This window comes from Varanus komodoensis, unplaced genomic scaffold (assembly GCF_004798865.1).
Source record: "Varanus komodoensis strain SLA01 unplaced genomic scaffold, ASM479886v1 scaffold9, whole genome shotgun sequence".
In the NCBI taxonomy this organism is placed as follows: Eukaryota; Metazoa; Chordata; class Lepidosauria; order Squamata; family Varanidae; genus Varanus; species Varanus komodoensis.
This window is the reverse complement of record NW_025336598.1, coordinates 3,683,720-3,827,898: the sequence shown is the minus strand read 5'-3', so window position 1 is coordinate 3,827,898 and position 144,179 is coordinate 3,683,720. Positions and strand designations below refer to the sequence as shown.

Here is a 144,179-nt window from a genome sequence, read left to right as displayed (position 1 = left end):
GATGAAAACAAAGCAGGCTACGCTCAAGCATAACCGCAGACATTACGCCCTTGTACCCTCGCTTGCTTTAGCAAGAAAAATGTGCAAATGGGGCTCAGTGGGTTTCCCCTATTGTTCCCTGTTATTCAAGCACCTGCATAGTTGTAAAAGAGTATAAAAATGCTGCTTTCTTCTGCTCGGGACCACACTCCAACGAGTGTGGTCCCTGCAGGTAATAAACCTCCTCTCGAAAATTCCAACTGGTCTCTGGTCTCATCCGTAAAACCGCGGCACACAACAGAAGAGATGCCCTTCAATGGTTCAGTACTCTTCAATGCACGGACAGATCACAAGATGAAGACCATCCATGAGTCCAGGGTTACAGCTTGTCGGATGGAGGTCCCGAATCAATTGCGCCGTAAGTGGTCTTGGTCTCGTCCGTCCTACAGATACCAGCCGTATTTGCAATTTACAGGCCGTCAGCAGTTCCAGCCCAGCCAACAGCGTTGGAAGCAACAACAACAACACTTCCAGCAGAACCGTCGTTGTCCCGACTACAACAAACGTCAATGTTGATGGGACAAGTGAACCCACCTTCCCCTCTTCTTTTTGGGGATTGGTTGCAAAGTCAACTCTCCATTTGGGAGTCCATCACATCTGATCAGTGGGTTTTATCCATCATACAGCATGGATACAGAATTGAGTTCGATACCGTGCCCCTGCCGGGACCGATTCGATTTATGCCTTACTCATCGGTTCTCGTTGACAAAGTTCAGCAGCTTCTTCGAAAAGGAGCAATTTGACAGTTTACACACTCTGAGGGGCTCCACGGCTTCTACTCTAGATATTTCACAGTCCCTAAATGTGATGGCGGTCTTCGTCCGATTTTGGACCTACGTGGCATCAATAGGTTCATCAAAACCAAAAAATTTCAGATGACCACTCTCCAAAATATCCTTCCGTTGTTTAGGAGAGAGGATTGGTTTGCTTCTCTGGACTCGAAAGATGCCTATTTTCATATTGCCATTCATCTGTCCCACAGGCGTATTCTTCGGTACACAGTCGGTTCTGACCTGTTCAAATACAACGTCTTGCCGTTTGGGCTGGCTATGCCCCCCGGGGTTTTTACGAAATGTATGGCCCCGGTGTGCGTGTATCTTCGGCTCCAAGGGATTCAAGTGTAACCTTACCTGGATGACTGGCTGATCATCTCCCCGTCTAAGGAAAGCCTTCGGTCAGCACTTCAAACTACTTGTACCCTCTTGGACAATTTGGGATTATGCATTAACCATGAGAAATAGTGCCTTGTTCCCTCACAGGATATCAACTTCATTGGAACCCATCTCGATTCCATGCTGGCGAGAGCCTTCCTCCCACAGAGTCGGCAGGACAATCTGTGTTCTTCGATCCATCAAATCCACAAGGACAGAGCTGTTCCAGCACTCTCAGTGCGGAAACTTCTCAGCCACATGGCCTCTATAGTCACTACAGTTTCCCACGCCAGGCTACGGATGAGACCACTCCAGTTGTGGTTCAACAGACTGTTTCAACCCCAATGAGACTCGCCTCACCGTCTCCTCCACCTCCCGACCTCCATCCTCCGGACTCTATTGTGGTGGACTATGCGGCACAATCTGGCAGTGGGCGTCCCAGTTTGCCCACCTCACCCGCCTGACTCTGTTTACTGATGCCTCCCTTACCGGGTGGGGAGCCCTATGTGCTGGCCTCCGTACACAGGGCTCCTGGGACCACCAGGAGTCCGCCAGACACATCAGTTACCTCGAACTCCTGGCGGTCTTCAAAGCCTTTCGGTCATTCTAGGACACTCTCCAGCGACATGTTGTGCAAGTTGCCTCCGACAACGTTGTCATTGTATTCTATATAAACAAACAAGATGGGACGAAGTTCGCCCCCCTGGCCCGCCTGACGATGCAACTGGGGGACTGGTGCATCCCCAGGGAGATAACCCTCCTCGCGGTTCACCTGGCTGGTACCATCACTGGGGGTTGACGACCCACGAATGGGAATTGGATTGTCGCCTCTTTCGGACCTGCGGCTCTCACATAGACTTGTTCACCACTCACACGAACAAGGTGTGAGGAATGTTCTGCTCCCATGCCGGCATCGGCCCAGAATCGACAGGAGACGCTCTCATGATCCCTTGGTCCGACACGTTCTTTTATGCATTTCCACCAATCCTGCTCATAACGAGGGTCCTAGCCAAGATCGTGTACAACAGTGTCACGGGGATCCTGATCACCCCCAGTGGCTCTGCCAACCATGGTTCCTTACTCTCCTCCATCTATCCGGCAGCACCTTTCTCCATCTGCCTCTCATACCTCATCTAATAACTTAACGGGACGAAGCTGTTCATCACCCGGATCTTCCCTCACTCAGTCTAACTGCCTGGCTCATTCGATGAACCACAGGGTCCATTCGGTACTAGTGGATTCAGGGACTCTGAGGCTTGTCTGACACTGTCCCGATACAGCTTCCGTCTCCCCAATCCCAGTAGACGCCACATCGAATCCAAGCAGTTTCCATCCCGAGATTCAGTTTATTCTCCAGTCTGCCCTAAGAACTGCAGCTCGTCGGTCTTATGCAGCCAAATGGAAACGCTTCACATCCTTTGCGGAATCCAACACCTTTACTGCTTCTTCAGCCTCTGTTGAAAATATCCTTCAATTTCTCTTATCACTCCATCAATTGGGACTTAAGCCATCATCTATTAAGGTTTATACAGCCGCAATTTCCCACTACTGTGGGCAGGTGCAGGAGTTCTTCGGTTTTTTCTTGCACTTGGGGCATAGGAATGCATGTCATAAGTACAGCTCATGGGACAAGTAGCTGGAGAGCAGAACTTGTGAAAGGGATCTTGACTGCAGGCTAATCATGAGTCAGCAGTGTGATGTGGTAATCAAGAAGGTGATTGCAACCCTTGGCTGCATATCCAGAAGCTTGGTTTCTAGATCGAGAGAGGTATCACTGCCACTGTATACGACTCTGGTGTATCTGCAACTGGAGTATCGTGTTCAGTTCTGGGCTCCACATTACAGGAAGAATATAGCCAGGTTAGAGTCAGTGCAGCGTAGGGGCACAAGGATGGGGGCCGAATTGCAGGGAAAGCCATATGAGGCAAGACTGAGGGAACTGGGTCTTCTCAGCCTGGAGAAGAGGAGACTCTGAGGAGATCTGTTGGTGACATATCCGTATGCAAGGGAGTGTCATGCAGAGGTGGGTAGAGACCTTTTATCCAGCTGGGGAGGGCAGGATATGTTCCAATGGAGCACAGCTCAGGGAACCAATGTTCAATTTGGATGCCAGGAAGTACTTCCTGACAGTTAGGACCCCGAAGGTATGGAATGGGCTTCCACAGGAGGTGGTTGAAGCCCCAATGGTGAGGGTGTTCAAGGAGAGGTTGGACATGCACATGGTAGGCATTTCATGAGCAGAGCCAGCTGGAACCAGGGGTCAGATTAGATGGCCCGGAAAGCCCCTTCTGACTCACTCTGTTTCTATGATTCTGTGCTACAAGATGGGGAATATGTGGCTCAACATAAGTGAAAAAGAAAAAGATCTTGGAATAATTGTTGACAACAGGCTAAATATTATGATTTGTTGATTGTTGATCTCTCCCTCTGGAAGGGTGCGGGCCTTCTTAAAATGGTCCGCCCCCAGAGTCGTAAGGTTCCTGATGGATTCCTGAGGGCTTTGGGGGATTTTCCGGTGGATAAAGCTGGCGCTCCAGTTGAGTCCTGGTTGATTTGTAGAATGGGGACCTGGGCAATCCCTACGCATCCTCTCCTGGCTAGCAGCGCCTGTTGATCATTATGGTATACGCTGGAGTTGTGGGCGATGAAGCAGACCAGGAGATGATTAGAGCGCAGGTGGAGAAAATCACGGGATGAATCTGACTGAACACACTTACGTGCTCATTACCAAGCCTATGCTATTGCGGTGAGGATGGCAAAGAGACAATACTTCTCTGCTTCCATTAACTCCTCACAGTGCCCTCCAGCGGAGCTTTTTTGAGTGGTGTGTGGCCTAACACAAAGCCATGGTGCCACTCTCAACTGCCTACTGTGACGACTTTGCCCAGCACTTTAAGGAGAAAATTGCTCAGATTCGCCACGAGCTGGACTCCACAATTGATATGATTCCAGAACAGGAGGTGTCCAGAGCGCCATCTGGTCCATCATTGTTGGATGAGTTTCAGTTATTGTGGCCTGAGGAAGTGGACAAGATGCTTGGGATGGTACGCCCAACCACCTGCTTACTCAACCCTTGCCCTTCTTGGCTACTTACAAAAGCCAGTCACAGGATTGGTCCCTGGGTCCAAGAGGTCGTCAACACCTCACTGAAGGAGGGCTGGGTCCCTGCCCCTTTAAAGGAGGCAGTGATCAGACCCATCCATCCTGAAGAAGGCGTCCCTGGACCCAGAAGTGGTGGTTAATTTTAAACTGGTGGCCAACGTCCCATTTTTAGGCAAGGGTTTGGAGCAGGTGGTGGCAGGAAAACTCCAGGCATTCTTGGATGAAACAGATTGTCTGGACCCATTTCAATCCGGCTTCAGACTCAATTATGGTACTGAATCTGCCTTGGTCACCCTGTACGTTGACCTATGCAGGGAGAGTGACAGGTGGAGTGCGTCCCTGTTGGTTCTCCTGGATCTCTCACCAGCTTTTGATACCAACGACCATGGTATCCTTCTGGATAGGCTGACCGGGTTAAGAGTTGGGGGCTCTGCTTGGCAGTGGTTCTGCTCCTATCTGACCGGTTGATTCCAGAATGTGGTGCTGGGGGACTATAGCTCTGCGCCATGGCAGTTATGCCATGGAGTCCCGCAGGGCTCCATTTTGTCCCCCGTGCTTTTTAACATCTACATGAAACCTCTGGGAGTGGGCATCAGAAGGTTTGGGCTGCGGACTTCTGGTTGACATCGTGGCAAGATGGCTGTGAAGGACAGGGGCTCCCGTAATCACGCTGGTAATTTGTTTGACAGTGAGCTGCGAGAGGCTCATCCAGGCCCTGGCGGGGCAGGGAACAGAAGCTCAAGCATACTTCTGGGCAATGTGGGGCGGCGGCTCCACATTTACTGGGAGAAACTCAGGATTTTCTCAATCGAACAACACAGGGGAGAGATCTGCTCCCTGCAAGCCATAGACAACCGCATATAGCATAGAATAACAGCTAGAAGTTCATCGGACCTGCTGGGTGAGCATTTCTACCTTTTCCAATATTACCTGTGAAAGAACTGAAGCAGATACTAACTGGGACAAAGAAGAAAGAAAATCCCCCTTGATGGACAGAGGAATTCCTCCCCCGCCACGGAGTTTAAGCGGCGACTAATCTAGGGGAGAAGAACTGAGATTTGGAAAATACGAGGCTGGAAAGAAAGATTTATTTTTTTTTAATTTCCCCAAGGGTGAAGAATCAGAATAAAAAACTATTATAGATTCAGTGATAGAAAAAACTTCACTTATCTTGACAAACAGACATTTTCTTTTTTTCAGTCCTCTTTCTGACATCACATAAAGATAAAATAACTCTTTGCTGCCACCCTGTGGCTATTGGATTTACAACAAGTCCTCTTTTCTCTTGGAAATTTTCCCCCTTCTTTTCTTTCTCTCTTTTTTTTGTTGCTACCTTGCAATTACTAGCAAAAAACTACCATCACTATGAAAAAAACACACTCTTCCTCCTCTTCGGCACCTACATCAGCTGCTCAGAGTCCAACTCACCCGTCTAAAGCCACAGATGCCGAAAAATACCAAAAAGATCTACAAATGACTCTTTTGGCAATACCAACATCTTTAACAGCTTTGCAAGCATCCCAAGAGGATATACAAAATTCTATATCAAAATTAAGCTTAGAACAGAGGAATATATTAGCAGAACAGAGGAACATGTCAGCTGCACAGAAGAACTTTGCAAATGAACAAAGAGAACGTCTTGACAAATTGGACAGCTCTGTTAAGGATGTATCAAACCAACTGGCAGATGTTTGACTTAAAACTGAACAGAATACACAAAAGATACAACAAGCCCATGAAAAACTGAAACTGTAGACAAAGAAACACAATTATTAAAACAAACAAACAAGTCATTATGGGACTCACTCGCTATATTACAGATGGAAAAGGCATCCAATTATCCAATTATCTAAGATTCCAGAACATGCTGAGGGAAAGAATAAGGGCCTAAGGGAATTAATAATTACTATGCTGGCAGAGGCGCTAGATCTGGAAAACGAAGAGGTGGCCCTAAACATTGACCTTGTTTATAGAGTGAAGTCAAGTTATGCTAGGAAACAAGCTTCCGAGGGAAGTCCATGTTAAATTTGCAAAAAGGTCTATAAGAGACAATGTTTTGAGGGCTGTACATGATAAACCTTTAAAGGCTGATGATCATCATGAAGTGACTGTTTTGAAACAAATACCATGGAGGATTAGAGAAGGACGAAAGAAATATTTATTCCTTACTACGAAGCTGACAAAGAAAGAGATCATGTTTAGGTGGCTAACACCAGAAGGAATATTTTTTACCTGGAACTCTACAAGATACAAGCTGGACTCAATCTTCAACCTTTTTGGCTCTGGCCTCTTGGCAGAGCAGCAGAGGCACAGGCTGGGAGAGAGGGCTGAGTGGCCAGGGGACTGGCGAAGGCAAGGTAGGAGCTGGGCAGAGGAGCAGAGGGCCAGGAGCAGCGGAGAGGAAGGGGGCAGGGCCAGAGAGGCTAGAGCAGCCAGGAGGAAGCAGACAGGCAGGGCCACCAGCCTGAGGGACTGATAAGGCGTCGTCCCTTGTCTGCATCCCTTGGCTGCGGCCCGGGCTGTCCGGAGACTCCCTTCCCTGAGACACAGAGGTTTGATTGTTTGTTTGTTTTTGTTTGTGCTGTGCTTTGCTTTTCTTCCAATTTAAGTTTATTTTATCCTTGTGTGTGTGCGCGAGCAGGTTTTCATCTGGGAGAACTGGGCGAGTGAGAGGAACTGCAGGACTAACAAGGCAGGGGACCAAGGTAAGGTCTCAGAAGGGATACCGATGGCAGACCAGGAGATGGCCTTGGCGGGAGTCACGGGTGTTGCTGTCTGCTGCGACAACTGCGACATGTTCACCCTTCTCCCCCAGGAGAGGCAGGGATACGCTTGCCCTCGGTGCAAGATGGTGACCGTGCTAGAAGAGGAGGTGAGGTGCCTGAGGGCCGAGAGAGCTCTCCAGGCCCCCCCCCGGAGCAGCCCCCCCTCCTGGAAAGAGGGTTGAGGGAGAGGCCACGGGAGGAGCAGCTGCGGAGACATGGAGGTATGTCACCCACAGGAGGAGGAGGCCAGCACGGCCTCCTCCTTCTCCTGGCACCAATCTGGAGCTGGGAAACAGGTTGTCTCCACCTGGGGAGGCTGGGGCTGATGAGGCCTCAGGGGACCAGCAGGACCCCCAGCCTGAGACGTCAGGTGGCAAGGGGGCCGCTGCAGGACAGGCGAGGGCCAGGGCACAGCCACCCACCACCACCAGGAAGGTACAGCGGCGGGTGATTGTTGTTGGGGACTCCCTGCTAAGGGGCACTGAGGCGGCGGTGTGCCGCCCCCAACCTGAAGACAAGGGAGGTTTGCTGCCTGCTGGGCGCACGCATCTGGCATGTGAAGGACAGAGTGGAGCGTCTTGTTCGCTCCAGGGGTCACCAGCCGCTCTTGGTGATCCATGTGGGCACAAACAATGTGGCCAGGCAGGGTGTGGTTGGGACCACCAGGGACTTTGAGGTCTTGGGGAAGAAACTCAGGGAGCTGAAGGCCCAAGTGGCCTTCTTGTCAATCTTACCTGTCCGAGGATTTGGGCCAGGAAGGGACAGGAGGGCCTCCGAGGTGAACGACTGGCTTAGGGTGTGGTGCCAGAAGGAACGCTTTGGGTTCCTCGACCACGGCACTCGTTTTCTTGCCAATGGACTTCGGGCAAGGGACGGGTTACACCTCACGAGGATGGGGAAAAGGTCCTTTGGAGATGCTCTAGCGAGCTTCGTCTGGAAGACTTTAAACTGAGCCGGGGGGGGGTTCAGGCCCCCCCAGTAACGTGTCTGCACTGGACAAGTGTGGGGGGAGGATTTTAGAGATACTGCAGGGACTGACAGGACTCCTACAGAGAGGGGCCAGGTATCAGGGAGGATGGGAGGAAGGAGGAGGCTGGGAACTCCAAGGAAAGGAAGCGGTGGGAAGGAGTTGAGGTGCATGTACACCAATGCTAGGAGCATGGGTAATAAGCAGGAAGAGCTTGAAGCTCTCCTGGGAATAGGAGGGTATGACCTGGCAGGAATCACAGAAACTTGGTGGGATGAAAGGCAAGTCTGGAATGTGAACATAGAAGGGTATCACCTTTTTAGAAAGGACAGGAAGGAAAAGAGAGGTCAGGGCGTGGCTTTATACATCAGGGAAGGGATAGGATGCAGTGAGATAGAATGCAGCACAGATGGGGATTTGGTAGAGGCAGTCTGGGTGAAACTTAGGGGTTTTGACAGGGAAAGAGACCTGACAGTGGGGGTATGTTATCGCCCTCCAGGTCAACTTGAGACCCTGGATGGTGTCCTGACAGACCAGATTCTAAGGATATCTTGGGGGAGAGACACAGTAATTATGGGAGATTTCAATCTCCCGGATATTACTTGGGAGATTCACTCGGCGGTGACAGCCAGGTCACGTCGCTCCCTAGAAGCTATAGAGGGAGAGTTTTTCACACAGTGGGTCCTTGACTTGGTCTTGACCAACAGGGAGGAGCTGATAGATGAAGTACAGATTAGTGGAGCTCTGGATGCGAGTGATCACTCCATCCTTTGCTTTGAGATCAGGGGACTGGGGACGTGCAGCAGGTCGAGCACTAGAAGCTGGGACTTCAAGAGAGCCAACGTTGGCCAACTGAAGACCAGACTGGGGAAAGTCTCCTGGGATAGGTTACTGGAAGGTAAGCGAGTTGAGGAGGGGTGGATAGCACTCAAAAGGGAGGTTTTGGAGGTGCAAACCTTGACGATACCTCTAGTCAGTAAGGTGGGGAGGCAGAGGAGAGTGCCGCCATGCATGTGAAAGGAGGTGGTTAGAGGGATTAGACGAAAGAGGAACCTCTGTAGGAAATGGGTACTGGGGGAAATAGACAAAAGGGTATAACAGGAGGAGGAGGCCCGTTGCAGAAGGATTCTTTGCAAGGCTAAGGCTGATTACGAGCTGAGACTTGCCAAGAATATCAACAGCAACAAAAAGGGCTTCTTTCAGCATGTAAATAGGAAGAGGAAGGGGAGACAAGTGATGGGACCACTAAATAAGGAGGAAGGAGATCCAGTGACTGATATGAGGGAACAGGCACAGATGCTAAATGACTATTTTGCCTCTGTGTTCTCCCCAGAGCAGGATGGGGGATATCCGCATAGGAGATCAGATGAGGCTGGGGACTTAGGGGCACAGATTAGAGTCACCCCCCTTGAAGTCAAGCGGCTCCTCTGGGCTTTGGACATTACATAGGCGCCAGGCCCTGACGGGCTACACCCGAGAGTACTTAGAGAGTTGGCGGGGGTTCTCTCACGCCCGCTGGCCTCCATTTTTGAGGCCTCATGGAGAACGGGTGAAGTTCCAGAGGACTGGAGGGTGGCATCAGTGGTCCCAATTTTCAAAAAGGGTAGTAGAAAGGGCATGGGGAATTATAGACCGGTTAGCCTTACGTCCACTGCAGGAAAAACAATGGAAAGGCTCATAATAGAGGGAGATCTAGTGATGCTAGGTAGGGAAGGGAGGCTGACAGCCACACAACACGGCTTCTGCAAAAACAGGTCCTGCCAGACAAACCTTGTGGAATTCTATAACAAGGTTTCGAGATGGCTAGATGGAGGGGATGCAGTGGATGTGGTATACCTGGATTTCAGCAAGGCCTTTGACAAAATGCCCCATGATATCCTGGTGGAGAAACAGAGGAGTTTTGGGGTACACCAAAGCACTGTCCGGTGGATTAGGGCATGATTGACTGACCGTAAGCAGAAGGTAACCATTAGTGGGGAATCATCGGGATGGCGGCCAGTGACAAGCGGGGTCCCCCATGGCTCTGTCCCGGGGCCGATCCTGTTTAATCTTTTCATTAATGACATGGAAGAAGGGGTGAACAGTCTGCTGATCAAATTCGCAGACAACACTAAAACTGGAGCAGTGGCCACAACTGAGGAGTAGGTACTCCAGATCCAAAAGGATCTGCACAGACTATGGAAGTGGGCAGGAGACAACAGGATGGCGTTCAATGTGGATAAGTGCAAGGTCTTGCACTTGGGGCATAGGAATAGCCGTCATAAGTACAGGTTAGGTGACAAGTGGCTGGAGAGCAGCACTTGTGAAAGGGACCTCGGGGTACTGGTTGACTGCAGGCTAAACATGAGTCAGCAGTGTGATGCAGTGGTCAAGAGAGCAAATGCCACCCTTGGTTGCATAGCAAGAAGTGTGGCTTCTAGATCAAGAGAGGTGTTACTACCACTCTACACGACTCTGGTGTGCCCGCAATTGGAGTATTGTGTTCAGTTTTCGGCCCCTCATTACAGAAAGAATATAGCCAGGTTGGAGTCAGTGCAGCATAGGGCCACGAGGTTGGTGGCCGGTTTGCAGGGGATGCCGTATGAGGCCAGACTGAGGGAACTGGGTCTCTTCAGCCTGGAGAAGAGGAGACTCCGAGGCAATATGTTGGCGACATACAGGTATGTGAGGGGATGTCACATGGAGATGGGTAGAGATCTGTTCTCCCCTGCAGAGGAAGGCAGGACACACTCCAATGGAGCAAAGCTCAGGGAGCCAAGGTTCAATTTGGATGCCAGGAAGCACTTCCTGACAGTCAGGACCCCGAGGGTGTGGAATGGGCTTCCATGAGAGGTCGTTGAGGCCCCATTGGTGCAGGTGTTCAAGGATAGGCTAGACGTCCACATGGTGGGCATGTCGTGAGCTGAGCCGGCTGGTGCTGGAGGTCAGACTAGATGGCCTGGGAGGCCCCTTCTGACTCACTCTGTTTCTCTGTTGCTATGTTTCAAGGCACAAGAGTTTTATGAAAAAATTAGAAGTACATTTGAAGAGGAAGAATCGGGAGGAGATTCGAAACTATAGACCTATATCACTATTAAATGTGGATTATAAAATTTTTGCCTCCATAATGGCAGAAAGATTGAAGAAGTATTTAACAGACTTTATTTACTCAGATCAAAATGGTTTCTTAACTAAAAGACAAATGAGGAATAATATGAGAACTATCCTGGACATCTTAAGAGTATTATGAGATACATATGGAAAAACCAATGGCACTATCATTCATGGATGCACAAAAGGCCTTTGACAATGTTAATTGGCAATTTATGAAGCAACAACTAGTTCAAATGGAGTTTGGTGAAAAGTTCATTAATGCGATATTAAGCATTTATCAAAAGCAGTCTGCTAGGATTATAATCAATGGAGAATTTACAAATATTATAGATATATAAAAGGGTACAAGACAAGGATGCCCGCTATCACCACTGTTGTTTATATTGATCTTAGAAGTGTTAAACAGAAATATCAGGGACGATATGGACATTAAAGGTACTAGAATTAGAGATGAAAGCTACAAATTGCAAGCATTTGCAGATGACCTGGTTTTCATAACTGAGGAACCTTTAGTAACAATGCCTAAACTCCTACAAAGGATTGAAGAGTATGGCAAGGTTACTGGGATGAAAATAAACAGAGAAAAGACGAAATTGTTAGCAAAAGATCTCACACAGGAGCAGAGAAAAACTATGGTGGAACAAGTAGACTTTCAGATTGTTAAAAATGTTAAATATTTGGGAATTTATCTTACAGCTAAGTGTACCACTCTGAAAGAAGACAATTATGATAAACTATTTAAGGAAATTAAGAGTGATTTGGAAAAATGGGCTAATTTGCAACTATCCTTGCTGGGAAGAATAGCACTAGCTAAAATGAATATATTACCAAAGCTTTTGTTTCTATTCCAAATGATTCCCATAAAAATTGATAGAAATTTTTTTGATGATTTAAATTTTCAAATCTCGAGATTTATATGGAGAAAGAAGAAACCAAGGATTAAAGTAAAAATACTTCAGGAGGCTTAAGAGAATGGGGGCTTTGGTCTCCCTGATTGGATGCTGTATTATCAAGCTTCTGTTTTAACGTGGCTAAAGGAATGGATAACTTTAAGAAATAAGAGAATCTTGTATCTCGAAGGGCATGATTTGCAAATGGGTTGGCATGCTTATATGTGGTATGAACAGGCTAAGCCACATGGCCCCTTTTTTAAATCATTACATTAGGAAATCATTATGTCGGTGTGGGAAAAGTTAAAGACAAAATTGTATAATAAATTACCAAGATGGCTTTCTCCTATGGAAGCTCTTGTATATCCAAATGCATTGAACTTTGAAGCGATCGTAAGATATGACGACATTTTGGATAATGATGGAGGATTGAAATTGAATCAAGAAATACAAGAACAAGGATCTAATATTTCTTGGTGGCATAAGGTGCAGATACAATCGAGATATGCTCAAGACTGTAGAATGTGGGGCTTTTATAAAGATTTAACAGCATTTGATCAGGTGATGCTTAAATCAGATGAGAAAATGATTAAAAAACTATATAATTTCTTACTAGATAGGAGAATGGAAGATGAACAGGTTAAGGAAACTATGATAATGTGGGCACAAAACGTTGGCTATAATATTGAATTAGAAAAATGGCAAAAGCTGTGGGAGAGAAATATTAAGGTAACATTAGCAACTTCATATAAAGAAAACTTGTATAAAATGTTTTATAGATGGTATTTGTCGCCATATAGACTAGCCAAGATGTTTCCAAATATGTCAAATGGATGTTGGAAATGTAAACATAAATTGGGTCCCTTTTATCATATGTGGTGGACTTGTGATAAAGCGAAAAATTATTGGATTAAAATACATAAATGACTTGAGGAAATGTTACAAAAATCCTTAGCTTTTAAACCTGAAGTTTTCTTATTAGGCATTATACCCATTGATATTAGTAAACAAGAAATGTACTTGATTTTACATGTAATTACTGCGGCGAGGATTGCATTTGCCCAACACTGGAAAAGTGAAGAACTACCCACCGATGAACTGATCCTAAAAAAGATCTTGGACTGTGCAGAAATGGACAGATTGACTTTGTTATTGAAGGAGAAAGAAGATACTGATTTCTATCAAACTTGGGACTCTTTGTATTATTGGCTAGAGAAACGGGACTTCGTATAGATTTAAATACGTTTTTAAGTTATCATAAATAGAAAAAATGTGGGGGCTGACCCAGCAGGTCTGATGTTTCTGATGATTGATGTTGTTTTTGTTTTTCTTTGTATTAGGGTTATTTTGAATAAAACTGATTATAAAAAAAAATGGTTTGGGCTGCAGAGTCATCAGTATGTTTATGACATCCAGCTCTACCTTTCGTTTACATCTAATCCAGGTGAGGCAGTGGCTGTCCTGAACTGGTGCCTGGTCGAGGTAATGGGCTGGATGAAGGCCAATAAACTGAGACTCAATCCATATAAGATGAAGGTCCTGTTGGTGGGCGGTTCGTGTTTGCAGGTAAATGATTTTGGTCCTGTCCTGGATGGGGCAGCACTCCCTCTGAAGGACAGGGGCCACAGCTTGGGAAGACTCCTTGACCCAGAGCTGTCCTTGGAAATCCAGGTGACAGCGGTGGCAAGGAGCGCTTTCCTCTAGCTTTGGCTGGTCCATCAGCTGCGTCCTTACCTGGATGAGCACTGCCTAGCAATGCTGATTCATGCCCTGGTAACTTCCCAGTTGAGTTCCCATAGAGTTATTGTAACACGCTCTATGTGGGGCTGCCCTTGAAAATGGTTCTGATAATTCAACTGGTACAAAATAAAGCTTCCAGGTTGCTGACAGGGACTGGTCGTTATTCCCATATAATGCTGGTCCTCTATCAGCTACACTGGCTCCCAGTTGAAGCCCGGGCCCAATTCAAGGTGCTGGTATTAACCTATAAAGTCCTAAACATCTTAGGTCCAGAATACCTGAACTGTCATCTCCTTCCCTATATGCCCTCATGCCCCTTAAGATCGACAGGAGAATCCTTGCTCTGGGAACCCTCTCTGAAGGAAGTACGGAGGGTGTCTACCTGGAGGAGGACCTTCTCCGCAGTGGCACCCAAACTATGGAATCTGCTCCCCAGAGAGGTCCACCTGGCACCGAAGTTATACTCTCTCCGGGGCCAGGTAGAGACCTTTTTATTTGACCATTAGTTTAAGTATCAACAGTTTTAGATGTTTTAGGATTTTCCCTTCACAGTCTCACTTTCTATTTTTACCTCCTTTTTGTTAAGTTTGTGATGTGTTTTATATTGTTTTAATAATTGATGTTTTTTATTGTATTTGGCAGCTGCCAAAAGGGCAAATGGTATTTTGGGATGCATTAACAGAAGTATTGCTTTCAAATCACAGGAAGTTGTACTTCCCCTATACTTCTCACTAGTCAGACCTCATGTGGAATACTGTGGCCCGGTCTGGGCACCAAGTTTTAAGATGCAGAAAAATTAGAAAGCGTCCAAAGAAGGGCAACAAAAATGATCCAGGGTTTGGAAACACTGTGCTGTGAGGACAGACTGAGAGAACAGGGAATGTTCAGCCTTGGGAAGAGAAGACTGAGGGGGAACATGGTATCACTGTATAAGTACCTCTAAGGCTGTCACAAGGAACAAGGTCAAGATCTCTTCTTGATGGTACCAGAGTGTAGAACACAGAATAATCATTTCAAGCTGTGACAACCCAGATTCAGGCTAGATATCAGGAGAAGCTTCCTCACTGTCAGAGCAATACAACAGTGGAACATGCTTAGAGAGGTGGTGGACTCTCCCACACTAGAGACATTCAAGGCATAACTGGACAGCCATCTCAGTGGGATGGTGTAAATAGGTGTCCTGCGACAATAGGGTGTTGGATCCTATGGCCTTCTTAGCCCCTCCCGACTCTAGTATTCTATGAACCTGCACAGTCTTGATTCATTCTAAGACAAAATCCGTAATTATTTGAGGCTTTTATGAGCAAATTTAAAGCGGGCAGGGTTAAACCCAATAAATTTACACTTCTTTTATGAGGACTGACCTTTGGAGCAATGTGCAAAGGCTTTCTGCTCAGGCTGGTCTCACAGGCACTCTGAGCTGTAGGCAGTGGTACCTTTGAAGAAGGCTGAAAAACGAGAGACTGACTAACTGGAAACTGGATTGGAACCAAGTAGGAATTGACACGTGGAAGTAAGGGCTTCATTTTTCGGCCTAGAAAGGGAAAAAACATCAATCAACTCAGTAGTGACAAATTGTGAGCTTCCTTAGTTCTAATGGATATGCCATAATAGCAAGTCAGTGTTTTGAACTATTTCACATCACATGTGGCCACTGGGATCAGTGAAAGTTGGAAAATACTACAGTACAGTACTGAATACAATTTTTATTTATTATTTATTCAAAGTGTAATCCTATCCATGTCTACTCAGAAGAAAGCACTGAGCTCAAATGGAGCTTACTTCTGAATAATTGGGAATAGAGTTGAGGTCTGAATGACTTCAATATAGTGAAACCACCTTTCTTGATTCAGTACCATATTTATGTTGAAGTTGCAATTAAAATTAGGGTTTTTAAAAATTTATATCTCATGGAAAAGGGAAGAGAGCAGGAGGAAAAGTGCTCGTATACGCTGCAATTATCTTTCTAAAAATTCACAGATTTCTTAACCAGGGTTGCTTTTCTATAGGACATATGTTTAGTAACAGTCCCCTAGTAAAATATGAGATAAATTCTTCTTTTTCCAGAATTGTTAAAATGTTGCTCTTGCATAAAACCCTTGCCCTTATTCATTTCATGCCTAATTCCCTCGGAAGTAGCACTTCAAGAAATATATAACTACAACTCCTGTACCTACATATTTGAAATATGGCATATGTAATCCCCCCAAAAGGAATGCGGTGCCTGTAAATGTCATCCAATTCAAACTGAAAAAAAAAGTTACAGGGATTTATGCCCAAGGTTTCAAGGTGGCTAGACAGCGATAGATGTGGTTTACTTGGATTTCAGCAAGGCCTTTGACAAAGTGCCGCATGATATCCTGGTTGAGAAACTGAGGAGTTTTGGGATAGACCAATGCACTGTCCAATGGATTAGGGCATGGTTGACTGACTGAAAGTAGGGACAACCATTAGTGGGGAATCATTGGGATGGCGGCCAGTGACAAGCAGGGTCCCCAGGGCTCTGTCCCGGGGCTGATCCTGTTTAATCTTTTCATCAACATGGAAGAAGGGGTGACCAGTCTGCTCACCAAATTTGCAGACAATACTAAAACGGGGGCTGTGGCCACAACTGAGGAGCAGGTACTCCAGATCCGAAAGGATCTGGACAGACTATGGAAGTGGGCAGGAGACAACAGGATGGCGTTCAGTGTGGATAACTGCAAGGTCTTGCACTTGGGGCATCGCAATAGGTGTCATAAGTACAAGTTAAGGGGCAAGTGGCTGGAGAGCTGCACTTGTGAAAGGGATCTCGTGGCACTGGTTGACGGTAGGCTAATCATGAATCAGCAGTGTGATGCGGTGGTCAAGAGGGCGAACGCCACCCTTGGTTGCATAGCCAGAAGTGTGGCTTCTTGATTGAGCGAGGTATTACTACCACTTTATACAACTCTGGTGTTCAGTATTGTGTTCAGTTCTGGGCTCCACAATACAGGAAGGATATAGCCAGGTTAGAGTCACTGCAGTGTAGGGCCACAAGGATGGTGGCCAAATTGCAGGGAAAGCTGTATGAGGCGAGACTGGGGGAACTGGGTCTTTTCAGCCTGGAGAAGAGGAGACTCCGGGGAGATCTGTTGGTGACATATGCGTACGCAAGGGAGTGTCATGCAGAGGTGGGTAGAGAGCTGTTCACCCCTGTTGGGGAGGACAGGATATGTTCCAATGGAGCACAGTTCAGGGAACCAATATTCAATTTGGTTGCCAGGAAGTACTTCTTGACAGTTAAGACCCCAAGGATATGGAATGGGCTTCCACAGGAGGTGGTTGAAGCCCCATTTGTGAGGGTATTCAAGGATAGGCTAGACATGCACATGGTAGGCATGTCATAAGCGGAGCCAGCTGGAGCCAGGGGTCAGAACAGATGGCCTTGGAGGCTCCTTCTGACTTGGTCAGTTTCTATGTTTCTAAAGCATAAAAGTTGAATTAGATAGCACCGCAGACAGCTATAGAAAACTATAGACACCCAGATTACCATCATGCCATACAACACAGAAAAACAGATCCAGAATGTGTGTACAGCTGAATATGTGGGTCCAGATACCAGTTGGGATAGACCATGATTGTCATGCAGTCCTGAGCTACTCCCAGCAGTTCAGCCTCAGCATGTATGTTGAATTCATCTCTTTATCTCTACCCCAGCTCCACCAGAAAGGAAGCAAGGTGGTCGGTACACCAGCACAATCCTTATTCTTTCCTGAACATTCACCTTCTGATTCACATGCACGCACACACATGCACATGTAGAGAGGGATGGAGGGAGAGATTCAATTCCCCTAAACCAGTTTTGTTTAATTAGGCCTCCATAATACAAGCTAGCTTTGACATGCTTTTCCAGGATGGCTGTTGTTTTCCCATTCACAAAACTGGCATTCAGCAGCAGTACAACTTAGGCTGTCAGCAAAGCCACTCAAGCCATGTAAATGGAAAAGCATTCTGGGACAACCAACACAATTGGCTGTTGTACTTCTATTACCTCTAATGACCTTGCTTCCCCTCTCCTCCCCACAATATTTTCCTCCATTATAATGACTGTTCCCGATTTCCATCATTCTATCACTGTACAAAAGACATCTTCCCAGTTATGGCTGGGGAGTAGGCCAACAATAGTCTCATTCAAAATGTCTGTACATAAACTTTTTTTTGTCAACAAAGGAAAAGTTCAGCGCATCATGGGCAATATTAGAATCTCCAGTCACTGCCCATTTAATGGGGTCTGCAGCCTCCCTACAGAAGCTGAAATGGATGCTTGGAAAGGAATATATGAAGTTGCCTTCTCATGGGGTAGCCTAATACTTCCTACTCTGGCAGTAGCTCTGCAGGATCACAGAACAAGAAATTTTCTGCAACTTTTAATTGCAATTCTCTGCAACTTTTAGATGCAGGGATTAAATTGGGATCATTTTACATATAAATGTGTAGGTTCTCAATTAGCGGGTACCATCAGGTAATGCTTAGTGTCTGAATGCAGTCTCACCCAACTTTCCCCTGAGCACAGAAATTTATCTGAATCTTATAGGTGTTCAGCCTTTTACCCAATGCACTTTGTTTCATTGTTTGTCTGAACTTAATTGCATACCATTTAGCTCTGGCATGCAATTCAGCTTAATACCTCTGATACATGTAGACATTTTCCAGTAGTTGTTTTAGGGAGGAGAGTTAGGCAGGTTGCATACCTGTAACTGTTGTTCTTTGAGTGGTCATCTATGCATTCACACATATGGGGTGCTGCACCTGGGCAGTGCTTTGTTCGGGGAGATTTCTCTATCCTAGAAAGTTTATCTAGAACTTTCTGCAGGAGCCCTGCCCCCCTTCCACCTTTGCCCTAATGGAGCATCCCTACATCACTTATCGCTATGTACAGTAGAAGTTGATAGAAAAAGATGTATGAATTTATCAAATGTGTGTGTGTACATATGTCCACCAACACCAATGTGGGGCTGGCGGGTGGGTTGTGTGAATACAGAGATGACCACTTGAAGAACAAAGCAACCTTCCTTTCTTCATTGTGGTCTCTGTGCATCACACGTATGGCTGACTAGCAAGCATATCATGAAAGGAGGTGGGAGGTGTTGTTACTGAAGAATGGAGGACAGTATAGCCTGACCAAATGAACAGTCCTGTCTGGTGCTCACATCCAGTCTATAGTGTTGGACAAAAGTGGACAGTGTCACCCATGCTGCTGCTCTACAGAGAGCATCTAGAGGAAGTCCCACATGGAGGGCCACTGATGTTGAGACTGCTCTAGTACAGTGAGCCTTTGGTCAATCTGGCAAGTCCATGGATGACAGTTGGTATGCTAACCTGATGGTTTTGACGATCCAGTATGTCAGGCACTGCTGTCCAACTGGACCTCCCTTAGAATGGTCCACATACTTGACAAAGAGTTGCTTTGTCTTATGAATGGTCTCAGTTTGGGACCGAGAGAATGCCAATGCGCACCAGACATTGAGGGTATGAAGGGCTCTTTCAATGTTGGTAGAAGGCCACAAGAACAATCTCTTGATTGAGGAGACTTTAGGGATAAATGAGCAGTACAGTGGACAACTTTCTCTGTATGCAAAATCAGATATGGCAGGATCCATTTGCAATTCATAAAGTTCACTTGCCCAACAGGCTGAGGTAATGGCCTCCAGGAAGGAAATGTTCTAGGTGACAAGCCGCAAGTCAATAGTTGCAAGTGGTTCAAAGGGTGGTTTCATTAGTGAATGTAGCACAACTAAGAGATGCCAGGCAGGGACAATGGGTTGGATTGGAGGGTGCAGGTTTTTCAGTCCTTTCTTAAAAGGTTTTGAAAGAGGGTGGGAAAAGACAGAATATCCTCCTGTGGGACCACGGAAAGCAGAGATTGCACATAATTTGGCTTTAATCCTGATTGATATAGATGGTAGAGGAACTCTAGAATCCTCTGGATCGTAGCAGAGTAGGGGTCAAATGATTGGTCCCTTGTGTATGTGCTGAATTTCACCCACTTAGTAGCATAAGAGCACCTGGTTGTAGACTGTAAAGCCACTGTCAGAACGTCCTGGATTCTTGGGTCCAAATCTGCCGCTCTGGTCACCCTGAATCCCTGCAAATGTAGGGGCAGAGGCTTGAGCTAGGCAAGTTGGTTCCATCAGAACAGAGGTAGGAGATTGAGGTAGAGATTCCATCAGAACAGAGGTAAAGGAGTGGATTCAAGGTAAACAGACCATTCAAATGGAGATGGAAGCACTGAACTGAGGTAGAAATTCTGTCAGAATAGTTAGTTCAGATTATTAGAGCTAGTACGGTAAACAGGATCATTACGTATCAGCCAGGGTGTCATCCTGAGTGTCTAGATATTGGGATGGAAAATCTTTCCCTGAGCCCAAGACAGCAGGTCGGGTATTTATTTATTTATTTATTAAAACATTTTTATGCCGCCCCATTTGCCGAAGCCTCGGGGCGGCTTACAACAATAAGTTAAAATAATTATAATCTTAAATTAAAAAAAATATAAACAGTAGATTAAAAATACAAAAATACAATATAAAATAAGTCGCCCTGGCCAGATAAAATTCAATAATATTAACATTTAAAATGCCGATTAAATAAAAAGGTCTTCGCCTGGCGCCAAAAAACAAATAACGACGGCACCAGGCGGACCTCTCTGGGGAGCGCATTCCATAACTTAGGCGCCACCGCAGAGAAAGCCCTCCTCCGAGTACCCACCCTCCTGATTTCTTTCACGGAGGGTTCCCGGAGAAGGGGCTCTCCCGCCGATCTCAGGGGGCGGCTGGGCATATATGGATGTAAGCGCTCCTTCAGGTAACCAGGACCCAAGCCGTTTAGGGCTTTATAGGTCATCACCAACACCTTGAATTGGGCCCGGACTTCAATGGGAAGCCAGTGAAGCTGACGGAGAACTGGAGTTATGTGAACATAACGCCCAGTACCCGTCAGCAGCCTGGCAGCTCTATTTTGAACCAATTGAAGTATCCGGACCGTCTTCAAGGGTAGCCCCACGTAGAGCGCATTACAGAAGTCAAGACGGGAAGTCACCAGCGCATGTGTCACTGTTGCGAGGCAGTCGTACTCCAGGTAGGGGTGCAGCTGATGAATCAGCCGAAGCTGGGGGAAAGCGCTCCTTGATGCTGCTGTTACCTGAGCTTCCAATGAAAGCTCCGGGTCAAGGAGCACTCCCAGGCTGCGGACCTTGTCCCTAAGAGGGAGTGCAACCCCATTCAGGACAAGGTTCAATTCACCCTCTCCGAAGCCCGATTCGCCAACCAACAGGACCTCCATCTTGTCTGGTTTGAGTTTCAGTTTATTGGCCCTCATCCAGCCAGTTACCTCGGCCAGGCACCGGTTCAGTACAGCCACTGCCTCACCTGGATTGGTGGAAAACGAGAGGTAGAGCTGGGTATCATCAGCGTACTGATGGTTCCGCAACCCACACCTCCTGATGACCTCTCCCAGCGGTTTCATGTAGATGTTAAACAGCAAAGGGGACAAAATGGACCCCTGCGGTACTCCATGGCATAACTGCCATGGCGCAGAGCCATAGTCCCCCAGCACCACCTTCTGAGACCGGCCATTGAGATAGGAGCGGAACCACTGCAAAGCAGTGCCTCTGACCCCCAATCCCGCTAGCCTATCCAGAAGGATACCATGGTCGATGGTATCAAAAGCCGCTGAGAGGTCCAGGAGAACCAACAGGGACGCACTCCCCCGTCCTTCTCCCTGCACAGGTCATCGTACAGGGTGACCAAGACAGATTCAGTACCGTACCCGGGTCTGAAACCGGACTGAAATGGGTCCAGATAATCAGTTTCATCCAAGAGTGCTTGGAGTTGTCCCGCCACCACCCGCTCTAACTCCTTGCCCAGAAACGGGATGTTGGCCACTGGTCTATAATTAGTGGCCATCTCTGGATCCAGTGACGCCTTCTTCAGGACCGGTCGGACTACCGCCTCCTTTAAAGGGGCAGGCACCCGACCCTCCCTCAGAGAAGCGTTAACCACTTCCAAGATCCAGGTCCCAATCCCGTGCTTGGAATCATTTATTAACCAAGACGGGCAAGGGTCCAATAGGCAAGTGGTGGGACGTACTCGTCCAAGCACCTTGTCCACATCATCGGGCCGCAGTAACTGAAATTCATCCAATAATTCTGGACCAGACGGCGGCGTTGGTGTCTCCCTTAAAACCTCTGAATCAATAGTGGAATCCAGCTCGTGACGAATCTGAGCGATTTTCTCCCTGAAATGCCTGGCAAAGTCGTCACAGCGGGCCTTTGAGGGTGGAACCAGGTCTTCTTTCGGACCTGGACAAACCAGGCCTTGCACCACTCGAAAGAGCTCCGCTGGACGGCATTGTGAAGAGGCAATGGAAGCGGAAAAAAATCTCTTTTTCGCCGCCCTCGCTGCCACAGCATAGGCCCGATAGTGGGCTCTCAAGTGTGTTCGGTCAGATTCATCCCATGATTTCCTCCACCTACGCTCTAGCCGTCTCCCAACCTGCTTCATCGCCCTCAATTCAGGAGTATACCAAGGGGAAGAGCGGGCTCTGCCAGGTGGGAGAGGATGCTTAGGAGCGATCGTGTCTACAGCCCTGGTCATCTCCCCGTTCCACAGTTCGACCAGAGCCTTGACAGGAGCACCCGTCTTGTCAGCTGGAAACTCCCCCAGGGCCTTCAGGAATCCATCCGGATCCATCCGGCTCCGGGGGCGGACCTACACAATCGGATCCGCACCCTTACAGAGGGAGAGGTCGCTCTCAAGCACAAACCTCACCAGGAAGTGATCTGACCATGACAGGGGAGTCAAGCATAAATTCCTCACCCTCAGACCACCCTCTTCCTGCCCCGTCGAGAAAACCAGGTCCAGAGTGTGTCCACGTTCATGGGTCGGGCCAGTGACATGTTGAGACAGCCCCATGGGCACTATGGAAACCATGAAGTCCTGAGCCGCCCCGGTCAGACCAGTCTCTGCATGGAGATTGAAGTCCCCCAGGACCAACATCCTGGGGGTCCTCAACACCAGGTCCGAGACGGTCTCCGTCAGCTCAGGCAGGGAGACTGTTGGGCAGAAGGGTGCACGGTACACCAACAGAATCCCCAATCTGTTTCGATTGCCCAACACCAAGTAGAGACACTCTAGCCCTGGTCTCGAAGGGACAGGAATTCCCGTGAGAGAGATGGAAGCTCGGTAAACCAAAGCGACCCCCCCTCCCCTCCGGCCGTGAACAGTGCTGAACCAGATACCCAGCTGGGCACAGTTGGGAGAGGGCCACATCCCCCCCCTCCCGCCCAGGTCTCCGTTATGCAAGCCAGGTCGGCCCCCTCATCCACAATCAAGTCATGGATGAGGGAAGATTTGTTATTGACCGACCTGGCATTAAGCAACAGTACCGTCAGGCCCGAGGGGCGACTGACAAGACTCCCTGGCACCCTCTGGCTGGGGGCAAAACCAGAAGTAGGGACAGGTAGATGTTTTGTTGGTAGATGTCTGAAAGTCCTATCAGAGAACCTCAGCATGAATGGGAACCAGAGGTTGCCTTGGCCACCACAGTGTTATCAAGATGGCCTGTGTCTGATCAGATCTCATTTTTGCTACAGTTCTCATGTTTATTTATTTAAAAGATTTGTATGCCATCCATTACTGTCGTCTCTGTTGATTAGTGCGAAGAGTGGGAAAGCATAGGAAAGAGTTCTTTTATAAGGTAGGAGAAAGGCATCTCCTTTCAAGAAGTGTCTGACCCTGGCTCTTGAGCAGTAGGTTTTACAAGCCATGTTCATTTGTGTGGCAAACAGGTCTAGTGAGGGAGTGCCCCATTCTGAGAAGATATCTTTACAACCTTGAGCACTGAGTTCCCATTCGTGTGATTGCTACAAAGTCTGATTCAACATATCTGCAGTCACATTGTCTGTTTTAATCATATGAATAGTGACCACAGTGATAGTGTGCTGGAGGCACCATTCCCAAATATGGAGGGTCAACTGCGTTAAAGAAGAAGACTGTCCCACCTTATTTAAGTAGAATACAGACAGTGGAGACAACTTGTACATATCTGCTGTCTAAAAGTTTTTGGATATCTACCTGGGTCCAGGAAATAGTTAATTCCTCTCTTAGAGAGGGGAGGGTCTCCACACCCTTGAAGGAGCTGGTGATCAGACCCAATCTGAAGAGGGCAAATCTGGACCCAAAGATTGCCTCCAATTATAGCCTGGTGGCTAACATCCTGTTCTTGGGCAAGGTGCTTGAGCAGGTGGTGGCTGGGCAGCTCCAAGCTCTCTTGGATGAAAATGATCATCTGGACCCATTTCAGTCTAGATTCACACCTGGCTACAGGACTGAAACTGCCTTGGTCACCCTGTATGATGACCAATGCAGGAAGAGAGACAGGGGGAGTGCATCCTTGTTGGTTCTCCTGAACCTCTCAGCAGTTTTCAATACCATCAACCATGGTATCCTTCTGGATAGGCTAGCTGAGTTGGAGTTTGGAGGCACTGTTCTGCAGTGGTTCTGCTCCTACTTGGCATGCCGATTCCAGAAAGTGGTGCTGAAGGATTATGGCTCTGTGCCATGGGAGTTATGCCATGGAGTTCTGCAGGGTTCCATTTTATTCCCCATGCTGCTTAACACCTACATGAAACTGCTGGAAGAAATCATCTGAGGGTTTGGGCTGAGAAGTCATCAGTACGCTGACATCAGTACCAGTTCTACCTCTCTTTTACATCTGATCCAGGTGAGGCAGTAGCTGTCCTGAACCAGTGTTTGGCCGGAGGGATGGGTTGGATGAGGGCCAACAAATTGAAATTTAATCCAGACAAGATGGAGGTCCTGTTGGTAGGTGCTTCAACTCTCCAGGTAAGTGATCTTTGCCCTGTTCTGGACAGGGTTGCACTCCCCTTAAGGGACAGGGAGCATAGTTTGAGAGTGCTCCTCAATCTAGAGTTATCTTTGGAGCTTCAGGTAAGTACTGTGGTGAGGAGCACTTTCAGCTTTAGCTAATCCACCAACTACACCCTTACTTGGATGAACAGAGACCTCATCCAGCCAATGTTCTGGTAACCTGCTGACTGGACTATTGTAATAGATGGGGCTGCCTTTGAAGATGGTCCAGGCACTTCAACCAGCCAGGTTGCTAACTGGGACTGGCAGAAATACACACATAATGCCGGTCCTGTACCATCTGCACTGGCTTCCAGTTGAAGTCCAGATCCAATTTAAGGTGCTAGAGGTGACTTATAAAGCCCTAAACAGCTTAGGACCTGGATATTTGAAGGAGTACCTCCTTCCATATATACCTGCCCAGCCCCTAAGATCTGGAGCGGAGGTCCTTCTTCGGGACCCCTCTTTGAAGGAGATCAGAGAAGTAGCTACCTGGAGAAGGCCCTTCTCTACAGTGGCACCCCGGCTATGGAATGGGCTACCCAGGTGTGCCTGGTGCCAACACTTTTTCCATTTTGGTGCCAGGCCAACCCCTTTTATTTTTGCATTCTTTTAAATGTTAGCAGTGTTTGAAGATTAGATTTTATCTACTATAATTTAGATGCTATATCTCATTCATTTTATTGTATTACTGCCCTGAGAGATTGTGAAGGGTGGGGTATAAAAGCTATAAATACATACATACATACCATGAGAGCTTTGTAGGTCACTAGAAGTGATTGATATGGAGCTTCTTCTTCAGGACAGGCCAGACCTCTAGAGTTTGGTAATTGTCTGAATGGGCACCCCAACAGGTGAAGGATGCATTGATTGTCCGCATGGCTTTTGGTGCCATTGGTAGGAATAGAAGACCTCCAGAGAGGTTGGGCTCAAGGGTCCACCAAGCAAGGCTTGCACATACTCAGAATGGTAAACACAATGTCTTCCCAGGCAAATTGAATCCAGGTCAAAATGCTTTGTTGAACAATAGTTGAAGCAGGCACATATGCAGCTTGGTGAACTGGACCATCGAAACAGTTGACTCCATGTGCCCAAGCAGCTGTTGATTTCTCGGAGAGGATGCATTTGGTTTGGTTCTGAGATTGGACGCTGCAGCTATGAGCTTGATCATAAAGAGAATGGGGAGAAAACTGAGGGAGCTGGGTCTTTTCAGCTTTGAGAGGAGGAGACTCAGAGGGGACCTGTTAGTGACATAGAGGTGTGTGTGGTGGTGCCATGCAGAGGTGGGTCATGACCTTTTTTCCTCTGCAGTGGAGGGCAGGACACATTCCAATGGAGCGAAGCTCAGGGAACCAAGGTTCAATCTGGATGCCAGGAAGTACTTCCTGACAGGACCCCTAAGGTATGGAATGGGCTTCCACGGGAGGTGGTTGAAGTCCCAAAGGTGAGGATGTTCAACGATATGACTGGACATGCACATGGTAGGCATGTCATGAGTGGACCCGGCTGGAGACAGAGGTCAGGCTAGATGGCTCAGGAGGCCCCTTCTGACTCACTATGTTTCTATGTCCCAAGGCAGGTAAGCTCAACCTGACACTGAATTGAGAACTAATCCAATGTACAGGATACTCGCTGCAGGGGCAAAAGTAGATTTCTCCAAGTTAATGCAAAGTCCCAGTTCCTTAAGGGTAGCACAAGTGGTTCCAATGGCTTGTATCAGGTTTCTTTTGGTATCTGCTATGAGAAGCCAATCATCCAGATATGGATAAATCTGAATTCCCTGTAACAGCTGGCATGCACACACTGGAGCCATACATTTGTGTGCATACCAGCTGTTACAGGGTCTCTTGGGGCCGTGAGAGACCAAATGGTAGGACTTTAAATTCACAGGCTTCAGTACTGATTTGATAGCAGAGAAAGTGGGACTAGTTAGGATGGATGCTTTTATGGAAGTAAGCATCCTTTAAATCAATGGAAACAAACCTGTCTCTTTCTTTCACTAGTGGCATTATGTTTTGGAGGGAAACCATTTGAAATTGTTGGAGTGATAAATCAGTTTACTCCTTGCAAATCTAAAATTGACTGCCATCTTTTTTAGAAATGGTAAAATATCACAAACAGTATTCTAATACTAAATACCACTAATAGTATTCTAATAGGTTTCTAAAATACTACAAATAGAAACCCCGCTTAGTACTGGATTGGTCTACTGAAGGAATCACACCCTTTGCTAGTAAACTGATAACTTCCGCTGTTAGGTTTGGAGAGGGAGGAGAGACGCGGACTGATCCAAGAGGCAGCAGGATCTCAAATTTGATTTTATAGCCGTAATGCATGATGGAAAACACCCATTGGTCAGATATGACTGATTCTGCCTCTTCTTCAGTTCAGGGTAACTCGTGGGCAGTTGGGTTCAAGCATCATCCCTGCAATACAGGTGGTTCTGAGTCCAGCCATATGGAGCATGGTTGTAAAAATAAGTCTGTTGTTTGCTTGGAGGCGCTTGGTAGTGAAGGTGCCGATTCCATGTCTACTTATACACTCTGGGTTGGAGTGTTCCTATTCGCATCTGATTAACCATCATGCTGGCCTTCTAGATGGTATCAAGCCGTTTGCCAGTGAGTGAATGGAAGAGGCCTTCTCTGTCAAAAGGCATAGAATCAATCCACAAATGCATCTCCTGGGGGAGGTTGGCCGCCTGAAGCCATGCATGTCATTGAATGGTCACTGCACCAAATAGGGCCCTCAAGTCACAGTCGACATGGTGGTGCACTGTGGCAACCTGTTGCTTCAACAAGTGAATACCTTTGGCTAGGAAGACTCTTATTGCTGGTCTGGTAGGGACATAATCAGAGCCTCCACCTTCTGCCACAAGGCCTGGTACCTCCCCATCATGGCTTCATAATTGAAAAATGGAGGCCCAGGCCCATCGCCAAGTAGATGCAGCACACCATCATGTCAAGTCTTTGCCGCTCCTTGTCCGTTAATGCAGAATGGTTCTTGTAGTGATGGCCTTGGGTGGACTCAGCAATCATGGAGTTCAGGTGGGGATGGTGCAGCAGATAGAAGATGTCTCTTTCAGGTCTTGGGCCAGGAGAGGAAGGGAGCCACAATAGCGGCAGCAGCAGAGCTGGGCAGCATGGAGAAGCTGGGGAGGGTGTGTGTAGCAGGACTGGTACGCATGGGAGGTGCAAGGTGGATGGGGCGAGCTGCTGGCTGGAAGTGAGGCCTATCTGAGGCCCTGTGCTGCTGTTGGCACAGCGCCAACAGGCAACATGCTAAGGGCAATGTGGCAAGGGTGTCATCCCTTGTCTGTGTTCCTTCACTGCAGCCTGGGGACTCTCTTCCCCTGGGTCTTTTTCTTTTTAAAAAATTGTTGGTCTTTTTTTGTTTGTTTTTTGTTTGGTCTGTCTGGAAGAACTAGATGTGTAAAATCAGGGAAGGCTACTGTAGGATAGACAAGGCAGGGGAAGAAGGCAAGGCCTATGAGGGGTGCCCTATGTCAGGCCAGGAGATAGCCCTGGTGGGAATCACATGTGTTGCTATCTGCTACGACAGCTGTGACATGTTCGCCCTTCTCCCTCAAGAGAGGCAGGGATACATTTGCCCTAAGTGCAAGTTGGTGTCCCTCCTAGAGGAGCATGAGGGCCGAGAGCTTTCCAGGCCAACCGGGAGCAGCCTCCCTCTGGACAGAAGGTTGAGGGAGGGGCTGAGCAAGAAACAGCTGGGGAGACATGGAGGCAAGTCACCCACAGCAGGAGGAGGCCAGCATGGCCTCCTCCACCTCCTGGCACCGATCTGGAGCTGGGAAACAGGTTTTCTCCACTTCAGGAGGCTGGGGATGATGAGGACTTGGGTGAATGACCTGTTCAGGATCCCCAGCCTGTGGCCAGATGCAGCCAAGGGGCACTGCATAAGAGGCAAGGGTCCAAGCATGGCTGTCTACTGCCACTGGGAAGAGACAGTGGTGGGTGATCATCGTCAGGGACTCCCTCCTATGGAGCACTGAGATGGCAGTATGCCACCCTGACCTTGAGGAAGGGATATCTTTTGCCTGCCAGGCACATGGACAGAGCATGCGATGGACAGAGTAGAGCATATTCTTCCCTCAGTGAGTCAGCAGCCACTTCTGGTGATTCACGTGGGGGCAAAAGACATGGCCAGGCAGGGGATGGGCAGGATTAAGAGGGACTTTGCAGCTCTCAACAAGAAACTCAGGGACCTAAAGGCCCAGGTGGCCTTTTCCTCTGCCTTGCCAGTCTGGGGATTTGGGTCAGCCAGGGAAAGGAGGGTTGTGGAGGTGAATGACTGGTTCAGGGTGTGGTATCAGAAGGAATGCTTCAGGTTCCTTGACCACAGCACCCGGTTTCTTGCCAATGAGCTTCTTGCGAGGGATGGGGTGCACCTCACAGGGATGGGGAAAAGGTCCTTTGGAAATACTCTAGTGAGCTTTGTCCAAAAGGCTTTAAACTGAACGGGGGGGGGGGCACAGTCCCCCCAGAAACTTGTCCTGATGGGACAAGTGAGGGGAGAGGACCAGATTCTTGGGTCCAGGGTGTTAGATGTACTGCAGGGGCTGGTGGGACTCCTACGAAGAGGGTGCTGGTATCAGGGAAGATGGGAGGAAGGAGGAGGCCAGGAGACCCAAAGAAAGGTATTTGTGAGAAGGTGCTGAGATGCATGTATTAATTATGGGAGATTTAAATCTTCCAGGTATTAGCTGGGAGTCTCACTCGGCAGTGACAGCCAAGTCATGTCACTTCCTAAATGTTATAGAGCGAGGGTTTCTCACACAGAGGGTCCAGGAGGTGACGGGGGTGTGGGGGATATCTTAGTCTTGGTCTTTACCAACAGGGAGTTGCTGACAGATGGGGTGCAGAATAGGGGAGCTCTGGATGTGAGTGATCACTCCATCCTTTTGCTTTGGGGATGAGTGGCAAGTCACATATTAGAAGCTGGGACTTTACAAGTCCAACTTTGGTCAATTGAAGACCAAACTGGGGAAAGTCTCCTGGGAGAGGGTATTGGAAGGCAAGGTAGTTGAAGAGGGGTGGAGGATGCTAAAAAAAGCAGGTCTTGGAGATGCAAGCCCTGGCAATACCTCTAGTTAGCAAGGCAGGGAGGCGAAGGAGCGTGTTCCTGTGGATGAGAAGAGAAGTGGTAAGAGGCATTAGGCATAAGAGAAACTTCTGTAGGAAATGGGCACTGGGGCAGGGGGACAAAAGGGTATACTGGGTGGAGAAGGCTTGTTGCAGAAGGATTCTTCGCAAGGCTAAGGCTGATTACGAACTGAGACTTGCAAAGAATATCAGAAACAACAAAAAGGGTTTCTATCAACATGTAAATAGCAAGAGGAAGGGGAGATAGGTAGTGGGACCACTTAATAAGGAGGAAGGGGATTTGGTGACTGATGTGAGGGAACAGGCACAGATGCTAAATTAGTATTTTGCCTCTGTGATCTCCCCAAAGCAGGATGGGGGAGATCCACATGGGGGATTGGATGAAGCTGGGGATTTACGGACACAGATTAGACTCACCACCCGCCCCGGAAGTTGAGGAGCTCCTCAGGGTATTGGACATTACAAAGGTGCCAGGCCCTGATGGGTTACACCCAAGGGTCCCTAGGGAGTTGGTGGGGGAACTCTTACATCTGCTGACCTCCATTTTTGAGGCCTCGTGGAGAATGGGTGAGGTTCCAGAGGACTGGAGGGTGGTGTCAATGGTCCCAAAGTTCAAAAATGGTAGCAGAGGGAACATGAGGAATTACAGGTCGGTTAGCCTTACGTCCATTGTGGGAAAGACAATGGAAAGGCTGCTAATAGGAAACACTCTAGAGTCCCTAGAACAGGAAGGGAGGTTGGCGGCCACGCAACATGGTTTCCTCAAAAACAGGTCCTGCCAGATGACCCTTGTGAAATTCTATGACAAGGTTTTGAGGTGGGTAAATGGAGAAGACATGTGGATGTGGTTTATTCAGCAAGGCCTTTGACAAAGTGCCCCATGATATCCTGGTTGAGAAACTGAGGAGTTTTGGGATAAATCGATGCACTGTCCTATGGATTAGGGCATGACTGATAGACTGAAGGCACAGGGTTACTATTAGTGGGGAATCATTGGGATAGCTGATGATGATGAGTGGGGTCCCCCAGAGCTCTGTCCTGGGACCGATTCTGTTCGATCTTTTCATCAATGCCCTGAAGGAAGGGGTGAAATGTCTGCTGGTCATATTCACAGATGATACTATAATGGGAGCACTGTTTACAAGTGAGGAGCAAGTACTCTGGATTCAGAAGGATCTGGAGAGACAATGGAAGTGGGCCGGGGACAACAGGGTGGCATTCAGTGCAGGTAGGTGCAAGGTCTTGCACTTGGGGCATAGGAATGGGCATCATGAGTACAGGTTAAGCGACAAGTGGCTGGAGAACAGCACTTGCGAAAAGGATCTTGAGGTGCTGGTCGACTACAGGCTAAACATGAGCCAGTAGTGTGACATGGTGGCCAAGAGAGCGAACGCCACCCTTGGTTGCATAGCCAGAAGTGTGGCTTGTAGACTGAGAGAGGTATTACTATCAATCTAAACGACTCTGTTGCAGCTGGAGTATTGTGTTCAATTCTGAGCTGCTCATTACAAGAGGGATATAGCAAGGTTGGAATCAGTGCAGCAAAGGGCAATAAGAAGGTGGCTGGTTTGCAGGGTAGGCCATATGAGGAGAGACAGAGGGAGCTGGGTTTTTCAGCCTTGAGGGGAAGAAACTCAAAGGGGATCTGTTGGCGACATACAGGTACCTGAGGGCATATCACGTAGAGGTGGGTAGAGACCTGTTCTCTCCTGCAGAGGAGGGCAGGACATGCTCCAACGGAGCAAAGCTCAGGGAACCAAGATTTAGGGTAGATGCCAAGTACTTCCTGACAGTTAGGACCCCAAGGGTATGGAATGGACTTCCACAGGAGATGGTTGAAGCCCCAGTGGTAAGGATGTTTAAGGATAGGCTGGACATACACGTGGTAGGCATGTTATGAGTGAAGCTAGCTAAAGCTGGGGGTCAGACTAGATGGCCCAGGAGGTCCCTTCTGACTCACTCTGTTTCTATGTCTCACTCTTGGATCTGGTAAATCCCAGTTAGGCAGCAGGAAGTTGGAGGTGGCTGATTAGGGGTCTCCCAGCGTTCCTTCATAGCCTTGAACAGGGCTGGAATGAAGGATATTTCAATCAGAACAAAGTTCTCCATATAGTTGATGTCATACACAATGTCCTCAGTCTTTTCCGTAGACTGTTGTACTTGGAAGCCCAATGACTTGGCCATACATAGGACCTGTTCTGAAAAATGGCCAAGGCTCTCCCCAGGGATCCTGGGCCCTGGACGGAGACATTATCTAGAGATGTGGAGGTGGGATCTGTGGTATCAGAGTAGGAGTCATAGTCCATTTGGTCTATGGAGTCAGATCCAGAAGACAGAGAGGGCAGCCTCCTAATACCTTCCTGAGGCTGATGGGATTGCGACGTGCCCAGTTCTTGTTCAGAATGATAAGGAGTTTCTCAGTGGTGACCAGTGATGAGGCACATTCTGAGGTAGAGCTGGAAGCTAACCATACCAACGAGGATTTGGCAAAGGGTCCCAGGGGTAGCCCTGAAAATAGTGTCCTGGAAAGGGGTATCAATACAGATGTCTCCCATATGTCTGCGTGGATGGTTCAATGCCTGTCATGAACCGGTGTGCAGACATTGGAGACAGGCAAGATGGTGAAGGCCCATAGAACAGACATGGTGTGTGTGGAATCAGGTCTGGTACTTCTTGTCGATGCAGCGTTGACTTAGGAGAAGATCAGACTGAAGAGTTACAGATCCCTCCATCAGAACATGAGCCTGGAGCCGGTTGTTTAGGTTGAACGCTGTGTTCCAATCCAATTGGTGTTGGAGAATGTTGAGTTGCAGAGAGTCAAGTCGGAGACTCAGGGATCAGTGAGGACCTCAGTACCAATGGTGGAATTGGAGACACCAATGTGTGTGGGATGGAGACCTGTGGTACTCTGGGCTGGTAGGTGAGTACCATTCCAGCCAATTCTAATGCTTTTTAGTTTTGCGCAGCTTCTTTACCATTCCTGTACTCTTGGGTTCTCCTTTCATTTCCAAGGGATCTCAGGATCTGTAGGAGGCTCAAAACGAACAGGAGTCAGCTTATTTTTTGCCTAACTGCTGGTAGAGAAGCATTTCTTTGTGGCCTGTTTTGAGGTGGAACTTCTCTGCCCTCCTTCATCTTCCACACAATGCATGGCTCCAAGGGCGTGCTTCCACATCTCCATTCTTAATCAACCAGCTCTATTTTTGTGGGCCTGCTTCATAAATGCTTGACAGTACTGGCATTTATCGATGCGGTGCTCCTTGCCTAAGCAAAATAGGCATAAAGAGTGGCCATTGGTTGAAGGCATTTTTATGCCACATCCAGTGCACTTTCTAAAAGCTGGTTTACTAAGCAACATCGGGCAAGCAGAAGAAAGAGATCAAAGAAAAGGAGAAGACAATAGAGGGTGTGTGTATGCATAGGTATATGTAAGTGTGTGTATGTGAGGGGTTATGAAGAGGAGAGGAGGAGGGGGATTCGAAGTTTAGAGATAAAGGAAGGTACAAGAGATTAAGAGATTGATGAAAGATTGATAATCACAGTGGATTGTGGGGGTAAATTTGAGATAAAAATTGAAAAATTGTGAGGAAAAGAGAGAACGAATGCTAGAGATCTCGATGCACTTGCAAACGGTTGTTGAAAGTGAACTAAGAAAATGGCAGGAGCCCACCTATTTATATAGGAGGAAAGGGGAAGAGCTCCCATGGAAAGTTCTAGGCTAGACTAGAGAAATCTTCCTGAATGAGGCACTGCACAGATACAGCACCCCATATGTGTGAAAGCACAGATGACCATAACAAAGAACTGTCATTTACCCTTGGTTTCAAAGAGATTCAGAATTCACACTCACGTGCTGTCTGTGGCTCACTTTTGCTGCCACTAGAGCCTCTTATATTCTTCTGCAGATCCAAAGCATGCCGTTTTTGCTGCTATGTTAGTTTTGGATTGAAAGACAAGACAAGAAATGTTAGAGGAGAATCCACCAGTGCCCAACTGCCTTGCATTGAGTACAATGTTAAACTAAAAGTATAAATGTAGCTGACACAGTAATTCTAGAACCACTGTTATGTGCCAGCTCCTGCTGCAAGCAGGCATGTTGTGCTCACTCTCATTCAAATGCCCAGTACAGGCAGTTCCTGAGTTACAAATGTCTGAATTATGGACAACCCATACTTCAAATGAACTGCTATAAAACCTATTAATTTTTTAAAAAGTACTGTGGAAAATCATCATCACCATAGAGAGAGAGGAAGTAAAATAGGAGAGAGGGAAGGCCTCCAAAGTATCACTGTAATGATTTAAAATATTATGAGTGTGTTCCTTTAAATGTTGCTAAGTTTCAGAAGAGCAAAGGGGGGGGGTAAAATAGGGGGATGAGGTCAGAGGTCAGAACCTGAGGTCAGAGGAGAAAGATTGAACTGAGTTAAATAAAATAAAGACAGGTCAAAGTACATTCAGAAGAGAAAGTAGGATTTGAGAGTCAAAGTGTTTCTGAAGGGGAAGACTGCAATATCTCAGTCAGAAGTATTTAATATACATTGTTCTATTCAATAAGGAAATAAGTTACAAAACATCTTTAAACCAATAAATTTCCTGTACAAATAAATTTTTTTTTGTTTATTGTTAACCAGAGTCATAGGCTGCTTGTTTATCAGCATCTCATCCTCAGGATCATATAGTCTAACAAAGGAGCCTTACAGGTTGGGCACAATACTGTGGGAGAAGTTAATTTATAATATTGGAATTAAATTCCTGGTGGCAGCATTATATACCCAGAGAATCAACCTAAGCACCCATCTGTTAATCCAAGTAAGTAATCAAACTTGCCCCTTTGTTTTCCTGAAATTTAATTTTTAGTGGAGAAAGGGAAAGAAAATTAAGTTTGAGCAATGGGGTGAGGCATCCTGCATGTATCTGAAGGGAAGAAAGAAGCCTAAGCTCAAACCAAGAGGGCAGATCTTGCTGATTCCAGGTGATGGTGTATGCCTGATTGTGGCCTGGCATAAAAAAAAGAAGGAAATTTATCAATTCTGTAGAATAACAAATTAATGTTCCCAAATTAATGGGAAAAGATGATCTGCAAATTAGGGTCTTTCTGTTGCCTTTCTGTAGGCAAAATCCATCAAGGCTGTTGACAAGGGTTGGCAGATATGATCATCTAATTCCAGTCCTCTACCTTTCACACTGTTTAGCAATTGAAATATGGGCCCAATTCAGAGTGTTAACGCTAGTGTTTAAAGCCCTTAGTTGGCTTGGGGCCAGGGTATCTAATAGAGCACATCTTCCCATATATGCCTATCTGGCCCCTTAGATCATTATTGGAGGTCCTTCTCAAGGAGCCCCCACCTCAAGAAATAAGGAGGGTGGCTACAAGGAGAAGGGCCTTCTTGGCAATGGCAGCATGGCTGGAACTAGCTCCCCAGAGAGGTTCACCTGGCACCCTCCCTCTTAGTACTCTTTTCAGCACCAGACAAAGTAACTGCTAGAATTATTTGAATGGTTGTAATATCTTATATTATTTAATATGCTGCTATACTTTTTATGTTGTCCTCCAACTAGGAGAGGGAGACCAAGAGCAGGGTTAGGTATATTGATTTCTGTTTTCCTTCAAAGCTACCATTAAGTGCCTTGCACATTGTGGTCATATTGAAAAAGTTTGCCTAATCAATATTGGCTCATTAAGCCTTCCACTTTCTAATGTTTAAATTCTTCCTATTCCTACAATAAACCAAACTAGACAGGAATGGAAGAACTTAGAAAATTACACAGTAGAGATGCGATTTTCCTCAGCTTATGTAGTCATGATGGAAGACTTTAATGACTGAATTTGGCCTAACAATGTTTTATTTTCATCTTGGCATTCAGGTCTGACTGAATTTCAGGATTATATATTTAATAATACTAAGTATGGATGGTGAATATACATATATATCAGAAAAGGGAAGCAGTACAGTTTATTATGCAATGCATTAACTCTTTGTTGATATTTTTTCTGTGGCTGATAGATTTAAAAGCAATCATTTGCCTATTTCTTTTACCCTTTCAATCCCCTTTAAAACTGAGATATGGGTTAATCCCCAGTTACCTAATTTAGTCTTGGCATTTAGGCATAGAAGCTCTTTTTGGTCTGTGGGTGTAGATGTTAAGATTTTTTTTTAAATTCCCCAGAAAGTGTGAGATGCAAGAATGGTATTACTGAAGTTTGTGATGTACAAGTTGCCCTAGGTCACCCTGGGTAATTATACCCAACCATTGACTAGTTTATATATGTCATTGAGGGCTAGTCAAGCAAAGCCTATGGATCCTAGGTACAGGAGTAAGTCAACATGGTTTCATACAATTTTTTTGGAAGTTTAAAAAATGCTTAAAGACAGTATATTATCAATACAGAACAGATAAAGCCAGGTTTCCTACCTGTAACTGTCATTCTTTGAGCGGTCATCTGTGCATTCACATATACGGGTGCTGTACCTGCCTATGCTTGAGACGATTTCCCTAGCTAAGCCTAGAATTTTTGGCAGAAGCCCCACCCGCTTCCCTGTTATATAAATAGGTGGGCTCCTACCATTTTCTCAGTCCAAGTGGACAGCGATGTTTGCACTTTTTATTGGTTCCTAACTGTTCTATAACTATGTAAGTAGCAGGTAAAAGAGAGAAACATCCACTGAAACTGACACAGGGCCAGCAGGTGAGTCGTGTGAATGCACAGATGACCACTTGAAGAACGACACAGGTCGTAACTTGTAACTGTCTTTCTTCTTCATGGTCACTGTCCATCACACATATGGGTGATTAGCAAGCATGCCAATGAAGTAGTCGGGAGGTGTCATCACTGAAGAATGGATGACAGAATGGTCTGACCGAAGGAGCAGTCTTGTCTGGCCTTGACATCAAGTTGATAGTGGTGGATGAACATTGATGGAGTCGAACATGTAGCTGCTTTGCACAGCTCATCTAACGGCAAGCCCACATGGAGAACTGTCAATATTGATACAGCCCTGGTAGAATGGGCTCTAGGCCGGTCCAGTAAGTCAAAGTCTACTAGCTGATATGTTAATTTAACTGTCTCCATGATCCAGTGTGTGAGGCATGGCGGACCAATGGGCTTGCCCTTGGAGTGGTTGGCATATTTGATAAATAGACACTTGGTCTTGTGAACTGACTTGGTAGAGGACTGATAGAATGCCAATGTGCAATGAACATTGAGCACACACAGAGTCCTTTCAATGTCTGTAAACGACGATGGGTAAAATGCTGGAAGCACTATTTCTTGATTTAAGTGGAAAGTGGAGGAAATCTTAGGGAGCAAAGCAGGGTTGGTATGGAGGACTACTTTCTCTTTGTGGAATGTCAACTATGGAGTATCTATCCATAGTGCACAGAGTTCACTTACTCTATGGGGTGAGATGATGGCCACCAGGAAGGAAACCTTCCAAGAGACAAGGCATAGGTCAATGGTTATGAAGGGCTGAAACTGTGGTTTTGTAAGTGCATGCAATACGGTGGATAGGCTCCAACTGGGGACAATTGATCAGATGGGAGGATTTAGGTTAAGACCTTACATGAAGCATCATGAAAGGGGATGGGAGACCAAGGTAGGTGGAGCTTACAGACAGGTACACCTGGATAGAAGTAGGTTTAAGTCCCCTTTTGGTGTAATGAGTGCAGGTAGTCCAGTATTTTCTGTATGGTAGCTGCAGCTGGGTCAAAGGAGTGGTCCTTTGTGTAAGCTCTAAACTTGGCCCATTATGAGTGCCTCAGATTCAAGGGTCCAAATCAGTAGTTGTGGCTGTAAGGTCACATTGTTGAGGGACGTTTCAGTGGACAGGTTTGAAGGGGTTGCATTTTGCGTCAGGATATTAGAAATGGAGTTTTGGGTGGATGTAGGAGCTTGTAATTGGAGAGGGTTTAGAGAAGTAGTCGTGGCCATTAAGAGATCAGTCATGCCGTCAGGTGAAGCCTTTGAAAGTTGGGATGCAGTATCTTCCCTGCACTTGGGACAGTAAGTTTGGAATGGAGGGTAGGTGTAGGATGTTGTGATTGGTGAGTTGGAACAAGGATGGAAAGCAAGGCTGTCTGGGCTACCATGGCGTTACTAGGATGGCACGAGTGCACTTGGTTCTCATCTTGGTAATAGTCGTCATGATGAAGGGGAATGGAGGAAAGGTGTAGAAGATGGTTCCCAACCATGGAACAAGGAAGGTGTCTCACAGGGTGTTCCTGTCGATCCCTACACTAGAGCTGTAGTTGCTGCTGAAGCGTTCTCTTCTGTGGCAAAGAAGTCTGTAGATGGGGTGCCTCATGCAGCAAAGATGTTCCAGACCTCTGTATTGAGTCTCCATTCATGGACTTTGAATGGGGTGTTGCTGAGTATATCTGCAGTCACATTGTGTATGCATATGGATGATGTGGGAGATACACCAGTCCCATATTCACAAGGTCAGTTATATTTTTAAAAAATATTTTAAAAATGTTTCAAGACAATATATTATCAATGCAGAACAGATAAAGTCAGGTTTCCTACCTGTAACTGTCATTCTTTGAGCGGTCATCTGTGCATTCACATATACGGGTGCTGTACCTGCCTATGTTTGAGAAGATTTCCCTAGCTAAGCCTAGAATTTTTGGCAGAAGCCCCACCCGCTTCCCTGTTATATAAATAGGTGGGCTGTTACCATTTTCTCAGTCCAAGAGGCTAGACAGGTTGGTGAGCCATGAAACTTGGAATGAGCAGGAGAGCGCTGTTCTGCTCTCTTGGTATGTTTAGGCTTATGAGCCTTTTTAGCCTCTTTACAGCCCTCAGGTTCAGGGTGTTTTCATTTCTCCTTGTGCTTCTTAGGCACATCAGCCAACAGCTTTGGCTTGCCCAGAGCACCAGCCAATGGAGGTTTTTTTGGAGCCTCTCTAGACGTTGAGGAGCCTTCACCCTTTTCACCAGCAATGTGCTTCATAGTGATGAGGGCACGCTCCCCTATTTCCATTTTGAGGCAACCAGCCCTGTTTTTCCAGGCCTGCTTAGTGAAGGCATGGCAGTGTGGGCATTTGTCCACACGATGTTCCTTTCCCAAGCAGAAGAGGCACAAGCAGTGGCCATTGGTCAATGGCATTTTCATTCCACATTCCAAGCACTTGCAATATGCCTTTTTAGTGCCATCAAGAGAGAAAAAGAGACTAGTAGAAAAAGTAAGACTATCAAAGGGAGAGATGATAGAAGGTTTTTTTTTAAAAAAATTGTGAGGTATTAAGGGAGGAGGGGTCATGAAAACAAGAATAAGTGAATGAGAAAGGTGAAAGGGTCTTAGAAAATCAAGAAGCATGAAATAAAGAACTAAAGTTGCAGAAGTGAAAAACAAGTCTGAGGTAAATGGCTAAAATAAGAGCTAGAGATCCAGAGGCAGTGCAAATGGCAGTTGCAAGTGAACTGAGAAAATGGTGGGAGCCTAACCATTTATATAATGGGGAAAGGGGACAGGGCTCCTACCAAAAATTCTAGTTTCAGCTAGAGGAATCTTCCTGAACATATGCACTGCACCAGTGTGGCACCTATGTGTGATGCACAGAGACCACGAAGAACTGAAGAACACTACCTCAAGCAAATTACCATCTTTAAAAGCATTATAAATGTTTGATAGTTCAGAAGAAAGAAGCTATGAAAAGGCAGTGCAGTAATCTGAAAAATTCATCTTGGGAAAAGCATACTAAATGCTTCTGATCAATAGTTCCTAGCACATCAGGCAATCTCTTGGGTTCAATAACATGTGCAATCCCTGCCCACATTTGGGAAACATATTTTTCTGTAGTTTTTAGAAAGTCAAACAAGCAAAGTTCAATGGATTCCTTTCCTTCTTCCCTGGATATTTTGGACTTTCCAAAATGGGGCCCTGTGACTCAGTCTAAAATAATGTCATTAGTTTCCCATATAAAATCTGGAAAGGTTCCAGGACCAGATTCAATTATGCCAGAATTACTGAAAGTTAATGTCACCTGGTGACATTAAGTAATAGGACTGCTCAATTAGCCAATGACTTCAGGCTATTATAATTCCTATTTATAAGAAAAATGATAGAATAATCCTTCTAACTATCATCCTATTAGCCTACATTCACTAGTTGGTAAACTGTATACTTGCTACCTTATGAATAAATGTGTTACCTGTATTGAGGAAGAATAACCCTAACCCAGTCACTAGGAAAATATGTCAGGGCTGTATATTTGCACCCTTGTTATTTAATCTGTACTTTAATGACCTATATGAAATTTTCTATTCATGGGACTTCCATGTCCTGAAATTGGTTATAGTTAGTATCTCTATATTCCTATATGCAGATGATCTCCTTTGTTAAAGTGCCCCATGATATCCTGGTTGAGAAACTGAGGAGTTTTGGGATAGACCAAAGAACTGTCCAATTGATAAGGGCATGGTTGATGGACCAAAAGCAGAGAGTTACTGTTAGTGGGGAATCATCAGGATAGTGGCCAGTGATGAGTGGGGTCTCTCAGGACTCTGTCTTGGGACAGATCCTGTTCAGTGTTTTCATTAATGACATGCAAGAGCAGGTGACCAATATGCTGATCAAATTAACAAGACTGGGGATGGTGGCCATAACTGAGGAGCAGGTACTCCGAATCCAGAAGGATCTGGACAGACTATGGAAGTGGGCTGGGGATAACAGGATGGCATTCAATGCAGGTAAGTGCAAGGTCTTGCACTTGGGGCATAGGAATGGGCATCATGAGTATAGGATAGGAAACAAGTGGCTGGAAAGCAGCACTTGTGAAAAGGATCTTGGGGTGTTAGTTGACTACAGGCTAAACATAAGCCAGCAGTGTGACACGGTGGACAAGAAGGAGAATGCCACCCTTGGTTGCATAGCCAGAAGTGTGGCTTCCAGACTGAGAGAGGTATTACTACAACTCTATACAACTGGTGTGCCTGCAACTGCAGTATTGTGTTCAATTCTGGCCACTCATTACAAGAGGGATATAGCAAGGTTGGAACCAGTGCAGCAAAGGGCAAAAGAAACACAGAAACAGAGCGAGTCAGAAGGGGTCTCCCAGGCCATCTAGTCTGGCTCCAGCCCCACCATGTGCATGTCCAGCCTATCTTTGAACACCCTCACCAATGGGGGCTCAACCACCTCCTGTGGTAGCCCATTCCACACCCTCGATGTCCTAACTGTCAGGAAGTGCTTCCTGGCATCCAAATTGAGCCTTGGTTCCTTGAGCTTTGCTCCACTGGAGCATGTCCTGCCTTCCTCTGCAGGGGAGAACAGGTCTTCAGCAATAGGATGGTGGCTGGTTTGTGGGGTAGGCCATATGAGGAGAGACTCAGGGAGCACTGTGTTTTTCAGACTTGAGAGGAGGAGACTCAGGAGCTGTTATCGACATATAGGTATGTGAGGGGGTGCCATGCAGAGTTGGGTCATGACCTGTTTTCCCCTGCAGGGGAGGGCTTTTCTTCTCTTTTGTGATTGTTATAGGGATGAGTATTACACTTATTCTGAATGAATCACCAAGAAGACCCTCTGACTGGTATGTGACTTACCTACTGGCTTATCTTAATAAACAGATAACAGAAGCCACTGTGAAATTTTATTCCTTGTAGTTAAGATCCATACGAATATTCTGCTGGTCCAAATGTAATTTACTGGACATGTTTTCATATGTTATTGAATTTAGGTTTTAAGCAGTTGCTGTACTGCCATTTTTGTGGTCATGCATGATTTTATTGATTTATTGTGTTTTAATTCAATTGTGTTTTAAATGGACTGTGACCATATAACATCATCATCATCAATCACATTTATAGAATGCCTTTTTTCCATCTTGCAAGGAGCTGAGGGTAGCTTATAAAGTTCTCTTCTGCATTCTATCCTCATAACAGCAATCATGCCAGGTATGTTACGCTGAGAGTCTATGATTGCCCCAAAGTTAACAGTCAGCTCTATGCCTGAGTAGGGACTAGAACCCACATCTTTGGAGTTCCAGTCCTGTACTCTTAACCACTACACCACACTGGCTCTCCTTATTCATGCAGGTTTTCCCTGGTTTGTACTTGAACTAAGCATTCTGCTCCATTGTACTGCTCTATACTATCATCATTACTGTCATTGAAATTGTCTTTAAAATTCTATTTTAAGTGTGATTTTAATATTTATATGTAAACCACTTAGGAATTTCATACTATTTAGTGGCATAGAAATATAACAAATAAATACATGAAACTGATGATTTTCAGTATTAACCAGTGAATTGGCCAATGGTGCCTGTTACCAGCTAATTCTTTTATAGAAATAAACTTTCTGTACTCATTTTCACATGCTGCTCCGTCATGTAGTGACTGAACACTTCTGTTCCTGGTTTAGTGGCAAACCACATTTGCAAATTATTGTTCGCTGCTAAACCAGGATCAGAAGTGTCTAATTACCACACTTAATAGGGGCCTAAGGTTCTTGTTTGTAAGGTATACAGAGGCCAGTGCTAGCAATTAGCAGGCATTGTGCAACTGTTCCATCTGTTTCTCCTTAAAATATGTTTTGCTTTAAGGAAAAGAAGTACACACAGGAAGGTCAGGAGTTGTCAAAACTCTCATAAACCTCTGTGAATAAGGCTTGCACAGAAGCACCCAAACACTTCAATATGGTTTAGCATTATGTTTGAATAATTCTATTATTATTCATTTTGAAGTTTCTTCACAGTGTTCTCTCTCCTGACACAATGTAAAAACAGAAATTGTTGTTGCCATCAGTTTCTGTTCTTAGAGTTTCATGGGGGCTTTCCCTCACTTTGGATGCCCTTACATGGAGCCAACAGTTGCTTTTTCAGGGAAAGGAGACTTGTCCTCTTAGACTGGAATAACAGAACAAAGTCAAAGTCTTGATTTTGACTGAGAAGTCAAAAATAATGAACCATAACGAGGGCATAAAAATTAAGTAAAACTGCAACATGAAAACCAATACATTAAATGCAAGTATAATACCATAGGAAGAGAGTAAATGCATGAGTCCTTTCCTACCTCCCCACACATGCAGCAGAAGCAGAAGCCAACACACTCACAGATTACATTAAATGCTAGTCCTGAAATGGTCTCTGAAGAGAGCAGAACGCTCTTTGTAAGGCCATCAGAACACAAATTCTCTATAAGACCAGTTTCCAATTTTCTCCAGACCCAAAAAGAACAATTGTTCATCTTGGGAGATAGTACAGCAGAAAAACAATGGTGCAGGCAAAGAGACCTATTTGCTAAGATGTCACCACCTTGTACAAAGTCTGCATCAGTGGAAGCAGCTAAATCTCTCATATAATCCTTAGTGGAAGTGCAGGCATGGTTCACATGGCTGGTTTACAAATGTCCAGAATTGGCAGATCCCTTCAGGACTGCAGATGCCAAGTTAGTATTAAGCTCTGCTGCTTGTAATTTGATTGTATGTGTGCTTAAGCCTTTATCCAATCTTACTTGGGGAGACTCAAAACTTCCTGAATGCCCTCTAGAAAATAATTTTTCTGCTGTCTTTGCACCAAACCAAAAGGGTTAACCCCTTTTAGTAGAATGTCTCCTTGACATCAAAAGAGTTTTAAGAATGTCTTCTGGGTACCCTAACTTTCCCTAATTTCCTTTCAGCCTACAACACTGTCAACTTGAACAGCCCCAGGCAAGGATGCAATACCAGACCCTACAAGATGATTCCTCATGCTGGGAAATTTAGGTCTAGCAACCAAGTACATCTTGGCAATGTGGAGTCATGATAATTACTTCTACTGCAGTTGACTTAAGACTACTTCTGGAAGTAAGATGATGTAAGGAAATGTGTAGATTCTCAACACCATTCTTCATCCTATGCATTTGTTCCCATTGCTGTGAGGCATGAGACCTTGAAAAGATCTTGGCGCTTGAGCATCTTCTGTTAATGCAAATAAATCTAGCACTGGATAGCTGAACCATATAATCAGTTGTTGAAAGATCTGATGATGCCCATTTTAACTTATACTGTAAGTCTGGAAGAACAAACTTTTCAGAATTCAATATTCTGAAGACTTTCCTGCTCTTACTGAATTATAGTCATACATGAATCTTACAGTCATCAGTTTCAATCTGGATGCTTTTTAGATATATGAACAGCTTATATTAACATATACGGAAACAGACCTGTTCTGAATGGTTAGTAAAATTAATGTATATGTATAATGTTCCTGCTTTGTGTGTTGATGCTGGTAGTTTCCTCCAGGGGGTCTTTGTGTTATAACTGCGCGTGAGCACACACACACACATATTATTCTGGGTTTGGAAGTATTAACCTATTCTGATTTGCATTTGTCTTTTGGGAAGTGGAATAACATGGGCTTAATAGGCATCTGGGGAAAAACTAATTTTCTCTTTTCTACTTGGTGCTAACAGTCTTCAAGTGCTTGGGGGACAACCCAGAAAGTTGGAGTCTACAAGATGCCTTTGACAAAAATGCTGGAAATAGATCTGGAAAGAAAAGTCCACCCATGATGCTTTGGGCTTCAATCTATTCAAAATGCTCTCTCTCCTCTTTTACACTAGGATCTCAGTGATAGTCAACACCCTCTGGAATCAGTCTGGCTTTCTTCTGGCTTTGGTGAAATAACATCAGATTTTGAAGCTCTAGGAAAGATAATCAAAAATACTGCAAAGTTCCTGTTTTCACTATGTAAGATGAAGGAATGCTCTTTTGAGTCTGGAGAAATAGTAAAATATCATAAATAAAGTAGCCTTGAAACACTCTAATTAAATATACAATTGTTAGGTACCTGTCAGAAATAAATGAGGGAAAAATAATGAATAAAATAATCATTGCTCTCAGGCAGCATCGAATGCTTTCCTCAGGAGCCAGGGTTTCAGTCAGTTTTTGAAACACCAGAAAAGTGGATAAATGTGCTTCCAGCGGGCGCATATTTAGAAGCATGAGCTCCAGTATGAAACAGATGTGGCTCTATAGCCTTTCTTTGTAAAGAAAATGAGAGAGCACCAACTCCCTGCAGATGTGAATGACCAGAGGAAGGAGTTGTACCAACTTGAATTGCACCCAGAAATGTAAGGGCAGTTACTGTAGCAGGAATGTGTTATTCCTACTATGCTCCATTTGATTAGCACAAACTGCAGCTTCTACTGCATGCAACTCTACAGTCACCTTCAGTGACACTCTTCTGCATGCCACCTCTGTTGAAGGGTTAGTCTTCAATTTGGGAGTGAGTCTCTTGTGGGAGGCCCACTGAATGCAGCCAGGCAAGTCAGCAGATGGCCACTGCCATCATTGCTTTGGCATCACAGTCCACATGGTGCCTGGCTGCCTCCTTCTGGTATTTGGAAAGCTAAGATGCCTCTGATTAGAGCCAGAGGGAGGCATCCCTGAGCTCCCCTGAGAGGTGTTTGCAATGGACCAGAGGAAAAATTGGTATCAGGCCATCATGGCCTTGTAATTGGACACTCGCAGTCTGAGGAATGAGGCAGTGTAGGTCCTCCTTGCTAGGCTGTTGTGGTGGTGTACCTCCTGGTCCTGTGAAGCCAAGTGCTGTCTCTGTATGCTACCCTGTGCAGACTCAGCTTTACTGAAGTTGGTGTTTTGAGTGATGGGACAAGAAAGGCATGTCCCTGTCCTGCACTCAGTAAGTTGACTCTGCCTTTCATCATGTAGAAAGGAAGACTGCAGGGAGTTCCAGGAACTCTTGACTATTTGGAGGAGGGCCAGTAGGAAAGGATGGGTGTTGAGCCTTTGGAACCCAGGGCATCATATATTAGATTGATGATCTGGTCCCGTGCCTGTTCTGTTTTCAGCCCCAGATCTGCAACCATCTGAAGCACCTTCTCCATGAAGCATCCCTTCTCCTCCAAGTGGGATACAGGACCCTGATCAAAATCGCAGTGTCCAGGGAGGGCTCTGATAGTTGCAGGGAGACCACCAACTCTGCATGATTCATAGTCCTCTGCACTGGAAAGTAGTGATGGACTTTGTAGGCATTAGTGCCCTGACATCAATAGTACTGGAGATCAGTGGTGGCTTGGTACTGAGGGATGATGGTATCAGCTTGGTACCGAGGGATGCTGCTAGCTCAGTACCGAAAGTCCATGTCACCTAGGAATGTTGCCAGCTCAGTACTGTGAGTGGTGAGTGGTGTCATCTGTGAGTGGTGAGTGGTGTCATCTTGGTACCAAGGATCCTTCTTGGCTTGATGGTAGATCTTGTGTCTGGCCATTGAGGAAAGATGGAGTCTGGTAGCATTGTGAATGGTGGACTGTGGCAGCTTGCTCAGTACTGACAGCAATGGCCAGCATTGTATCAGTTCTCTCAATACCGAGTCTCAGTACTGGCACAATACCAATGCACTGGGTCATCCTTGCTGAAGAGGTTGGAGGCATCTTAATAGTGGCTGGGAGGTGGAGATACATCTGAGGCCCACTCCAGGTCTGAAAGGGGATAGCGGGAACAATCCTGGTGTCCCCTGGCTTCTTATTGTAGTATTGAGGCTGGAGTGGTGGGTTGTTCTGGCACTGAGCTCACCTCAGATGGAGGTGCAGGTGAGTGCTGCAGGTGGTGTCAATTCCCAGGAGTCCACAGAGGTGTAGGAGCAATGGTCTGGAGATGCTGCAGGGTCCTCTCCCAGCGCATCCTGTGACACAGTGGAGGGCTTCTCCAGGAGTTTCAGGGTTCTCAGGCAGTCAGTGGGCTTGAGAGACCTGAAGGTGAGAATTGCCGGCCTAGCAGAGCTCATGTGGTGCCTATACTTCTGTTTTGGTGCAGCAAACATGGACATCTATTTTGGTCTTTTCATGGCCTTCCTGTCCATACGGGCATTCAGTGAGTGACATCATTGTGGCTCTGGTGAGGGTACATCATCACAGACATGGGGGGGATAGGTACTTCTACCTTTTGAGGAGCCAACCATCTGGAGAACTTGCTTCCAGAAGACAGCCTTAAGTTGGTAGGCCTGTTGTTTGCAGGTCTGCTTGGTGAAGGCCTGGCATATAGCACAGGTATCCACCATGTGTCTTTCTTTTTCTCTCACTTTCTCTTTCTTTCTTTCTTTTAAGAAAAAGTGAAAAGATGGAGCAAGGATTGTCGAGGATAAGGATGGTTTGGAATTAGGGAGAAAAAGGGGACACAGTAGAATTAAAAATACCTAGACAGATGAGAAGAGCAAAAGGGAAGTGATTTAGAATCTAATGCACGGTCCTCAAATTACGGTTTGTGGGCCAGATCCGGCCCGCTATGCCCATTTATCCAGCCCACCTCAGAGGTTTTGGACTCGCCTTGCCTCCCCATGCCCGCACCCGCCACCACCTCGCCGTGCCCTCACTGGCCCATGCCTGCCGCCACCACCTTTCAACTCGTCCCCTGTTGAAAAAGTTTGAGGGCCCCTGGTCTAATGTGATGGCAGTTGAAAAGGAACTGTGGGAATGGGCAGTAACCCCTCCCTGTGCTTCCTGGGAACAGGAAGAGAGAGGCTTCTGCCCAAAATGAATGCTAAGCTACAGAAGCTTTTCCTGATTCTAGGCTTTGCACAGGCACAAAACCCTATCTGTGTGATGTGCAGAGACCATGAAGAAGAAAGAGCTTTTCCAGTGGTAGGACCACAGTTGCAGAACATCCTCCCCAGAGATATTTGCCTGGTATTTGCATTATAATCTGTTAAGAACCACGTGAAGATCTTTTATTTTTCCCTGGCCTTTTACTACTACTGTCTAGTTTTTACAAGTGTTATTGTATTTTAAGATCATTATACCATTGCTGGGTTTTACTGTAGTTTTATTCTGTTTTAAAACTCTACTTCTTAAAACTTTTACATCTACATGAAACTGCTGAGAGAGGTCATCCGAATGTTTGGGCTGCAGAGTCACCAGTACACTGATGATACCATGCTCTACCTATCTTTTACTTCCAATCCAGGTGAGGCAGTGGCTGTCCTTAACCAGTGTCTGACTGGAGTGAAGGGCTGGATGAGGGCCAATAAATTGAGACTTAATCCAGATAAGATGGAGGTCTTGTTGGTAGGTGATTCAGCTCTCAAGGAAGTGATCTCTGCCCTGTTATGGATGTGGCTGCACTCCCCCTAAGGCATAGGGTGCGTAGTTTGGGAGTGCTCCTCAACCCAGAGTTATCCTTGGAGCTCCAGGCAAGGAGTGCTTTCCTTTAGCTGTGCCTGATCCACCAAGTACACCTTTACTTGGATGAGCAGAGCCTAGCAATGGTGAACCATGCTCTGGTAACGTCCTGATTGGAGTATTATAACACACTGTATGTGGGGCTGCCCTTAAAGACGATTTGAATACTTCAATTGGTTCAGAATAGAGCAGCCAAGTTGCTAACTGGGACTGGCAGATATACACACATAATGCTGGTCCTGTACCATCTGCAATAGAGCCAGGATAGAACCTTGTAGTATCCCATAGGACAAAGCCTGGAAGACAGAGAAGCAGTCTGTTGTGATAGCTAATGCTGCTGATCCATAATATAGGAATAGGAATTGCTTGCCACTCCTATCCTTCTTGGGAGGTCCAGAGGTTTTGATGGTTATGGTGTCAATAGCTGATAAGAGCTCTAGAAGAATGGGCATCTTCATTATGTTCTCTGCCTTGCCACTATCCAATTTCTTCTCCACAGCCATTATAATTGCTTTGTGTAGAATTAGTTTGTGTTCTCAAAACCATACATTCTGTCCTTGGTTCTACAAAAGATCAGCTCTAAATTAGCATGTCTTCACGCCCTCTCCAGATACTGGAAACAATCAGGTGTTTGATAGACAAAGAACTGGTGAAGAAACCTCCTTTCCTGCATGAAAGCCACTCACCTTGAATACTTGATCTAGAGTTAGATACCGGTTGGCTTCAGGGTGAATAGTCCAGAAAGAGATTTTACCATTGGTAGATGTCTCCCGAACAAACATGTCATGAAGGGAAAGATTGTGCCGTATTGAGTTCTGGATGGGAAAGGAGAAACCTTTGTTGTTTTCATTTTCATTTACAGAACACTGGAAAACCTGAAAACCTCACAAAGACCTTGGTTTTCACTTTTAAATTTCTTATTTCACAGCTGAATGCACTACGCAAGAAAAAATTATTTGTACAAATAACAACTGCATATTGAGGAGAAGGCTTATTTAGATTCCATTTTACTGATACACTCTTTTCTATTTGTATGGCATAACATGTTAAATAACACTGAGAAGCATTTAATCATACAACTTATTCATCTACACTTTGAAAGATTTTTCTCTGCTAGCTGTGTAAGGTAACTCTCCATTCCTTAACATTTAAGGCCTAGTTCAGACATACATTCATGTAATTGAAGAAAACTGATGGACAGCTGAATCACACTCGTGAATCCATTGAAAATTATTGTACTTGAAGTGACATCTTACTAGCCGAAGAGTTTTATCACTAGTGATTGTTGTATGATGACTTATTCAAGTGAAACAGTCACTGATTGCAAGCAGAAAATGATGGCATACTTGCCAACCTGCTTGCAATCTTTCCAAAAACTGACATAGCTGGGGGTACATTGAGACTGGAAAGTCTCAGCTGTTTTTGACCATTTTAATGTAATACTTATCAAACATTTTCCATGCTGTCTATGTGGCTCCCATCCAGTCTGACAGAGCCAATTCACTATATGTACCAATCAATGATAAAGTACTACCTACAGTAAAGTGTTGTCACTTTGAACTCAATGCTCTTCAAACTGAGGTAGTTCACACATTCTATTAGGAACCTTAAAAGCTGAATGATCAAATGAAACACATTTATGTATGTACTAACTCTGGCACTAACAAAATATATGGAGCTACTCCTGCCATAATCTAAGACAATTACACATATCACAGTAGTATGTAAACTGTTGCCTTCAGGAATTTGTGGTAGGAAACACAATAAACTCACAGTGCAGCAAGGGATCCATTAATGGGCAAGCCTAGATGAGCATATTAAGAAGACCTGGCTTTTCAAGAATGTTCTGTTCTTGCAGAAATTAACAGTGCAATGAGCAAAGGAGAATAGAGATTATTTATAAGAAGCTGGACAGCCATCTGAGTGGGATGGCATAACTTGGTGTCCTGCAACAGCAGGGGGTTGGACCATCATGGCCCCTTCCAACTCTACTATTCTATGATTCTGTGATTTTTCATATTTTAATAAAATGCAAGAATGATGTAGTTTTGCTGGAATAAGGAAAAAGCACAGAGTTGGATATGGCTATAAATCATAATTTATGAAAATTTTAACTTTCTTAAGCATAAACAATAAAAAATACCACAGGCTTCTAGAACTTGTGGCAGAAAGGATATGCTTCAAATGGATAAGCAATATGTGCTGAATCTTAGAAATCAGTGGGGTGGGATACCACAGCAAAACTGATCATCTTTTTTCAGGAAAAGAAACCCTGAGAAATTATTCAAAATCAAAACACTGCAGTTATGCAGTATACGATAAATTACAGTGGTACCATGGATCATGAACTTAATCCATTCCAGGACTCTGGTCGTGACCCAAACTGGTTGTGAGCCAACTTAGATTTCCCCATAAAGTTCAATGTAAATAAGGTTAATCCGTTCTGTAACCATTTTTTAAATCAGAAAAATGTGAAGCAAAGTGACGACAACAAAGATCGCGTCCATCTCCCCCCTCCCCACCCCAAGCACAAGCGCGGCCATCTCCCCGCACCCCCAGCATGACTGAGATCACGCCTGTCATCCCTGCAGGCGCCTGTCATCCCAGCACGCGCCCATCATCCCAGGGGGGAGAGATGGGTGTGATCGTGGGCACACAGGGGGAGGAAGAGACGGGCGCAAATGGAGCGCTGGGGGAAGGAGAGATGAGCGCAATCTTGGCTATCTCCCGCCCACCCCCAGCATGATTTGACCATCTCCCCACTCAGGGGTGGGGTGGGGAGATGGCTGCGATCTTGGTCGTCACCCAAAGCGGTGTTTGCGACCCAAGTCAAAATTTTTCAGACATTTTTGTTCATGACCCAATTTATTCGTGAACCAAGGTGTTTGTGAGTCGAGGTACCACTGTATATAAAATGCCCAGTTTGCATAATTAATATAGGTTACAAAATTCCATTTTTCTTGGCACAGTATTTTAATTATTTTAATGCAGAGTACACAGTCTTGATCGTATTTGGCTCTGAAAGGGGTAACTATTTGCTTATTTCCCCATGCAAGCATTATAGACCAAGCTAGTATTTACCTTCCAGCCTGGCTTAGCTACGTGTTTGAAATAAGGGAAATGATCCTCAATCCAGGAGTAGATGTCTTTCAGCATCATGCGCTTCTTCTCAGTGCTGTTGATAGCAAACTGGATCATAGCCATATAGGAGTAGGGGGGACGTTCAGAGAAGGATTCCTGCAATGAGGTAGTAGAGGATAAAGGTGCAGAATCTTGTTCAACCTGGCAAGTAGGAAAGAGGGGAAGGCAATGTGAACCCTTTTGGAAATCAATAGAAGGCCAAACAGTGAACCTCTAAGTCGGACTTGTAAAATACTTAAAGTACTAATTTAGTAGAAATGTAAAAATGAAGATTTTTGGAAAAAGTCAGGCTGGTTAACTGTAGTTGTGAAAACACAGACTTAAAGTGGCATAGTGAACAGACAGTTGGGTTCCAGTCAGGTTTAAATTTCTATTCAGCCAGGAAACTCAGTGCGTGACTCTAGGCCAATTGCTATGTAGTTGGTGAACTTAATGAACTGTGCTTGGCTGAAAAAAGAGATAGGCTATATATCTTAGGGTTTGATAGATGAAGAATGGGATTAAAAATAATAAATAATAAAGTAAATTGAGAGAGGTATTACTACCATTCTATACGACTCTGGTGCCCCCGCAACTGGAGTATTGTGTTCTCTTTTGGGTCCCTCATTACAGGAAGGATATAGCCAGGTTAGAGTCAGTGCAGCATAGGGCCACAAGGTTGCTGGATGGTTTGCAGGGGAAGCAGTATAAGGCGAGACTGAGGGAACTGGGTCTTTTCAGCCTGGAGGAGACTCAGAGGGGATCTGTTGGTGACACACAGGTATATGAGGGGGTGTCAGACGGAGGTGGGTAGAGACCTGTTCTCCCCTGCAGAGGAGGGCAGGACATGCTCCAGCGGAGCAAAGCTCAGGGAACCAAGGTTCCATTTAGATGCCAGGAAGCACTTCCTGAAAGTTAGGACCCCGAGGGTATGGAATGGGCTTCCACGGGAGGTCGTTGAGGCCTCATCAGTGAAGATGTTCAAAGATAGACTAGACATGCACATGGTGGACATGTCATGAGCAGAGCCGGCTGGAGCTGGGGGTCAGACTAGATGGTCCAGGAGACCCCTTCTGACTCGCTCTGTTTCTGTTTCTAAAAAAGTATCTGAAAGATTATAATTGATTATTTACAACACTGTCATATAAATATAAATGTATTTAAATTATGTTTGGTAGTTTGAGTACTGTTTTTAAATCTGCCTACCATATACTGCAGGGGAAGACAAGGGTGCCTGTATTTTCACATCGTGGGGACTAGGAACAATTAGCCCTCATCCCTGCCTTTTAGGTAAAAGCATAGTGCAATTAAGAATTAAAGCAACTTTCTATATAAGGATATATCATGATATATTTGACCACATTCAATTGGCAAGCACCACAATCTGAAGTCGGATTACCTGCAGATTGTCAATTCTGCCATTTGTGAAGTGTCTTATGCAAGCAGGATTACCAGTTGGTAATACAGAAATCTCCCTGAGCATTTTGATTCTTTTTTAAAAATAAATTTTATTGTTTTCACTATAATCTAAATTTAAAAACAATGATTATTTAAGACATAGGATATACTGGGTTAACCCCTTCCTCATTTTAACAGTCAATAGTCATATTCAAATCTACGCATAGTCCCGTTTCTCTAGCTGATAACAGAATGAATTCCAGGTTTGGTAGAGATATACATCCTCCTCCTCCTTCAGAGACAAGATTGATCTGTCCCGCCATGTAATCCAAAATCCTTTCTGAGCTCAACTCTTCAATGTATGGCTCTTCACTCCTCCCGTAGTGAGCAAATAAAATCCTTGCCATAGTAATTACATATAGGATCAAATATATGGTCTGTTTATCAATATCATTAAAAATATTATCTAATAAAAAAAGAAAAAGAAAAGCCTTAAGATTTAAATTTGTGTTTACATTTCCAACGTCTAATTGACAAGTTTAAAAACATTTCTACTAAACTTAACAATAAGAACTATCTATAGGTCATTTACTTCTAGCTATCTATCTAACTATAAAACCTTTGTATAAGTTTTCTTTATATGAGATTACTAAGGTTACCTTGATATTTCTTTCTCACAACTTTTACCGTTTCTATAGTTCAATGTTATGTCCAACATTTTGTGCCTGTACTATTATAATTTCCTTAATTCATTCATCTTTCATTTTATACCTCAAAAAAAGTTATACAATCCTTTAATCATTTTTTCATTCAGTTTTAAAATCATTTAATCAAATGTTACTAATTCCTTTATAAGATCATATATTCTATAGACTTCACATATCTCAATCATATTTGAACTTTATGCCACCAAGAAATGTCATTACCCTTATCACCTATAAACATGCCATCCCATTTATAAAATCCCGCGCTGCAAGAAAGACTTCCGCCCACCTCCAGCAGCACGCCGCATGGGCAAGCGAATGCAGGCAGACATCGACGGCAGCCAGCTCCAGCAGCCAGCGCAGGCGCACGCGGCGCTGGAGAGCGGTGCGTGACGGGGCGGGACTCGGAGGCGCCCTGCGGACACAAAGCAGCGGCCATGGCCGGGGCCGGCGGCCAAAGGGCCGGCGGCCAAAGGGCGGTGGCCAAAGGGGGTCGCCGCCGTTTGGGTGCCGTTCGGGGGACGAGAAGGGGGCTGGGCTGGCCAAGGACTCTTGTTGAAATAGGCTTGCCTACCGCTGATGACCAGGGCTGTGGACACGATAGCTCCCAAGCGTCCTCTCCCACCGGGCAGAGTCCGCTCTTCCCCTTGATATACACCTGAATTGCGGGCGATGAAGCAGGTTGGGAGACAACTAGAGCGTAGGTGGAGGAAATCACGGGATGAATCTGACCGAACACATTTGAGAGCCCACTATCGGGTCTATGCTGTGGCGGTGAAGGCAGCGAAAAAGAAGTTTTTTTCCGCTTCCATTGCCTCCTCACAATGCCGTCCGGCAGAGCTTTTTCGAGTGGTACAAGGCCTGGTTTGCCCGGGTCCTAAGGAAGATCCGATGCCACCCTCAAAGGCCCGCTGTGACGACTTTGCCAGGCATTTCAGGGAGAAAATCGCTCAGATTCGTCATGAGCTGGACTCCACTAATGAATCAGAGGTCTCTGAGGAGACACCAACGCTGCCGTCTGGTCCAAAATTATTGGAGGAATTTCAATTACTGCGGCCCGATGATATGGACAAGGTGCTTGGACGAGTACGTCCCGCCACTTGCCTATTGGATCCTTGCCCGTCTTGGTTAATAAATAACTCCAAGCATGGGATTGGGACCTGGATCTTGGAAGTGGTTAACGCTTCTCTGAGGGAGGGTCGAGTGCCTGCCCCTTTAAAGGAGGCGGTAGTCCGACTGGTCCTGAAGAAGGCGTCACTGGATCCAGAGATGGCCACTAATTATAGACCAGTGGCCAACATCCCGTTTCTGGGCAAGGTGTTGGAGCGAGTGGTGGCGGGACAACTCCAAGCACTCTTGGATGAAACTGATTATCTGGATCCTTTTCAGTCCGGTTTCAGACCCGGGTACAGTACTGAATCTGCCTTGGTCGCCCTGTACGATGACCTGTGCAGGGAGAAGGACAGGGGGAGTGCATCCCTGTTGGTTCTCCTGGACCTCTTGGCGGCTTTCGATACCATCAACCATGGTATCCTTCTGGATAGGCTAGCGGGATTGGGGGCTGGAGGCACTGCTTTGCAGTGGTTCCGCTCCTATCTCAACGGTCGATTCCAGAAGGTGGTGCTGGGGGACCATGTCTCTACATCATGGCAGCTATGCCATGGAGTACCACAGGGCTCCAGGTGAGGCAGTGGCTGTGCTGAACCGGTGCTTGGCCGAGGTAATGGAATGGATGAGGGCCAATAAACTGAAACTCAACCCAGACAAGACAGAGGTCCTGTTGGTTGGCGGATCGGGCTTCGGAGAGGGTGGATTTGACCTGGTCCTGAATGGTGCAACACTCCCTCTTAGGGATAAGGTCCACAGCTTAGGAGTACTCCTCGACCCGGAGCTTTCTTTGGAAGCTCAGGTGACAGCGGTGGCGAGGAGCACCTGCCTTCAGCTTCGGCTGATTAATCAGCTGCGCCCCTACCTGGAGTACGACTGCCTGGCGACGGTGACACACGTGCTGGTGACTTCCCGCCTAGACTTCTGTAACGTGCTTTACATGGGGCTTCCCCTGAAGACGGTCCGAACACTTCAATTGGTGCAAAATAGAGCTGCCAGGTTGCTGATGGGGACGGGGCGTTATGTTCACATGACTCCAGTCCTCCGTCAGCTTCACTGGCTTCCCATTGAAGCCCGGGCCCAATTCAAGGTGTTGATTATGACCTATAAAGCCCTAAACGGCTTGGGTCCTGGCTACCTGAACGAGCGCTTACGTCCGTATATGCCTGACCGCCCTTTGAGATCTGCGGGAGAGTCCCTTCTCCAGGAACCCTCCATGAAAGAAATTAGGAGAGTAAGTACTCGGAGGAGGGCTTTCTCTGTGGTGGCACCCAACCTATGGAATTCACTCCCCAAAGAGGTCCGCCTGGCACCGTCGTTACTGGTTTTTCGGCGCCAGGTAAAGACCTTTTTATTTAAACATCATTTTAATTGTTAAAACATATGATCTGGCCAGGGCAACTTCTTTTTCCTTCTCTTTTCTCCTCCTATATTATTTATTTACTTATTTTATACTGATAATTTTAATTTTATATTATTATGTTTGTAACTCAGTGTATTTTTTGTATTTTTGTATTTAATGGTAATTTATTATGTTCTATTGTATTTCAATGTATTTTATTGTGTTGTAAGCCACCCCGAGGCTTTGGCAAGGGGCGGCATAGAAATGTTATAGTAATAATAATAATAATAATAATAATAATAATAATAATAATAATAATAATATATAATTCCTTTAAAATTATCCATTCTCCCACAGAAATTTATAACTTCTAACATAGTTTAGGTTAACTCTATAGACCAGGTCAGATTGTTTATCAGCCTTTTCCTTTTCCAAAACAGGACCATCTGTTAGCATAGTGTTTATTAAGCCACTCAGGTTTTCATTTCTTGCTTCTAGTGTGTTCTGAAATCTCTCCAATATGGCAACTGAATCCCATAATAACTTATTTATTTGTGTTAATTGTTGTTTCTCTTGAGCCATCTTTTCAATTTTCTCTTCAAAAACTTCAGCCTTCTTTTTCACAACTTGTATCTTTTGTTCATTTTGTTTTAATACCAGAACCTGCAAATTGATTCATTATCTTCGAGACATAGCTATCCAATTTGTCCAATTCATCCTTTTGTTCCAAAACAAATTCTTGTATAGTATTTTGCATAGACTCTTGAGATGCTTGAATAGATGTTAAAGATGCTTGTATTGCCAAGAGTGTTGTTTGTAAGTTTTGAGAGGCAGATGTAGATGCCCAAGATGAATCCATGTTAAAAGTAAAAGGTTTAATTAAAATAGCAACAAAAAATTAGGAAAAGAGAAAAATAAGGTTTTTTTTTTTTTTTGGCAAACAATGTATCTGTTAAAGAATAAAATGACCACAGGATGGCAGCCAACAAGTTATTTGTTCAACCATGCAGAAACTGGAGGAATCCACCATGTCTTCAAAATGGAGATTAGAAAAATAAGAGAGCTTCTTCTACCAGTTAATATAAAATAAGTTCAAATTTAATTCTTCGCTCTTGGGGAGAGTATGCTCGGGCTTCTAATCCCTGCCCTGACAGGGCTTGGATGCCCCCGCCCCCGGGCTTCCTGTAGAACGCATTTCGACGTGGAGCATGGAGCCCCGTTCTCCACAGCTGTCTTGCTGCTATGTCAGCCGGAAGTTCTGAACATTTTGATTCTTCACTACCATAAGAGAGGAGACAGATGTTTTTCCATCCCTTTTTGCTGCAGTTATTCTGTCTACCTCTCTCACACACATACTGTACTTCCCCGTAAATAAGACCAGGTCTTATATTAAGTTTTGCTTCAAAAGATGCATTAGGACTTATTTTCAGGTGACATCTTATTTTTTCTTACAAAAGCCATAAGATTCTTGCCCCAAGAGTCCTCCACAATTCCTTTCTTGTATTCGATGGAATAGCTCTTTCTTTTTGCACCCATCTTGCATTTTGCATCCATGCATTAAGTACGTCCGTTACAACACACAACGTATTGATGTTATCCGTGCATTGTGTCTATACTCTGGTCATTTGGCAATAAGTCTTGCGTTCATCTGATTGCATAGGTGTTTACCTCTCGTCCAAAGTGCCTGCTTTGGTATTTACAAATACTTAATTATTAGCATTTAAGTATTAATGCAAATAATATTATTTATTTATATTCAATTATATATTAACATTATTATTTTATAATTCAATATGTTTATTGTGCATTGCAATGGATGTACTACCATGTTTTCCTGTCCATCTAGCTGATGATCTTAACTGGGGCTTATTTTTGGGGTAGGGCTTATATTACAAGCATCCTGAAAAATCGTGCTAGGGCTTATTTTCCAGTTAGGTATTATTTTTGGGAAACACAGTAGAAGCTTGCTTCTTAAAGTAGGTAAAAGATTATAACTGACCAAAACATTAAGGAGCCTCATTTCTTTTGAGGCAGCCACAAATTTAAAAGTACAAGAGAAGTCTCTAGATTCCAACCTGGAACACACTTACTTTAAAGTGGAACCCTGTACACACATACCTTGGCTTGGTTTGAACATGCACCTTGCCTTTAATTACCTTAATTATTTTTTGCTTGGGAGTCTGGTTCTCCTTCTCTGTTTTCACACTGCAGGGGCTCAGTCCATTGGAGCTCATCTTGCCCAACCACTGGATGTTAGTTAGACTGTTGTCCAGGCCACAGCTTGGTGTCTCTCCACTGCCTAGATGAGTCAGTCGGTAAGTCAGACAAAATTTTTATTGTATTTAGCCATAGGCCTTTACAAAATTTACCGAAAACATTCTAGAATATTAGGCAATTAGGGAAATTCATTAGTATCAGATGTTAAAACTGATAAAATAGTTATTAAAGTAAAATGAAAACTAATTTAATTACAGGTAATTTGCTACGCCCCTCAATGCTGCCTTTGATCTAATACTCATAGCTGCGAAAGCAAACAGAGACACTCTATAGCAGTAGTTCTCAACCACTGGTCTGTGGACTAGCACTGGTCTTCAGGAGATTCCCTTAAAAAAAAAATCTTAATTTTCTTAACATACACAAATACATAAAGGAAATATAAAACAGAACAAACTAATGTGAACAGAACAAGCTAAAATGAACAAAGTGAGCAAAATTGCCAAGGGAAATTTAAACAAATTGGTCTATACATTCAATCCCCCAGGACTATCTATTTTCCTATCTTTCGACGCTCTATGAGAGTTTAACAGAAAAGAAGCCATTGATCTGTACAAGAGATCTTCTGATTGCCTCAAGTCCTCTACTGCTTTTCTTTTCCTTTTCCAAACTCCCCTCCCATTAGAAATGCTGATAAATTTCCATTTATCATTAAATTCTTCCAATGGTCTTCTGTTTACATAGTTACTTTGCTATCACAGCATATTTTGCTAGTCTATTTCTTCATTAATCAATGATTTCCATTTAAAAGCAATTGTGATTCTTGCTGCTGTTGTCATATACTTAAATATCTCTGACATATTTTTAAAGGCTCCCTGGCACAATATTCAAAGCACATTCTTGGGAATCATAGAAAACTTATTTTTAATTTTTTTCTGCATTTCTGCATGTATCAGTTTCCATTTTTTCGTTATTTCACAAGTCCACCACATATGATAGAAAGTTCCATCCATCCTGTCACATTTCCAGCATTTTCCATTGTAATTCTTATCTATTTTTTCAATATCCTTTAGAGTAATTTACCAACAATAAAACATCTTATACCAATTTTCTATTAATGCTTGACTAACAGTGACCATGTCTGTGATATTTGATATTTCTTCACCAAAATTCTGCTTCCAAATTGTCATACCTTTCTTATCTTGATGGCATTCAGTATCATAGTGTAAAAACAGTTTGTAGATTTTTTCTGGTAGATGATCATTATGTTGTACAATCAGCTTTTCAAAATCTGTCAGATCTCTTAAAAATAGCTTCTCCTTGATATATTTGCCCTTTCAATCTTGAAATCAGTTGATCATAAAGGAGCCACTGTATGTTTTTCCTTTCGTCTTTCAGTTTTTGCCAAGATTTAACTAGTCCTGATTGATCAATAGCATCTCGATAAGTTATACAATCATTATTTCCTCTTAAATGTTTTCCATATGCTTCAACTGGGGACATCAAAGGGGAGATTAGAGAACTATTCTTTTTTCCTCATGGAATACCAATTTTTTATTAAACTCTCTCTTAACACACTGTTATTTGAAATGAAAGCCTTCTTAACTGACATCTTAACCCACAGAAGATTATGTATCTGTGTTCAAGATCAGTTTAAGTGGTACATTCATTTTTATGATTGAAATTCTTCCCAACCATGATGCTTTTAATTTAGGCAATTTTTGTAAGTGTTTTTGGATCTTCATCCAGGTTATTTGATAATTGTCTTGAAAAAGTGCACCATTATGTCCTGTGATATTTATCCCTAAGTATTTGACTGGGTTTGAAGTTATTACACATCCTGATTTTTTTATATGCTCCTCTTCCTGCTTTGTTATGAATTTTAATATAATTTTTGTTTTTTTCTTATTGATCTTATATTCTGAAGAAAGTCCAAATCTTTCAACTTGCTCCATTATATACTGTATAGATTGATCCGGATCCAAAATAGTAAAAACTATATCATCTGCTTAACATTTCATTTTATATTCTCCTCCTCCTATTATAAAGATTGTAATGTTTGCATCCTGTCTTACCTTCTTTGCTAAAATTTCCAATACAATGATAAATAAAAGAGGCAATAGAGGACATCCTTGACATGTTCTTGTCTCCCTTTGAAAGCTATCAGTTAATACACCATTGTTCAAAATCTTAACATGTTGTCTAGTATAAATTGCCTGCATCCAGTTCTGAAAGCTTGAGCCACAATCTAAATATTGTAGAGTTTTCATTAAAAAAGACCCAGCCACATTATCAAAGGCTTTCTCTGCATCTAAAACTATAAATGGAGCTTTCTTCCTCTTCTTCTTGACTCTTTCAGTTGCATCAATCACAAAATGTATGTTATCTTTCATGTTCTTTTTAGGGACAAATCCAATCTGATCTGTGTGAATCTGTTTTTCTATACATTTTATTAATCTTTCTGCCATTGTTGAAGTAAAAAGTTTACAATAAACATTTAATAATGAAATTTATTTATTTATTTATTTAGGGAACTTCTATGCCGCCCCATTCGCCGAAGCCTTGGGGCGGCTCACAAATTGCTGGATAAGAGTGTGGTAACACAGGACCACTGTCTTCTTTATGTATCAATATTACATGAGCTTCCTGCTATGTTAGTGGTAATGACAATAAATCAAACCAAATCTGGGACTAAGGAATCTAGGTATGTGGGTGGGTGGCTGCCTGCCTCAGCTTCAACCAATCTGGAGGCCTTAAAATCCTGGGATCCCTTAGATAATTTGCCACCATACCCGAGGGAGGATGAAAGTGCCTTGGGAACCACTTTTTCATTCCCTGAATTCCCTAAGGAGGTTCAGAGCTTGATGGATGGAAATTCTGCCTTACACGACAAACTTAGCTATGGCTCACAGGGGGAATGCTCAACAATTGGTCCTAAGGTGTGAGGGCAGCAGAATCTTACTATGGCTCCTTTTAGGCAGGTACCCCTGGCAAATGGAGGATTCGGGTTTGTGGAGTCGACTCTGAGTGCAGCAGAGCTGAGACTTTTTTAAGGAAAGAATTGCCTAAGCTTGCTGAGGACCTAATTGATTTGCGGAAACAGGTAGACCAGCTGCTGGAATCGGATGATTATTCTTGGAGGGAATTACAATCTATTTTTGGAATTTTGTTTTCTGGTGAGGAATTGAGACTGATCTGATGAACCACTAGAGCGGTGTGAATCAGAGAGAACCCTGCAAGAGAGGGGGATGCCCTGAATCAGGTTCCAGAAGGGGATCCCAGGTGGGATGCTAATGATGATGGGGAGTTTGAGTTGATTAGTAGATATTGTCAGTACATGATTAAGGGAATTAAAGAAGCAGTATCTCAGTCTCTGAATGTGCGTAAAGTTCTCTCCCTAGAGCAAAAGAAAGATGAAACTCCATCTGAGAGGCTGGTGAGACTGAACGGGCAGATGCAGAAATATGGGCATCTGAATTCAGAAAATTCCCATCTGACTTTGCTAAAGAATCAGTTGTGGGGAAGGCGTGGGAAGACATTAGGCAGAAGCTGCAGAAATTAGATGGATGGGAGGTAAGGATGCTGGAAGATTTGTTGAGAGAGGCACAGAAAGCAAGGAGGGAGGATGAGAAGGAAGAAAAGGAGGTCAAAATGATGGCACAAGTCATCAGGACAACCAAGGGACCCGTGGGTCTGAGTTAGGGTGCAGTTTGGGGAAAGGTGACCTTCCCCCCTAGGAGGGCAGCTCTGGGGAGCCTAGGCAAAAGAAAAGGCAGGAGAGCTGTGGATGTTTGAGTTTAGGAAAGAAGGTTGATGGTACCTATAGTCTGTTGCTGTATTTTCTGCAAATCCACAGAATTGGGGAAAATATTCTAAAGGTGAAGGATACCCTGTAGAGCAAAGAAAAGATTAAAAGACTTCAATTTATACTGGGGTTTGCTATTGGCCTAAAAGGAGAAGGGGGGCAGGTAATTAGGAAAAAAACAAAAACATAAGACACCATGTTCATCTTTGGAATCATGGTAATTATATTTTTAAAAGGAGGAGAGGCTAATTGGTTCCTGCAACATGCTTCACACATGTTCAATGAGCATGGGGAGCATGTTATTTTAATATATGGACAACCTATAACAGTTAAGGATTTTTCCTTCATACCTGCTCTTATACAAAACCCCACCCAATAGTAGCAGAATTACAGAACATGATGGATCAAAATAGATTATTTGTTAGGCCTCCAGGGATGATGAACACTACAACAAGGAGGAAAATACAAATGACAAGGATTACCCCAGGACTTTGTTTCTGCTGTTGGTCTTTAGGGCAGTGGAATAAGAAATGGAAGGCCTGGGGTAGGTTGTTAGAATACAGCTTGAAAAGAAAGTTTTGGCTTTGGGGTGGTGGGGGTATAACGGGACTTAAGGAGACCCCACTCGCGCTTGGAACGTCATTCATTGATCTGTATCCACAGTACATACCAGAGAGAAGGATGAAGGCTATCTATTCTGGTATGGGAGGACTATGTGGAAGGTGGATAAAGGATCCAAATCTGTGGTTTTTGATTGGTGGGCAACAAATTATCATCCTAGTCAGGGTCAATGTGCAGGTCTGGGATACTTTACCTTCCCAGTACAGGTAGGACAAGGAAAGGCAGGTTGCTTACCTGTAACTGTCATTTTTTGAGTGGTCATCTGTGCATTCACACATATGGGCTTGCCGTGGAGTGCAAGACCTCGATCGGAGTAAACTTCCAAAGCTCGGGGTCATGGAGTGGGTGGGAGGGCGGGAGTCTGCCCCACTCCCTGTGCAGGTAGCATAAAGGGAGGGGCTGCCACCCAGTCCCTCAGTTGCCTGAAGACTGCATTATCCCGGGTGGGCGAGGAATCCGAAGAATGAGGCCCACACAGGGCAGCAAGATGACAACACCCAGCAGGGCAGAGGGTGGGTTTTGTGAATGACAGATGACCACTCAAAGAATGACAGGTACAGATAAGCAACCTGCCTTTCTTCTTAGTGATTTCTGTGCAATCACGCTTATGGGCGACTAGCAAGCTTACCATCCCAGAGGAGAGGGCTGTTGTCACCGGAGAATCGAGGAGAGAACCGCCCTTCCGAATGCACAGTCCCATCTGGCGCGGACATCCAGCTGGTAGTGGCAGACAAAGGTCGAAGGTGTGGATCACGTCACGGCCTTGTAGATCTCTTGGAGCAAGATACCAGCTAGCAGCACAGTGGATGTGGCACACATGGAGTGGGTGCGTGGGTGGTCCGGTAGAGGAATCTTGACCACCTCATAGGTAAGGGAGATGGTTGGAGACCCATTCAGAAAGTCTTTGACAGGAGATGGGCTCCCCTGCTCTAGGGCCCTCATAACATATGGTGCTCAGAGCGGCATAATGATTCAGTCTGGGCCCTATAGAAGGCGAGGGCCCTTCTGACATCAAGGAGGTGGAGCACAGCCTTGATGGGGGTGGACGGATTGGGAAAGAAGGCATGGAGGACAATATCCTGATTGACGTGGAAGGGGGACATTACCTTGGAAGTGAAACGCGGGTCAGGGTGAAGGACGACCTTGTCCCTGTGGAATGTGGTAAAGGGAGTGTCGATCTGCAGGGCGGCTAGTTTGCTGGCACAGTGGGCAGAGGTGATGGCCACTAGGTAAGCAGTCTTCCAGGAGAGGAGGCAGAGATCTGATGTGGCCATGGGTTCAAAGAGTCTCCTTGTGAGGGATTGTAAAACCACTGAGAGGCTCCAGGAGGCAAGACCGGGGGGGGGGGGGGAATGTTTCGGAGGCCCCTGAGGAGGCGGTGTGCCAGAGAGTGGGCAAACATGCAGGACCCTTGGATAGGAGGGTGGAAGTGGGAGATGGCTGCCAGGTGGACCATTATAGAAGAGGGAGAGAGGCCTGCAGTGAAATGGGTCTGTAGGTAGGCCAGGATATGCTCAATGGAGGTAAAGGAGGGTTTGAAGCTGTGGCAGAGGCCGCAAAGGCTCTCCAGTTCACTAAGTAAGAGTGGTAAGTGGAGGGTTTCAGGGTGGCCTGTAGAATGGCAGCAACTGCAGGTGTGAGAGACCCGTAAGGCTCGGTCGAGGTATGATCCTCCAGGCTGTCAGACAGAGGGTCCTGATGTCTGGGTGCAGGACCCTGCCCTGGTCTTGTGACAGCAGGTTGGGGAGAGAGGGGAAGTGGGAGAACTTGATCCCAGACAGGCAAAGAAGGAGAGGAAGCCAGGGCTGCCTCAGCCACCGGGGGTGACGAGGATGCAGCTGGCCCTGTCATTTTGGAGTTTGGCCACCACTCTGGTGATCAGGGAAGGGCCCCCTCCCATCTGAGGAGAAAGGCATTCCCCAGGGACTCCCTGCTCTATCCTGCTCTGGAGCACAACCAGTTGCATTAGGAGTTTGTGGGGGTGACAAAGAGGTCCACCTCAGGATACCCCCATTCTTCGCACAGTGCTCAAAAGACGGAGGCTTCAAGATCCCACTTGTGTGGGAGGGAGAGTGAGCAATTCAGGGAGTCTGCCAGGGTGTTGAGGTGACCTGTGACATGGAGAGCTGTGATGATGATGATGACTCTCTGGATGCACCAGTGCCAGATGGCAGTCGCCAGGGTTGCAAGATGGGTGGAATGTGTTCCCCCTTGTTTGTTCAGGTAGTACATAGAATCATAGAATAGAAGAGTTGGAAGGGGCCATGAAGGCCATCCCCATGATGGTGGTGCCTGTGACTACCTGAACGTGGTGCCCTGTCAGGGTGTCTTGGAAGGACATGAGGGCCTTCTGGACTGCCAACATCTCCAGCATGTTGATGTGGAGATGGGCTTTGTCTGGGTCCCAGTGGCCCTGTGAGCGCATGTCTGTGCAATGAGTGCCCCAGCCTGTGTTGGACGTGTCTGTTGTGATGGTCACAAATGGGTGGGGAGAGAGGAAGGGCATGCCTGTGATTAGGTTGGCAATGGTGCTCCACCAGCAGAGGGACTCCCTGACTGCCATGCGTGGGGCCAGGAGGGTCTTGTGAGGGTCTTTGTCCCACGCAAAGGCTTTCATGACCCAGAGGTGGAGAGGCCTCATGTGGAGTCTTGTGAGGTGCAACACCAATACCATGGTGGCCATGAGGCCCAGCAGCTTCTCAATGGTGAGGGCAGTGGAGAGTGTTGTGGCCCTGACAGATGTGGCCAGTGAGGCAAGGGTCTCTGCCCTTAGCTAAGGCAGGAAGGCTTTGGCGAGGGTGGAGTCCAGGCAAGCTCCTATGAAGAAACTGTGTACGGGAGAGAACAGATTTGTCATGGTTGATGAAGAGCCCCAGGTCCTGTAAGAGGTGCCATGTAGCATGTAGGCCGCACAGGAGGTCCTCCCTGGAGGGGGCTGCAAGGAGCCAGTCATCCGGGTAGGGGAAAATCTGGACGTCCTGGAGCCTAAGGTGGGCACAAACAACTGCCACACATTTAGTGAAAACACGGGAAGCCGTGGCCAGGCCGAAGGGGAAGACAGAGAACTGGAAGGCCTCCTGGTCAATTTGGGAACACAGGAAGTGCCTGTGGTCTGGGTGGATGGAGATATGGAAATAGGCATCTTTCAGGTCGATGAAAGCAAACCAGTCTCCTTGGTTAAGGAGGGGAAGGATGCCCTGGAGCATGACCATTCTGAATTTCTTGGGGGTGATGAACTTGTTGACACCCCCCCCCGAGATCCAGGATAGGCCTGAGGGTCCCATCCCACTTAGGCTCGGTGAAGTACCAGGAGTAGAAGCCCCTATGGGCTGATGGGGGGACACACTCTATTGCCCCTTTGTCCCAAAGGGTCTGGACTGCTGCCCGGAGGGTGGGTGATGATGGGGTGGTCTTGACAAGACCAAGGGGCAGCAGAGCATCAAATTCTATCTTGTCTCCCCTGTGTATGATGGATAGGACCCAGCAGTGAGAGGTAATGGCCTCCCAGGCTGGGAGATGTTGTGTTAGATGGTCTGTGAAACAGGGGGCAGGGGTGTCTGGACGAGGGTGTCAACGCCTGTGCCTGGTATCCTGGTGCTTAGGCAGGAGCCTCTGGTGGGGTTGCGAGTCCCACCTCGTTGGCTGGTGGTGCTCTAGGGTGCATGGAGAGGTGAAGGAAGGGGTGGCGTCCCAGAGGTGGTCTGAGAGCTGGTCCATCATGGCACCCATTTTCTCCCACAGGAAGAGCTGGTACCTGGCCATGGTGGCCTCATAATTGGAGACCTTAAAACTGAGGACAGAAACCACAAAGATCTTTTTTGCCATAGTATCTAGGCAGTGCCCTTCCTTTTCCACTGGGGTGGACTGGTCCCTCTGGGGTGTTCCCTGCATAGACTCCATTATGACAGAGTTGGGCTTGGGGTGCTGGAGAAGCAGAGGGATGGCCTTGATGCTCACCCTGTAGGTCAACTCAGCCCTGCGTGAGGTGGCCAAGGGCCCTGTAGGGGCTTTCCAGGACTGCTGTGCAGAGCAGTGCAGGCAGAGCGGGGATGGACACTGGCATCCCCTGAGGCCAGGGTGTCATAGGAAGGGTCGGCCTCAGGCTCAGGAGAGTGGGATGTTTGGAAGGCAAGCTCCTCAGCCATTTGGAGGACAAGGTCAGGAAAGCCGCCTCCCCAGCAGGACCAAAGGAGACGTCCTCGTCGAGGGTCTGTCCATCCGGAGAGTGAATGGAGGCCAAGGGGAGGGAGAACATGCCGAGTCCAGAGATCGGCTCTGACCTGAGTCCCTTGAGGACAAATGCTAGTAGCAATGATTCCTGCTTTGATGATCTGGATGTGTAGCAGGTGAGCGTTTGTCGTGCCCACAAACGCCCCCCCCACCCCGGCCACCTGACTCTGACATAGTTTTTGTCCAGCCTGCAGAAATTGCTGAGCAGACCATGGGACAGCCTGTTGCCATAGAGAATGCCCAGCTGAGAAGACTTCGGCGTTTGAACCAATTAGAAGAAAGTCAAAGACGGAGGGAGAGGAGTTTATCTAGCCCTCGTGTGGAGGGGTGTTCCCATCGGGTGAAGAGTGCATCATAAATATGAGATAGGTCAGAAAGGAGGGGGCAACTGTGTTGCTTAGAACTACCATTAATGGCTCCTTTACTATTCATCGCCTGTGCATCTTTGAAGTTGTTTAGAATAAAAGGCTTTAAACTTTTATTGCCTGTATCAGTGTGAGTAATTTGGAAGAGTGCTCTGGTCTCACGACAGCGTTCGCAGTGAGCTGTGGCGGGGTTGCGGGAATGGCAGCACTGGGGAACAGGCCCAGTGTAAACCGCATCAGTCAGTGCAGAGTCCTCACTGGGCCAGTGACATCGATGGGTGAGAAGTCAGTCCCTGGGGCTGGCAGCGCGGCTTGGTTCCCTGCGAGGGGATGCACTGGGGTGGCAGGGCACGATGGCTGAAGCAGCGCAGGGGCCTTGGCCATGGGCTCCCTGTTTCCAGAGCAGCTCCTTGGGGCATCACATGATCCTAGCCTGTTCCCATTGGCTATTGAGGTCTTATGTGTGCACTCTGAGCTCGGGCAGGGAGGTTGGAGAGCAGCGGCAGTGTTGGCGACATTTGTAGGGAGCAGAGTCATTGTTGGAGGAGGAGGAGGAGGTAGGGCTCTGGGCAGGGCATTCGCAGTGCAGCCTGCGTCGGGAGGCCAGCATTCTCAGGCAGGCATGAGGAGCACGGGCCTCTGAAGAGTGGGAGTCAAAATCAGCCGGGCAGGGCCTCCTCGTGTGTGGGGTCAGTGGAGGGGACAAGCTGGAGCATGAGGAGGCCAGGGAGTACGATGACAATTGTCCCCCCAACTCTGAAGGACGGGGCGTGGTGCATCAGGTGGCTCCTGGGTAAGACAGCATTGTCTGCAGGCTCCAGCAGTGGCAGATGGTCCCTCGCAGGGGTGGAGGCCCAGAAAGCTGCCTCTGTGGCCAGCAAGATGGCGGGGCCGTGTGCTGGAGGTGCTTCAGGCACAGACATTGGGATCCTGGCTACAAAGGCAGTATGCGCATCTGGAGAATCCAAGACTGGGACTGAGCGGGTCACATTCAGTGAGGCTCCGGAGTCCAGTGTTTGTAGGTGATCTCGGGTGGCCTCTGGTGCCAGGGGGAGGGGGGCAGGATCCTTTGTGGCATGGGCCTTTTTCTTTCTCATGGAAACAGCCGTGTGGAAGGGACCCTCACCCAGGGAGGCAGGTCTCTTCCTAGACTTGTGAGGCTTGGGGTGCCCTCAGCAGGGGGGTTGTCAGCCTCAGAGCGATTGACCATAGTAAGGATCCTCTGCCATAGAGCCTGTCAGAGGTGGCAAGTTTGCTGCTGGTGAGTTTGCCTTTTAAAAGCCTGGCAGTGGGGGCATGTCTCAACATGTGCCCCTTGCCAAGGCAGAGGAGGCACTTGGAGTGCCCATTGGTGGCAGGCATCTGCACAGGTAGAGCAGTGGCGGACAGCTGAGTCAGCCATGTGGCTCTAATGCAAGCACATGTGGCAGAGAAGCAGGGAAAGATCGAGATTTTCTGCAGGGGAGAATGAGGCAGCAATCTTCCCTCTGAGCGGCAGAGGAGGGAGAGTAAGATTTTTATTACTTTTTATTTATTCATTTATTAGAGAGAGGAGAGAGAAAGTGAAAAAAAGAAGATGGCGATCCAGGTAAGTGCAGCGAGCAGAAGGTCCGATCTGAGGCAACTTGAAGCACTGTCGAAATGGAACTGAGGGACTGGGTGGGACTGGGACCCCCCCCCCCATTGCTACCTACACAGGGGACAGGTGGGGCTCCCATCCACTCCATGGCACCGAGCTTTGGAAGGTTATTCCAAATGAGGCTTTGGGCTCTGCAGCAAGCCCATATGTGTGATTGCACAGAGACCATAAAGAAGAAAACCGAGGAAGCACTGACACATAGTGAAGAGGGGAGGACAGTTAGGGCCCAATTGCAGCCATGAGGTGACGACTGTAGACAAACAGTTGTCTGAAAGAAGTGAAGGGGGATGTGCAGTGTTGGGGGCCATTACTGGAGCCTTAACCTTGGGATTATTGCACAAGAAAATAGAAGATCAATATTAGGTATGTAGATTGGAGAAATTGATAAATGCAACTACAGTGTTGATAAGGGAATTACAAGGAGAGATTCTGATTGAGCAGGCGCTTGCTGTCTATTGCAATAAACTAAGAAATCACCTCACTCTGTTGGTAGTCTTGGTTATTTAAGTTGAGAAGAAGTATTTTTGCAGCTTTTTTGCCTAACAGTAATAATCCCTCTTCTTTGATTTCATTCATTACTTGTTGAAGTGGTAATATTTTTTTTCCTCTAAGCACTTGTAATACATAGCAGTAAATCCATCAGGACCAGGTACTTTATCTTTTTCAATCATTATCTCCAATGGATTATGATCAATAAATACCTTCAGTAGGATAGGACTGCTATGTACTAGGACTATGTATTAGGACTGCCTCTAAATTCATAATTAAGTTTTTAGATATCCAGCACATACCAATCCTTAAATATGTCTGAGGTCTGTTAGAAAAAAAGGTATAATCTCTAGCTCCAGAATTTTTAAATCTCTAACTGCAACATTTCTATATAATTAAAAACATTTTTAGGTAATTTACCACCTCCTGCTTTTTTAGACTTATCCTTTTTTGAGTCTATAACTCAGTTCATATCACCAATAATCAAAATGAGAACTTCTTGAATGTCCAATAACAATTGAAATAATTTTTCATAATTTTTTTCTTTTGCATAATTTTGGAGTATAAATGACTGCCAATGTATTAATTTTCCCATTCAAAAATGTAATCTTCAAAACAATAAATCTTCTTTCTTAGTCTTTAAATTCTTCTACTACATTTAATCCTTGGTTATTAATATAAACGGTGACTCCTTTTTATGTGAATCTGCTGGTATTGCATAACGTTTGCCCAGATGCTTACAGTTCAGAATATGGACTATAAGATATAATAGATAAATATGTATTCAATAAACTCATAAAAACTCTTCATATGAGTTTTATGAATACATATTATATCTGCCCTCTGCTTTCTTAAAAAATTAAATACCTTAGTTCGCTTAGAGTTTATCCCATTAATGCTGAGAGATAAAATCTTCATTTTGCCTCTATTATTCAATTATTCAAAAGCTCAAATGGTTATCTTTTCAATAAATCAGCAGCATATAATTCAGCTTCTGCTTCTGAGTTAATACTTCTCTCCTCTCCTCCTCTTCCACACATTCGACTTCCTCTCCTCCTCTTCCACATTCCTTCAACAGTGTAAATAAACTCACAATTTAACAAAATTCCTAAGCAAAAAATTAAGAAGGGGGAAGAAGCCAAAAGAAGTTTAAAAAATAAGAGGGAGGGAGGGAGAAGCAAAATAATAGAAGCAAGAAACAAAAATAAGTAAAATCAAATGATCAGGCTTCTATACTATTATTAGTAACATTCTAGCTCCATGAAAGTGTTTGTTGAAATTAGTTTTTTAAGAGGCATTATTCAAAGATGACTTCCATATCAGGGGACTACAGCTTTTATTTATTTCAAGTCCAAGAGATGCCACTAACGGTGTTCAAGTCAATCTGTGCCTGAGTAGATAACTTTGCTAAAGAGAGACACTGTTCAAACATTGCTTTCATAGCAGGGGGCTTTAGTTGCCATTTTTCTCCAAGTCCAACAGATGACGCTGATGGTCTCCAACTCATTTTGTTACTGCCTCAGGGCTTTACTCTCACCGCAGAGCCAGAAGCAACAGAGATCAAAGATCAGGAAAATCACAGAAATCACAACCTCCCATCCCAGCTCCAATCAAAGCCATAGGGAGTTATCATTATTCCTTGCAACAAGTCATATATGGATCAGTTCAAAAACATCAACAGAAAGTTGCTCAACTCAAGCAGCCAGCAACTCCTCAGAAAATGACAATGGAGACAAAGAGATGCCATCTCCTCCAATATGCCCGAGCCTCAGTTAAGGTCAGTTTGCAACTTCCATAATTAATTTATTAAATGATATCAAACAGTTTACGAATTAAGGTCTTATTACAGTCCAAATGAGGTGTTGAGAAACTATCTGTCCTTTCCAAATACGTAAACAGAAATGCCTTAACAATAGACCTCAAATCTGAGCTGTCCAGAAAGCTCAGTTGTCCTTCCTCTCAATTAAAAAGCCACAAAATGAGCACAAATATACTCCCAGCTAGTATTCTCATGCCAAGGTCAGTTTTTACCATCCATATGTCTCAGTTCTTAGTTCTAAAATAAAACATTGAACAGTTTTGCAAGTAAGACATTAATCATCCGATTGTCTGTTCCAGAGTCCCTTCAAACTATGCAAACAAAAAAATGCCTTAAAAGTCTAAATTTCAGCAAGCTAAATATTATAATTCCCTAGACAAGAAAATATAATAACGTAAAAAGAAGCAATACAAAATAAAATGGTGAAAAGAAAAAGGAAGAAAAGGAAAAGAAAACAAAGGAGAAAGTATATGTGGGGAAGGCCAACTCTGATACTTTTCCAGTTTACCTTATCCAGTCATCTTGTTGTTATCAGAGCTATAGCCGAAAAGTCTTCATGCATACCTGTCAATTAATTAGAGATAAAAGTCTCTCAAAAGACATAGAAACACAGAAACAGAGCGAGTCCGATGGGTCCTCCCAGGCCATCTAGTCTGACCCCTGGTTCCAGCCAGCTCCACTCATGACATGCCTACCATGTGCATGTCCAGCCTATCCTTAAACGTCCTTACCATTGGGGCTTCAACCACCTTAGAATGGATTGAGAGCACCCACTATCCCACAAGGAGTGCAAGGCTCTTGTCAAGGAAAGTTTGCAATGCAATTCAGAGTACTTCCTAAGTCTATTTCCCCTAAACTAGATGTTATTTTTACTCCTAGATAATCCCACTTAGGAGGTCCGTGGAGCACTGCTTTCCAGGGCAGTGGAGAAGAGTTCCAGAGGAGAAGCCAGTTTTGCTGCTACACATGTGAGCACTGTATAGAAGGGATAGTTTTGACCTCTACAGGTAGCTCCAACATTGAGGGATCTTCCGAAGGGAAGGTTGCAAACAAGGAACACAGTTCCTACGTCTCACAGGGAAAAATGTTTTCTGTAGAGATGCCATATGGCTTGCGATACTTCTGAAGTTTCCTGGTTAGCAAAGTACTCATGGTATACTAAATAAAAATTGGCTTTCCGTGAGATAACAGCGGTCTCAGGAAATTAGAAAGGGCAGGTTCATCATCCGTTGGGTTTTCTCCAAGCATCACTTTAAATCGTATTTTCATGGTGGTTGGAAGAGCCGCCGTCTAACCTTGGTTGAGTTTGCCTGAGACCTGAAACTGAGGGGCAGAGTACTGATCAGGACAGGTGGCAGATTCTCATGCTGTGATGGGAACATGTTTCCATACTGATCTTGTGAGTGTTTGTGTGTGGAGGGGGTTCAATCCTGCTCCCCAATCTTTGCACCACAAGATTGCCTAAGAGGACATAAAATGATGGGAAGTGATACATGTACCGCTTACTGTATTTGCTTCAGTTTTCATGTGCATTCCAATAACACGGCAGGTGAGGGATAGGAGTTCAGTTTGAGCAAATTCATATTAATGTCTGTTAATTTTTTAACTCCAGAGTATTGCACAGAACTCTGATAAGAGGGTGTGTCAGTAGGCAAAGAGAGGAAATGATTCGTTTTTGATTCTCCTAGTCAAATGACTGAAACTAAAAGTTAGCTGTGGCAAAGGAAGCAATGTGAAGGGGATTTCCAAAATGTTCATTCTGGGCTGGACTTGTCCCAGTAAACAAATATCTCTGTTCTGGCTGAGTTAATACAGCAGCTTTTGCTCATTTCAGATGCTGCTCACTGTGTTCTGTGCCCACAAGATCAGCATCCAAACAAGAACCACCACCGGTGCATCCCCAAGAAGATCCACTTTCTTTGCCATGAAGAAGCACAGGGTTTCATTTTAGATTCTCAAGTTCTTTTCCTCTGTCTTGGCACATCTGCTGTGTTGGCTTCATTAAATAGCACAACACACCCACTGTCAAAGCCAACAACCTCACCTACATCCTCCTCTTCTCACTCCTTCTCTGCTTCCTCTGTTCCTTCCTCTTCATTGGTCGACCCACAAAGGTCTTCTGTCTTCTCCAACAACCTGCTTTTGGCATCACCTTCTCTCTTGCAGTTTCTTGTGTATTGGCGAAAAACCATCATGGTGGTTCTGGCGTTCATGGCCACTAAGCCAGGAAACATGTCAAGAAAGCTCTTGGGGAGACCACTGACAACGTCCATCATGCTGGTCTGTCCCCTCATCCAAGCTGTGATCTGTGCTGTCTGGCTACTGACCTCTCCCCCTTTCCAAAACTTAGACTTCCATTCCCTGTCTGGACAGATCATCATGGAATGCAACGAAGGCTCTGTCACCATGTTTTATGCTGTCTTGGCTTACGATTTATAACCATCTATAATGAGATAAGGAAGAGAGTGGTGTACACTGCTGCTTTCAAATTGCCATCTCCCCAGAAGTCCTCCTGCGAGAGATTTCCTGCCGGACTATGGGAAGGGGGAAACGCCATTCTGCTCACCACGGACCAGCATGGGGGCTGCCTGTGCTCCACCATCTCTTCTTTGGTTGGCATCACGTTTACAGAGGGTACACTGGTGCTGTTGGGGGCGGGCAGGGAGGGGAGAGATGGGAGCCAGCTGGGAGCCACACTGCACCAATTTCAGTATTTTGTTCGTTTGTTGGCATTTTTTGGCACTCGGTTTCTGGTTGTTTTGGAGATCTGTCTGTCTGTCTGTCTGTCTGTCTGTCTGTCTTTCTTTCTTTCTTTCTTTCTTTCTTTCTTTCTTTCTTTCTTCTGTCCTTCCTTCCTTCCTTCCTTCCTGGTATCCTGAAGGAGCACTTACATCCATATTTGCCCAGTCGCCCCCTGAGATCGGCGGGAGAGGCCCTTCTCCGGGAGCCCTCCATGAGAGAAATTAGGAGGGTGGCTACTCGGAGGAGGGCTTTCTCAGCGGTGGCGCCTAAGTCATGGAATGCGCTCCCCAGAGAGGTCCGCCTGGCGCCGTCGTTATTTGTTTTTTGGCGCCAGGCTAAGACCTTTTTATTTAAGCAACATTTTAAATGCTAAATACAATTGAATTTTATCTGGCCAGGGCGGCTTATTTTATAATGTGTGTTTTAATTAAGATTATTTTATATGGATATTTTAACTTATTGTTTTATCTATGTTGTAAGCCGCCCCGAGGCTTCGGCGAATGGGGCGGCATAAAAATGTTTTAATAAATAAGTAATAAATAAATATTGTGTTTGGAAACTAATACACAGAATACTGTATTATGTGTATGGTGCTTTTTGTTTCTGTCTCAGTGATCCCTGAGGTGGTTTTCCTGTTTTCACAATTCTCCAGCTGTGGAAACCACTGCTCTATAGGATACATAAGCATCATCATCTGATAACAGAAAAACAATATTCTCGGTTATTGGGTATGCATCAATGATTGATAAAATTGCAGCTAAGAATTTATCTCTTGGAGCTCCATATAGTGAACAGGATATCATGTAATGGGGAAGATTCTCCACTACAGAAGAATCACAAATACACACACAGTGCTCCAAAAGGAGAGCCAAAAGGGCTGTTTGCAGGGTTTGAAAATGCAAAGCAGTAAAGAACCCCCTAAGTTTATAATTGGGGATATCAACTAAATAGCTAGATCTAGGCTGATCAAATTTGATTAATTTGTACCAAAGAGCTACTTTAGATTTTAAAATCAAATATCAGTCTAGCAATGCATCTGAACTGTAGATCCATTCCCTGGTTTTTATGACACACCTGGGGCAAACCCACCAGGAACCTCAGATGTTGAGGCTGCTATTGGCAAAAGCAAGGATCTATGCTGCACAAAGACACATGAAGTGGCAAATTGGAATGTCAGAGGAATAAGCCAAGGTAAATTGGACATAGTCAAATAGGAAATGGTCAGGTTAAAAATCGACTGCCTCGGGATTAGTGAATTACACAGGACAGATGATAGTTGTTTCCAGTCTGAGGACTTCACCATCTATTACTCAGGACATGAAACCATGAAAAAGAATGGAGTGGCCTTCATAGCAAGTAAAAAAGTGGCCCAAGCTGTGGTAAGCTTTTCATCAGTGACTGATTGTATAATGGCCATTCAAATTCATGCTAAACCCATTAATATCACAATTGTTCAAGTCTACGTTCCAACAACTGATGCAACAGAACTAGAAATAGAGAGGTGTTATGCCAGCATCCAAAAACTCTAGAACAATTACCAGGAAAAGACATTGTTTACATAATAGCCAATTTCAACACAAAAGGTGGCACTCAAGCAGAGGCAGGCATCACTGGTGATTTTGAACTAGGAGACAGTATGGTGCAGGAGATTCTTTGATACAATTCTGCCATGAAAATTATTTCCAAATAATAAACAACTGCTTCAAACAATACAAATGTTGCTTGTACATGTGGACCTCACCAAATGGGCCACACAGAAATCAAATTTACTACGTCCTTTGCAGTCTTTACTGGACTAGTTCAATCTGTGCAGTGAAGACATATGCAGGTGCCAATTGTGGCTCAGATCATGAATTATCAGTGATGAAAATCAAAGTGAAATTGCAAAACTCCAAAAAGATAGCAACACCTAAGAAGTTTGACACCACCAAAATCTCATTCATGTAGGCACCTGAGATAAAGAACAGGTTTGGACTGCTGGAAATGGCTAAAAAGTTGCCTATGGCAGGACATTCAGTCGAACATTATTGAAACTGCTGTTAAGCATATATCATACAGAAGAGATCCATGTGGCTTTCAGATGAAACAATCAGAATAGCTGATCAAAGAAAGATAGCCAAAGCAGCAGGTAAATGGGAGAAAGCAAAGAAATTAGATGCTGCTTTCCACAAGGCAGCCAGAAAAGACAATTAAACTTACCGGGATCGGATATGTACACAGCTAGAAGAGGACTGCAAGAAGGGTCATGCCAGGAATGCATGTGCACAAGTTAAAAGCTGTGCACAAGAACAGCTTTTAGTGCGTGCAAAGCAATCATAAAAAACAAAGAAGGGAAAGAATTGTCTGATCAAAATGACATCAAGAACAGATGATGAGAATACACAGAAGAGCTACACACCAAAAACACTGGGACTGAACTGCCTCTGGATAAAGTAGAAATGGAAACAGAAGTAGAAACAGAACCAGTCATTCCTGAGGATGGACAATAGCATGGACAATAAATCAGCTGCCAAACCAGCACCAGGCTTGGACAACATCCCTGCAGAGTTGCTGAAGCATGTACCAATCAGAACCATAACAGGCTTATGCCAGAAAATCTGGGAAACAAACACATGGCCAGAGAATTGGAAGCACTCAGTCTTCATTCACATTCAAAATAAGGGCAATTCAAAGGACTGTTCTAAATACTGTACAATCGCACTCATACCTCATGCTAGCAAAATTTTCCTTAAAATTATACAATGATGCCTGGCACCTATCATAGAAAGGGAACTACCTGAAGTCCAAGCAGGCTTCCATAGAGGCTGGGCACTCACAACCCCATTGCAAATTTGTGCTGGATTATGGTGGTATCTCAAGAATATCAAAAGAACATCTACCTGTGCTTCATTGACTACAATAAAGCATTTGACTGTGATGATCATGACAAGCTATGGAAAGAACAAAAAGAGCTGGGGGTACCACCTTCTTTGGCAGCCTAGCTTTCCCTTGTCAGGTTGCTGCTGTCACTATACACAAATCAGCAAGCAGCTGTAAGAACACCATACGGGGACAATGATTGGCTCAGGGTTGGGAAAGGAATCTGACAAGGATGCATTCTCTCCCCTTTTCTATTCAACTTGTATGTTGAAGTAATCATGAGGAAGATGGATCTTGAAGAATCAAAAGGCTAAAGACTGGAGGAAGAACCATCAACAACCTTCAATATGCTGATGACACAACTCTCCTCTCAGAAACTCAGGTAGGTCTAAATCAATTGATCCAAAGAATCAAAGACGAGAGTGAAAAGTGTGGCCTCCTTCTGAACATCAAAAAGAGGAATATCTTGACAAATGCACAGAATGAAACCATCAAAATAGCCATGGAAATTGAATATGTAGAGGAATTCACTTTCTTGGGATCACTGATTACTCACAGTGGTGAATGCGGACCAGAAATAAAGTGATGAATTTCACTAGGTCACATGGAAATGACAAGCATGTATTGAGTGTGGAAAAACTAGAACATCAGCTTAGCAACGAGGTACAGATTAGTCCATATGATCGTTTTTCCTATGGCAACCTATGTCTGTGAAAGTTGGACAATGAAAAAGCTAGACAAGAGGAAAATTGACTCATTTGAATAGTGGTGTTGGCGGAAACTCCTTTGCATCCCATGGACAGCAAAGGTGACAAACAAGCAGGTACAAGAACATGTTAAACCAGACATATTCCTAGTCAGCAGAATAACAAATCTGAGACTCACTTGTTTTGGTCATGTCATGTGATCAAGGTGCGAAAAAGATATTATGCTTGGAATGCTCAGGAGCAAGAGGAAACTAGGTTGCCAAAGAAGGTGGTAGTTAGACTCCATCAAAGAAGATATGGGCCAGAGCATAATTCAGCTGAAAGACGTGGCACTGGATCGAAAAGTGTGGTGAGATTTGGCCCCATAGGATCGCTTATAGTCGGACATGAATGATCAGCTGAAAAACATTTAAACAAGCTGCATTGTTTGATTGTATTGCTAAGCATACTCCAATTAGATATTTTTGCCTTTCTCCTGAAGACTATTACTTTTGTCTTTGCATAATTTATATTCAGAGCTTCTTCATTACAGTATCACCCTAATTGATGTAAAAGTCTTCTCAGGCCAATTTTAGTTAAAGAAATTAACTAAATTATCATCTGCATATAGCAGGTTTGAAATTTTCTCTTGGCCCAGTGAAAATAGAAGAGACCTGACAAAATCTCTGTTATATCATTAATGTACAGACTAAATAAGAAAGAGACCAACACACAACTCTGCTTCATTCCTTTGCTAACAGGGATTCTGCTAGTTAGAAAGATGGAAATTCCCATCTTAATTTGAGCAAAGGTGCCTCTGTGCAGCTCTTGAAGCAAGAATAGTAATCACTTGTCAGTGTTTATTTCAGACAAATACGCCCCAAAATGGGTCCTTTTAATAGAGTCAAATCAGCAACTAGGTCAACATTATTGGTCTGTAATTTTGAGAATTTGAAATATTCCCTCATTTGTGTATAGGAACAATGATGTTCAACTTTCATCCGGAGAGGATCACTCCTGAACTGTTAATCTATGAAAACACTCTAACCCATGGCTCCTCAAACTATGGCCCGCAGGATGGATCCAGCCCATCATGCCCGTTTATCCGGCCCGCACCACCGCCTGCACATGCACTCCCTTGTTGCTGCCTCACTGCGTGGGCAGGAGGTGATGGCTTGCTCACTTGGAGATGGTTTTGGACTTGTTGGGAGATCTCCGAGCGAGCAAGCCACCACTACCGCCCACCTCCCCCACACCTGCCGCTGCCTTGCGACGCAGGTGGGGAGGCAATAGCTTCCTTGCTCAGAGATTGTTTTGGACTTGCTGGGAGATCTCTGAGCGAGCGAGCGAGCCACCACTGCGCGCGCCTGACGCCGCCTCACTGGCCCACACACCCAGGCACCCCTCCCCACCGGCTAGCGCTGTTCACCGCCGCCTTTCAACTGGCCCCCTATTGAAAAAGTTTGAGGACCCCTGCTCTAACCAATACTGGAGCCCACCACTCAGGGAAGGTTTTATATAGATCTGGTGGTAACATGTCCAAGGGGATTTTCCAGAAGATAATGTGGTGATTATTCCTCTAATTTCAAATTTAGAGATTGGTGCCCATTCCAGTAAGCCCATAGACTCTGGATGCACATCTTGTTGGAATTTATTTGACCCTTCTAACAGAGGACAATGACATATTACTAAAATACATGAACCAGACATGGCCTGGTATATGTGCATCAATCTGGCAGAAATAACTACTTTTGTTTAAGACCAATTCCCAAAAATAATCATTTCTTTCCAAGGATGATTCTGCCTCACCCACCTCAAAGAAATTTAGCATGTTCTAGCTTCTTTTATTTGATTAAAGTTTTATACTCAGACCTGAGTTTTGAAAGAGTATCTATCTGCGCCTTGTCCCAACTATACCTGGCCTGTCTCATGGTGTAAAGAAGTTCTCTATTCAACACTTTGCATTCATGATCAAGCCAACCATTTCCTGCTTGTTTACCACTTCTCTGCTGTGGTATCTTCTCCCATTTTGAGGACTTCTGAACTGGCTTCTCCTTCTGAGAAAATACCAAAGGGAGGCTCATCTTGCACACCAAGAATCTCCACAAGAACGTCCAACCACAGTTCTGGTAAGATGCAGCCTATCACTGCCAGGTGATAAATGTGGTACGAGGACTTTTTTTTTTTTTTTGATTTCCTGATTCACACCTTCAGGAGGTTTCACTGATATGTCAAGGCTGGAGACTACTATCTTGTCAAAATCAGTGATGGTGTGTTGCACCCACTGCCACTCTGCACTTGAAGACAGCTCTTCGTTTTTTGTTTAATTTTATTAAAATTTTTAAAACTAATACCAGAAACATCAATCATTACATACATCAGATTTACTGGGTCAGCCCCCTACTACATATTTTTTAACCTTCTATAGTCATATTTAAATCAGTTTATAATAACTTGAAAACATCTCTAAATTTACGCCAAGTCCTGTTTCTCCAGCCAATAACAAAACAAGTTCCGAATTTGATAGAAGTCACTATCTTCTTTCTCCTTCATCAGTAAGAGCAGTCCATCCATTTCTTACAAAGTCCTGTTTCTCTTAACCAATATTAAAGGAAAGAATCTCCAAGTTGGATGTAAATCAATATCTTCTTCTTCAATGATAAATTCAGTCTAAGCATTTCTACACAATTCAGAATCTTTTCATTTTTCTAATATTAAACAAATAAATTCCTCACTACCACAATTAGAAATAAAATCAAAAACATCCATTTAACATCTTTAAAGGCATCTTAGCTAATGGTGACTAATACCTATATCTTTTAAAACAAACTTTCTTTAAGCTAAGTTACTAATGTTTTCTTATTTTTACTCTGTCATAAAAAATACCTAATTTGTGTTCACCTATCCAACATCTACTTAGCCTCTTTAAGATATCTTAACTAATCTGTTTGACAAACAACTATTACCTATAATATCTTTTAAACAAGCTCTCTTTAAGCTAAGTTACTAATGTTTCATCAAGCTTAAACATCATTTAATCAGATACAATTAACTCCCTAAGAGCCCAAGTCTTTACCATCTTTAACATATCCTGCTTATATCCACCCCTTTTATCATCAGCAATAGTAGCTTAGCCTTTCCATATTCACATATAAACATGCCAACTTTTTTAAATCACTCTGAAAAAAAAAACAATTCTCTTATTTTTTACACCTCTGCCGAATCTTTCTTCTTGCTTCATTTTAACTCATTGAAATGTCTGTAATAAGTCAATATACGTCTTCAAATGAAGTGCCTGCAGCCCCATAAACCAAGCTCCTTCTATTGATAGCCACATAAACCTAAACTCTCTTAAATATTTAACTGTCTTCTCTTTTTCTTTCTCCTTCTCCAACATGGCAAGTAGGTCCCATGAAGATTTGCTTATTGGCTTTACCAATTGTATTCCATCTGCTTGTTGCTTTTTTACAAGCAAATCCCATGACAGTTTTCTTATTGGCTTTCCTGATTGTATTTCTTTATTTACCATTTCAGATTTTCCATCTACTTGTTGCATATTTTGTGTATTCTGTTCAATTTTGGTTTGTTTGCCCAAAGCCTCATTTATGGAATCGTCTAATTTGTCAAAACGTCCTTTTTATTCAATTAAAAAAAGATCAAATTGTTCAATTAAAATAGTCTCCTGCTTCATTAGTATCACCTGTTGGGACGATTGCAAAGCTGTTAAAGAAGTCTGTATTGCCAAAAATGTCTTCTGTAATTCTTCCATACTAACAACAATTTTTTGCCAAAAGTTACAAAACAGCAACAAAAATAGAAAAGAAGAGGATAAAGGAAAAAGATATAGAAATAAGTATATTTACTATAAATCCCAGTCCAAAGTGGCATCAAAAGGGAATTTTCAGCTTCTTTTTAATCTAAGTCATTTGAGAACAAAGACTTGGCAGATATCCCAATACATTGGCAGAGGGCCCAGAAAGTAATAAAGATGGCCACTTTTACAGGCAAGTTATATCCTCTAGCAGTTCTTGGCAGAAGTCCAACATACGAGAAAGATCCTTCTATCACTCAATTCCACAGTAATTGTTTATTTTAATTCTTCGCCCTTGGAGAGATTAAAAAAGAAAAGTATTTTTCTTACTTACAAAAAGCTCCATCTTCCTCTCATCATTTCAGTCGCCGCTTACTCCGTGTGTGTGGGGGGGGACTTCCTCCCTCCATCCAAAGGGCTTTTTCTTTTTCCTTTGTATCAATTAGCAACAAATACAGCTTTTCCACGGGTAGTATTGCAAAAAAAGAGATAAGAATGCTTCCCAGTAAATCCAACGATTATTCTAGCTAGACTCCTAATCTATGACAGTATGTCAAGAACTTAGGGGAGCAAACCTCTCCCCTGTATTAACCAGCTGAGAAATGCCTGATTTTTTTCCAGTAGATGTGGGGTTGCCGTCCCACACCATCCAGAAGGCACTCTATCTTTGCCCTGACAGGGCTTAGATATGCATCCCACGGCCCATTACCGGATAATACCAGTGTGATAACGGAGCCTCATTAATCACCGCTGTGATGTTCCAACGCCATACCGGAAGTCCTTGAAGACAGCTCTTTGGTGGCAGAGGTCAAACATGGATGGGAGTTGAGATGCCCCATCTGTGTTTTCCAATTCCAATGGCATTGCTCTGGAAAATGTAGTCCACACTACTTCCTGGCGGTCACCCTGCAAAACCCTGGTTATTCTCCCTCTGACATCACACAAGACATTTCCTGGCCATATCCTTCCTTGTCTCAATGCCACTGGTAGGTAGGTAGGACTGCTGGTGCTGGAGGAATATGTTGTGAGGGAACTAGTACCTGGAGTGCGGTGGGATGGTTGCTGGAAAGAAAAGGATGGATCTGAAGAACCCTAAAAAATGTCCTATTCTTGACAGTCCTGCTCAGCATTTTTAAATTCATGGCTGTGGATTCCATTATGGAGTCAATCCATCTCATATTTGGCCTTCTTTTTCTTCTGTTTTTGACTTCCCCTACCATGAGCATCTTCTCCAGGGAGCTTTGCCTTTTCATACCAAAAGTATGGCAGCCTCAGTTTTGGCATGTTTGCTTCTAGGGAAAGCTCTGACTTGACTTGATCTATCTTCAGAGTAAACATAAATAAATAGGGTTGTGTGGAGAATTGGTTTTAGGGATGGGAATCCATCAGATTGCCTGGGCTTGGCACCCTGAACTTCTGTCTGCTTTATCATGGCCCTGAATCCGAGTTCCTGGTGAGCATGCCAAGCCCAGGAATTGAGCCCCACATGCTGCCCAAGCAGCATGCCTCTTCCATGTCCCCCACAGCAGCATTTGTGTAGTGAATGGGCCAGGCACTCACTGTTTGCTGATCTTCCAAGGACCTGTGTCATCAGATTCTAAATAGAATATCAAGGAAGAAGGGATGGGAGAGCAGGAGGATCAAAGAGAGGCAGGAGCCTTTGAAGCTCTACAAAGGTCCCTGTCCAACCCAGGCCAACTGTGAGAGCCAACATGTTTTGGAAGAGATGGGAGGAGATCCGGGAAAGAGGGTCAGCCATTGCTTTGCTCAGTCCCTGACACTGTGATGAGGCACTGGGAGAGACAATCTACCCAGTTACAGGCTTGTGTAGATCTCTCCACCATTAGGAATTGCCCTGAGGGTGGAGCCAGCAGCATTACTGAAAGGGAAGATAACCTGCCTTTCTTCTTCATGGTTTCCGTGCATTACACATAAGGACAACTAGCAAGCTTACCCATACATGGATGGATCAGTCCACAGAACATCAAAGATAAAGTCTGATATTGCCTCCAGCTGCATCTGGATGCCCAGAGCCCTGGTCTTAGTTGATGAAGGAACCAAGGTCCACCAATGATAAGGCAGGATCTCCAGTATATACAGCTGCATCCAGTGATGAGGAACTGGGTTGGACTGATGGTAGAGTATCTTCATCATAGTCCTCAAGATTGGTCAGTGAGGATCGGTTGGAGGGAGGTGATACAGAAGAGCTAGACTGGTGAAATAATGTGCATTATAGGGTGATGAAATTCTGCTGTTGTGGCTGGTTGGATCCTTGGTGATGGGCCAGGAGGATGTAGATCCACTGGTTGTCTCTGCCCCACTAAAATATCAAGAAAGTACACTGGCCTGTACTGGGGATTGTACAAAGGGTCTTGATAGTAACAGCCCCATGATGAAACCTTGATATGGTTGTGGTACCAGTCAGACCGACCATCTGCCCCAGTCTGAAATTAGTGAATGGGAGCTTTCTCTGTGGTCCTGGAACCCAAACAGATCTGGCTGAGGTGGGATCAGAGATGGTACCACAGGTGTTCCGGAGATAGCGGTCACTGGATGGACCTGAGACAAAGGTATCCCATATCTCATCCTTCAAAACCAAAGCCGAATTGGGTTCAGGCCCTGGAACTGGAGTAAGTCTCAGAACAGAACTGGTGGCTACTGGTGGCTCCAAGATCAGTGGTACCAGCCATGATTCCAAATGGCATCTTTGGGGTTTTTGGTATGAAGGGTCTTTGGATGTCACTTCCTTGGCTCGTTTGGCCCACTTTTGAGTGTTTTTCAACTTTGCCACCTATCCAGGAGATGAGAGTAGGAGCCACAGAAACCATTGTCAAAGGGCTGTAGTTGAGGTGGAACACACAGACCACAAGGACTGGACTGAGGGTGCCATAGGCAAGCATAAGGACCCAGGCAAGCCTGGGTTTTCTATCATACCTAGGGCAGTAAGCCTATTGTTCATGTGTTTTGTGAATGCTTGGCAATGTCAGCATTGATCCACCATATGCCCACATCAAAGCAGAAGAGACAGAGAGTGTCCATCGGCTGGTGGCAATTTTGCATTACAACAAATGTACTTTCCAAACAGGGTCTTCAATGACATTGAGATAAGCAAGAGAAGCCAGAGAAGAGGCAAAAACAGCTTGCAAATGATAATTCAAGAGAGAAAAATAAGGAGAATATTATTAAAGCGATGAGGAAAAAATGAACACAAAGCACCTGAAGAAAGGAAATAAGAAAAGACATTCAGAGAAATCACATTGAAAAGAGTGAGGAGAAACACTCTGAGGAAAAAGAATACAGCAAAGGTACTTCCCAAGGCACCAAAGGCAGCTGAAGAATAATTCATGCAAAAGAATCATAAGTTGCATCATTGAAAGTGACACTGTTAGCCCTTCCATCCTTAGTTTTAAAGGATATTCTTAAAGGTAGACACGTCATTGGGACACATGAAACAAGCACTTACTGAGGTGCAAAACCTCTAACAACATTAATATAACAGCTTTCAAAACTGAAGAAAATATATTTTATCCCTTCAGTTAGTTTGGCCATACATGCACTGGCAGAAAACAAAAGGACTACTCTTTATTTTTAATTGCAAAGTGAAGTTCCTGTAGTGCATGTATATAGCACTGTAAGAACAAATTCATAAACAGTGGGGTGTGTTGAATAAGCTTGAATTTTAGAGGAATTACCTAAAGCCCAGAATAGCTAGTGTAAATGAGATGTAGGATGAATGGTCAATGCCAGAATTTTTGCAGAAGGCCATGTATAAACCTGATTTCCCTTAAAAGACTAGGCAGAATGACCCTCCAAGAGATGGTTGCTGTTGTCCTGATCAAGCACAATAGGTCACCAGACAACTAAAAATTACCCTGTTAGCCGGCAGCCAGCAAACACAGTCAACACACCTTTTACCCCTCGAAAACAGACATAGGCAGCAGTAAAGAGATAGTTAAGGTCATGGTGAACAATCAAGCAACCACCAAGCAATTAGCATGAGTCTGAGGAACAATGGGAACTTTCGCACTCTCATAAGCAGGTACAGGGAAAACTGGGAATCAGAGGCTTAGCAAATAGGTGGGCATGCTCTTAACACTTAACAAGCCTGGCACATGGACTACAGACTCCCTTCTGCCTCTGCAAGGGACTGTTGTTGAGATTCTACTGTGGAGAACAACTGACAGGCACCTAGGTAGTAGTCTTAGACTTCCTTCCTTTTCTTTTAGCCTCCCCACACCCTATATATATCGTAAGACATTTGACAGGTTTTCTTCCTCTTTAGAAATATAGAGTAGGCTTGGGACACAACAGGAATAACTGCTCCCTAGACAATGTCAGGAGAAAATGAGCAAAAGCTCTGCTGCAATATGGCTACAAGCCTGACACTGCAAGTACGTCTTTATACCTGTTAACATGGGATCCTGATCTGATCAAGAAACGATGTTGCAAGTCTTCTTCCCCTGTTCCCCATGTGAACCTTATGCCTGTCTTGAAACTTCTTGCTCTTGTTTGTCTTAATACGTTCAATTCATTCATTTCCATTCTCACGTGCATCTAGAGAACTGCTTACCTGTTCCCCCACCCTCCTCTTCTGCTTGTATTTGTGCCTGCATTTTTTAATAAACTATGATGTTATTTTGTCAGTACACCCCCAGAATACTTGCATTCACTGTTTCTTGACAACAACATCAAGTTAAGAGTTTGTACCTACTCTATATTTCCTCTTGTATATCCTTTTTCCCAATAAGTGAATATTTCGTTTTGGTAGACTATAACTGAATGCCCCACTCAAGTTACATAACATAGCTAATTAGTCTGCCACTTTAAAAAGAATAGAGCTTGGCAATTTGATGGTTTTACAAGTTTCTTTCATCATATTTTAATGCATTTGGCTTAAAACTACTGTATCGCTTGCACTCATCATTTCTATTTGCTTCTTTTAAGATTATAGTGATTTGGTTCATTCCATGAAAAGATTTTTTTTATTTTTTTTATTTTTTTATTTATATCCTGCCTTTTTCCTACAAAGGGCTCAAGGCAGCTTACATCATCTCTCCTCCTCCATCTTATCCCCACAACAACAACCCTGTGAGGTAGGTTGGGCTGAGAGTCTGTGACTGGCCCAAAGTCACCCAGTTGGCTCCATGGCTGAGCGGGGACTCGAACCCGGACCGTCTGAGTCCCAGTCCCATGCTTTTAACCACTACACCACACTGGCTCTAAGACTGACACATAGAGGCCAACATCTGCTTTTAATACATTATATTTTTTTCCTTGCTATTTCAGTTTTGCTTAACAAAGTGAAAGTACATGGCTAAGCAACATTAGACGTGTAACCAATACTATAAATGACAAATGACCAAGGAGCAGACAGTGTCTGAGGGGCCATAGGCTCATTTCTGTTCCCACATCCAAGGTCAGTGATAGCTGACTTGGAAGCCAAGAATTGGAGCCCTGCCCCCTTGCACCTGGTGCAGAAAGAACTATATCCACTATGTTCCCAGCTTGGAAAAGGGTCCTTAGAGAGGAAGTGAAGGGGAAGAGAAGAAGACTGGATCAGCCAAGGTATAAGCAAGACATCCTGAAGTCTCTCCAGCCTTCTTCTATCGCCCTTCAAGACCCTCCATTCAGAATGGCAAGACAATAAAATAAAATAAAATAAAATAAAATAAAATAAAATAAAATAAAATAAAATAGTGCAGAGCGGAGGACATTTCACCTCTGCTGCTCCTCAAGCTCTGCATTCAGTGACCATAAACCTCTAAGCTCAGGGGCCCACAATCACCACCACAAAAGTTGATGACGGCCATTGAAACGAACCAGCAGCAGTTCAGGTCTCAGGCGGCCGTCACAGACAAGATCCTGGATACTTTCTTTGAGACAGCTGAAGATGGTTGCCTTCCTAAATGAGAGACAGCCGGACATTTGTGTTGCTCTCACAGGCTGGACTCAGCTTGTTCACAGAGGCTGCTGAAGTTAAAGGGTCAACAATACTTGATTATTATTTTTGATTGCCTGCTTATATTAAAGATTATGTTGTGTTTGTTGAATAATGTACATATATCAACATTTCAGTGTAGCTAGCATAAGTATGTTGTGAGCCGCCCCGAGGCTTTGTTGCAATGGGGGCGGCATAAAAATGTTTTAAATAAATAAATAAATAAATAAATATGATTGCACTCTTGGATTTGTCAGAAGACCTACTTGTTATGATTTTAAGATTAGAATCAGATAACAAAGTAGGCATTTTGAATTAATACAGTATTTGCATACAAAATAAATTTAGATAGCGATATGCTGCTAGTTGGGAATATCACACCAAGTGGTTGAAGAATATTGTTCAGCCCTGTGGATTCTCCTTGGAGTCCACAACTCTGTTGCAATGCCTGATGTTCCTCTTGGATGCTGGATACTGCAGATCTGGTGCCCACCAACTGGGGCTTATAGGGTGGTCATTTGGAAGGCACACTGCTGCTGAAGCTACTTGCTGGGTTTCTTTGCTCAGCAACCAGATCTGAAGGAGGACTTTAGCATCCATGAAGATTGTTCATGCCACTATACTTGAGTCACAGTGGCTCTCATAGAGGTGCTTGTCACCTCAAAACATCTGCAAAGGGCTGTGCTTGCTCACCTATTGTGTTGTTTAGCTCATCACACTCAGAAAACACGAGGAACCAGTTACAGAGTGCTGTCACCATGTAGTCTACTCTCAGGATTCTCAGGTCCTTTCAAACCCTACTGGTCTGCAATTCTAAGACAACAGCCTTGGGGTGGTCTCTGGAGAAGAGTGGCATCCCTGGGGCTGCCCCTTGTTTCTGATGTCATCCCTTCAGAAAATCCTCCCCCTCTTTCAGGGTCCAGGGGAGAAAGTCTATTTGGAAAGGACACTTGATGGATTAGGGACCCATGGGACTGGTAGGGGGTGGAAAGAGAGCCATCTATCTTCTTCTTCTTGACTTTCTGAGGGAATAGTCCTGATGTAGTCCTGGACTGGACCTCCTGAACCTTTTTTAGGAAAGCCCTATGAATCCTTCCAAAGGGCATCTAGCTGTTACTTCTTTTCCAGCCAGACAGTGCTGCCAGCAGGTGGGAGAGTAGCCATGCCAGAAGAAGAGTTAGACTGGCTCTTTCTTCCCCTCCCAGTATATGAGAGTGAACTGCAGCATCGTTTCCAGTGCTCCTTCTGTCTGTGGCAGTACATGGAAGAGATCTCCCTGCAGAAGAGGTGCCAATTATCTGCCAGTGTGTGGTTAATGACCTCCTCCAAATTTCAGGGAAACTTATAGTAACTGCTGAGCATCACACAGGTGTGGAAAACAGTGTAGGGATGGGTTGTTCCAGGCTATTTCTGTTGGAACCCTGAGAAGAGTACAGAGCCCACTATCAACTGCCTCAGGGGCTTATATAGGAGGAAGATGTATGGCCTAGGTGCCTGGAAGAAGGACCCAGAGATGGTAGATGCTCCCTTGGCTAGATCTCCTCAGAGGCCTATAATCCTAGGGTTCTGACCAGGATGTCTAGACCTAGGCAACCCCTCAAGGGGGTCATCTGAACCCCTATGACAGCATGGGAAGTGAAGACTTACCATTCCTGAAAACAAAGCTGCCCCTTCTCATTGCACTGCCATGTGCTGCCACATCAGCTGAAGTCTGTGCTTATGTCACATTTAATTTGCCCTGGCGAGAAGCAGGGTGACCATGAAGGTGGATGCAGCAGTGGTTTCTTGGGCACTAGGCCAGCTTAATGTGTAGTAACAGGTAAAGTGATTTCTTGGGCCAGTGAGCCAGATGGCCAGAGAACCTGTGTGTCAATGGGCATGGAGGCCTGTGGACTGACCACTATCCTCCTGCAGGGGATAGAAGTGAGGCTGACAGCACACATGCCTGTATGGTAGTAGCACGAGGCTTGCTCATGTGGTGAGCTGTGGGGATAGGGCTCCTCAGCGGCCAGGCTACCAGCCAGCATTTCCCCTTGCCACTGAGTCTTCAGTTCAGCTTTACACTGGGACAGGTTTTCTGCTCCATGCACCAATTTTCCTCATCCTCCTTTGTAGTTGCTCTCACAGAGAATGCAAGAGCTAATAATGTCCTCCTCCCACTACAAAGCAGGAAGAATAACTGGGGCACCCCACCTCTTTCAGGAAATTCAGCCTGAGTCTGTCTTACCAGCCCCAGATGTGGGGCCTCCCTGAACACTAGCTGGCCACTTGCACTTGTGGAACAATATTCTCACCTTCCCTGAGAGTGTCTAGCTAGATCTGTATGCTTGTAGCTATAGCATCTGGTTTTCCAAACAAACAGAAGCACGACTAGAAATTAACAATGTTTCAGTCTTTCAGCCCTTTTGATTTGGTGCATCATGGATGTCTTTGAAACCAAAAGATAATCCAACTGAAAACAGTTATGATGGACAGAAAAAAATATATATACTTTTTTGCATTTGGATGCAGAATTCTCCAGGATTCAGTCACTTCTCCAAGATTCAAACTAAACTTAGCAATATAGGTCTGAACTGTGAATCTCACTACTTCTCACATCATAGGAGTCAGAGTATTCCTGTCCAGTGATCAAAGATTGCATTAAAATCTCCACCACCACTACAATCACATAATCATACAAAATATCAACCAATTTACTAAAACATTCATGAAACATGGCTGGAGAAAGTCTTGTACACATTACTCAGAGCAATTATTTTCTCATTATTTTTCCAATCAAGATTAAAAACAAATCAATACTAATCTGCTCGGCTGGAAACAAAAGTCATTTATACGTTAAAATCACTGCCCCTTTGAATTGCCTCAAAGTATCCTCACCAGTTCAATCACTTCTCATCTAGGATACATCTGCCACCATTAAGTGAGTTTCTTGTAAAAACCAAAACCACACACACACATCAATATTACATGAGAAATAGGACTGAGATTGTTAGGAAAAGACATGATATACAAAACTAGCAAAATAAATTTTTAAAAGGGATTGTTGAAATAAATTAAACTTTGGAAGAAGCTATTACATATCAAAGATGCACATGCAGCTGAAAAGTCCCTAAACTTTTTTTTTAAACTTTACTTTGTATTTTATGTTGCAGAAGTTAAGGCTTGCTGGACAATTAAGAAATATTGTACTAGGGGAAGAACTGTTGGAGAAAAAAAATCTGTGATGGAAGGGACCTTATCCACACTTTATGAAAAAAATTCAAAGTCTAAAAGCACTTCATGCATCTATTGATAGGCCAGAAAACTAGGGATTAGTATTTCAGGTAGAGCACTTTTCATGTTTAGACAATTGTTCTTTGCTTTCCCTCAACTGTCACCTAATAGTAGCCATTAGCAGTAAATGAAGCATAAGGGAGCAAAGTTATTCCATTGTCTGGTGAGATCAGTTTCTGTTAGATGCTCTTCTACTTCACCTGCCACCTAATAGTCATACTTCTATCATGCTAATTGAACTGTTTGTATCCTACTTGATTGTTCTAAAAACTGTAAGTTTAAAAACTGGTGCCTAAGTTTGTTTATTCATCTTCCTTCCTTATCCTTTTTCCTCCTTTTTGTATTTTTTTAAGCAAATAAGTCCAAAAGCAAACAAGCAATGTCTTGGTTGTTATTGATCTGCATGCTCTTCTGGGAGGCTTTTCAGCTGAAGAGTGGGGTAAAACTAATTATTTAAAATAGATAATAAACCTGAGTTATGCTGCAATCGAATCAGGACACCTGTAGCTCTGTATATTTGGAGGATTACAATCACCCTCTGGAGAAAAAGAGGGCTGCAGATGCAAAGGTCACTTCTGTGCTCCTCCCACTCTGCAAAGAACTTAGAAGGCCAATTTCAGCCTTCTAAGTACAGCGCTTTGCAACACGTATCTTGGGACGACCTGCCTCCTTGCCTCTCTGTCCCCACAAAATCTTTCTTTGTGTTGTTCTTGCAATCTTGAGAGGCAACCAGCATAGTCCTTTCCATGCCAGCTGTGATGAGAGAAGGAATACAAGTGTGGATCCTAAGGTAGGAGGTAGAGTGATTCTTTTGTAAGTCACCTAGAGAATCCTTAAGGACTACTGAACAGCAGATAAATGTAAAACAAACGAACAACCAAGCTTGTATCTGGGCATCCCAGATGCTGCCCAGCAGCCAAGGAGCTGCGCTGTTAAATGCTGGAGTTGTTGTGCTGTCCTTGCAGACTTGTATTATTAATAATTATCAGAAGTAGGCTTGTCATCACATTTAGTCTTCTTGATCTTAAAAGCAAAACTTTTTCAAATCATTTCTGTTTATTTGTTGAGTTAGGGTGCAATTTGTGCAAGTTTAGGCAGAAAAAAAGTCCAGCATTTCCCATCAGCATGCTGGGAATTCCAGGGATTTTCTAAATTTGCTTTCTTTTCTGCCTAAAGATTGCACTCCTAATGATTTGAATTAAGATTTCTCTGGGGCACTTACATTTAAGTAAATGTTCATCATTTTTTCTAAACATTTGGTAGTAGCTAAGATGGTGTTAGTCCAGCACTAGAAATCTATTTGTTGTTGTTGCTAGTTGCAAAGTCGCGTCTGACCCATCGCGACCCCATGGACAACATGCGTCCAGGACTTCCTGTCCTCCACCAACACCCAGAGTCCACTTAAGTTTACACCAACTGCTTCAGTGACTCCATCTAGCCACCTTATCCTCTGCCATCCCCTTCTTTGCCATCAATTGTTCCCAGCATTAGGCTCTTCTCCGGTGAGTCCTTCCTTCTCATTAGGTGGCCAAAGTATTTGAGTTTCATCTTCAGGATCTGGCCTTCTAAAGAGCAGTCAGGGTTGATCTCCTCTAGGACTGACTGGTATGATCTCCTTGGACTGCAAGGGACTCCCAGGAGTCTTCTGCAGCACCATAATTCAAAGGCCTCAATTCTTAGGCACTCAGCCTTCCTTATGGTCCAGCTTTCACAGCCATACATTGGAAAGAAATCTATATCAACTCCAATTTTCTCAGAAGGTTTGATGAACATTCTGGACATTGCTTACCACAAGAAACTAACACATAAAATACATGTAAGGAATATAAATGCAAATTGTAATGAATATGTATAGTTGTATAGGAACATTTTTATAATGAAAATCATCATAATAAAAAGAAAATTTAACTAGACAAATGTATATCAAAGTAATTAATAACTTAAACACACACTATGCATACAAGCACTGCAGAAAATATTAATGATGACTAATCTACTTACCTGGAATTAAGTCCTATTTAAATCCATGAAATTTACTTCCAAATAAAAATGCTTATGTTCAAGGTCCAAGTTAAACAATTCCCCTTAAAGGACAGCAAAATCCTACTGTTCTACCTATGCCAACTTATAGAACAAGGAATTGTTTACTTTGATTTGGTTCCTATAATACTACTTCTGAAACTTCTGATAGCTGAGGCACACTTTTTAAAAATTTAAACAGGAGGCATATATACTCTGACACCCCAGCTTGCTGTTAGAGTGTATAAGGGTAAGAATCAATTCAAGTTGCAACAACCCAGATTCAGGCTGGACATCAGGAAAAGCTTCCTCACTCTCAGAGCAATACAACAGTGGGCTCTCTCACACTAGAGATAATCAAAGAGAAACTGGACAGCCATCTGAGTGGGATGATGTAACTTGGTGTCCTGCAACAGCAGGGAGGTTGGACCCAATGGCCTTCAGGGCCCCTTCCAACTCTACTATTCTATGAGTGTTTAACTATTTCTTGTGACACACCTGCAGTTCTCAAAAGGCACACTGTGTGCTTTGACACATAGTTTAAGAATTAGTGTTTAGCAATTCCTGTCACACATACCAGAATTTTGGAATGCACTAATGAAAAGCTTCAAGTTTCAACTGCTGTGGCTATCTGTTCTGAAAAATACACCTAGGAAAGATACATGTCATTTCTACTTGTGGAAAAATTGCATGTTTTATAAAGGAAAGATCTACATACTGTTTCCTTCCTGTTCTCCTTGTCTTAACGACTCTGAAGCCCAAAGAGTTGATTCGTCTACTGTCCCAAAGCTGTGCCCAATGTACATTTCTTCTTTCTGTGCCCTAGTACTGGCAATACTGTGCTCATCTTCAGATTTGAATATCTTCTGAAATGCTCTTGACTTCATGCTGGGAAAGTTGCTTCCACTATTGATGAGAATAAACTTGTTGGGCCCATTACTACCACATTCTTTCCCTTTGTCTGTCAGAGCTTCAAGGATACTCTGGATATCAGCATTGGTAGGAACAGTCATCACCTGTGTGTTTGGATTGGTGGAGTGATCAATTATCTTAATTCCTGTAGAGACTTCCTGAATGCTAGATTCCTTTCTGCTTGTGTTAGGTTCATAAGTTCTTATTTGCTCCTGCTTAGAAGATCCAGTAACCTGCCCATTTGATTCATTTCTTATCAGGGTGTTCGATGCATATGGAAGAGACAGTTTCCGTCTCTTGAGAATCAGGGGCCTGTGGGGGCTACTCTTCATCCTTGACCAGTGCAGTCGATATCCATTGAGAACAGAACAAAGGATCCTGCAAAGCAAAAAGAACAAAATATTGCTACAACTATGCGCGCACACAACATATTACAAGAGAATCTCTTGAAAGGAAGTTTAGTTTTCTATACTATATTACGACAGAATTGCATTCTCTCACAAAAGCAGTCATGTGCTCAGGAAAGAATAGCTCCTAGTTATGAGGGTTGTACACAACCATCAGCTTCAGAAGCAGTATGCCTCTGAATATCACTTGGTGGATATCACTTTTCCTGAACACCAGGAAAAGATTATTGCCATAGGCTCTGACTGTGGGCTTTCTAGAAACATTTGATTGGTCACCAAGGTGAACAGGATACAGGAATAGATAGACCTTTGGTCTGATACAGCAAGGTTATTGTGCTATAATGTATTGGCTTGGTTGCCTATCAGCCTGACTAGGAAAAGAAACTTTTCTATGCTGGGAAAAAACTGAGTGCTTTCACTCTCAAGATATTAATTTGCCACAGATCACCGATATGTGCATATGGGCAGCTACTGACATACATTTTATTATTATTAGCAAATGTAAGAAGAAAAGAAATTAAAAATCAGAATAAGTTTTGAGAAGATGATATACTAACTTTCTTATCCTTGAAGGATATGTACCATTCAGATATTTTGCTTGTCATTCTTAACATGGCTTAGCACAACTTTGTGGTTACCATGACACAAATTACTTCTGTGGTTAAGTGGGTTCAAAATTGATTCAAAATGAATTCCAAAAATGTAATAAGCTTTGATTGGCTGAACCATCTAGGATTTCTCAGACTGTTAGAACATCTCTTAAAGACTCCCCAACAATTAGTCAGCACACTTCTAAAAGAACCTTCCTAAATCTTACAGCCAGGTAGCCATGAGAGCATGATTGTAAGTAAAAAATATAAAGTGAAAAACAAAACAAGTCAAAAACAAACAAAGAAGAGTTTTGTTTTGATTTGTTTTTTAACCAAGCTTTTCATATAGTTAATCCATAATGGATCTAACCAGAAACCATTTGGTTCTTGATTCCTATGGGCCTCACATTTCCCTTTTCTGATTCTTAACAGCCAAATCCAGTTTAACTGGAAGGAGGAAAGAACAACTCACATTAGTAAGAACAGCTTGCTATTAGGTCAGAGTCAGGTTAGAGTCAGTGCAGTGTAGGGCCACAAGGTTGGTGGCCAGTTTGCAGGGGAAGCTGTATGAGGCGAGACTGAGGGAGCTGGGTCTTTTCAGCCTGGAGAAGAGGAGACTCAGAGGAGATCTGCTGGCAATGTATGAAGTGAAGCTCAGAGAACCAAGGTTCTATTTGTTGCCAAATAGGTTAGCTAAGATGTTTCCAAATATGTCAAATGGATGTTGGAAATGTAAACACAAATCGGGTACTTTTTATCCTATGTGGTACACCTCTGATAAGGCAAAAAAGTATTGGATTAAAATGCACAAATGGCTTGAGGAAATGTTACAAAAACCTCTAACATTTAAACCTGAAGTTTTCTTATTAGGCATTGTACCTGATGATGTTGGTAAACAAGCAATGCATTTGACTCTACATGTAACTACTGCGGTGAGAATTGCATTTGCCCAACATTGGAAGAGTGAAGAGCCACCTACCGACAAACTGATTCTAAAAAAGGTCTTGGACTGTGCAGAAATGGACAGATTGACTTTGTCTCTGAAGGAGAAAGAAGATACAGACTTCTGTCAAACCTAGGACTCTTTTTATCATTGGCTAGAGAAATGGGACTATGCATAGATTTAAATATGTTTATAGTTTAACATAAAAAGAAAAAATGTGGGGGGCTGACCCACTAAGTCTGATGTTTTCGATGATTGATGATTTTTTTAGTTTCCTTTTTGTTAGGTTTATTAAGAATAAAATTTATTCAAAAGAGAGAGAGAGAGAGAGAACCAAGGTTCAATTTAGATGCCAGGAAGTACTTTCTGACAGTTAGGACCCCGAGGATATGGAAGGGGCTTCCACAGGAGGTGGTTGAGGCCCCATCAGAGAGGGTGTTCAAGGACAGGCTAGACATGCACATGGTGGGCATGTTGTGAGCAGAGCCAGCTGGAGCCAGGGGTCAGATTAGATGGCCCTGGAAGCCCCTTCTGACTCACTCTGTTTCTATGTTTCTAGGTCAAGGTTTGTGTAAACCCAACATAGATAACCAGAGTATGGGCCCAGAGTATGGTCTTAAGGCACATAAGACATCCTGCAGGTTGAAGTTAAGCAGGTCTGGGGCTGGCCTGAGCTTGGAGGGGAGACCACCTGGGAACCACATGTAGCCACCTTGAATTCAACAATGGGAAACAATGGAAAATAAAAATATTAAATACATAATAATACATAATAAACTGTTCAAAAGAGAAAATGGTTTAATGACTTTGAATTGTACAATTCACTTTCTCTTTGTCACACACACACACCATACAGCACCATTCCTCAACTTGGTGATATCCAGATGTTTAGAACTGCACCTTCCAACATTCAGAACCATATCAACTGAGACAGAAGGGAGCTGTTTCAGAAAAATACCTGCATATACTGGGTTTTTTCTAGCCTACGAACATTATCTGTGATTTTCTGGAGTAGGGCAGAAAACCGTTTTTTTTTAAATCCCATTTAATTATTGATGGCAAACTTGCAAATACTCCAATCCACAAAGGTTAAAAGGAGGATTGACTATATTGTGAAACATCATAAAAATACAAAATTAAAAACCAGATTTAAAAATGCTATTTCAAGAAAAGCTATAATAGCTTACTCAGAATAAATAATGAGACCTATTGAACAATGCCCCAAAGCTATTTGAAGCTAATTAAATACCCTATTATTAGAGAACAGTCTTAACTTGGCACTGTAAAAATATCAAGGTCTGTGCCAGATTTTTAAAATAAGTTTTATTAAACTACCAAAAATAATAAAATTAATGCAATAACAATGAAAACAATCATTACTAATAAGCATAGTTAAACAATACAACAATACCAGTTTTATAATACTCTGGACCTAAACCATATATCCCATAGGGAGTTTTCCCTACTTTTAACTTGTGAATAATATCTTCTATTTCCTCCTCTCCAACTAATTGTTCCATCAGCTCTCTATCCATTTGCTGTAGTTTTTTCCCCATTCTTCTCTATATATGATCTAATTTTATCCTATGACACCTTACTGCTTGAATATAACTTAATTATGTCACCAAAATGCATCATATGCTGATGGAACAAGTTTTTACCATTCCTATCTTTAATTAACCCAATTAAATTTTTAACTTTCTTTTGTTGTGTGGCTCTAGCCAATAATCTCAAATTCTTATTACTAAATTCAAAATATTCACTTTTTAAATAAATTAAATTTCTCCGTATTTTTTGTTTCAATGTTTTGCCATTTTCTTTTAGCTAGAATTACTATTGAAACATTTATATCCCTATTTTCTATATACTTTTTCTCCCGTTCATTTGCCCTTCCAGAATTCCCAAATATTTTATTCTTTTTCTTCTTAAATTATATGCTTCTTAATGTATAGCCCCCTTGCAACCACCTTCATTGTATTCCAAATCAAGCTTTTTTGACTACCTTCTCTATCATTAATCTCCCATATCTCTTCTAATTTTTTCCCATTCTATCTGTTATATTATTGTATTAAACATATTTACATCCATTTTCCATCTTTTAACTTCTTTTTCTCCCTTTTTTGACAGGAAAAAAACATATATACAATTACAACAATAATGATATAACACAACAAGAACACAATAATTAAAAAAAGAATAAATGAAGGAGTGCCCCCACCACCCCAGAGACCAATACTACTATCATACACACACAATATATAATATTCTTCAATTATACCCATATCCCTCCAGCAATTCATATAATCTTGATTGGGTTTACAGCCTTTGCCTTCTATCAATACTGCTTTTACAAAATCTTCCCAAATTTCATTATATTCATTGCTTTCATTAACCCTTTTTAAATTTTTATTTCTGTCATCAGTTTATCATTAATTACCATATTCCATATTTATTATACCATTCATGCCTTTGCAAAACCCAGTTCTGTTTCCACATCTTTTAACTTCTTTACAATCACATTTAATTTTAAGATCCATATTTACCCACCAAGCAAGACTCTCTGAGGTGACAACTGGAGGCAGGCCCCAGTTCTTGATCATAGTGAATGGGTGATTCATGGGAGAGGTATTTGTGGTCCAAGCCATGTAGATTTACAGATTAAAGCCAGCACCTCGAATTGGGATCAGAAGCACATAAGCAGCTAGTAGCAAGAGTTTTTTTATAACTAAAGCAGTGTTCCCCTTAGGGTGCAATCCAATGAACTCAAAGGACTTCAGGCATTCTATGCAGGGTGGAAGGTGCAGGAAGGTGAGCTTCACCTCCCCATTCCTTCCACTCAATTAGTTCCTTCCACTCAATTAATTCCTTCCACTCAATTAGTTCCACTCAATTCCTTCCAGTCTAATTCCAGTCAATTAGACAGCTGGTTTGGCTATGTAGCTCAGGAACTTTGGATGGGAAGGGAAGGAGACTGTCGTGTCCTTTGATGTCACCAAAATGCATAATATGCTGATGGAAGAGGTTTCCTTTGCCCCCTACTGCACAGAACACCCTCTTTACCCCTTCTCTGAGATTACATTTATGATATTGAAGCTGTAGCCAACGTAGTTCTTTCCACACCAGCTGTAAGTGGGATTGCAGTGGATAATATGGATTATCAAAAATCTCCCTTTTCCATCTTTTTAAAAAATTTACTTATTTTAGATTCAGGATTTTTTATATATATAATTGCCACTCTCCTTGACTTAGAACTTCCATATGCTTCCTCATAAATATTCAATCAGGATACCTTTAATTCATTAACCCTTTCTTTTCTTTAATCTGTCTCTTGCAAAAACACAGCATTTGCTTTATTTTTATTTATTATAGCTTCAACTTTTTCCCCTTTTAATCACATTCCCCCCAAGCCTTTAACATTCAAAGATAACACTCTTACAATTTTAACTATTTCAAATTTAAAACACATATCCTTGTTGGTCCTTTATGCACACTCACACATATATTTAAACAAAAAAAACCCCCTAAAAATAACTAACAAAGAAAAATCTACCTTAATCTCACCCCCAAAACCCCACCCTTACAGGAAAAAAAAAATCTTCCCTCTTTTCCCCCCAGAATACCATCATTCTGGGCAGTATCTCCACCTTCGCAGAGAAGGGGGTGGGAAAGAAACCACCAGTCCACCCAACTTCAAATATCTACTTCCTATTGTCTCTGTACCCCTATTATCTTAACCTATCCTTTTAAATGTTTTCAATTATTTAACCCTTCTCGATGCTATTTCCCAAGTATTCTTCACATATTCAGAATACACCTAATACCATATTTAACTTATTCAAAATTAGTATACTACCATTATTTATAGATTCTTCTATCTCACTTATAAACTAATACTTATCTTTTAATCTCATATAGTAAACCTTATCTAATAATTACCTCCAAACATAGAGTATAAATTGTCTTCTGCCTCCTAAATGATTAGCTTAACTAACGCTATTTGCTTTTCTAAACAGCTGCTTGCATGAAAGCTTGGTAAACGCCATTTGCTTTCTGTATAACTGCTTGCTTTGGAGAGGAAAAAGTGAAGGCAAAAGAATGTTGATAAGAGGCAGTGAGTGAGAGAAGACCCCCCCCCCCCCACGCAAGGACTGGCACGCAGTGATCACACTCCCACACTCCGCCTGTAAAGGAATTGAATGAAGATAAGGGTCTGCACGAGGGCAAGCATGCAGTGAACATGCAGACCCAGCAAGGGGACTGGGCAAAGGGTCAGGCAGACCCTGGGAGGTGATTGGATGAGGGAACAATGGGGGTGAGATTGTGTGAGAAAAAGTAAGGAAAAAAGGTATGAGGAGGAGGAGGAGTTGGTGGAATGTGTGTGTGTTGCTGCCTGCCTGCCTGCCTGCCTGCCTGCCTGCCTGCGTGTGGGAGCAGTCACCAGGTGCCTTTGCTCAGCTGAATAAAGGAAACCGAAATGAATCTTCACCTTGCTGAACCTTATTGGCATTTGGTTTAGGGGTCTGTAAGTCACCTGGCTAGCAGGGACACCAACATAACTATTAACTAGAAAGCCTCTTCTTCAACTCATTTAATAGTCTGAATCAGAGAAAGACCCCGCCCCCCCCCCACTGCCCCTTCCTGGTCCTCTTCCTCCTTTTCATCCTGGAAAAGTTTTCTAATTACTGCAAAAGCCACTTCTTCATTGCCTTGTCTTCTATTCGGATCCATCTTCTCAATTTCTTTCCAGTGCTCTTCAGGCCCCATTCATGCAAGGATTTTAAACCCCGTTAAAACCCAGTGACTCGATTCTGCAATATTTTCCACTGTACCAGACGTTCATATACACAGGATATCCTCAAGTGTATTTAATATTATTCTTCAGCAAAATAATTTTGAAAGCTTGCAGTGAATGTCCAAACAAAATAGTCTGGAAACATAAATCTTGAAACACTTGAATGGGTGCCTCCTTAAACTTGACTCGAATTTTCTCTCAACTTTCTCATCAACCATTCCTTGTTATAAAAATTCGAGAATCTTATCAATACATCTCTTGGAGCTAATCTAGCCCAGTGCTAGGGACCAGCATGATGTATTCTCTCTGTATCAACTTCTTTCCATTTTTCATCTGGCATCAGTTCATGCAAGCACATCACTGAGTTGCTTTTCTTCTATTGACGATCGTTCCAGTATATTTCTCAGTCCTAAGTTCCTTTTACAATCTTTGTCCTCTAACCTTTTTCTCCAGCTCTGTTATTCTTTCAGAATGGGAAATTATATCCAATTATATCCATTGCTTCTGCCAATGCTTCTGTTTTTCTAAATTTCTTCTCCAACACCTTCATTTGATTCATTAGTTTTGTAAAACCATTCTGATTTTTAATTTTTGTCTGATTAATAGTCTTTGTTCGTTCATTAACATCCTCTTTCAATTGCTCTTTCATCTGTTTCAATTCCTGAGAATTATCTTCTTTCCATTCTTTTGAGACCAGAATCTTGTTAAATCCTCTCAAGGTCTTATCTTAAGCCATCACTTCTGAGGTTCCCTCAAATTTTTCTCCACTCTATATACGTGTTAATCTAGTAGCTCTAGTTAGGCTTGGATTTGATGGTCTTATTTCATGTGCCCTGACAGAGTGGGGTTTTTTTATTGTGATTGTCTTCATGACATCAACAGTATAAAACCCAGAAATCAATATTCAAAGTCCAATTAAATCACTTATTCTTTCAGCTTGATTTCAGCAAATTAAAAAACTATTTAATATTCCTCCAGCAGATGGAGTTCAGTTACTGAGTTTTATTTCACCAAGTTAAAGTGATTATACATCTTTAGTGCAGCAAAGGGACAAAATAGTCCTTATCGAATACTCAGGAATGTAGCTTATCACAATCTTCATTGTTTATAGCTTTTTCAATAGCCATATAAATACATATGTCTTTATATTTTACTTATTTTAAGATTCAGTTTCACTGAACTCTTTAAAATATTGAAAATGAAGCTTTTACTTTCTTCCACAAATCACAAGTCAGTCCTATTAGTATTGTTTATCGTATCATCTTATGCTGGAGCTGTGCTGAATCTAATTAAGTCTGACTGCTGAAACTTTTACAGTCTGTAAGCCAAAGTCTCTTTAAATTTCAAAGTTCTTTTCCCCAAGTATTTTTCAGCACAATATCTGTCTTAAACCAACACAATCACAATCATACCCACCCCTCACTGAGGCTTTTCCAATGAGAGTTTAAAAATTGAATTTATTTATTATCCATAAAACAGTATCTCCTTATTGAACTCTTCTCCTTCAAATCTCCTCCTTCAAACCGCATCCACCACCATCTGCTATCTCCAGGTTTTTCTTGTTATTTTTTTAAACAAGGCATTAAGAACTTTCTTTTCATCATCCAATCATGACCTTTGAGGAGTCCATCTCCCAAGCCAAATGTTTTCAATAGGGCTACTAAGTTCCTCTTCTTGTATTTCTGTGCATTTATGTGTGTGTGTCACAAACAGTGTGACTCCACCTCCCTTTTTGTCCTTTGTTTTTCTTGAACAGGTTGTATCCATCAGTAGTAGAGTTCCAGCCATGTGAGTCATCCCACGAAGTTTCAGTTATTCCTATAAGATCATGATTGCCCTTGTGTACTATGAGCTCAAGTTCATTTTGTTTGTCTCTCATGCTCTGGGCATTGGTGTAGAGACACTGAAGTTCATTCTTGTTGTGCCCTGGTTTTCTTTCTACATTTTTGGGAGACTGATATTAAGCCCTGCTTCAGGTTCTTTCTCTGTTGAAATACATAAGTCTTTGTCAGGTGATGGTATGTCATGCTGCACGTCTCCCTCCCCTGTATGTTTCAGTTTAAACCCCTCCTGATGAACTTTTTCATGCAGTGGCCAAACACATTCTTTCCATATTTTGTGAGGTGCAGCCTATCATGTGCCAATAGTCTGTCTTCCAGGGACCTTGGCTTGTGGTCCCAGAATCCAAATCTCATCATTGTAGCCAGTCATTCACTTGAAAGATTTTTCTTTCCCTAACAGTTCCTCTTCCATGTACTGGAAGGATTGAGGAGAAGACTATCTGGACCCCAGTGATTTTTATTTTTCTGCCTAAAGCTTTGAAGTCTGATGTTATTTCAGCAAAACTTCTCATGGCCGTGTAATTAGTTAACACGAGGAAGAGAAGGAAGGGGTATGTGACAGTGGGTTGTATGAGTCATGTGAATTTGTTGATTATATAAGGAATGAAGAGAAGGCACCAGATGAACCTTTCTGGGGAGCTGGTTCCAGAGTCTTAGTGCCACTGCTGAGAAGGCCCTTCTTTTAGCAACCCTCCTTATTTCCTAAGGAGGGGGCTACTTGAGAAGGACCTCCAACAATGATCTCAGGGGTTGGATAGGCACATATGGGAAGAGGTGCTCCTTTAGATACCCTGACCCAAGCCATTCAGGCCCTTAAATACTAGAGTTAACAGAATTAATACGTGAGTGAATTGGGCCCAGATTTCAGTTGACAAACAGTGGCGATTGTAGTGGACTGGAATTACATGATCATATCCGTCAGTCCACATCAGCAGTCTTGCTGTTCTGTTTTGGACCAAATGAAGTTTCTGGACTATCTTCAAAGGAAGCCCAACATGAACAGCATTGCAATAATCCAGATGAGAGGTTATCAGAGCATGCATAACTGTTGCATGTCTGTCTGTCCAGATAGGGTTGTGGCTGGTCAGTTAGAAGCCTCAATGGATAAAAGGGGCTCCTAGCCACCAAATCCACCTGGAATTCCAGTGATAATTCAGGGTCCACAAGCTATGGACGTTATCCTTTATGGGGACTGCATCCCACTCCAGGACAGGTGTGATGTCACTCATCTGGAAAGAGGATCCTCCCACAGTATCCCCATCTTATCTGGATTAAGCTTCAGTTTATCAGCCCTCATCCAATCCATTATCAAGCCCAGACCACAGCATCCACTGCCTCAGTGTGTCAGATGAAAAAGAAAGGTAGGGTTGAGTGTAAAGGTAAACCTCATCCCACACTTTCGGAAAATCTCTTTCAGTGGTTTCATGTAGATGTTAAACAGCATGGGGGATAAGATAGAGCCCTGTGGAACTCCATGGCAAAATGTCATGGCATAGAGCAATAATCCCCTAGCACCACCTTCTAGACTCAAGTAGGAGCAGAACCACTGCCAAGCAGTGCTTCCAATTCCCAACCCAGCCAGCCTGTCCAAAAGGATACCATGGCCAATGGTATCAAAAGCCACTGCTCTCTGGAGAGTCAACAGGGTCGCATTCCCCCGTCTTTCTCCCCACAAAGGTCATCCTACAGGGCCACCAAGGCAGCCTCCATTCTGAACTCAAAATGTACCAGAAAAGTTGTCCAGGCTCAACACAGGGGAAGAGCATGCTTGGGTGCAATTGTGTCAACTGCCCAGGCTATCTCTGTATTCCACAGGGTGCCCTGAGCTTCAACAGGAGCACAAGTCATATCAGCCAGAAACATCCCAGAGCCCTTTGGAAGCCATCTAGATCCATCAGTCTCTGGGAGCAGACCATCCTTATAGGTCTCCCATCCTTGCAGAAGGGGAAAGAGGCTGCAAGTCTAAACCTCAGAAGGAAGTGATCTGACCATGACAAAGGAGTTAATCCCTCCACTCCCAGATCACTAACTCCCTGTCTGGTTAAGAAAACCAGATTTGAAGTGTGACCTTGTATATGTGTACTGGTTGTCATGGTGTCCACAAAGTTCTGAGCCACTCCAGACAAAGCAGCTTCAGCATGGAGTCTGAGATCCCCCAAAACCACCATTCTGGGGGTTCTCAATACCAGGTCCAAGAAGACTCCATCAGCACAGGCTGAGAGACTGATGGGCAGCAGAGTGGGTGATACAGCAGCAGAATCCCTGATCTGTCTCAGAAGTCCAACACAAGGTATAAACACTCAAGACCTATCCTCAGCTGAACAAGAAACCTAGAGAGCACCATATCTCCACCTACCTGTAACCATCATAACTGGGGCACCCTGCTGCTCCCCAGGGTCCTCTAATAACATAGTTAAAACAACACATGTGTGCCAATGAAAGTATTGTGAAATAGGCCATCTCACTCCTGCAGGCCAAAAAAAGAATAGTGTGAATCAAGGCAATCTAGAAACCATAAAGCGAGAAATTGAACAGTTAACCATCACAGTGCTTAGTGTGAGGAGACTAACGGAGATTGGAATGGGACATTTTCAATCAAACAAACACAAACTCTAATACTGAGGCAAGGTGTAGCACAGGCAGGAAGGGGCTGTAATGCAAAATCCAACAGAATCAATCAGAATTCTAAGAAAACTTATCAATGGAATCATCATTCATGTCTACACTCCAACTGCAGATGTTGAAGATGAAGAAAGTGAAAATGTTTATGCAAGCATCCAAGAGCAAATTGTTAACAGATCAGAACAAGACATTGCTGAGTGTCCTGGACAACTGGAATATGAAAGTAGGAAACATAGTGGAATCAAACACTGGGAGAACATTTGGCCTAGGGGTCAGAAATGAAGCAAAATAACTACTTGCAAAATTCAAAAAGATGCAAAAAGAACTAATATAATGGTGAGTACAAAGTAGAAGAGGAACAAGAGAGAGAAACCTTCCAGAAGGTCCAAGAAACCCAAGGAAAATTCAAACCTAGATTAGGGATGCTGAAAGATAAGCAAGGGAACATACTGACCAAGATAAAACAAAGAGAAGGTGGAAACAATATAGGAAAGACCTGTATAGAAGGGATAAAAGGATGATAGATTCATTTGAAGAGGAATCCTATGAGGATGAAACTGCAATATTAGAGAGTGAAGTGCAAGCTGCTCTGAATGCACTTGGAAGGAAAAAAATCCACCCAGAATAGATAGGGTACTACTAGAATTATTCCACTTTGCAGATACTGAATTGGTCCAAATCCTAACAAGAACATGCCAACAAATATGGAAAGAAAGCACTGGTTCATAAACTGGACACATTCAATATACATTCCAGTCTCCAAGAAAGAAGATGGAGAAGAGTGTAGCAATTAGTGGACCACTGCACTAATTTCCTGTGTAAGCAAAGTGATGCTCAAGATATTGCAACAAAGAATTATCTTACATGGAACAAAAATGCCTAATATTCAAGCTGGATCCCAAAAAGGAAGAGGCATTTGAGATCACACCACAAATATACATTGGTAGTGGAGTTCACCAAAGAATTTCAGAAGATTAGTCTGTACTTTATAGAATTCAGCAAAGCCTTTGACTGTGTAGATCACAAAAAGCTATGAATAATTCTAAAAAGAAATGGAGGTGCCTCAGCACTTGATAGTTGTGATGCATATCTCATATTGTGGGCAAGAAACTGCTATTAGGAAGTAGAAACAGAATAGTTTCCTATAGGCAAGGGCATCACATAAGGGTGACATCTCCCTATCTATTCAATCTGTATGCAGAACATATCAACGCAAAGGTGAATCAGAGGAAGCAGGAGCAAAATTGGTGGAAGGTATATCAATAATTTAAGGTATGCAAATGATACCATACTACTGGCAGAAAGCAGCAATGAATTGAAATGACTCCTAATCAAAGTGAAAGAAGAAAGTGCAAAAGCAGATTGCAGCTGAGGATGAAGAAAACAAAAATCATGATTGCAGAAGAATTATACAACTTTACTCTCAACAATGAACAATTTGAAATTGTGAATGATTATGTATAGCTTGTCTCAATGAACAATTCAAAGGGATGCTACAGCCAAGAAATCTGAAGAAGACTAAGACTTGAAGGAACTAGAAAAGCAATGAAGGAACTAGAAAAGATTCTGCAGTGAAATCTGACAGGAAGAAAATTGATGTGTTGAAACACAGCACTTTGAGAATACACTTTGAGAATATCAACATAAACAAGCAGGTTCTAGATCAGATCAATCCAGAATTTTCCCTGGAAGTGAACATGATGAAACTAAGGGTGTTATACTTTGGGCACATCATGTAAAGGCAGGAATCACTAGCAAAGCAGAAGAAGCAGAGGAAGTCCAATTATGGGATGGAACAATTCCATAAAGTAAGCCATAGCTATGAGTTTACAAGAGCTGAACAGGGCTGTCAGGGACTGGATAGTTTTGAGGGCAGTTATTGATAGTGCTGTCACAGATTCAAGATGACAGTTGGAACATAACAATAATACATTGCTAGCATTATCATTTGACTGTGGGTTGGAGCTTGCAAATACCATGAAAGGCAGACATATATTGTACTAACTCAAGGTAATGTGCACCATTGGTGTGTACACTGTTACATGCCCATTAAGGGCTGGTGTATTCCTATTAAGGAAGACATCTAAGATCTCATTAAAATCCACAGACACACACCCCACATACGCAATCAGGAAATCATATGCCATATCAACCAATTTGCTAGAAACACAACTGGAGAATTATTTTGGGGTCCACACATTAATTAAAATAAATTACTCTGTATTTTCCAATCACAGTCCATCAAGCTCTGTAGTAGTATGTGAACTAAAAGCTACAATGGACTTAAACTTGCCAGGGACAGATTGTTGTACCTGACTAATGATTGGTCAGTGCAGGATTCCTCAGGTACTACCTCTGCTCTTCTTACTTAAGTCCTCCAACCAATATCCCAGGGGATGGGATACCGCTACACAGGAGAACTGAGGCAAGCAGGAAGATAACTGCTGTAAATGGGCAATTTCAGCCACTGTCAATCATTTTTCTACTCTACACTCCCACCAATGCCAGCAAATAGCATTCCTGCTCTCCCAAATCTGCAGAAGGGTGGTGAGGGGGACCTAAAAGGGGGATGGGGCACAAGCTGCCTTACACTGAACTTGGAAGCCCAGTGTGAGGTGGTCCATGTCACTCCCCCACCAGCGCTCAGAGGTGGTACAAGGCCTCTTGAGCTCCATCATGCCTGAGTGGTTGGGAAGAGCACATATGCTGTCTCATGCTAATGCAGGCAAGCACTCAGCTTCCAAGCTGAGTGCAGGGAACCTTTCCTCTCCTCTGCCCCATTGTGGTACCCTGCAGCTGAACAGCAAGGAAGGCACATGGGCCTGCTCACACTGGCCAAGTCCAGTGCAAAGTGGCCCATTCTCATTCTTGAAGTTGAAGCCGGACAACGGCCTGCTGTGGAAGAACTGCGAGACAGCCCATTCAACACTGAATGAGAGGTTAATCAAGTAGTGGCAATGATACCAAGGACTGCAAGAACAAGAAGAGTATTATTTATGGGAGACTCCCAGTTGCATGGGATTGAAGTACAACTTTGTCAGGATGTCTCATGGACTCGTTAGGTATGCTGTCTCCTTGAAGGACAGATTAGTGGTATAACTGAAAGATTGCTAAGGCTCATACAACCCACTGACATGTATCTCTTCCTTTTATTTTATTATTTGTTTAAATAGAAAAAATAATTTAAACATAAAATTAAAATATTAACTTCAATACAGTGCCCCCTCCCCTCAACCAGGACCAATGATACATGTTACATTTCAGGACATTCCCCCACTTCCAAAACTGTATCGATTCTTTCAAAGGCTTAAATTCTTTCCCATTTTTAAAATCATACTCAATAAATATATCCCAAATATCATTAAGCTAATTTTTCTTTATATGCCCTCTTCTCACTTTAATCTCACATGTTAATTAGTCCTTAATAGCTATATTTCAAATTTCTCTATACCTATCAGACAATTGGCAATCATATTTTACTTTCCAATTCTTAGCTATAATTAATCTCACTGTGGTTTATTAAATTTGTTATTAATTCTTTATTATTCCAGCTCCAGTGTTTTTTATCAAATACTCAGAGTAATGCAATTCCAGGGCATATATCTATATTTTGTAGCAAAAAGGCAGGATATAAATCGATAGATACATAAATAAATAAAATTTAAAACTTAGTATTTTACATCACTCTTTAAAAACTTCTTTCCAAAGTTTGAAATATAATTATATATTCATATTCCCACCACACATAAGACAGAAATATATACCCACTTCACGATCACATCTCCAACATAAAATGGAGTTTTTGTTATCTATATGATTCAACTTCACTATAGTCTGATACCACTTCCATATAATCTTATAAACATTTTCCTTTATTCTTACTGACATGCATTTTAATATCCATTTCGTTCAAATATTTTCCCAATCTTTGACTAATATTCTTTCCCAAACATGTTTCCCATTTTGTTTTAAGTGAATCAAATTGATCCTGCTCTTCTAATAATATCTAATACATTTTGCATACTATCCCTTTCATGGGGGGGTGGAGTTCACTAAGGAGGGCTTCCACTGAAGATCTGAATGGTCTGGTAGGAATATATGGAATTAGGTATTCCTTTAGAAATCCCAGTCCCAAGCTATTTAAAGGCTTTATAGGTTAGTGTGAGCATTCTGAATTGAGCCCAGGCATCAACAGGGAACCAATGCAATTGGCGGAGGACTTGCGTGTTATGGTCCCTGTTAGTAACTGCACTGCTCTGTTTTGGATTAACTGAAGTTCCTGGACCATCATCAAAGGCAGCCCCACATAGAGGGCATCACAGTAATCCAAGTGAGAAGTTACCAGTGTATGGATAACTGTGCAAGGCTCTGCTCATCCAAGTAGGAACATAGCTGGAAAATCAGCCTAAGCTGATAGATGGTGCCATGAAGGCCACCTGTGAAACAAGTAAGAAACAAGTAAAAACAAGCATCAGGATCCAGGTGCACCCCCAAGCTACAAGCCTTATCCTTTAGGGAGAGCACAACCGCATCCAGGATCGGTGGGAAATTTCCCAGATGGACAAATAGTCTGTCCACCAACAGAATCTGTTAATCGTGTGTGTGTGTGTGGGGGGGGGGGGGTCCCCTTCAATAAAAGCTAATTGGGAGCTTTAAGAAAATTAACCATTTCTCAGCCCTCACATTTCCAGTATGGGGAAAATGGTTGTTGTATGGTTTATTTCATAACAAATATGAAACATATTGCTGACCTGATGCATGCATGCTCAGAATTGAATTCAATAGGACTTACTCCCAAGTAAGTGTACATAAACTTACTCATATATTCCAATCCCCAAGAAAGGAAATGCAAGAGTTCAGCAACCACAGAACCATAACATTAGTCTCCCACACAAGCTCAAAGTGTTGCAACAAACAATACTGCCCTATATGGAGCGGTAAGTGCCAGATATCTAAGCTGGATTCCAAAAACGAGGCACTTGAGATCATATTGCAAATATATATTGGCTACTGGACCACAGCAAAGATTTTCAGAAAAAGATCAGACTATCCTTTGTAGACTACAGCAATGCCTTTGACTGTGTAGATGAAGAGGAGCTGTGGATGGTCCTGAAAGAAATGGGTAAGCCTCTGCACTTTATTGTCCTGATGTATAACCTGTATCATGGACAAGAATACAAAGGCAAAGATGTCAGACAAGGAAGTATTTTACCCCTCTGTCTGTTCACTTTGTACACAGCATACATTCATAAGGAAAGCTGAATTAGAATCAGAGGAAGGAGTGAAAACTGGTGGAAGAAACATCACTAATTTAAGATATGCAGATGATACCATGCTACGGGCAGAAAGTGGCGATTAAATGAAACAACTCCTGATAAAAGTGAAATAAGAAAGTACAAAGGGACTGCAGCTGAATATTAAAAAAAAACAAAAATCATGTCCACAAAAGAGTTACAGAACATTACTGTTAATAACACAGAAATCAAAATTGTGAAAGATTTTACCTACCTCGGCTCAGTCATCAGTTCAAAGGGAGACTGCAGCCCAGGCATCTGAAGACGACTAATACATGGAAGGGTAGCAATGAAGGTACTAGAAAAGATCATCAAGTGTAAGGATATTTTACTGCAGACTAAGGTCAAGATCATCCATCCATTGTACTCCCAATCACTGTGTATTGGGTGTGAAAGCTGGACAGTGAAGAAAGCAGATAGGAAGAAAATTGATGTATTTGAAATGTGGTGCTGGAGGAGAACTTTGCAAATACTCTGGACCAACAGGAAAAAAAAGTGAGTCTTAGATCAGATCAAGCCAGAGCTTTCCCTGGAAGCAAAAATTTCAAAACTGAGGCTGTCTTACTTTGGGCACATCATGAGAAGGCAAGACTCAATGGAGAAGAGAACCACGTTAGGGAAAGGGGGAAGGCCCAGATATGAGATAGATTGAATCCATAAAGGAAGCCACAGCCTTGAACTTGAAAGAACTGAATGTAGCTGTCATGGTCAAGACTATTTAGAGGGCTTTCATTGATAGGATCTCCATAAATCAGAGATGACTTGATGGCGCACAACAACAAAAGTATACATAGGATTGCAGCCCTAAAGTGATGTATGTATTATTCTTAAAATTACTAAACTGCTTGAAAGCCAATACTTCTCTTTATAGCAAAAGCACTTATTACAAGTGTGTTCAATTCATACTAATCATGATGCTTTGGATTAGTTTTGCAGGTTTAAGGTACATAAGGGACATAGACCACTTCTATGAAATTGCTGTTAGTTCTCGCCTATAAAAGTACTGGCTCATAGCAAAAACCTGTGCCTTGTTTTGTAGGATGCTTGTATTCTTTTATAAGGCAATAAAAATGATCCTACCTTTTAAAAACTTAGATTGGAATGTTCCAAAATGTAAGGATGAGTAACATTAGCAAAGGTGAGTTCTCCATAGTCACTGTCATCAGTGCTAGAAATCTGTTGCTCTTCAGTATCAACCACATTAGATAAATTATTCCTTTTAGTGTCTAGCAGGACTGACCACACTTGGTTTCCTAATGGACTACAACATACTTTTTAGTTTTGCTGTATTTGTTTGCTTATTTAAAATTTTAACTTCTTTTAACTGCCAAGTAGCTAAAGCCTGGTAATGGAATATTCCCTATTGACTTAAATTTGCATAGTCATCATTTGTAAATCAACATTATCCTGGCATTCTCCTCTCCAGTGCAACTACGGCTTTGCTCCAAAGTCCAGGACCATGCAGCCAAATCCAGTGATCATCCAGTGAATGACAGGTTACAGGGACATCAGAAGAAAAGTCCACTTTATTTTGCTAGTCATGATGGTTCCATAACTTCACGTTTTGGGGTGGGGGTTGATGACTTTAGATCCATTTGTTGTTCTAACATACCAGGAATGTAGAAGCAGTTATAAAACATGGAATGGTAGGTTGCAGGGTAGAAAACATTACTTGTGTGCTTCATAACTGACCTAAAGAGTCTAAGTAGAGGGTCTAAAATTAGCCGACTATGCTAAATGCTCTTCTCATCCATCAGGCTAGATAGCAAAGCTAAGCAATCCTGTGCACTCTACCAAGAAATAAGGCCCTTTGAACCCCATGCTGTTGCTGCTTACCGTAATGCAGTATATTCTCCTGGGTATGTTGAGTATCTTGACTTCCTCTTTATATAGGCCTTAACTGAAAACTAAACGCGGGTTTAAGAGTATTCTTTTTCATTACTAGAATCGCCTTACTACTTCCCCACCACAGATGCATGCACACAAACCCTACAATAGAACCCTTGCAATACCGCTTATCCGTTCTGCACCCTCTAGCGCCCCCTTTCCTCATCTCTTACCGCTACGTGCTGTGGCGGCAGCCCAGCAAAGCACAACTGTCGGTGGAGGTCCGGAACGGAGGTCTCGCCTCAAGTTACACTCACTCTCCGGGGAAGAGAGGTGTAGAAAAAAGCGAAAGGCCTCCTACTCACTGAACTGTCCACAGTTTCCCCATTGATCGGTAGCTTTCGCTTCTATTTCTTTCCGGTTGTTTGAATTTGGCGCCTGGAGGATTAGTTTGGTATCACATGACCGCGCTGGAACCAATAGAAATTAGATTGAGGAGGAGACAGTTCAATATCTAGAACATGCCAAAGAAACAGCAGCAGCCGGTAGCGTATGAAAGGGAGGGGTGGAGCCTGAAAGAGAAAGGTGGGGTGGGGTCACGGAAACAGGAAATCATAGGTTGGCTGCATTGTAATGGTGAACTGTATGGTTCGATCTGGTTGACGAAGCTGCGCAATTCAGTTGGAGGGGCAAGGAGGCTGCCTGAGAAACAACATTGCACCGTCGCTGGATTTCTTCAGCTTAATTTGTTGAAATCCGTTGTTAACAATTAGCGCTTGGACTGTATTCTAGTGAAGACTCGTGCACATTTCCTCGGAAACAAGCCTCTTTGTGTCTCGTGGGGGCTTTTACTCATAGGAGTGCAGTTTAAGATTTAGAATATGCCCAGTGAAACACAATGCGGTTCACCTCTAAGTGGACAGGGGAAGGATTGTGTTGTAAGTCGTTTCTCGAAGAAGTACGTAACACTTTAATAACTGGAGGGAGCGGAGGAATATAGCTTCTATTTTAGTCTGTCACATTTTGTCGCTCAAAAGTTTATTAGCTGAGTTTCTGTCCCCTTAACTAAACTCCCTTCTCTTTGCCTACCCTTTCCTTAACTGGAACTGTTCGTGATTTTTATAAAGGTTTCTGGATTTGTGTGTTGAGTAAATGACCAGTACATCTATATGTGTTTGATGTAAGATCTACATAAATCTCTCATATGTAATTCACTCAGTTGTATGGAAATGGTGTGAAGATCGTTTTCCCAATTAATTGGGACTACAGTGACAAATATGTAAGAACCAAAGTATGCATCCTGTGATTTTTACCTGGAAAATACTCCAAACCACAGAGCATATCTGCCTCCACTGTCTGAACCATGAAAATCATGTTTCTGTCATGTCAGAAAAAGCATGGCTCCAAGATATATTTAATGGATCTGTATTATTTTTAAAGGGGATGTCCTACAAATTACAGTCAATTATAACGTGTTTGCTTTCATAGAGTGTATGAAAAAAACACAGACAATGATACTGCAATGGTTCAAAAACTTGGATAAAAGGCATGGATCCTCACAACCCATGAAGATGATATATCTGACAGTTCTTGGCCCTACACAGTATAAAAGCATTGATACAAAGTATGGATCTTCATTATTTTTACCTAAGAATGAAATTAAAACATGTTCAAATGATAGAATCTGTGTGTGTATGAACTGAGCAATAAAAGTCTGTATTCTTCAGGTCAGTGTACTGCCACAAAAATGAATGATCATCTGCATTTTACAGGGGATACCATAAGTTTGAAAACCTGATTTCAGAACAGTAAATTTTCTAAAAATCCAGGGTACAGGTTTGGCCACATTTGGCTTTTGCTTCCTTTACAATTCAGCTATGTCATAGTAAAGTGGTAAGTGCCACTTTGTCCACCAGGTCTTCCCTGTTGCTTAGAATCAGATCAAGGATAGCTGTTCCTCTAGTTCCTTCTTCCACTTTCTGTTGGAGGAAGTTATCAGCAGCACATCTTAGGAATCTCTTGCAGGGGTCATGTTTGGCCAAACTCATCTCCTAGCATATATCAAGGAACTTGAAGTCCCCCATAACAACAACATCATGCCTCCTTGAAACACTCATAATTTGCTTTTCAAAAGTTTCATCCTTGTCTTCTCCTTGGCTAGGTGGTCAGTAACAGATTCAAACCACTGTGTTACTTTTATGATTTGCTCCATTTATATTAATCCAGATGCTATCAGGATCTGGGTTGCTCTGGTGGTCAAAACTAGAGAAAATACTGGTCTATTGTATTCACAGGATCAGTCCCAAGCCCTATTGGAGCTCTCATTCTACTGATGAATGCCAGCTGGGAGTCCTGGGGGGAAGAGCTATTTAACAGCAAGGTCTTCCCTCCAGAACTGTCCCTGCCCTGTTGCCTTGCTATTGTGCCTACCTCTTGCCTAGTCTATATCCTGCCTTGCCCACGTATCCTCCCTCACTATGCTACCTCAGTAACACAGGGCTTCTTGTGAGCTGTGGTTCAGCTCATGCTTCTTCCTTGACCCTTGCAGAATCCGGTTTCTGTTATCTCATGTATCTTGCCTTGCCACATGTCCTGTCATGCTGTGTCTCCTGCTCAAGGTACTTGCACTTCTGTTTGTTCTCCTGATTCTTGGCCCTTGACTTGCTCCTGACTACATCCTTGTTCTACATTCTTCTGGTTCCTGACTACAGCCTGTACCATGATAATGACTTGGACTTTCTATTAAACCTTGCCTTTGGACCCTGTCTTGCCTGAGTTCTGTTGTCCTGGTCTTGATGCCTCCGTTGTTCTTGCCTTTTCTCTGGCCACCTACATCCCAGCCATGGACCCTGATGCTCTCAATGGGGCTACTAAGCACATCCTCCTGTATTTCTATGCAGATATATATATTTAACATATAGTGTGACTCTGCCTCCCATTCTGTTCCTTCTGTTGTTCTTGAACAGGTTATATCTTTCATTTGTTGAATTCCAGTCATGGGAGTCTTCCCACCAAATTTCAGTTATACTATCAAGTCATATTCACCTTCCTGTATTAAGAGTTCAAGTTCATGCTGTTTCCCATACTCCAGGCATTAGTATATAGACATTGAAGACCATGGGCTTTACACTCAAGCTTTCTTCCTACATTTTTGGAAGTGTATTACTGGGCATGGTTAAACTTGCTCTCTCTGTTCTGTTGCATAAACCTTTGTTGGTTGTCACACCCAGGTGTACTTCTCCCTCCCCTGTAGGATTCAGTTTTAAGCCCTCCTGATAAACTTCCACATGCTGTTGACAAAAACCTTCTTTCCAGTTGTAATGTTCATTCCTTGCCAGCAGTCCATCTTCCAGGAAGTGTAGCTCCCAATTGCAAAATCAAAATCTCTAACATTGGATAACCTTTGTGGTCTGGCCCATCTTCCCAGAATCCAAATCACTCATGTTGGCATCACCTTTAGACATTTACTTGGACTATTTTATTTCCCTGTCTGTTCCTCTTCTGAGAACTGGAAGGATTGCAGAGAAAACTATCTTGGCCCCAAAGTTCTTGACTTTCCTCCCTAAAGCTTCAATGTCTGGCGTGACTTCTCCATACCTCCACTTGGCAGTATCATTTGTTATTAGTATATTTTATACTTATACTGTGTTTTAATTTGGTATGGGAGTTCTGGGGAGTGAAGGGGGGGGTGCCTCCATAGGGGCAGGGGAAGTTATGGCCCTGGGGGTTTAACAGGTCATTGCAGAAGTAGGAGGGGCAGATGGTTAGTATCTGTTCCCTCTTCTGGTTTTCCCCCCAGATGGAAGGTACCAGGCAGTGATATCAGTGACTGGGACCCCCAGAAACCAGTCAGGTGAAGGAACAATATCAGGGTCTCAGGGGGAGAGTGATGTAGGTACTGCAGGGGATGGTGTGGCTACTGTACTGAAGGTGCCTGCTGTGCCAGGGAGGACAGGAGGAAGAAGGAGACTGGGGGAACTAGGGAATGGGGTTCACAGGAGAGACCTGAGATGTATACCAACACTAGGAGCATGGGAAACAAGCAGGAGGAGCTTGGGTCTTTTCTGGAAATAGATGGGTGTGATCTGGTGGCATTCATGAATACATGGTGAGACAAAAAGTAGCATTGGAACGTCAACATAGAGGGATATGGTCTGTTTAGGAAGGATGGGAAGGGAAGGGGGGGTAGCACTATGTGTTAAGGAAGGGATATGGGGTGGGGTAGAAGGGGACCAGGTAGAGGTGGTCTGGGTAAAATGGGGTTTAGATGGAGGCAGGGACCTGAGAGTGGGGGTATGTTATCACTCACCAGGTCAACTTGAGACCTGGGAAGATGCCCTGATAGGCCAGATTCAAAGGATATCCTAGGGGAGGGACACAGTTATAATGGAAGATTTCAACATCCCTGATATTAGTTGGGAGACACTCTGGTGGTGGCTAGGTCCTGTCGCTTCCTGGATGTTAAAAAGGAAGGGTTTTTCATTCTGGGGGTCCAGGAAGCAACAAGAGGGGGTAAGTTCCTAGACCTAGTTCTGACCAATAGGGGAGTTCTGGTGGATGATGTACAGGGAAGCTCTGGATGGGCATGATCACTCCATCCTGTACTACAAGATCAAGGTCAGGGATGAGCAGTAGGTCAAGGACTAGGAGAAGGGACTTTATGGGGGCCAACTTTGTTCCATTGAAGGCCCAGCTTGGAAAAGTATCCTGGAGAAAGGTACTGGAAAGCAAGGGAGTCCAGGAGGGGTGAATGAAACTAAAAAGGGAGGCGCAAGCCTTACTGATACTGCAAAGAATGTCAAGAGCAACAAAACCAGCTTCTATTATGTAAATAGAGGAAGGAGATACAGGTGGTGGGGCCACTTAAAATCAAGCCCAAGTGTTGCAAATCTTGTTGAGAGGCCCCTCCTGAAATACTTGTTATGTAGTCCTAGCTTTGCTAAGCTCATGAAGGAACAAGTAATGGTTTTCCTCTGTTTCATCTGACCATACTTTCAGAAGAAGTGAGCAATTCTATGATTTCTCTGGTAACTGATGCAAGGGAGCAGCCATCAGGCATGTTAAAACATTATTTTTCTACTATATTCTCCCCAAAGCAGGTTGGGGAAGATATACCTGGGGTCACAGATGAGGTTGGAGGTAAAGGTAAAGGTTTCCCCTTGACATTAAAGTCCAGTCATGTCTGACTGTAGGGGGTGGTGCTCATCTCTGTTTTCTAGACAAGGGAGTCAGCGTTTGTCTGCAGACAATTTCCATGGTCATGTGGCCAGGATGACTAACCACCGAAGTACATGGAACACTGTTACCTTCCCACCAAAGTGGTACCTTTTTATCTACTTGCATGTTTTCAAACTGCAAGGTTGGCAGGAGCTGGGACGGAGCAATGGGAACTCACCCCGTTGTGCAGATTCAAACCACCGACCTTTTGATCAACCAGCCCAGCAGCACAGCAGTTTAAACCACTGCACCACCTGTATCCTTGAGGTTATGGGGGCACAAATTGGAGTCTCTAAATTTGAGGAGATCCTCAGGCCTCTGGATGTTACAAAAGCACCCCATCCTGATGGGTTACTCCCAAGAGTACTTGGGAATTGACAGGAGTATTCTCACATCTGCTGGCCTACATTTTTAAGCCCAGATGGAAATCAGGAGAAGTACTGGAGGGTTGGAGGGTAGTGTCAGTGGTCCCAAAGGGTAGCAAAGGAGACAAGTGGAATTGCAGGCCAGTTAATCCATTCTGGGAAAGACAATGGAAAATCTCATAATAGGGAAAGCTCTAGCAATCCTGGATAGGGAAGGGAGGTTGGCAGCCATACAACAAGGCTTCTGCAAAAATAGTTCCTGCCAGACAAACCTTGTGGAATTCTATGACAAAGTTTCGAGGTGGCTAGATGCAGGGCAGGGATGTGATAGATGGGGTTTACCTGGGTTTTGGCAGGGCCTCTGACAAGGTTGACATTTCCAATAACCTGGAAATTGATGAGCTTCAAGATAGATTGGTAAACTGGTTGACTGACTACAAGCAGAGGGTAACTATCAGTGGGAAGTCATCAAGGTTGGAAGTGGAAGTGGGTGGGCGACAACAGGGTGGCGTTCAATACGGATAAGTGCAAAGTCTTGCACTTGGGAATCAGGAATAAGTGCCATAGGTACAGGAAGAAGTGCCATGGGTACAGGATGGGGACAAGTGGCTGGAGAGCAGCATTTGTGAAATGGATCTTGGAGCTCTTGTCAACAGCAAGCTGAACATGAGCTCACAGAGTGATGCAGTGGTTAAGAGGGTGAATACCACCCTTGGATGTATACCCAGAGGCATGGCTTCCAGATCAAGATTGTTGCTAGTGCTGCTTTATAGGACTCTGTTGTACTCACAACTAGATTACGTGTCCAATTCTGGGCTCCACATTACAAGAGGGACTTAGCAAGGTTGGAATCAGTTCAGCTCAGGGTCACAAGGATGGTATCTAGATTGGAGGGGGTGCCATATGAGATGAGATTGAGGAAACTGGGTCTTTTCTGCTGGGAGAAGAGGAGACTCCAAAGGGATCATATAATGACATATAGGTATGTGAAGGTGTCACGAAATACAGGCTGGTGACCTGTTGTCCCCTGAGGTGGAGGGAAGGGGAGAAAGGGACAGAGCTAAAGGAACTGAGTTATTGGTTGGATGTCAGGAACTACTTCCTGAGGGTTAGGACCCCTATGATATGGAAGGGCTTCCAGGGGTGGGGTGGAGACCCCATCAGTGAGAGTGTTCAAGGTAAGTTTGAACACCCACGTTGGACATTATATGAGTGGAGTCGGCTCGTGCTGGAGGACAGGCTAGGTGGCCCAGGAGGTCCCTTCTGACTTGCTAGGTTACTATGTTACCTTGCTAGCCAATGGATGTGACTGGAGCAGCCTCCCTTCTCTGCCAACCACTTTGTTGCACCCTGCTCTCCTGCACTTCACCTGGCTGGCCCTTGCCGCTGGCAACAGTAGGGGCTGAGCTCTTGGGAATAGGGACACAGCTGCAACCTAACCAGTGCAGTGTGGAGGAGGAGGAGGTTGGCCTTTCTGCCCAGAAGACTTCTTAGGGCCCACTTAGAGGCTGTCCTCTAGGATGGTGCCTTTGGACAATACTCTTGAAGCAGCTGCCAAAGGGCAACTGCAAAAGGGTGCCACCTGTTTGGTGTCTGTTCAACACCAGGGTGGCATGCTGTCATCTGCTAAAGGTTCACATTCTAGACCTCATTTTCTCAACTGGACAAGGAGATGATCTAGAAGTGGAGGGGCTTACATCAACCCCTTTTTCATGGTCAGACCATTTTCTTCTGAGGTTTAGACTTTCAGTCACCTTTCCCCTCTGCCAAGTTGGGAGACCTACTAAAATGGTCTGTCCCTGGGGTCTGATGGATCTGAATGGTTTCCAGAGGGCTTTGGGGCATTTCCAGCTGATATGGTTGGTGCTCCTGTAGAAGCTCAGGTCATTTTGTGGAAGATGGAGATGACTTGGGCAGTTGTTTGGAGGGAGAGTCCAAACCATAATTGTGCAATAGTGATTGTCCTCTGAGGGGTGGGAGACGGGTGCGATCGCAATTGAAGATTGAGCACCCTGTATAAACAAGGCAATATATGCCACCTGATACATCAATGCAGTGCCACAAATTAGTATTACCCAGATGCTGCAAACAGATAACAATTGCAAACTGATATGCCATTCTGTTCTAGGTACAGAGAAGCTTCACACTTTCCATGACAATCCTGTTTACCATTGGCAACCCAATATATACATAATATTTACTGCAGGAAACATATCAATGTTCACCACACAAAAATGTGAAGTTGCTAATGGTTTTCAACAAACTAGATTTTTGTCTGCCTTCAGAGTCACATACAGAAATATATTTATTTGTCTTTTGTTAAAAACAATCCCACAAAGAAACAATAATTAAAAATGCTATTAGTTAACAGATACCACTATGCATCTTTGGAAGGATTTTTAACATATTGTGGTTTAATTTACTGTATGTGAGATGAAAGGAAAGTAATAATTGGCTCACTGCAAACAATTGAGCTGATTAATTCTTCAGACAGTTATTCTAGAATCAACAGTGCCTCTGTGAATGGCTTGCACCTTGAATCTTTAGCATGCTGGAGTTGTGTGCTAATTACAAGTTTCCCAGGATATAATCCTATGGTTGTTCAAACTCTGTGCTCAGTCAAACCCCTAACACATCCCATCACAAATGGCAAGGAAAGAACCAGATGGGCTACCCCCCACCCCCTGCAATGTCACTAGTGGGAAAAGGAGCATTCCAAGAAAGAGGGATGTGGCAGTACACTGATTCCAGTTGCAGATACATCCCCCTCACCAGCCCTAAATATGGATGGCTGAATACAGGCAACTGAATTAAACTCAGGACATGAGGTGTGGCAACAACTGTCTTGCATTTGATGTTCATAAGCCTCTGAGTTTGGAAGCTTCTAAGCATCTGCTGCAAGGGTGATGGACTGCTTAGAAAAATTAAGAATGAATGAAAACAATCACAGCCCAGCCATACTAAAGTCTTGATTCCTGACATATAACTTCTGCCTAGTGATAGATTGACTCCTGGGTTAGATTCTCTCCTTAAAAATATTATTTTACTTTTCTCTTTAAATGACTGCTTAATTAATTAAAATGTTTGTATAATATTGCAGTGAATAAGATTTTTTTAAAAAAATTACTAGATGAATGAAATGAGAAACAAAGGTAGAGTTGTGGCCTAAGATATAAAAATTAAAAACAAAAATTTAGAAGCATTCCTTCTCTTTCTTTTCTCCTCTGTAAAATGTATATTAACATATTTCTAAATATAACAGCAAATTTGCTTCCTCCCAGAAATCCTTTACATTCATACCCAAAACATATCATACAGAATTCCTAATACATCTGGTTTCTATTTTTTCTGAAAATATTCAGAAAATAAATTAGATTTTCTGGCAACTCCATCCAAATATTCAAGTCCTGAAAAGGAAAATATGAATGAGAATGCATTTCACAATATGGGTAGCAGGAAATCACCAGCTGGTTATATTCAACAGTTATATTGTAAGCCAGGGGTCCCCAAATGTTTTGGACCAGTGCAAGCATTTACAAATTTGTTGTGGGCACCTATGTACTGCTATAGTAGTTTGCTATTGAAAAGACAAGAAATTCATCCAAAAAACAGCAAACAAGCAGAGGAAAAGTCCAAATTCCCTTGGAAGTTGACCCAATGGAAGCACAACAACACTTTTTTGAGGTTGCAATCCTATGCAAGCTTACATGGAAAGCAATGAAAATTACTTCTTTGTAGACCTTATACAGGTATGCTCTGCTCATCCTACCACCACCCACCCACATACCTTTTTCAAGCCCTAAAAGAAAGGATAATGCTCTCAGCCCTAAGAGGAAAGAAAAAGATCTCCCTACTTTGGCTCAGACTTAGCCATTCCATCTCATGACACTTCTATCTTCTGCTGGCTATCAGAAGGTGTTCCCCTACTGGAATCCCCTCGTGTCTGTGTGTGTGTGTGTGTGTGTGTGTGTGTGTGTGTGTGTGTGTGTGAGAGAGAGAGAGAGAGAGAGAGAGAGAGAGAGAGAGAGAGAGAGAGAGAGAGAGAGAGGAGAAGTGGGGGGAAGCAAAAGTAGGGACTGAAATGAAAGGAAACCACAAAGAGAGAATAAGGAAAGAGGAAAAACAGGGAAGTACAAGGTATGTGACAAAAACAGTGAATAGACTGTGAGGAAAGGGGAAATAACAAGGTCATCCTCCTTGTTTAAAATTCTAATAACTGCAGATATTCTGGAAGAAACTGTTTATTTTTTAGAAAAGCAACCACAGCCAATCATGATTATTTAGGTGAACTGAAGGCTGAAATGGCACTATCCTCCTTTCAAGCTGCAGAAGGCTCATGAAATTAGAATGAATAACCCAGTCAGGGAACCTTATCTCACTAAATCAAAGTTTGGCACCTTCACTCATGCTGAAGGCTATAAAGGCTTTATGAATAGAATAAAGGGGGGGGGGGTTCCCAAGATGGAACTAACTCAGACTGTACATAAGGAGGAAGGGATAAATTGGCCCACATGTGGATAGCCAGCATGTCTGGACAAAATATTTAACCTAACTTATTTCCAACTTTCTTATTTGTTGTGTAAACCAAGGGGTTTTTCGATGGAGAAAGAATAGAAACATAGAAACAGAGCAAGTCAGAAGGGGTCTCTCAGGCCATCCAGTTTGGCCCCAGCTCCAACCGGCTCTGCTCATGACATGCCTACTCTGTGCATGTCCAATAGAATTCACACCTTCTCCACTTGCAACTAGAGATGCTACAGTCCAGAAAAAACATTTCTACTCCTGATTGCATAACACACTATTTTTGTAAATAAATCAGTGTAAAAAAGTTAATACAGAGGTGCAACTCAACGTGTTTTTATTTCTTTGTTGCAGGAGGAGGTCACACACACACTGTTAAGGTAACCACTGCCTAAGTTACTTACCCACCTTGTATACTAAGGGCATTTCCAGACACACCTTATAAGATATATACCCTTAACTCTTGTTGCAGTTCAACTGAAGAAGTGGTGCTTACATAGTGTAATTAATGGTGATCCTTCTAAAATAAAATATTCTCTTCTGGCATTCATTTGAATAACTTTTTAAGGATGATGCAAAATTGTTCACATTTCAAGAATCCACCTGACTCTTGGAATCTGTATTAGGATGCAAACTTAGGTTTATCTTGAATGAGTTTTGCTTCAAAGTTATGGAGAAACTGCACTATCATCTGCACAATGGCACAAGGACTTCAGGGAAGGACGAGAAGGTGTTGAAGACGAACAATGATCAGGGCACCCCTCTCCATCAGAAATGGAACAGAAAAGGGTTTTTGACTGAAGAACACATCATGGTGCTTCCCCAACCACCCTACAGCCCCGACTTGGCTCCTTTTTCATACTCCCAAAGATGAAGAACGGTTTGAAAGGACACCATTTTGGTAGTGTGGATAATGTCCGAAGAGCCACTATGCAGGCTCTGAATGCCATCCCACTTGAAGACTTCTAGGGATGCTATGACGAATGGAAAAATCAGTGGGAGTATTGTGTACACTCACAAGATGCATATTTTGAAGGTGACAATGTTCAATTGTAAAATGTTTCAAGAAAAGAATTTTTAAAATATCATTCTCATTATTTTCTGGGCACACCTTGTATGTATTTCTCAGCTGAATTTTGTCTATTCTTCAGGGAGAATATTTGTATAAAACAACAAACATTGAAGAATATTTATATCTTGGTTATATTTTGAATCTTCTCTGGGCAGTATGAGTATAGATTTAAAACAGTGTGCCCCTTTTCATCTCTGGTGCCGAGGTTGGTAACCTCCTGCACACATATTAAATGTGTGATTAATTTTATGCAGCTGGTGGCATCCTTTTCTCCTTATACCAAACAGGAGAAAAGAGGAGTGGCTTCAACCTGTTTGGCTGAATAGCATGGGTAGATTAGCTGGAGAGAATAAATTTATTTCCACATAGCATCCTAATTAAAATAGTTTAGCCGCATGACTGTTAAGCTTGGAGCGGGGCGGAGGGGGGAATCTCTTGTCTCTCTCCATTCTACTCAGTTCCTTGTCAAGGAACAGTTGAGCATCATGGGAAAAAGGAGTTGGACTGTAGATAAAGTTGACTTTATCTTTTATTGAAGCATCATCCTTTTTCCTAGTGCTTAGTTATTCCTAATTGCTCAAATGAGCAATGGGACTCTGTAGCCATATCCCCCCTTCCCATCCCTCCACCACCTATCCCTCCGCTGCCATTCAGCTATTTCTCCAATGTTCAGTTCGCCACATGCATCCATCCAATTACATGTACACCTATGTGTATAAATCACAATGAATAGATTGGAGTGTAGTGTACATGTATGTATGTGTGAGAGGAGAGAGACCATTAATTGACGGCACTTCATTTGTCCATTCTTCTCCTAATGTGTATGTGAGTGGAATGAGATACGGGGTGGAATGTGATATGAAAAAGAGTAAATGGAAATATCCTGGGTAGCACCCATCACCCTGCCCTCCCTTTCTCATCCATCCATCCCTCCCCCCTCCACCCCCGCTCATTGTTTAGGAATTGTTCCAGTTATTATGCACACTAGCTATTCAATTCACATTGTGATGTGTTCATCACAAAAGCTTTACTTTCAAATAAATCACCTTCAGTAGATTCCATTTTCTGCAGCAAAGATGCAATGGCCAACTTCTTCCAAGGGCAAGGAATTTTGTTGGGTCCCTACTGATAAGGAGTGATTGAACAATCCTAACACACACAATGAACCCTTGTGCCTATCATGCCATGTCTCCACTGCAAATAAGAACAAGACATGGTGTGACTGACAGACATTCTTTCTCCCCTTTCCCATCACTTGTACAGTAGCTCAAGCACATATTGCAGATGCTGTTGCATCAGAATCCACCTCTCCCGATCCCATGCTTTGCCAGCAGCCTTTTTACTAATGGTTTGCAGCATGTTGAGGGCATGTTTTGCATTTGCTGACTCCTGTTGGAAAGTTTTCCCATTCCTCCACTGCCCTGTGCCTGCTGATATCTTTCTGTATCTCCAATAAAAACTGCACACCGTTTTATGCTCTTCTGTGTTGTTTTACTTGCATGCTGCTGTTTTGCCTGCCTCAATGAGTGAAGAGACTTCATTCATTCATTCATCTCCCTCTCCTCTCTGAAACTTGTCTTACTTTCACTCCCACAACTTCCTCCACTCTCTGATAGCCTGGGTAGCACCAGATAGCACTGGTGCCTCCAACCATTCCCAAAGCCAATCAGATAAACTGCTTTCGCTTGCCCTCGTATCTGTCACAGTTGCTTCTGACAGAGAACCATCAATGAACTCATGCTGCCAAGTCTTCCCCATCCCCTGCCACATATACTCCAATCCTGTAGCCCAATTTCTTGAACACTTTTTCCTCTGAGGCCCCCACTACTTCTCCTGTGCTACCCCATTTACAACTCTTAACAGCCTATCCCCCCCCCCCGCCATAATGAAGTCCCTCGCTGTACGTCTCCAAAGAAGACCTTTATTGAAAAACAACTGGACTCAGCAGTTACTGTAAATAACTGTATGGTTTTGGCTGCCGTAAGAACAACTAAAAGTGCATTTTTCCTTTGGGAGGCACTGATTGGCTGGCTTGCTGGTTCTATATGGAACTGGGCTCCTGGCTTGTGGAGTGGGGTTCAATTATATCAAACAAGGTTCTAAGAGACTTTGGAGAGAGTTTATACAGGGAATGCTACACTTCAACCGATGTGTATAGGGAATGGAGGCAGCAAGGTTAGTCTAGATTATTCTAGCAACTATAACATGGACTGATGGGAGAGGCATTTCTGAAGTTGTGAATCCTTCTTGGTGAGGACACACACATGGTTAATTGGTCCAAATCTGCAGATATAGCTGAACAGATATTTCTAGCTTCCTCCTGAGTCACAGATTCAGAGGGACTCAAAGGAAGAGGGGCATTATTTGCCCATCTATCTGTAGCAATGGCTTTATTTTCAGACCCTGGTCCTGTCTCCTTCAAAACAGCTCAGGGTTGTCTTGAAGGAGCACATTCCTACCTAGAATCATAGAATATTAGAGTTGGAAGGAGCCAGAAGGACATCAGGTTCAACTCCCTGCTCAGTGCAGGACTCCCAAGTGAAACCATCTCTCTGTTCAGTTGCATCTTCAATAGCTCTAGTGTGGAAAAGCTCACAAGCTTTCTAGGTAATTGTTCCATTGTCATACTGTCTTCTCTTTTCAAGCCTAAACATGCCCAGTTCTTTCAACCTCTCCTCATAAGGCTTTGTCTCCAGTTCCTAGGTCATCCTTGTTGCCTTGCTCTGAATCCATTCCAACTTGTCTGCATCTTTCTTAAACTGTAGTGCCCAGAACTGAAATAGTGATGTTTTCAGAATGCAGCAAGTAGCAATCACATCTGTTACAAGGTCCTCCTTCACATCCAGACCGTGTAAAGGGAGCACCATCATTACTTTAAGCAGCAAAAAGTATGCTCTAAGGGCATCCTAGTGCAGCTATGGTAGTAATTAAAACGCCTTTCTGTTTTGCCACCCTCTGAACCTGGCAAAACCACATTTAAAGTACAAAGGCCTAGCCTCTAAGAATGAGGAGGCACACAGGGAGCAGGGGAGCTAGTAAAAAATCTGTCCATGGCTAGCTTCTTTGCTAAAGGTGGGTTACAAAAAAAAGCCGTATTTTTGCTTTCCTCAATATCCCTACACGAACATTCATATATTTCCTTTTAAAGTCCATAAAGGATGACCATGCTGTAACAGCATTTATGCTTACAGAACTCCTCACCTTAGCCTGAATGAGTTAAAATGGGCATGTGCATAAGTACTAATAGTACAGGGCCCCCATCACCTGAGGAAACCCCAGTTCATGGAAGCTTCATGCATTATTTCTCTCATTTCCAACCTTAATGATGTCAGCAAGGTACAACTAATTCAGAATATGCACCATTTCTGTGAATATATAGAATTACTCTTTATTCCAAAGGAAATGCTAAGAAGGAGGTAACCCTTGTTGAAAGTAAGCTTGTACAAGGTCAGCCCCAACCTTATTTTATTGGTAAGTATTTTTGCATAACCACATCTGAATTTTGGATTATATGTTCAATTTCCAATTCTTGGATATCATGATCATGTCTTAGAAAGTGGATCAAGGTGAGAGGAAGTTGGTGAATGCTTGGTTACACAACTGGCAACCTTCTTCTATGTCATGTGCAGCACAAAGGCTGCAAATCACATTCATGTGATTGCCACTTGTACAGGGATCACATGGGGCTCAGTTCCTGGTAAGCATTCCACAAACACTCAGTGCACTTGCCAGGAAGTTGGACGCACAGCTGCAAGAAAGAGGGCTACAGTCCAGAAAGCCAAATCCAGTCCTCATCCTTAATCCTAGCCCTAAAGCTTCCAATCCATAGCAGTGAATTCCCATGTATACTGCTGCTTGGAAGATTGGTGTCAGGTTTTAAGCCACATTTATTTCCTGTCAGTCCCTCATCACTTGAGCAAAGCTGAAGTCTGAAGCTGCCATATCTTTGTGCGATGACTTGCCTAGTGATTGGCTGCCACTGTCCGAGATGACCAGATAGCCAATAGATGTTCACTGGCCTTCTATTTTCATGCTTGTTCATTTCCTTGAGAAGGTATACATACATTCCCCTGCCACTTCAGTGGTGATTCACCTTTGGTTAGTAGTAGCTCCTTTTCTGCTGGTCCTTTGGTCTTATTGGGTACTCACTTCATTTGTTGTGCTGGCTTCCTCAGGCTGCACTTCAGAGGCAACTACACCTTCAACCTTTTCCCCCCACATCTTCCTCTCTGGAAAAACCAGTTAAAGAGGGTTTGCTTGGCTCTGTGAAGAGGCATAACAAGTTGAGGGCTAAGGGTGACATCTGTGCTTACAGTCTCACCTGAGTGTCCCCTCAAGCTCACTTCTCAGATCTTCCAGAGGTTTTCTGGTACTAGTGACTGACCATACACGTCTAGATCAACAATAGAGTGTTGTGTTTGTTGCTCCTCCTCCAGAGACAGGTGCCTGTGCACTCTAGGTGGGAGAACCCTATTGTCTTGAGGGCATATCTTCACACTGTCTGTGTTAATATCCAGCTCTGACTGCATTTCCCTTGAGAAAGTACTCCAGAATGGCTGATCCCAAGTTCTTACTTTTTCGCAAAGCATTGTTGGTTCATGTTGCATGGTTATCAGCCTGGCATCAACACAAGGAAAGTATGCTGGGCTGCTTGCACTGGAGAAGTATATTGTTTGCAAACACGCCCCAAAAGGGGTCAGGTTCGTTGATGGGAAAGCAGGGATGAACTACCGGGATGTACTGCCAGCTTAAAATGGCAACAAATTTGGGTATCTTGACATAGTTTCAGACTGGCTTGGGCATCATAGGGATGCAATATATGACTCACCATATCTTGACATGGCTAGAACTGGGGAGAATGAGTCACAGGTTGGAGAGAGGTGGCTCTTGGCACCTGGTGGTTCTGTGGAATCCTGCTCCTGGGAGTATAATAGGGCATGATATCCCTCTGATCTACCTGCTATTAAGAAAGCTTGTGTGGAGGGGGGAAATAGTGTTTTTGGCCACTCTTGCCCCAAGATTCAGTGGAACTTTTTAACAAGTCACAACGCAATCAGTCTCCTATTTCAGAAGGCACAACAAGCCAGTGTGACAACACAATGACACAACAACTCTAGAACAAGCCAAAAACAATAAGCAACTCTGAAGGAAGAGGTCCAGATTTAGAAGAAATGACAATCCACTATGGCTAGTTATCCACAATAAGTTGTCATGTTGTGTGAGCCCAGTCAGTGCAGCAACAGTGCAACATAACTCACTTCCAACCAGAGTAATGAATAATGCACAGTGGGTAGCCTCTGGGCAGATGCATAGCTGGAGATTATAGGAGCTATTCAATATTTTATTTTGACACGGTAGCAGGTTACCTTGGCACAAAGTTTAGAAATTGTTATTTAATAAGTACAGATGCATTCTTGTGGAAGGGAATCTTAGCCTACTTTTCCTTTCATTCCTAGATTTTACAGGGAACAAGGAAACAGTACACTATATGTAAATACACGCCCCTGGAATTATCAAAAGTATTTTGCTCCTAACAGAGTTGTAAGAATATGCAGAACTAAGGAGTAACACAGGAAGGTTTGAGGGTTCGTAGTGTTTTTCCAGAGCCTAAGGACCAGGCTTGCACAAGCTCATTAGGGAGAGGCAGTTAATTCTCTTCTGAATCTATGTTTCTAAATGCATGCTTGTTCCATTTTTACAGTACCCAAAAAGTCTAAATGTATATACCTAAGAAGTTACCATCTGTCCCAGCTTTGTTATTTATTTAGCCTCATAATACCAAGGCTAAAAATACAGCTGTATTCTTCTTTCTGGCTTTTAATTACTAAGTCTAAAATGATACCCCACAAAGATTGCAAAGTAGAACTCATAAGAAAACAAAGGGGAAAACAGTAGAAAGTTAGAAACAATAAAGTAACCCCCCACCCCCCCAAAAGTGCGCACACACACGCACACACAAGCAAAACAAAAAACAACCAAAGCAACTCCAATTCGTAGGGCTCTTCATCTGAGTGGCTTTTTCAAGTCTCCCAGTATCACGTAAGGAATAAGCAGTTTGTTGACCTGTTAGAAGCACTTCAAAAGTCTTCCTTCTAGAAGTTTAAACATCCATCAGCCAAGTTACACTCACAGGTTTAACATGGATTAGTACAGTAAAGAGTGTTCTTAAATAATGTTAGCAGTTTAAAAATGGAACTATGAATTAGTGTACAAAACTGATATATTTTCAATATGTTTCCTCTCTTCTTTGGCAAAAATGGTGAATGAGAAGAAACAAAAAGTCCAGTAATCTTTTGTGCTCGGTTCTTAATCAGTCATGTAACAGATGCTCTAGATTGATTGGTAGGTGGAGGCCTCAGGTAGAATAAAACTTGATTCTCATTTTCAGGGTTGCTTCCCCCAGCCTTTAATGGCAAGAGAGAAGTGCCGATGTGGTTGTTTTATGCATCGTATTTTTTACCAGTCCTGCGAATCTGTTGGAAGAGAGTCATGGAAAAAGCCATACCAAGTATCTGAAAGAGAAGAAAGAAGAATCAAGACTTACAATTTTACAGCAATCTATGCAATGATCCTGTAACAAGTGGCTATGTTCACACATTCTGACAAGCCATGTTACAAGCCACTGTATCTGTGCTACAGTGGAAGTTGTTTTGCGCCAGGTTCACACTGATACTCAGTATCTACTCTCCATCTTACCATCCAAATGGTGGTACAGATTCCAGCAGACTTCACTGCTGGGATTCAGTCTCCGGTTGCACCACTCCTTCCCCCATCACAGGGGACTACATGCTCCTCTGTGCAGGCCAAAGCCAACCACCAATTTTTTCCACTGCTGCCACTCGGCAGAGGCCCTGTCTACCCGTTGCTCTGTAGAGCAGCCAGTCTCCTGCAAACCTGAAGATAGGGCCTTTGCGTAGAGCGGCAGCAGGAAAAGAAAAGAAAAGGCAGCTGCAGCTTTTTCTCCACAAGAGAAAGCAGCAGACTTCTTGCTGATGACACATTCCATGCCAGCACTATTGCCACGAACACCCCACACACCTCTCTCCCCTCTCTCACTGCATGGGTGCCCAACTTTTCCTCACACACACGTGCATGTGCTCCCTAGCAGCCCAGCACACAGAGGGCAGCAGTATAGGTATTTATACCAGGGATGGAGAGGGTGGGCCTTGCAGGAACATTTTCCAAGGAATGCCTGTGTAGTCATCATCTTAGAAAAGGGTCTTGGCAAAGCACACGGATGATTATTGTCCATGGCTGGGGGCAGGGGAGACAGAACAGGGGTCATGGACTGTGCAGGGCATATCCATCATGCCGATCCTGGACAGTGCAATGACTAGGCAGGCCTGCCCAGCATGGCTGCCTGCACAGCTGCCGCTCCTACAGGTGGTACAATTCCGTCACCAAGGCTAGGCATTGTTTGGCCATGCACTAGCTGGGAAGGGAGGGAGCACAACTGGGCAATCACATTGCTGCTGCCAGCAACCCAGTAGTTGCTAGGCACATTTGGCCAACTACCACTGAAAGCATCTGTAGCTGCTCCTGCTGCAGGACTCTATAGAAGAAACACTAAAACTGTCCAAAAAAGGTGGGGTTTTTTGGTTCACACCAGGCAATAGGCCATGGCAAAGTGTAGAAACTTTAGAACAAATTCTGCATTCAGGGTTTGAAGTAAAGAGTGGTTTTTCTGAGGCTAGAATTGCTGAGATTATGGAGGTCCTATTTAGGTGCAATAGGTAAGGAATTCCGGGAAGAGCCAAAAGTCAGCTTATGGCATTTTCACACATTTATAGGTATGAAAGTTTGCCTCAATTTTTACCTCAAGCAAATGTGCAGTAAATATGAAAATGAATGATATGAACTATTTCACAAAAGCCCAAAATATTTTGACAGGGTAGCAAAACTTCTCAGTTTTTTCGCATAGCTCTGCTTAAAGACACATCCACTGAATGAAGATTACCCTACTTGATACATTCATAATTGTCACTTGCTAGCTCTAAACTGTCTCTTGGTCATGCCTTTTTGGTGCTTATGTGTAGCTTTAGTTAAAAAGCTGTATGTACATAAGGTTTTTCTACCCAGTAAAGCATCCTTCCTTGGCCTTTCAGTTTCCTTGGTCATGACAAAGAACTGTCATAAGATGTTCTCCTATTGATAATGAATGTAAAGCCAGCAGATATACCAGTATGTGGCAGACCTGGCAAGCAAACATTATATTGCTTTCCTTCCATGGGTGCCTTCTCTTTTTCACAAAGTGACAAAGCTTCTTTTTTTCACAAAGTTCCCTTGAGCAGGGTTCACATGGTCAAGTTGCCAGGACTTTTTGAATAACAGGTATTTGAGGGGGTCAGGTGGGGCAAAGGGCTTTAACTTCCCTGTGCAGTGATCCTGATGCATCTGTGGTGTGTCTCTTTGGTTTTGTATGGGTGACCTTTCGCATCTAATTTATGTATAGGTGCAAAAGAATATGCTCAACCTATTTGTGCAGCCCCCTAAGGGTTCCATGCAGACAAGCTTTTATATATCTATGTATTAAATTTCTATACCACCCAGTAGTCAAAGTTTAGTCTATGAATACATAAAATACAGTAAAATGTGACACCTGACCCCAAAGGGTTGTTTACCTCTTTCACAGAATCACAGAATTGTAGAGTTGAAAGGCCATTGAGTCTAATCCACTTCTCAATCTAGAGCATGCCTGACAGATGGCAGTCCAGCTGCCTCTTGAATGCCTTCCCTCAGTAATTGGTTTCATTGTTGCAATGCTCTAACAGTTTGGAAGTTTTTCCTGATGTACAGCTGTAATCATGTGTTAAGAGAACCCTCTTCTCAAGGTTAAATATGCCTAGGTCTTTCAATCACTCCTCACAGAGCTTTCTTTTCAATGCCTGATAATCTTTTGTACCCTCATCTCAACTTTTTCCAGAATGCATCTTTCTTAATCTGTGGGCACAATACTTAAGACTAGTGCTGAATAGAGAGGAACCAGTAGCTCATATGATTTGACAGCTATACAGCCCAATGTAGCCCAAAACAACTTTTGTCTTTTTTGCAGTTCCATCACATTGGTGGCTCACATTCAGCATGTGATTCAACAATCCCAATTACAATTCTCAGTTGTACAATTGTTGAGCCCAATATTTCTCATCTTGTTAGTTCTTTTTCCTAAGAGCAGAACTTGGCACTTTTCCCTACTGAAATTAATTCTGTTGTTTTCCATGGCTCCAACCTATCAAGATCACCTTGAATCTTATTTTTTGTCTTTCAGGGTATTAGTTATAAACCCTCATGTCAAAAGTTCATATCCTACCCACTTTGTCAAAAGCTTTTCTGAATCAAGATACTTTTTTAGAATTTATTATTTGTTTATTAGATTTATATCCTGCTTTTTTCTTATAGCAAACTCAACATTTTTCTCTTGCTGCTTTCAATCCTCCTGTGAGGTAGGTTGGGCTGAGAGCCTGTGACTGGCCCACAGTCAGTGAGTTGACTGCATGTGGACTAGAACCCACTCAGGGAGGCTATTCCACCAGGTATGTTACCCAATCAAAAAAGAAAGAAAGAAATCAGATTAGTCTGGCAGGATTTATTCCTGAAAAATTCATGTTGGCTTCTGATAATCACTGCATTGCTTTATAATCTGCTACAGAATTTTCCCAGGGATTGATGTCATTTTCTTTTTTCAGTTCTTCAAGAAAGGATAGGAACAACATTAACCCTTCTCCAGTTATCTGGCACTTCCCCTATCCTCAATGATTTGTCAAACATAAAGACAGTGGTTATGAGAGTTCTTCTGCCACCTTCTTTTTGACTCTAAGATGAAGCTCATTGGGCCCTGGACATTTGAACTTATTGATCCTTGACTGTTAACCTATCAATCTTGAGCTACCATCCTATGCTTTCAACTTGTATTTCCCCTTCATCAGAAAGGTTTTCTTTTGGGAGAAAACTGAGCCAAAGTAGGAATTGAGCACTTTGGCCTTTTCTTCATCATTTGTTATCATTTTGCCATCTACACTGATCCCTCCTCACAATTTCTTTCCTCATTATTTTGCTATGGACATATCTGAGGAAAGCTTTTTTGTTGCTTTTAGCATCCCTCAATTCATTCCTAGCTTTAGTCTTCCTGATGCCTTCACTGCAATTCCATGCTACCTGCCAGTATTCTTCCTTTGTAGCCTGGCCTTCTTTCCACTTCCTATAAATGTCCTTTTTAGTTTTCAGATCATCTCTAAGCTTTTTGTGAAGCCACATGGGCTTCTTCTGTTGTCTTCTATCCCTTTTCATTCTTGGAATTGTTTGCAATAATGCCTCTAGAATGTCCTTGGTTAGAATCAGGTCAAGGTCAACCAATACATTGGTTATTATTTATGTGCCAAATGATAATCAAATATCTTTTTTAAGGTTTTTAAAGATTTGGAAGTAATAAAGGATATGTAACAATACTTAACATGGCAATGGTAAGCTATCAAAAATGATAACATGGTAAGTGATAAGCTAAATTCTACCAAAGAGGAAAGACAATACAATATTGTACACTACTGAACAAAGTGATAAATGAAAACAGGCTGAAAGATGTTTAGAGAGAATTAAATGGTAATAAAAAATGGTTTAGTTTTTACTCCTCAGTGCAAAAAACTTTTTCCTAGTTGAAATTACATATTTGTGTCTAAGAATTTGTTTGACAGGGTGTGTAAGTCGGATATTGGTGTGATAAAGGTGACAAACCATGCTTTAAAATCTAAACCTACATTAAAATCAAGATTTTTAAATTAAATGTAGATAAATAAATAAAGTAGTCAAAAGATGGAGGATGGATACCAACATTTTACAATATAGGAACATAGTAGATAAAATGGAGAAAGATTTAAAAAAATGGAGAATGAACGTTAGCAATAGTTGTAATGCAAAAATAGGTGGCGTCAAAGGATTGGGAGATGGGCTGGTTCGCTGTGGGGTGGATAACAGCAGGAGAGCTGAGAAGCTCTTTCAGAGTTCCAACCTGCTGCCTCCTGTGTATACGGAAGTATCCTGTGATGCCCTGCATGCAACAATGCTGTAGAAGGTAGATATTCTGTGTCTAGATTAGAGATTTCTTATTTTCTGGGCCCAAGGGATGCAAGTAGACCCCAGGATTGGGGAGATGTTTGGTTGGCTTTGCTCTGTAAAACTGCTGATATCCATCTTTATTATTATTATTATTATTATTATTATTATTATTATTATTATTATTATTACAACATTTCTATGCCGCCCCTTGCCAAAACCTCGGGGCGGCTTACAACATGATAAAATACATTGAAATACAATAGTACATAATAAATTACTATTAAATATAAAAATACAAAAAATACATTGATTTACAAATACAAAATTAAAATTATCAGTATAAAATAAAATATAGGAGGAGAAAGAGAAGGAAGAAGAAGTTGCCCAGGCCAGATCATATGTTTTAACAATTGAAATGATGTTTAAATAAAAAGGTCTTTACCTGGCGCCGAAAAACCAGTAACGACGGTGCCAGGCGGACCTCTTTGGGGAGTGAATTCCATAGGTTGGGCGCCACCGCAGAGAAAGCCCTCCTCCGGGTACTTACTCTCCTAATTTCTTTCATGGAGGGTTCCCGGAGAAGGGACTCTCCCGCAGATCTCAAAGGGCGGTCGGGCATATACGGACGTAAGCGCTCGTTCAGGTAGCCAGGACCCAAGCCGTTTAGGGCTTTATAGGTCATCACCAACACCTTGAATTGGGCCCGGGCTTCAATGGAAAGCCAGTGAAGCTGATGGAGGACTGGAGTCATGTGAGCATAACGCCCCGTCCCCGTCAGCAACCTGGCAGCTCTATTTTGCACCAATTGAAGTGTTCGGACTGTCTTCAGGGGAAGCCCCACGTAAAGCGCGTTACAGAAGTCTAGGCGGGAAGTCACCAGCGCGTGTGTCACCGTCGCCAGGCAGTCGTACTCCAGGTAGGGCCGCAGCTGATTAATCAGCCGAAGCTGAAGGAAGGCGTTCCTCGCTACCGCTGTCACCTGAGCTTCCAAAGAAAGCTCCGGGTCGAGGAGTACTCCTAAGCTGTGGACCTTATCCCTAAGAGGGAGTGTTGCACCATTCAGGACCAGGTCAAATCCACCCTCTCCGAAACCCGATCCGCCAACCAACAGGACCTCTGTCTTGTCTGGGTTGAGTTTCAGTTTATTGGCCCTCATCCATTCCCTTACCTTGGCCAAGCACCGGTTCAGCACAGCCACTGCCTCACCTGGATTAGTGGAGAATGAGAGGTAAAGCTGGGTATCATCAGCGTATTGATGATTCCGCAGCCCACACCTCCTGATGACCTCTCCCAGCGGTTTCATATAGATGTTAAATAGCAGAGGGGATAGAATGGAGCCCTGTGGTACCCCATGGCATAGCTGCCATGACGTAGAGACATGGTCCCCCAGCACTACCTTCTGGAATCGACCGTCGAGATAGGAGCGGAACCACTGCAAAGCAGTGCCTCCAACCCCCAATCCCGCAAGTCTATCCAGAAGGATACCATGGTTGATGGTATCGAAAGCCGCCGAGAGGTCCAGAAGAACCAACAGGGATGTACTCCCCCTGTCCTTCTCCCTGCACAGGTCGTCGTACAGGGCGACCAAGGCAGATTCAGTACTGTACCCTTCTCCATCCCTTCCCCATTTTTACCCTGTTTTATCCATTTTAACCCTAGTGTTTTATCTCCCTCCACCCCTATGTTTTATCCTTCCAATAACTTGTTTTATTCCCCATACCTGGGTAGTCATGTACTAAATCCAGTATCTGGCCAGAATCCAAAGGGCCAGGGATTTTCTGAGCGGTATGTAGCCCAGTGGGCCAAGGGGAGAAGGGAATCCCTGTCACCTTACCATTACAATAGTAGTGATGAAGGTCTAGTTTGGGATACAATGAAAGTGGTTGCAAGAGGAATAAGTATTAAAGATGCATATATTTTGAAAAGCAAAAAGATTGAGCAGAAAATTTGGGAAGGGAAATAAAAGAATTAGGGAAGAAATATACTCAAAAGAGGGATTTGAAAGTCTTAGCAAAAATACAAACTAAAAGGAAGGAAATGGAAAATAGAGAAGTTGAAAGGATACAGAGAAATTTCATATATTTGAAGAGGGAGTATTTTGAGTTTAGCAATAAGAATTCAAGATTATTGGCCACTGCCACACAACAAAAGAAAAAAAAACTTAACTGGAATTGTTAAGAATGAAAAAGGGGGAAAGTATAATTTAAGAGATGCATTGAAAATATTTTACACTTTTTTCTCTAAGGTGGGAAATGTGGGAAATGAGCATTGGATAGAGGTAGACTTTATGTAGAGAAAGATAGTGGGGGGAAATGACAACAGATGGAACAAGCAATTAAAGAGGAAGAAATAGAAAAAAGTATTAATAAATTAAAAATAGGAAAATCTCCTGAGATAGATGGAATGGGATCACAATATTATAAAGTTTTTAGAAAGATTTTGATTCCAAAATTAAAAGCTTTGTTAAATAAAACATTGGAAGGAGGAAATATGCCAGCATCTTGGAAATGCTCTTTAAAACTTTCGTTCTTAAGCCTAATAAAGATTTGAGCTATAGCATTAATAAACTGGGATGCAAAAAATGCTTACTGCAATATTGGCAAACAGAATGAATACACTTATTGACAAACATATTAAAGTGGATCAAAGTGGTTTTACAGTAGGGAGACTGATGGCAGGTTTGACTAGAAGTGTACTGAACATATTAGAAAGGCAATGTAAAGGGAACTTTAAAGCTGGAATAATTGCATTAGATAAGGGGTGTCCAAGCTTTTGGCTTCTCTGGGCCACATTGGAAGAAAAAAAATGGTCTTGTGCTGCACATTAAATACACTAATGAAAGCTGGTGAGCAAAAAAAAAAAAAAAAAGGCTGTGCAAAATTTTTGTGATATCCCCTGTTTGCAACAGTATGCCGTAGTTTTAATGCAGCCAAGAGGAGGTAGGGTGTCAAACTCTGTCCTGGTGGATTATGAAGGGTTAGGGAGTCAGAAGTAATGTCCTCCCAAGCTGGAAGGAATTGTGCCACATGGTGTGTAAAGTTGTGGGGTGGGGGCAGTGGCGGGGCTGCCTGGAACTGAATCTAGCGTCCTGGTGCTTGGGCAGGAGACTTTGACAAGGCTGGAAGTCACATCCTTTGTTAGTGGGTGCCATCCAGGACCAGGGGGGTCAGTCAGGGAAGGGGCAACAGCTAAAAGATGAGAGGGGCCCTTACCACCTATGCTGCTGTGACTGGTGCATGAATCCCATGCACTTGATGGTGGTGCAGGCCATATGGATGGAATCCATGTTCTCATCAATGTGAGCCTTCAAAAGGCATGGGGAGGGACTTGTCTCTGGGGGAAGGGCTGTGGAGCACACCCAAGCATGGTGGAAGATCGCTACAGTACTGTAGCAATCAAACTGCTTTGATCTGGTACCTGGAAAGCTTATCTGCATGTTCCAGGTGGGTGGCATCATGGAGATTGTCAGGTAAGTGATCCATCATAGAACCCATCTTTTCCCAAGGGAAAAGCTCATACCTGGCCATGGTGGCCTCATAGTTGGAGACCCAGAAGCCCAGTGAGGATGCCACATAGACCTTCTTGGCCAGGCCATCTAGCTGGTGGCCTTCCTTGTCCACAGGTGTGGACCTCCATGCCCCCCCACGCCGGATACAATGATGGAGTTAGGCCTGGGATGTTGGTGTAGGAAGGTGTATACCTTATCTGTCATCTTGTAGGTGGGATCTATCCTACATGAGGTGGGCAATGCACCAGCCAGGTTCTGTTCTAAGGCTTGGGCATTGGAAGAACAAACAAACCATGCCTGGGGAGAGACTCTGCCCTGACTCCCAAGAAGAGCAATGGCAGCATCCCCAAACTAGGCATCTTTGTCATGAATCCAGAGAGTGATTGTGTCGATGCAAGGGAGGGTTGCATGAGGCAGGCTCGGCAGTGGCAGGCTCGGCCAGAAAGGTGGTCAGAGTCTGAGTTGGCACAGGGTCAGTGAAGAAGGTGAAGATGTTCTGGTGGCAAGGGCTGGGGCTAGCATCGTGGGTGTCCTTGCAGCAAGGAGAGCTGCAGGAACAGCATGCAGAGCAGGCTTCATCAGAGTGAACATTCCAGGCATGATCCTGGGCCATGTGTCAGCAGCTCTGCTCTGTAGTGTGCCACATGTCATTGGCACGCTCTCGATGCCAGTCATGAGCCTCCACATATGCCCTGTGTGGCATGTTCAGGTCTGTGAGAGAGCAAGGGCAGCACCAATCAGCATGAGGTAGAAGGTCTAGGGGGGGCTGGGTCCCTGGCAGAGGTTTCCGAAGAGTCGGAGTCAGTCCAGATCAGGTGAAGCCTTGTTTTGCATGGGTCAGCCGTGATGGAAGACACTAGACATAAGACTGGTCATCTGAGTGCAAGGAGGCCGGAGACCAGGAAGAGGAGCTATCTCAGTCCAGGAGCGGGGAGTCCCCAGGGTGCCCTGGGTGACAAAGCTCTCCTGGATGCTGGCAACTCTGGCAGTAGCTCCCTTGGTGAAGCGGAGGCACGGGGGCTGGGGAGCACCATAGATGGCGAGCGAGGCAGAGAGTTGCATGCTGGTGGGGATTCACACACGGGTGGCTGGCCCCTGGCTGCAAGTGGAGTGCATGCCTCTGGGGAATCCAGCTCCAGGACCACAGGGGTGTCATCCATGGCAACCCCTGGGTCTGGAGTGCAGCTATGTGGCTATCTGGGCACTGAAGACAGTAGCCTTGGTGCAATGGTGCTTCCTCTTCTGCTGAGCAGTTGTGGTTCCAGAAGGCCCCTCTGTTGGGAAGGTGGGCCTCTTCCTCATGGATTGCTTGGCTGGCCACACTGGCTTCTCAGAGGAGGGAAGTTTTTCAGCCTCAGATCAGGAGGAATCTGCAATGCTCAGGGCTCGCTGCCAGAGCACAAATCTCAGGCAGTTAGCTCACTGCCTACATACTTGCTTTTTAAATGCTTGTCAGTGGGAGCAAGTTTCAACAGTGTGCTCCTAGCCATGTCAGAGAAGGCACTGGGAATGGCCATTCATAGTGGGCAAGTGAGTGGCACACGAAGCACAGTGGTGAAAAGCCAGGTTGGCCACATGCAGCAGTAGAGCAAGCGTGTGGAGAGAGAGAAGAGGAGCCATTTCCCTGTTCCTTAGGAGTGAGAGAGGGAGAAAGAGCAAGAGAGTGAGAGGCAGCAGGAGCAGCCTCATAGTGAATAAGGTCAAGATTGAGAGAAATAATAGTAAAAAAGGAATTATTTTTTAAATGTATTTTTAGGAAAGCAGGAAAAATGGCTTGAGCTGGTAAGCAAGAAATTGAAATTCCCTTGAAGAGTCCCACAGAGATCAGGTAACTTCCTACCTTGTTTCTATTGTTTCTGCTGTTTATCTGGATATTTTCCTGACTGTTAGCATTGCCAACCAACTATTAAGAAAAATAGAATGGACAAAAAGGGAGGTAGAGTTGCACTGTATGTAAGAGACACATACTGTATATCTGCACAGAAATATAAGACGAGGATATGAGTAGCCCCATCGAAAGCATCTGGCTAAATTTAAAGGGAGCAAAAAATAAGAAAGACATACTTATTGGCATATATTACCATCCATACAGTCAAAAAGAGGGCAAGGATGCGACCTTCAAAAAGCAACTTGCCAGCATTTCCAAGAAGAATGAATGAACTTCAATTTCCCTGATATATGCTGGGAGACAAATTCTGCCAAGCATGGCCCCTCCAAGAGATTTCTGACATGTGTTGCCAACAAATTTCTCCAGCAGAGAGTAGAGGAAGTACGAGAGGATCAGCTATCCTCGATTTAATACTAACTAACAGGAATGGCCTGGTGGACAAAATAACAACCATGGGAAGTCTGGGGGGAAGTGATCATATGATACTTGAATTCTCAATTATGAAGGAGACAAAGGGTAACTGGAGCCAAACAAGCACCCTGGAATTCAAGAAAGCCAACTTGAATGAACTCAGAAAAATGATAAGCAGAGTGCCATGGCAACATACCCTTAAGGGGCAAGGTGTCCAAGAGGGATGGGAAATTTTGAAAAAGAAGTTTCTCCAAGTACAACTACGAACGATTCCATCAAGAAAAAAGTGTAGAAGACACCAGAGGAAGCCCACGTGGCTCCACAAAAGGTTAAGTGACAGCCCGAAAGAAAAAAAGAACATATACAGGAAGTGGAAACAAGGCCAGGCCACAAAAGAAGAATATAAACAAATAGCAAGGAATTGCAGGACTTGCATCAGGAAGGATAAATCAGAAAATGAACTAAGATTAGCAAGAGATGCTAAGGACAAGAAAGCCTTCTTCAGATACATCCAGAACAAAAGACATGAGGAAGAGAAGGGTGTCCACTTAAAGTGGATGGCAGAGTGATAACAGGCAACAAGGAAAAGGCAGAGGAGCTCAATTCCTGCTTTGCTTCAGTCTTCTCCCATAGGGAAATCTGCAATCAAGAGGAAGTTCAGGCTGGAAGTGAGAAATGGCAGCCCAAGATTGACAGACAAATGGTCAAGGAATACCCAGATGGAATAAACATTTTCAAATCTCCAAGGCCCAATGAACTCCACCCCAGAGTCATAAAAAAGCTAGCAAAGGAACTTTCAGAACCACTGGCTATTACATACAACATGACAAGCAGCCACGGATTGTTATCAACATTGCTCATTGTGTTGTCCAAACCCAGTGGTGGTTGTTTATCATTGTGACTACTGGGACTCGTTTGTTTTTCTTTGTTATTGTCTGTTCTTATCTGTTGTTAGCTGCTTTAAACTTTTTTATTTTTATTATTTGTTTTTAATAGAATGTGTAAACCAGCCAGAAGGTTTTGGCTATGGGGTATTATAGAAATGAAATAAATAAATAAACCAAACTCATCCTGGGGATATCCCCAGAACAAAAGAGCCATTTGCCAAGTGGCTAGCCAGAGAGCACCCCTGACAGCTGTTCAGCTCTCAGCACCCCACCACCTACAGCTGAATGCTTTTCTTTTCCCTGTGCGCATGTCTGAAAGCCTTCCTCTCAGGCAGAAGGAGAACTATCAACTGAGTGACAGTACCCCTGGCAAGCGGTGCTGCTCAAGTTGATTGTTCTTCATGCTGAAGGAGCTTCTGATCTGGTGTGAGCAAATGGGAGTAACCCTGCCTACCCCAGCCTTGCATCCCTCCCCATCTATTTTGAGAGAAAAACATACAAGCAACAGCAGGGAAGGGGAAACTTGTGCTAGAGAGAGATGCTTCATTTTTTGGCACCAACCAGCCTAGCCCAGTCACTCCCTTCTGTGCTCCAGAGATAGTATATCAGGTTGGAGCAGGTGAATCAGTTGAGTGGCACCGCCTCTTTTGACATCACCACCAAGGTGACTATCTCCTCCCTTGCGCCTAAGAGTGGTACCCATGCCTGCCCAGTTCCTCTATCCATTTTGCTGTAATTCCAGTTGTGAGCCCTGTTTGTACAGCAGAATCTCTTTAATAGTTGCAACCAGGTGAAATCAGCTCATGATTATGGCTGGCAGAAAAAAAACATTCCTCCCCATGAGATACTACTGGGAGGATATCACTGGGATGAATGAGAGGGAAGGAGGAGGGGAGGGAGCAAAGGAACCACAGTGAGCCCAATCATCTGTCAGGCTCATTGTGGCTGCCTGGTAAATTACAGCAAACCATTGCGGTGATAACCATAATGCACTGCTGTTCCATGTGAACTTGCCCACACAAGCACATAGACAGAGAAGGCTTTACAGTAAGACACATCTCCACACATATACACACTCAGGATTCAACACACACATTAGGTACCTGGATTACTTAACCATTTAAGGAGCAATGAACACTTTATTCTCTCATGCACCTCTCCCTCAATCAACATTCTCTGTTCCTCCTCCAGTTCTTAGTTCGCCTTAGTTCCCTCTATGTCTTTACAGAAAACTGTTCCCACTTCATGCAATTAAACTTTGGAAAAAAGCTTCCACTGGCAACAATGGAAGGTACAGTTCTAAGCTTAATTGCATGTCAGAGGGCATCACAGTGCATGTGAGCAGGAGGGTCCCACACAGTGGTCTCCCCACTGATACCACTGGAAGATTTTCCTTAAGTTTAATTGCCATGTTTGTGTGTGTGGAGCAGGGGATATGTGAGAGACTACTTAGCTCTTCCTTCTTCAGCTAGTTAGCTCTTCCTTCTTCAACTCCCCCATTCCAAAAATCACCACCCATATAGCAATTAAGCATATAAAACTCCTTCAATTGGCATAAATAGACACCTCTGGAAAACAGATTCAGGGTGCTAAGAAAGGCAAATTCCTTACCTGTAACTGCTGTTCTTCAAGGGCATATCTGTGCATTCACACGTATAGGCTCTGTGTACATATGTGGACTCTGTTCAGGAAGATTCCAAAGCTAATTAATTATTATTTGGTGGGAGTACCTCCCCTGAGCATGCCCTGCGCATGCCTTATCCTCAGTTCTGAAGTTTTGAGACTGCCATTGTGGACCCCTTGTCTAGAGGAGTAGCCCCTAGGGGCCCATGTGGTTGTTGTTGTGTGAATGCACAGATAATCACTCAAAGGTAAGCAACCTGCCTTTCTTCTTCATGGTCTCTGTGCATCACACATAAGGGTGACTGGCAAGCTTACCTCCAGAGGATCAAAAATAGACTTGCCCTGCCAAAGGTGCAGTCTACTCTGGCTCAGACATTGAGGTCATAGTGTCTCATGGAAGTCCATGGGTTCAACCATGAAGGGACATCCCATAATGGAAGGCTGTGGCAGTAGCCGTCATTTATGTGGAGTGGGCATGTATTGGTCCAGAGCACTATAGCCCAACCAGTTTGTAGGCAAGGGAGATTGTGTTTTGCTAGTCTCTGTAAGGAAATATGGAGCCTTTGGTTTGTGCTGCCATAGGCAATGAAAAGCTGCTGTGATTGTTGGAAGGGTACAGTTTTAGCTTTGTAAAAGGTTAGAGCACTTTGGATGTTGAAGGAATGAAGCACTTGGGTCCAATGGTGTTATGGGACAGATACTACCTTGTCCCTGTGAAAGGTGAGATATGGAAGGTCAGACAATAGGGCAGCCAGGTCACTTGTGTGGCAGGCTGAAGTGATGACCCCTAAGAAGGCAGTCTTCCATGATGGTCAGCAGTGGCCATAGGCTCACAGGGCTTCCTTGTGAGAACAGACTGCAGACAAGCTCCAGGATGGTGTAGGGGGTTGGACAGCAGCTGCAGATGAAGGCTATCTTGAGGCCCTGTTGGAAGAGGGAATTCAGGAATAAGAGTACATGCTGTATGGAGCAATTGATAGGCTCAAAACTGTGCTGAGTGAGAAAGGAGGCGAATGCTTTTGGTACATGATATAAGTATTGAATGGCTAGTTTCAGAGCCTCTCCCAAGCACCAGTTCATGTCTCAGGCATGTCACCTCTGCAGTCTAACAGTGTTGGATCCTCTAGGCCATGTGTGGCTCTCTGGGTGGAGGACATTCCCCTGGTCCTGAGACAAGTCAGGTTTGAGAGGCAGGTATAGGAAAGTCTGATTGGATAGGTCCAAGAGGTGGGGAAACCAAGGCTATCTAGACTACCAGGGGGTCACAAGGATGCAGCTGGTCTGGTCTCAATGGATTTTTGCTATGACCTTGGTTGTCCTTGATTGCAAGGAGATCTATTCATGGGCAGTTCTGTTCTGTGCAGAGCTGTCCATGGATGTGATGGTTCTGCTCCCACTTGTGCTATTCCATGGACGTGTTGCTGAGGGCATCAGTCAAGAGTATTGCTGGTACCGGCATCATAGATTGCTGTAAGGGTGATATCTCTGTCGGTGCACCAGGTCCAGGCCTGCTAGGGAGACTGATCTGGTGCCATTCTGCTTGTTGATGTAGCAGACCACAATCGTATTGTCAGAGGGAATTCACACATGCTGACCCAGAACAAGTTTCTGGAATGTGATGTGGGCCTTCTGCAATGCCAGCAACTCCAGACAGATGATGTGCTTGGACATGTTATAAGGATCCCACCTGCCCTGGACCATTGAAGGAAAGCAAGTGGGTTAGTAGGATAATGGCAATCACAGTTGACATAAGTCTGAGCACCCTCTGGACTCCAGCAGCAATCATGGTCCGGTTGTCTAGTGCGCTGGACATCTCTTGTATCAGGAGAGACACCCTGTTGCTTGGCAGGAATGCCCTTGCTGAGATAGAATCCAGGAGTGGCCCAATGAGAGGGACATAAAGTGGTTATTTCCCATGTTTGTGTGGACACTCAGGCAGGAGAGCAAGTTGCACATGACCACCACTTGCCTCAACAGGGCAATGATCAGTCAGTCGTCCAAGTGTGGGTAGACCTGGGTCCCTTGTAGATGGAGGTATGTGCCAACTTACCACTATATAGACCCATTTGTGCTGTGGTGAGGCCAAAAGGGAGGACAGTGAATTGGAAGTGGAGGAAGCACCTGTTGAACTCTACAATGAAAATATGGAAGTGAGCATCCTTCAGGTATATTGAGGTGAACCACTCTCTGTCCCACACCAGCAGCAGAAAATTTTGGAGTGTGTCCATGTGGAACTTCCTGGGTCTTAAGAAGAGACTGACGCCTCTCAGGTTCAGGATGAGCAGCAGTCCCCCATGCTTCTTCAGTACCATGAAGTACCCTGGCTGGTTTCAGAACCTACATGCTCAATGGCTC

General features: G+C 43.7%; 2 protein-coding genes across 2 annotated transcripts in view; both read right to left on the bottom strand.

Annotated features, from left to right (window-relative positions):
* Window positions 1-46,277: 46,277 nt before the first annotated feature.
* On the bottom strand, window positions 46,278-93,071 carry FOXM1 (forkhead box M1). The gene is made up of 5 exons (XM_044418241.1): window positions 92,777-93,071; window positions 57,705-57,847; window positions 50,959-51,159; window positions 48,564-48,577; window positions 46,278-46,452 (listed from the first exon to the last, which is right to left on the bottom strand). The coding sequence occupies exons 1-5, from the start codon at window positions 93,069-93,071 to the stop codon at window positions 46,278-46,280; spliced, it is 828 nt and encodes a 275-aa protein (XP_044274176.1).
* A 34,718-nt stretch (window positions 93,072-127,789) lies between these two features.
* Window positions 127,790-144,179, bottom strand: part of TSPAN9 (tetraspanin 9) — a 163,736-nt gene continuing 147,346 nt past the window's right edge. The window contains exon 8 of the mRNA XM_044418239.1: window positions 127,790-128,973. Within this exon, the coding sequence (XP_044274174.1) occupies window positions 128,902-128,973 (72 nt within the window). The 3' untranslated portion in view covers window positions 127,790-128,901. The remainder of the gene's footprint in view (window positions 128,974-144,179) is intronic.

Coding starts and splice junctions, on each gene's coding strand:
- FOXM1 (XM_044418241.1), bottom strand. CDS start 93,071: ATGACTGTTCCTACCAATGCTGATATCCAGAGTATCCTTGAAGCTCTG. Junction 57,848..92,776: donor AGGAGAACAGGAAGGAAACA/GTATGTAGATCT, acceptor TGACTCATCTAG/GCAGTGGAGAGACACCAAGC. Junction 51,160..57,704: donor CCAAGCAAAAAATAATTAAG/GTAATTAAAGGC, acceptor CCTACTTGCCAG/GTTGAACAAGATTCTGCACC.